Source organism: Molothrus aeneus, chromosome 4 (genome assembly GCF_037042795.1).
Source record: "Molothrus aeneus isolate 106 chromosome 4, BPBGC_Maene_1.0, whole genome shotgun sequence".
Lineage (NCBI taxonomy): Eukaryota > Metazoa > Chordata > Aves > Passeriformes > Icteridae > Molothrus > Molothrus aeneus.
In genome coordinates, this window is record NC_089649.1 from 1,778,944 (window position 1) to 1,921,128 (window position 142,185).

The 142,185-nt window shown below is 47.7% G+C and overlaps 2 protein-coding genes across 2 annotated transcripts; one reads left to right on the forward strand and one right to left on the reverse strand.

The window, feature by feature from the left end:
* Positions 1 to 10,765: 10,765 nt before the first annotated feature.
* Positions 10,766 to 120,891, forward strand: SHROOM3 (shroom family member 3). The gene is made up of 11 exons (XM_066548896.1): positions 10,766 to 10,930; positions 43,130 to 43,284; positions 95,111 to 95,239; positions 102,656 to 102,787; positions 104,847 to 108,054; positions 110,197 to 110,273; positions 113,144 to 114,028; positions 115,009 to 115,503; positions 116,248 to 116,398; positions 119,362 to 119,634; positions 120,158 to 120,891. The coding sequence occupies exons 1-11, from the start codon at positions 10,766 to 10,768 to the stop codon at positions 120,515 to 120,517; spliced, it is 6,030 nt and encodes a 2,009-aa protein (XP_066404993.1). The 3' UTR covers positions 120,518 to 120,891.
* Positions 120,892 to 128,137: 7,246 nt separating this feature from the next.
* LOC136555864 (16 kDa beta-galactoside-binding lectin) lies at positions 128,138 to 130,901 on the reverse strand. The gene is made up of 4 exons (XM_066548897.1): positions 130,768 to 130,901; positions 129,101 to 129,180; positions 128,808 to 128,979; positions 128,138 to 128,349 (listed from the first exon to the last, which is right to left on the reverse strand). The coding sequence occupies exons 1-4, from the start codon at positions 130,879 to 130,881 to the stop codon at positions 128,206 to 128,208; spliced, it is 510 nt and encodes a 169-aa protein (XP_066404994.1). The 5' UTR covers positions 130,882 to 130,901; the 3' UTR covers positions 128,138 to 128,205.
* Between the last annotated feature and the right edge of the window lie 11,284 nt (positions 130,902 to 142,185).

Below are 142,185 nucleotides of genomic sequence, written 5' to 3' on the forward strand. Positions count from 1 at the left end.
GCACACAGGCATGCTGTATTTACCTCCTGCTATCAGCACAGAAATACTGCAGGATGCCTTTGCTGACAGGCTCACAAAAGCAACTGCTTATACAAGCCTGGCAGCCATAACATGCACACCAGAACATCCCAGAAGGGAACAATATCCTTCCATGGTGGCAAATTTGCAACAAAACCAAGTTGCACTATAATTTGGCCATAGATGGTTAATAGGATCCTGTACTGCTGTTACATACCACTCTTGAAAAACGGGTCAGGTTGCTCTTCTGTGATTTACTAGATCTGCTTTTTTCATCTCCTGACTCACCCAGTTTTAAATATTTTTGCTCATAGTGAGATGGGCCATTAAGATTGTGTCCCCCCCTTGAGTGGCAGAATCCCACATAGCTCCCTGGAACAATCTGACCGTTCTGGGCTGGCAGGAACCTCATGCTGTACCAGCAGCCATATTTGGATTCAGCCAGCAGGCTGCTCTTTTATTTTTAACATGAGCCCAAATTAGCAGCTGTGGGAGCTGAGCTGAGGCTCCCCATGTGCAAGGCCAGCCAGCTCCCTCTTTGCCAGCCTAGAGTTCCTGCAGGAGATCATCTTTTTCCAGTTTTGCATCATTCAGTGCCTGGAGCCTCTTGGTGCATGTGCTAACCAGTTGAATCTTTTCCAGCTCCAGTTTGCTCAGCTTGGCCTCCATTTCACATATTCTGGCTTCTTTCTCATCCTTGACACTCTGCTTACATAAAAAACAAGCATGCGTAACATTACATAATTATATAAAATAACCACAAAGATGTATGGACACCACTACTTAAAATCCCAGTTTAGGGCAAGAAAGAAAACCAGAGTGAAACAGACCAACTACTTGTTGATAGCTGATGGCTTTAAAGAATAATTAAACTCCCCAGGCATAGCTTATGAACACGACTGCCATTCTCTTGTAGCAGCACCCCCATGTGCACTCAAATCCCTTCTCACCAAAGAGAATTAAATGCTGCCTGGAGTGATTTTTCTTCTGAGGATGCTGACCTACATGGGACTACCACATCCTGTATTTCTTGTCTGAGAAATAACCAGTGTCCTCAGTTTGGAATTCTGAGTGCTGCCTGAGCTTCTGCTGTCTCAGAATGAGCTAGGTACAACTGCTTCTCAAAGTCTTGGACCTAGAAAAGGGCAAATATTCATGAAGAATTCTCTTAAAGCATTCTGTTTAAACAGTAAATTCCATTCCGTCCAGTTTTCTTCTAGGTCCTACTTGAAAGAAGCACAAATGTTATCTTTTGGCCCAGCAGAGTTATTCTCTGTGTGTACTCCTAATTGTGTTGCCTTATTTTAGTGATCAAGCTCAGTTTCATTTCAGAGTTAGTTGAGGTTCTGGAGAGTAATTTGGCTTCCACCCTGATCCAGAGCTCTTCAGAAGACCCTTATCTACAACATAAATGCTGATTGGAATGGTAAAATTACACTTGGGGAAAAATGAGTCCTTTTTTCACCAAAGACTATTCCTTTACTATGGCTTCATTCAGAAATCTCCAGGCAAACATGTTTTGTACCAAGTAGTGTTCACTTTCTCTGAAAGGAGGCAACTTCTGCCAGTTTATGAGATGATGGACCAATCTACAAGGCTATTAAATAAAGATACTCTTATGTGCCAAGTTTATGTTAATGAAATTTATCCTATTGTCCAGACAGTTTTTTCTGAAGCAATCCCTCATCAAGAGGCTTCCCTCCTGTCTCTGGAACATTTCAGATCTGGCACCAGTGCTAACAGGCAAATCCATACACACCTTGTTTTCACAGATCCTCTTAACTTCTCCCAACTGGGAACAGAGCTGACAAACTGTGGATTCCAGGTGACAGACGTGATGTGGATTCATACAATTCGGGGTCCTTGCTTGTTCTCTATGGGAAGTTTGAGGTGGAAAAATTAGAAGCTGTAAGAACCATCAAAGGAGAAGCAACCTCAGCCTCCTCATTCCGAGCCTGCCTAACACATGGATGTTTTCTCTCTCCTCTATATTGTGTGATTTTGTGGGGTTTCTTTTTTTAACCCTTTGCTCTTCATCTCAAAGTCTATGCAATCAGTGCTTCACTTAAACAAAAGCCCTGAGAAACCAAAAGAATAGGGCAGAGAGTGGAGTGTTGTAGCAGATTAAGCTTTCTGTCAAACTAATGTCAGTTTTAACATTTCCTACACAACAATCAAACCCCAGACTTAACAACGTGTCTGCAGCAGGCTTTGGCTGCTACTTGCAAGCTGCAGGCAACTGCCAATTTTGCGAGGCGGTGCTGCCACCTCGTGGTCATTTCTGAGCTGCTCAATCCTCCTCCCGAAAGAAAACACTGGCTATTATTTCCTCTTGGCAAAAAGTAACTTCTTTCACTTGTCAGAAACATAGTAACTTCGATGTTGTGTTATTAAGTATCAAGCTGGGGATGTTTTAACTTTGAAGGGGTTACTGTGTAACTCAAGTGGACGGCAGGGCAAAAATTAGGACATCACAAACAAGAAAGGACAAAACTCTTAGTGAAACCAGCAAGAAAAAACTGATTTAACCACCAAAATTACTGTCAGTCTTTTTTTTTAATGGTGGAAATGATGTCCCAACAAATTCCACGTGTCCACCTAAGCAACGCTTATAAAAGTAATTTTCTTCCAAAATAGAATTTTTGTGGCAGTAACTAAACCAGAAGATGATCAGCATGGAAGGAAAGAGCAGCAGAAAGTCATAAAAGAAAGAGCAAATAAACATATTTTATTGGAACAATTATTGAACTCCTCAAAAACATTGCTTGCTATTTCCTATTCACCCCATCCCAAGGGGTGAATGGAACATGTGAAAAATGTCTGGTTATGCTTTAAGAATAAAAAAAGCCAGAGAATAGGTACCTCACTTGATGCTGCTGCATGACTTAAATCAAAAAGAGGCTGCTCAAAATAGTGCTGGTGAAACTGCCCAAAGACTCAGTAGTGGCAAGGACTCACCTAAATTTAAGACGCTGCCCCAAATTTCATCTCACTTCATGCAGCCTCTTCTGCACATCTCCACCTTTCTGAAAGAAACTGTAGAATAAGAGGAAAGTTTGGTTATCTAAAACCTTGATTACAAAAGGAAGGAAACCTGAGCCAATTCACACTGTCTTATTTTACTGGAATTGATCAGGTAATGGATTATTTACTCCATTCCTGAGGGTGTGGTGTCAGTTTGACTCATCAGTTGGACTCAATCAGTAAATCAAATCACTGTTTGCTATCAATTTTCAAACTAATTTATGACCCTTCTGTGGGAGAAACTTTCAAATCTTAGACATACAAGTGCATATAAAAACCACTAAATTTGAGCACCATCTTCTGGGGAAAAAAAAAAAAACGACACATAGCAGGAATAAGAATTTTCTAATAACTAACAAATCCTGTGTACTACCTTAATTCCTGGATATTCTTGTTCATTGGAACAGCACCTGTGAAGAAAAGACATGCATTTACTTTTTAATCTATTAAGACTTTATGTAACAAAATTAATTCTGCCCACCTAACTTTAAAACTGCAGGAGGACTTAAAGGTATTTATGGGGAGGTAAGTTTCTCTCCTTTTCCAAATCCTCTGGTTTGTTTTCTTAGGACAGATCCAGATGCAGAGAAAAAAGAGAAAAAGAAGAGTAAAGAGACAGAGAGAAAGAAAGGGAGTATGAAAGGAGAGGAACATGTTAGTGGCAGTTTTAAATCAGTGCATTTTTAAATCAGATGGTATTGACAGGTTTCTTGTTCCGTTTATTTGGATTTTCCTGAGTTACTCGTCCTCTGGAGCACTGGCGACTACACTGCAGGCCAGGAGGCCCAGCAGCACCTGCCATACCTGGCTAACTTAACACCTTCAACAAACCTGACACAGCCGCCCCGAGGGTGCGTCACCGAGGAGAAAGTCGGAGCCCTTGGTTCCAGAGTCCGACCCTGAGGGGCCAGAAAGGCGAACAGAGGAGAAAAGCCCCTCAGCCCCGCCATGGCAGGCACGGCAGCTCCGAGGCGCCGCCAGGAGCCGCGTGTCCTCAGGCAGGCCAGGCCCCGTCGTTTTCCCGCTTCCCGCCTCCGGCCGTGAGGGGCGCCCGGGCAGCTCCGTCCCCTCAGCGCGCTGGGACACCGCGCTCCCGGGGCTCCTCGCTTCTCAGGGCGCTGCTGCCACCCCAGCCCGCCCCGGGGAGAGCCGCCAAGCTCCTCCCCGAGAAGTAGCCATCCTGAGCTGCTAGCTCCTTCTGGAAGACCCGCTGGCTGCATCAGGGATCGCGGCGCCGAGCCCCTCAGGCCCAACATGGCCGCTGTCCCCTCACGGCGTGGGCACCATTTTGTGGTCGTGGGTCCCAGGTGGTTTCGCGATGCTGGTGCTTGAGGCTCGAAAAAAAATCCCCTCACAGGGATAAGGAAGGGTTTAGATTATTTTCCATATGATATTTGGCCAGAAAAGTGGGATGTTTTGGAGGGATGACCGTGAGCTGATTGAAGGCAGAAGTGTGAGGGGACTTAGCCTTTCTCCCACCAAAGAGAAGCCCAGAGGGTCAGAAGCAAAAGATTGAAAGGCATCTTGCCCTAAATCCAGTTCAGTAATACAAACTAGAATATTTTTAATTTTACACCCATCTCAGCAGAGAGGACAACTTCCTGTGTTCCCTAGTATTTTCAAGGTGAGGGAGAGGGTGTAGATTCAAGAGGTAATCGCTTCAGCAAAGGAAATTACATTGTCTGATGGTGCCATTTTGGATCTCAATTTCAGGAATGAACACACTGGTGTCCATAGGCTGTCGCTCCTTTCAGATTATTCAAAAGACCACCTTGATACAAGTTTCCTGGGACAGGTGCATGAACTCAGCCCAAAACAAAATCCTCAGCTGGAGAGATGAAGACCAAGAAAACAGAGAGGTATGTTAATTTGTTTAAATATCTCACTAAGATTTAAAACACATAACTATTCCTCAAGGGTACCACACAATTTTCATTTACAAAATAAAAACCCATCCACCTGGTGCTGAAAGACATACAAGAGGAGAAAAGTGGTTTTACATTAACTACTACAAAAGTAAGAATTATCCAGCTGAAAACAGACCTCAGCTCCCCGTTCTCCTTGCTGCACTACAATCCCAAGTAGAAAACAGCTCAAGGAAAGACTTCTATTGTACCATACAGAAGAGGCAGCAACAAAAAGATTTTTCTTACCTATAGGGATAAGAGATAAATGAGTGTTTAGGTAAATACAATGCCCTAGAATATCCTGAAGCTTTATAATATCCTGAAATGATATTTTAATCCTCCAACAGTCCCAGGTGTTAATAAAGCATGAAAACTCACCTGGGAGGGGACAAGCACCTACCTCTGGGCAGGCAGTTTATGGGCTTTGTTTCTCCGGGATTTGGGATGGGGCACTGAAGTTTTGCTCTTCACTGTGGGGCTGGGAAAGTAGGGAGACACTCATCACCCTGCCTTTACTCCTGGCTTTTCCGTGCTGAGGGCTGCCCATCCAACTTCCCTAGCCCTGCTGGGAGCCACCTACTCCTTACTCCACCCTTCTACTCCCTTGGGAACAAACTCCTCCCTCAGCAGCCGATCATGTGCATGAGGGAGAGCCAATAAACTCTGTACCCAGGGCTTGATTTCTCCCCCAGCTGTCATTTAAAGCCTGGCTTCAGCGGGAAACTTGATATCTTTTCCCCATCAGGATCCTGGTAAGGTGCTTTTTTGCAGAATAGCACCTATCTTGACTGTAGGTGCATTTTTTTTTATCCCTTCTTTCCTGGGAGTCCAGGTCTGGAGCACCCCTATCATTCTTGTAATAGAATAACTTTCTTAGGATCAAATTCCTGCGTAACTTTCCTCCTATTTGGGAGTGCCTCTGAAAAGGTATCAAGATGCAAGTATCAACTGCTTGTGTTTAAAATAATCCCTTCCTCCCCGAGGGGGTAGAGCTTCAGAGGAGGGGATTGGAGTGATTTATGCCAGCAGAGACTACTCACATAGCTGGGCCACACCCCCCAGCCACTTCAGAGTTGGTTAAATGTTGTCATCTTACTGCAGGGGTTCCATACTGTTGTCTCCTTATTGCAAAAGTTTCAGACCTTCTTGGTGCTTTCTTGTGGGCAGCTCCTCAGAACACTGACTCTTTCTTCTTCACAAAGCAGCCACCTAACTTTAATTCCCTTCTCAACCAGCCACCCCACTCTTTTATAGCACTCTTCCTCTCACTGGTTACAGCTGTAGCCTGTTAAAGTCAGGCCTGTTCCTGATCTTTGATAATTGGCTCCTTAGGGGTAAGATTACTGCACTATCTTTATTTTCTTATATTCTATCCCCCTACAGTTAAAGATTCTAAGAGTGGCTTAAATTGTTTAATCATCATCTTAATAGGGTGGGAATGTTGTACAGTTGTGGTGACTCTTTTTTTGGTTCCTGGTTCCTGATTGGAACTCTGTTTTAAGCAGAGTGGTGACATCAGATAGATGAGAATTCAGATGCAGGGGGTAAATCTGCAGTTCTGAGTTCAGACACCCTGGGTTCACATCCTTGGGTTGTGGCAGCACTCGTGCTCCCCTTGAAGGGACAGATCCCTTCCTCACCTTGGCTTGTTGCTTTTCAGTTTGCTTTGAGAAACTGAGCAACACGACAAAGCTCCATATTAAATGGACAGTCTTTCCTGTTCTCCAAAGAAAGTTCTTTCCTTTCAGACTTCAAACACAAGCGCCTTCTCCAACACCAGAAGGATGTGGATTAATTTCACAGGTTACTTCTGTTTCTCAGCTTTGTTCCTTCCTTTCACTCTCAGATCTCTGTTTTCCCCTTTCTCTGCCTGATTTTTCACATTTTTACCTTAGGCCTATCCAGGCAAAGAAGCTGATTCTGTGTTTTGGAATGAAGACAAACTCAAATCCAACTGGCAATGTGGGTGGAGGTTCCCTGTGTAGCCCTAGGAATTTTTCTCTGGAAGCACCTTTTGAATGTTAGTTGATGATTGCAATCCCTTTGATACCATGCAGAGCCTCAACATGTTTTCCCTCCTGTTATTTCCTCTTTCAGATGCCAGACTGACACTTTCCAGAGCTGAGGAGATGGATAAGTTACAGTCAGCCCCAGCTGATTGTAGGTAAGTATAGGAAAGCCATATTTTTGATTTGTTTTTTTCCTGATTTTTTTATATAATAAACTTCCAGGGGAATTGCTACCCCAAGAGGGAATGGTTCATTCCTGGAGGAGTCCTGAGCTGATCCAGGAGAGCTGTGTCTTTTAACACTTGTGTTTTGTTCCATCCTACTGCAGATTGAGGTGAATGGCTTCAGGACTCCTGGGGAGAGGAAGAAGCTCGGCCCACTGGTGCCTGAAGGATGCCCATTATTTGAAATTCCTGACACTCCTCCACTTACATAAAGCCCTGCCTGGAAGGAAAAGAGAAGTTCTTCAGTGATAAGACCAGGAACCAAGGTAAGAGGAGCATTTCTTTTTCAGCCTTTTCATGCTTCCTGTATGGCCATCAGCAAGTCACACACTGGGTCTCTGTGAAAGGTAGGAGGGCCCACGTTATTTCATAAAATTTTTCTTTAGAGACAAACTGGGGATCTGCTTCCTCTGGACTTCCAGGGTAGAACTAAGCAGCAGGTAGATTTAAACTAAGCCTAGTGTTTAGTTCTCCTGCCAAAAGGGCAGTAACAAGTGTGTAAAAAATGAGCTGAGTTTCCTGGTTTTGATCAGATTAGGCACTCTGAACACTCAGGACAGATTCTGCTTCATTTTTGAAAGGGAAAAGCGTAGTAAATGCCTATTAACTAAGGAAATGTTGGTATGTATGTCGATCAGCTTAATCTGTGTCAATTTTTGGTTTCAGCACACGGGGGCAGTCTTGCACTGACGAACTTCATTTAAGAAAGAAACTTGGACAATTTGAAGGAATTTAGGAAAAGCCAGGGCAGTTGCCAGCTGCCTTGACTGATGATAAATACAGGGTTTGATTGGGACCTCTGCAAAGTGAAATCAGCGGTAACTTTTCCTGCTTTAGCAGTGCTCGAGGGAAAGTGTTTTGGCATGACTGTTCCAAATTTATTTTCCCTTACATGGCAACTGTGCAAAACTTCAAATATATTGTTCTGTGTGGAAAGCACTTTTCTGAGCCCAGGTTCTTTTGGTTGTATCCCATCAAGGAGTATTTCAGCTCTGTCCTGAGAGGAACTCCTGTGTGGAATAAGAGCCTGCTGAGGAGGTAGCAGAGTATTTGGCAGCTGTTTTGAGGTGATTGATCAAACCTCTTTCCTTAGCTGGTTGTGAGTCTCTGATACATGGAAGCACCTGCTTGTGACCTTTTTAGAGCTGGATTAACAGCATGAAAAAATAGCAAATTTGAAGGTGGTAAGAGGAGAAAATTCTGTGCTTGCAATGGTGACAAATCTGATGGGGTTTTTGGCAAAAATTATGTTGGATTCAGCACTTGAAATGAACCACAGTGCTGGAGGAGAAGTAAAATTCTCTCTCAGAAATATGTTGATAATTTTAATCATCAGATGCAGCAGACCCCATGAGAAATAGAGCTCTCACTGGAAATCTGGTGTCCACAGACAGCTGTGGTGACAAACGTTTCCTATGGGAAATGGATGTAATCCAGAGAAGTGCCTCAGGCTGTTCACAGGCTGCTGTGTCCTTACACAGCCTTACCTAGTCCTGCTGGCTGAGGAGAGCAGGAGGCACGGCCTCAGGAGAGCTCCCAGAGGCTTTTCCTGTCCCTGGAAGGGCTGTGCAGAGCATGGGCATGAATTGCTCTTTGTGGTGCCTTGGAGCGAGGGTTTTCACACTGAAACATTAGGAGTGTAAAGCCTCAGAAATCTGATTTGAGTCAGGCTAAAGAGTGAGTTCTGGATAATAGCAATCTGTGAGCCTGACCAGGTTGTGAGGCTAATGAAAACTCAGCCCCTGGGAGGGAAGCTGAGGGGGCAAAGCTCAGGATAAACAAGGATTGAGGAATCATCTACCATGAAAAATAAAGCGAGGGGCCTCTTTTCTGCATTTGTCCCCATGGCTGTCAGGAATGAGACCTGGGACATGTGGGCCAGATAGAAAACTCTGGGAACCTGTAACATCTTAAAGGGGTGGAATGGGAATGGGGTGGCACAGACAAATGCAAGGAATCCTGGGTTTAGAGTGCCAGCTCCAAAGCTTTTCCCCCACCGTTCATTAAGGTTTTGTTAATACAAGGCCCTGAGAGCTTGCAAAACCCGAAGGAGAAATAATGCACATTCCATGCATGGTGAGATCAAAAGCTGGGGGTGCCTTAGAGGCAGACACTACTGTGTGTTTCCTCAGCTCTGCCAACAGGAAAGGCAGTGGGCTCTGGTCTCCTCTCTCTATTGTCCCATTTAAGATCCAGTCAAAAGTCAGGAAAGGTTTTGCACACCTTCTGTGACACATGCTGTGATATATGTTAAGGGATGAGCCAAGTCTTGAAGTCTACATGCACATACAGAAGAGCAGATCCACCCACAGCCACGTGTTCTACAATAGGTAACTGCCTACATGAATAGAAGTATCCAGAGTTTTGCTGTTGCTTCTTATTCCATTTATTGGGAAAGCATTGGCTTTTTCTGGCAATGTAAATGAGGAAAAGAAATATGTCCAGGGAAGCTGGTAGGCTCCACACAGAGGAAAAGCACTTTATGAGAGCAGAATTATTAGCAGTGCTCCACTGAGCTGATTTGGAACAGGTCCATTGTGTTTTCAGCAACTGGCAGTTTGGATTGTTACAATTCCTTGACAAGGACAATAGAAAGATGGTGGTTTCCGGGGACATAATAAAAGAGTGAGCCACAGCTTTTGCACACTGCATTTTATAATTGCGTGCTTGATGTGCACAATTGGGCAGCACTGCCTTACTTGCCTTAATCCATCTCTTTCTCTCTCTCTCTCTCTCCCTCTCACTTCCTCACCCTCCTTCAGAGCAGCAGTAGCTGCTGCAGCTCTGGCAGCTCATCGGGGAGAGCACCGAAAATGAAAAGAGTTCAGCTATTGCCTTAACGTTTTTCCCAGAGGATTCATTTCACCTGCTTCTCCAGCTTTCCCAATGGTTTCTTTTTCACTCTTTAATCCAATAAGTATGGAGTTATTTCACATTTTAAACCCCTTTAAAGGGTTTTAGGAATGGACTTGCTCTCTCCTTCCTCCTCCCCCCGCCTTTTTTTTTTTTTTTTTTTTGACAAGTCAGAAAATTGTGAAGTAAGCGAACAGAGTAACTGAGAGCTGGGAGGGAGAAGACACTTCCATTCTTTTAGTGCAGTGGGCTGAGGCAAAAAGGCCATTGTAATGGTAAATCGCATGCAGAAAGGAAGAAAAGACTGATAATCAATCACAAATGAAGCATTCGTTTGGATTTTGGCAATTTACTGGCCAGGAGCTTTTAAATCCAAAAACTTTTTTTTTTTTTTTCTTTTTTTGCTCCCATCTTTAAAAGCAGTTTTGATCTGGCAGGAAGAGAAATCTTTACCGAGCTCTCATGCCCAGAGTAGCTGGGAATGGGGAGAGCTCAGTGCTGAAATTAAAATCCTGGTGGAGAAGCAGCGCAGTGAAATGTTGATGGGGCTGTTTTTAACTCATCATCTTGGACTCCGGCTCTGAAGCAGAACTTTCCACCTCAGGCTCTTCTTGTTTCTCCTGTTCAGGGATGACTTGTGGTGGGCTTCTGGGGACTTTGATTTCCAAGCTGGTCCTTCTGTGACTGCCTGAGTGGGTTTTGTGTTTGCCTGAGTATGTGATTAGGACAGATGAGGATGTTAGACAACATTAACACCAGCATATCCCCTTCAGAGTGCAGCATCACCCACAAGGGAAGATACATCTACCTGGAGGCACTGCTGCACGGAGGTGCTCCATGGGGATTCACGCTGAAGGGCGGGCTGGAGCACGGAGAGCCATTAATCATCTCAAAGGTACTTGTTCTCATTTTCTATGCCATGCAAGCAAGGTGGGAGTGGTGCCCAACTCAGAGGGCGAGATTTGTGGAAGTAACACTGAGATGTTATAACTGACCTTGTATTAGGTTGGGTTTTAAGTGCTGAGCACCTGTTTGAGTCAGCAGCTTTGCTCAGGAGCTGCATATTTGAGAAACACAGGAGAGCTCTTGGCATTGTTTAACTATCCAAGTGCAGGTTTTGTCCCACAGGAAGTGGCTGTATTTATTTCTCTGCCATCAATGGGAGGGAGCAGGGGACTCTCGTGAAGTGATCTTGTGTCATAAAGCTGTGCCATATCTGAGCACGGTCAGTAATCCATCCCCACCACTCCTGAGGTAAAACACAGTGAGTGCTTTCAGTCACACGGTGGAATGTGGGCTAATTAGGAGTGTGTATGTGAAACAGTGCAGTAAATACTTGCACTTGGTTGGTAAGTGGTTTGCTCATCGTACTTAGTAAATATTTGGTAAGTATGGTACACCTTCAAGATATTTATTACTTAATGATTGGGTATTCTCAACAGGCAACTAGTAACACAGCTCTCAAGGATATTTTGAGGAGGGAAAATGGGAGAAGGAATTCCATGTTCTCATCAGAACTGGTGCTGAAGACCACAGATTTTCAAAAGCATAATCTTAAATCTTTGAATATCTAAAATATATTTTGACCTGTGGCCCTAAAACTATTCTGAAAATAGGATATAGGTAATTCTGAAATTTCACCTCTAGTGGGTCCTAACCATGTGTGTCCTGTGCCATCAATCTGGTGCATTCTGTGTTTATAGTGTGTATGTTAAACTACCAGTGCACAAACAGACTTTTGTCCAATCCTACTCCCTCCTGCAAACTGGGATGTATGTGGGGAATTCAGTGGATCACAACCAGCAGCAGATACAAGAAAATGCTGATACTCAGAATCAATGTTGTTCAAATCCTTTGCATTTTCAAATCCCCCCCTGTTGCAATTCCCTGTTCAAACACATTCACATGAAGACTGTCAGTCACTGACATAAATTAGTTGTGATTACTACATTTACATGTTGAAAGTAAAAAATGGGGGCTCCTTTTAAAGTCTTTTCAACATAAAGGGATTTTAGAAATGTCACACAATCATCTTTTTTGCAGGACCTTCTTGGAGGCAGTTTGGCATAGCCACAGACACAAAATCCAGCCTCACTGAAATGGTGTTTTAATTTTTCTTTTATAAACACTTGGGACTAACACAGGCTGTTCACTGTTCCTGGCAGTGTTCTGCAGTTGTGAGGAAAGACTTTCTTTTTGCTCTGGCATTCCTCTGTGATGTAAAAATTGCACTCCCCCCTTTTTTCCCTTTTTTCTTTTTATTTTTTTTTAATTGGGGGCAGGGAGACAGAGAGGATGGGAGATGGCTCTGGCTGCTGAACATTAATTAATCTATGGGATTTGGTTTCCACAACAACCAGGCCCCTTAATGTCAAACATGCCTGGAGTGTGCATAGTGCCACTGGGGATTGTATGACTTGTGCCTGCCTTTCCTGAAACAACACTGCAAAAATGTGCTGGGTTTTATTTTTGGTGGGGTTTTCCCTTTTTTCTCCTGGTAGTCCCTGCTTGGTTTGTGCTATCAGTGTCAGCATTTCAGTGTTTTGCTCATGCATGGGTGATGCAGAGATGGAGAATGGCTGCATGTGAAAGCTCTGCTTTCTGGAATGCAGGCAGCTCCTGTTTCCTGGTTTCCAGTTTCAACTGAGAAATTCCTCTGGTGCTTCAATTCACTATGTGCTCCTCAGAATTAATTGCATATTACTCATTTAGTTAATTCAGTGTTCCTCGCCTGAGTGTACTGTGAAGTAATAAGGAATTGTGGGGAAATGATGAATTATGTTACAGATTTAATTCTGTACAAGAGTGCTTGGAGAATCATAGAAAGTTTTAGGGTGAAAAGGACCATTAAGGATGCAGGCACTGGGAATGGTCCAACAACAGTTCCAGATAATACTACAAATGCTTTTTTGCAGCAAATCACTTTACACTGTGGAAAAAAAAAAGAATCGTGCATCAGTTTCTAATAACAAAGTAATTCTTAAGATTCTTAAATTTTTCCCTGAGAGAAGCTTCAGAATAAAGCTTTGTGGAATCCTCCCAGCATGTTTTTATTGTACCAGCAGGAAAGAAGTGGAAGGATGGCAAAAGGTAGGCAGTTGCATGTTCCTTTTCTGCTGCACCTCAAGGAAATGTCCAAAACTCAGTAGCTAAAGGAGCACCAGAATGTCCCTGGGTAGCAGTGGGACAGTGTCCAAAAAGAGGCAAATTAACACCTTGTATTTTCCTTTTTATGTTAATTGTGTGGTATGAAACATACAGTGAATGACATGTGATCAAATAGTCCTTTGGCAAGAAGGTTCTCACGTTTTTAATTACTTTCATTTTTTAAACAAACAGGACACTTGCTTGTTTTGGTTTTAGTGTTTACACACACTGGTGCTTAAAAAGTAACTCAGTGTCCTCAATGTGTCACTAAGGCTTCAAAATGAGTAGAAGTCAGATTCCCTGAAGTGACCTCCACTCCTCTGTTTCTAGACCTTGGGTCCTACAGCTGAATTTTGATTTTTTGTTATACCTGTTTAGTAATTTAGAACCCTGTAATTTTGGCCCAATTTGAGGATATTTGCTTGCAGTGGAAATTTCATTAAACAAGTGTTTTTTTCATCTGGAAATAGAACTTCAGTGACAAATGCCACAGTGATACCAAGTGTTTAATAAGAATCCAATATTCTGTGGCCTCAAAATCATGATAATACCCAGAAGTAAACCCAGATTTCTATTTCCAAATTACTTTTTTGGCTCACCCTTAGCTGCAAAAAATGAAAGCCCTGACTGTTATAGGCAGTAAAGGCAAACTGGTAAGAGAAGGTAAGGTTTCATTCCCTCACAATTTTCTCTAAGAATTTTTAACCTTAGGTAATTAATGTTAATCAGTCTCAACCATTTTGGAGCCAGGAGAGGTATTTCTGTGGCGTGTTTCTCCTCACTACACAAACCTTTGGAACGGTTCTGGCTGTTGTAGGCCTCTGAAATGCCCTTTTATTTTGAGCTCTGTGTTGACAATGCTAACAAAGGAGTTGTTTCTCTTGCCTAGGAATTAAAGCATCCAAAGCCTTCTCCCTGGGATGGTGGCTGTGTGGGAACACTTTTCACATGCTGTGCTGGAGTTCATGGGCTCCCTTCACTCAAAAGGGCAGGTCGTTTGCAGGGACCTCATGCCAAAAGCATGACACAAACTCTGAGGTTTACCTCTCAGCAGGGATGTAGGAAGCAATAAAAGTTTAATAATAATGGGAATAATTTGGGACAGAGCCTGAGAAATAATCTGGAATTCTTGTTAGGTGTTTAAACCTTATCTGGAGTCTGATCCAAACTCTGATGCAACAAACAGCAGTCAGTGCTTGCAGGAGCTGGACCCAGCTGCCTTCACAAGGCTCGCTTGCCTGTGCTACTTCTCTGGTATTTTTGGTTGAGGGAGCTCATAGAGCACTTAGTGATGTGCAGTGGGAATTGTTCCATCATTCTTGACACAACAAAACTCAAAAGGCCATTCTGTACCCAGCTGGTCTACAGGCACTTAGCCCTGTCTGATCCAAACATTGGGAATAAGTGTTCTCCCAGTACCAGGAACTTGTAGCCTTCCCTTCTTGAATGCCCTGAGTCCCCATAAACAAAATTAAATTATCTTATGCACTGACAAGCAAAGTTTCTTTGCACTGTTCCCCACATCCCTTGGTGTGACAAGTGGCAGTTTAGGAACTGTTACCCTTTTTGTAGGGCTGCAGGCACAAAAAGGGTGGCACAAAAAGGCAGCAGTGCCCACCATGGCCCATGCTCACGTTATGGAGGCTTCTCTGCAGCTGGCAGAGTCATGAGAGAGTTGTTGGCCTGGGCATTAGGACATGAAACTGAGCCAGAGGCACAGTGACATCTTCTGTGATTTATTAAAAATTGATTATAATTTTTTATTTGGACATTTCCACCCCTGTTGCTGTCAATATGGACTTTGTTTTTCTCCTTGCTGCTGAAGAATAGCTCAGGCCTGTGTTGTTAATTTTTGACAAAACCACCCCTTCTCACCCTTTATCTTCCAGTATTCTGCAAGTGGGCTGGTGATGGTGAGGAGTCCACGGTGCAAAATCGTCTACTGGCACATCTGTCTCCTGCTGCAGGCAGTGCACAAGGCAGATGTCTGATCTCAGAAATCAAGGAAATGTGGATGCTGCAGACTGGCAGCTGCCACTGTAACTGTGTGAGGAAGCAGTAGGCAGTTCCTCACCCCTCTTCCTGGTTTCCCATGGCTCACACTAGGGCCTCTCCAAAGACTGCTGATGGCAGCACAAGGGACAGGATCCCTACCTTTTCTTAAAGCGAGGGAGTTGCTGCATGAAAAGGCTTCTATTGTCAGCACCCCCATTAGGCTGCTGAGCATTCTCTAGCACAAAAAGACTTCTGTTCACTTCCACAGCACTGAATTAGCAGCCACAGGCAAACCTAGAGCCTCACGTGAGCAGGGCCTGGTGGGCGCTGCTGCTGCCCCAGCAGGGTCAGGGGCAGTTTTCAGACTGCTGAGGGGGCAGTGCCAGCTGTGCTGTGATGCATCCCAGGGAGCCTGGCTACAGGGAATACCTTGCTTCTCCCAAGTTATGAATCCCAAGGGGCACAGACAGCTATGTTATGAATGTGCCTGTGGAAGGAAATGATTATAAAAAGGATTTCTCTGTGCTGAGAAGGGGTGGGGATGGCATCTGCCAGATGTTGGGGTCCAGTTGACCAGTCATACTTTAGAGTTTCCTCCTCAGCAGAGGTCAGCCCAAGCTGTGAAGTTTTGGCCTAAATCCCCTAAATCCTCTGAAAGATCAGGTCTCTACCCCTCATGGCTGCCACAGGAGTTACGAGTGTCATGTCCTTCAAAGTCACAGAAAGGTACACGGGAAGAAATATTTTCTTCTCAGGACAGAGAGGAATCCTGTGTGATTAAACATAACACGTAATCCTTAGGGTCAAGAAATGAAGCCTTCGTGAATGCTGCCCTGGCTTTAGCTTGCATGAAAGATTAGACAGAAAAATGCCACATATCCTTGGCTGTAGCAGATACAGCCAGAGTTGAGGTTTAAAAGCTGAACCTAAACTGAGACCCAGGGAATGCACTCTTTAACTTGGTGTTTGCACACAATACATGTTTGCTTGTGAAAGGGTCCACTACTTTCAGCCTTTACCACAGTTCTTAGGAGCCCAAGGCATAGGAAGAAAACCCATCGTTGATAATAGAGCTGGAGCTGAGCTAATCTCATCTCAGATTTCATCAGTGTTTGCTTTCAGGAACTTTTGAGAAAGCTCAAAAATGGGAAGGATGAATCCAGCATAGTTTTATTGCACAGGAAGTATTCAACCAGTGACAGGATCCCAGGGAGCAGCTGGAGCTGTGTCAGGAGGTGTTTTTGGCTGAATATTAGGAAATGGTTCTTCACCCAGAGGGTGGTCAGGCACTGAACAGGCTCCCCAGGGCCTGCCAGAGCACAAGGAGTGTTTGGAAAATGCTCTAAGGCACATGGTGGGATTCTTAGAGTGGTCTTGTGCAGAGCCAGGAGTTGGACTTGATGATCCTTATGGGTCCCTTCCAACTCAGGATATTCTCTGAACCAGTCAGAATTGGGATGGATCTTTGCAAGTGAAAATGAAGTGAGCTGTAATTTGCTTTCCAACAAACACTGGTAGTCAAAGGAACAAGTCCAGAGGCCTTTGAAGATAGACTGCTAAGGCAGAAAAATTCTGTAACTCATTTGTGTACTTCCAAAGCCTGGAGTGAATCCCCATCCAGTGGCAGCAGAGAGGATCCAAGGCAGTGCCAGGAAACCCTGAAAGATGTCAGTACCCATTAGTACCAACTGAGTACACCCAAGAGGTGGAAAAAAACTTTCCAAATGTTGTTTGTTTTAAGTAAGAGAAAGTTTGTGTCCACTCATTCACACAGCTGAACCAGAAATAGAGTTCCCATCTTTCCATTTTTAGCCAACCACTGCCTAAATCATAAAAAAAAATCCAACAAATAAGTTATTCCAGGTTTCTTGGTCAACTGAAATTAGGAAAAGAACAACAGGAAGAGAACAAGAGCAGCTTATCCAGGACACAGCTTGTTAACAACCTAACTGGTATTCAAGCATAATATTAATTTTTCACACTTGCATTAAAAAATCCCACCAAAAAAAAAAATCGAATCCCAGTGAAGAATGATTCCTGCTGATAAGAAAATCACTGTGCTTAAATTCATTAATAGAATAGGCTATGGGATACATTTCAAAGCACGGGGTGAGAAATAAGCTCCCAAATCCCATTAAGAAATAACAGGATTTATGTGCATTCCTCCCATATATTAACTTTCCCCTCTGGAAACGTCTTGTGCTGAGCTGGTGCCATTTTTCAGGCAGGTGCAGTATTTTGCAGTTCCCACAGACTCACCAGATAATCTGGCAGCCTGAAAGCCATTGCCCATTCTCCCCAAGAATGGGGATTTTCCGAGGCCCGGCTGAATGAGGAGCTTGGCTGACAAGCGCCGCGGCCAGGCGCTGCGGCGGGGCTCAGTCACACATTCTGCAGCGATGCCGTCAGCAGCTCCGGCCCGGCCGCATCCGCAGCTCCGGCCTTTGCAACCCCGGCCAGCACAGATCTAACAGATCCCGGGGCTTAACAGCCGCTCTCGGGAGCGGGGAACTTGCTGAACGTGACATGCAGGGGTGCCATTTGTGAGCTGAAGTCTTCAGGGGATTGGTTTGTAGGATCAGCAGGGTCTGAAAATTTCCCAATACCTGTAGAGAACTGCTGACCCCCTGAGAAGGAGTGTTCACTGTAGCCCTATGAAAGTTTTTATCTTGGTTTTCTGTTGAGCTTGTAGGCAGTATTTATTTTCTCTATCATGGTAGTGTCAGCAGGATAAAGGTAAAAGCTACAACCCCTTTAATGCTGTTAATAAAGAAATCTGCTTCCAGGATGTTGGAATTTACAGTTGTGATACATTCACGAGATGTAAATATAAAACCACAAATGTGGGGATGGGTGAAGAGTGAAGCAAGAGTCTGCAAATGCAGCAGTGAGTTTACTACCTCATACAAGAATGATGATGATGTTGCTTCAGATTTATACATTGTTTAATATTGGATTTTAAGATGTTTACAATGGCATATAATTGCTGGAATAATCATGCCCTTGAAAACTTGCAGTAGTGCCAGATCCATTATTGCTTTCTTTTAAAATTTTTCTGTGAAAGTACATGTTCTTTAAAGGAGCGCCGCATTTAGAAAAGTGGATTGGTCCCCAGTGTCAGACCTTATGTTTTCATACACTGATTGATGACCACTCTTGCCAGTGGACTGAGATAGACCCACATTTCTCAAATTCAGTCTCATAGAAACTGGGAAATGAGCTGATGGAATCCAGACCAAAGATCTGGCTGTTTTCCAGGGGCAAATACATGGCAAGACACATTTCAAGAGAGAGGCTTGAAACGGAGAAAGAAATGTGAAACATTTGGGCAGCGAAGGGTGGGGTCGTGGAGGGAATCTTCATTTTCTCAATAGTCCCTCTCCCCTCCCTCCTGCCCTGCTCCGTTTGGTGTTTGCTTAAAAGCAGTTGCCAGTGTTTGTTGAATAGTGTCAGCACAGAAGGGATGCAGCCACTGACCTGACTAAAAGGCAACAGCAAAAGGTTAGCAGAATTAGTCTTGTACTGCAGACTTGTATTAATAGTTGTATTGTGGGGCTGTTGGCACCAACTCTGCAATTAAATAAGTTGTTGGCACTCTTCCCTAGGTTAAATTACTATGGCTGTTCCCCCTGCTTGCAAGTCAATGAATACAACACTTTTGGGGAGGCAAGTTCAAACATTTTTGTTCTTTGGGGATTCTGCACATTTGTGGTCTCAAGCTAAGAGGTTTCTGCTGGCTTTCCAAGCAGACCTCTGTTGTTGTTCTGTCTCTGCAAACAGCCCGTGCAAACTAATGCTGGAATAACCAAGCAGGGAAGGAGGTGGCTGAGGGACACTCCACAAAAGACTGATGGAGAAACAAATGCCCTTAGAAGAGGTCCTTGCTTTCTCTCCTGCCCAGATCCACGGATGTTTCTTAGCACTGGGCTATTGTTGGAGAGGATTAGTTTTCCATCACAGCTTCATCAAGGGCAACTTAGCCTTTTTGCTAGGCCAAAAACACAGCCACAGACAGGGGAGGGGAGGGACTGCCTGCTTCTCCTTGCCCATAAGTGCAGAGCAGCCCCTTTGCCAGCCCAAGGCCCTGTTCCCTCCTGCTTTAGTCAGTGGGCAGTTGGGCTTGGCCCAGGTGTCCCCACACTCCTCTGTGCCATTCTGCAGGAACCACTCTCAGCAATACACCTCCACAGCTGGAAGAACTTTGGATTTTCAATTTATTAACAGTTCCTTCTACTTTGGGAACAGAAGTTCTTGTGCTTCTTTCTGAGCTGCCTCTAATGTAGCAACACATAGACCTGCCAGCAGCACCTGCGTCCTCACCTGCTCACTAAGGGGTACATCCAAAAATCGCTCTACCCTCCATGTAGTCCAGTCCCTGTAAACTCCAGGCACAAGAACTGCAGGTGCTTCAGTCTTTCTTTTTCTATAGGCAGTGTGGAAAGGCAGCAAGACTACGGGGAGATTGTGCTCTGTATGATCTGAGCTGAGAAACCTGTAGAGAGAACATCCAAGATTTCTAAGAAACTGGTGCTATGCAAAAAAATGTCTGGGCACAACTTTCATCTGTGCTTTCCTTAAGACTGGCTGTTATTTAACCAAGCGTTGGACATTAATCATGAACTGCAGTTAGAGGTTTCCCTGCCCAGCAGGGACATGGCTTTTTCTGGTTTATATCACTGTTTGATGGAGACTGATGGAGAGTGAACTGTGGACACACCAAGAGAAGCGTGAGGTTTGGAGGAAGGCGTAAGCAGAAACAGTAGTAAGTACGCTTGGGTGACTCAGTGTCTCTATGACTTGTTGTGTATCTTATCAGCTCCTGAAACAAAAGGTTCCTGTGCTGCTTGGAGCTGAAGAGAACCAGGGTGAGCATCTATTGTTCTGTAGGTTTTATTGTTCTCAGGTTGGGATCTTGTCAGCTCTCATTATCTTAACAGGTTGGACTGTGTCCCCCCCTTGGATGGGAGAGTTTGCAAGGCAAAGAGAAATGACACAAAGTGGCTCAGTCTGTGGTCCTGCTCCTGCTGAGTCAGTGCTGAATCACTGACCCCTTGGTGTTTGTGGGGAGAGGATGTGATAGCCCTGCTCTGTGAGACCTCCTGCCTCTGGTGATGAGATATTATAGAAGCTCAGGGTGGCATATTGTACTAGGGGAAAAATGTGATGCCACAAGCTAAATTCTGATCAGGATAAATCACATGGCAACAACAGCATTATCATCTTGATTTTTCCTGAGTCACATTAAGCCCTCTTTGTAATTCACAGGGGGTTGTAGTCTGCCCCTGTACTTTTGGTGACTAGTTGTGGACCAAGCACAGTCCTCAGTCAAATGTCTTTGATTAGTTGCTGACTCTTCAGCACTCCAGAGTGAGTCTGCTTCTCTTTAGGGTAATTTGAAAATGGGGGTAGTATCCTGCCATTTCCAACAAAAGCATTATCTTCCATTGTGCCTGTGGCCGTGGCATTCCCCAATGACTGGAAGGGAGCATATCAATCCAGCGGCAATTGGAGCTGAGTTGGCCCCCTGCATCCCTGTGAGATGTCAATGACCAGCTTCACAGCAATACCTAGAAATCTGCAAGGTGAGATTATTGTGCCAGAGGATGGCTTTAAAGTACTACCTATCAAGGGAACTCAAGGCAATTACCTCTCTATGTGCTAAAAGTTGGGAATGTGGGAGCTGGGTAAGGAATCCAAAGTTAGACACCTTTCTGCAAGGTGAGATGAGAGACTGGGCCTTTCCAAGCTCTGTAGCTATCCCTGCAAATTCCCAAGCCAAGACAAAAAGAAAGAGAAAGAAAAAACCAAGATAGATAAAAGGGAAGTGTGTCTGTCTCATAGCTGCTCAACAGGCAACCCTGAGATCCCTCTGGCAAGAGCAACTGAAGCTGAATTTGTCATTGTTTGGCTTGTGTCACCCAGCTGGTTGGGTCAGAGAGCTTCTCTGACCTAAGTCCACAAGTGATGGACGGGTCTGTAGCAGGCATTATCACAACATAATCACATGGAGTGAAAGGGAAACCCTGTGTGCCTTTCTTAACTTCTTCTCTCCCTTTCTCCAAATCTTTAGGATAATACATCTTTTCTTATTTTACTCTGAATCCGTTAATGCTTCTGTTGTGTAATAAGGTTTTCACAGCAAAATATGGCCTGGAGAGCAGTAAATGGAATTCTTCCAAGGATCCCCAAAGATCTGCAAAGATTCTGTTGCACTGCTAAAGGAAGCATTAATCATGGTCAGAAATATTTCCTGCTGGGTTGTAGTATGCTTTCTGATTTCCTCTGTCCCTCAGGCACTAGTGGAAATTCCATCTGATAAAAAGGTGTGGGTTTTGGGTTTTTTTTTTTGCTGGTTTAACTTAGCTAAATTGGTTTTGGAATGGAACAGGGGGTCTGTAACTTCTTAGCGGTATTACTGCTCTTGCCAAAACTAACAGTGGCCTGGAAGAAAAATGCTGGAAACCCAAAGATCCTGGTCAGAAGGAGAACAGAGGAGGAATTTTCTTGGCCTGGGGGCTTATGAAATTGCTTTTCTCTTGCTGAATATCTGGATATATGTGTGTTGCTGGCTTGGGGGCAGTGTAGGAGATTTGGATTTGTGCATTTGGATCAGGCAGTATCAGGAGTTTTGTTGTTCACTTGGATTTACAGTTTTTGTTTACTCACAGCATATTGACCATGGCATGAATACTAATTTTTAATACATGGAAAACTTAAAGAATATAGAACTATGTAATATTCTTGGTCTGGTGGCCTGTATAAAGAGACTGGTTCTTGTGGACCCTGAAACAAAATCATGGCAAGATGGAAAGAATAGAAAAAAATGAGGGACCGGTGCTGAACTGACAAGTTTTGTTTGACCCTGTATAATAAATGCAGGTGAACTTTGAAATGAAAATGATCACCACAACCAAACCTGAAGTATTCTACTTTAAAATGTCAAAGCTAAAAGTTTCAACCCTTAGAAGCTATTTCTGCTTCCATGCCTCTTAGGGATCAAGACCCCTTACTGCATTTAACCTGCATGTGGAAGCAGCCTTGTTCTTGCCACTGGAATCACTGTAGTTAAATAAGGGTGCCCCACTCTTGTCTTTTAAACTAAAGCTCTGCTTGAATGTGGAGTAATTTAGCTCTCATCCCACCTATGAATGACACTCCTTATTATCTTTGGGGCTTATTTTGACCTTTTGTCTTCTGGTGAAATGGAGCTGAACCTTGCCAGAATACCCCTTTTAAGACCTTTTCTTAATAGTACAAGGGATATCTTAAGCTCCTAGGAAAACTTAGGTAGCGAGGCAGAATTTTCATAAAGGAATGGATGTGATAATATCACTGGATATTATTCCTGTGCATGTAATATTTCTAATGGAGAAAGATATTTTCCCTTATTATTATTGATAACTGGAGCTCAGTGAAAAATGGATTTTCAGGTCACTGGATGTTAAAAAAATATTTGCACTTGTTTCAGATGGTTTGTTTCAATAAGATTTTTAGTTTTGACAATTCCCAGAGATAGCTTCAGCTACCAAAATCAAATCAAATAATGACAACTAATTTAAATTGAAAAATTGTACCTTTTTGTTTTAAAAATAGTGACCTTCAGGCTGTTTGCTTTTTAATGAATATCTTATTGGAATCATTATGTGTTGGGAAGTGTTTTCACTATTAACATGACACCAATTGGATTTAATCACCCAAGTCACATAGGCATTAGAAAAGTTGTTGAGCAGTCGTTAAAGCAAAGTAGATGAGAACTGGATTTGCAGGAACACTCGGTGTCCAGAGAGGTTTCCCTGGTTCTTGTTTGAATACCCATAAAAAATCTGGCTTTGTCACTCAAGTTCCCTGTTGGCAACTGCTCTTATTTATTCACCCAGAGCTCTCCCCCGTGATGCCTTTCCACCTTTCGGGAGGGGATATTGTGGCCCTTTGCCCATGAATGCTCCAGTGCAGAGAGGCAGGGAGAGTCATCCTGTAATGACCACCATGCCCAGGTGTGTCAGGGGCACTGGAGTTCCCTCTGCCTGAGCTAAAAATCTCAGCTCTAAGCAGAAACTTGTGTGGAACTGGGTAAGGCCAGGAAGGAGGCACTGCGTGCTCAGCATCTGTGCTTAACCTCCCCACACAGCCCAGGCTGCTCAAACCTTGTTATTTCAACTATTCCAAATAACTTGTGAGATTTGTCTCTAAGTCTAGGGACAGCACTAATCCAGGCAAAGAGGTTTTGGTAGTGTAAAGCCTTGGCAGTAGAGCAGCTTGTGAGGGTGAGGCAGCTTTATTTAAAGCTGGTGTATGCACACCAATCTGGTACTTGTGTGCAGTGTGAGCCACTGGCTTTGTGCATCCTGCAAGTGTCTAAGGCTGGGCTGGAAAGGGCTTGGAGCAACTTGGGACAGTGAAAGGTGTCCCTCCTGCCCATGGCAGGAGGGTGAAACTACATGGTCTGATGGTCCTTTCCAACCCAAACCCTAGGCGATTGTAAAATGGGTATACCCCATAGGCTCCATTTGCATAGGGAGCCATAGGTTTGGGTTACAGTGAGCTAGGCATCCAAATGTGCCTGTAGCTTGCCACTCCTTGCTGGGCTTTACTGGCCTGGTGGAGCATGCTGTGGAGATGGCAGCTACAGGTCCCAGGCATCCAAATGTGCCTGTAGCTTGTGGCTCCTTGCTGGGCTTTACTGGCCGGGTGGAGCATGCTGTGGAGATGGTGGCTGCCTGTGTTCTGGTGCCCAGCAGAACCCTCCAGCAGCAATGTCAGCTGGAAGGTCAGAGACTTGGTCTTCGTGCCCACCCTTGTTCTCAGCTCAGCGTTGCTCCGGCTGTAATTCCTAGCACGTGAGCTCTCGCCCCCGGGAGCTGCCTCGGAGCCGCGGTGGCTGTGTCCTGCCCGGGCCAGACCCCGGGTTAGCTGAGGACAGCTCTACTGCCCGGGGGCGCCGGCTGCGCGCAGCCTCACGCGTCCCCTGCCCGCGGCACATGGGAACAGGCGGGCCGGCGTTTGAGCGAGCCCGGGATGGGTGCGCGTGTGTGCTAATGAGGCCCAGAGGTGCTGCCAGCCGGGCCTCTGCAAGAGCACTTCGCGCATGAGTGCACCAAGAATGCATCGGCTATTCAACGGTAATAAGTTTTTATAAGCACACGTTTCTGACCATGTCAAATTTTGTACCCATTCAGCTGCTAAAATCCATGGAATTTGACACTGGGGAAACAATCACATTTGAGAGGAGCTTGTACAAAGGGGAACTCACATTGCTTCCCAGCTAGAGCCTGAACAGTTGATTGGCTTTTCTAACACAATATCACACATTTATTCCTTAAGCGAGATTAAAAGTTTAGAAGAAGAAAGATTAATCAGCAAGATTAGAATAGAAAACATTCTTAGAGAGTTGTATTTTCCATAAAGAATCATCTGCTCTCCACAACTGGAAAAGTAAAAGGACATTTTTTTCTTCCACAGTTTTGAATAGCAGAGGTCTACAAACGCACAAATGGGGCCTAGTCCATTCTCAGCTCACAAGTCCTGTTACTTTCTCTAATATTACCTATGTGGGTAAAGTAAAACACGCTCAAGGGTATGATTAAAGTGAACAAACAGGAAAGAATCATATTCCTAGAGGTCTTGGTGTCCCAATACCTACAACAGCAGCAGACACTTATGTATGCCCAAGGAGTTTCCACACTGACATGAGGGGAATGTAATATCTTCTCCATTAGAAAAAAATACACAATTTAAATAATGGAAAATCACTGGTGAGAGAGACCCAGTAAGCATCAAGGAGTGACAGCCACCGCCACTGCACTAGCAACAAGGTGTCATCCTTGTTAAAGACAAAGAATGTTCTTAGGTTGGCTCTCTTTGCCTTCCTGGATGAAGTGTTGAAGTACAGGAGATGAAGTCTTATTTCCCACACTGCTGGTGTGATATCAGTTTACCACAATAACTGCTCTCTGTAAAAATAAACATTAGCTCAGCAGAAGGCAAACTGCAAAACACAAAGAGATGGAATATTAAGGAAATGGTTAGCAGTCACTTGAGCTTGCAGAGGAGCACTTAACTTTCTCACCCCAGGGGCTTGAGCGAGGTGAGAGGAGTTCCTGGGACTCATTAACCACAGATCCATTGTTCATTGGAAGCTTTTGCTGTGGGGTGATTGATACTTCAGAACCTGCGTGGGAACTGACCGGAGATTAGGAGCAAATAATAAAAGTGAAACCAGCTTGTAGGCCTGATCCTTCTGCACTGTGCCTTTGGGCAGGTTCATTCCTGGGCAGTGAGGGAAGCAGAGTGCTTCAAGAGAAGGGGCCCTGCAGCAGGACCAAGGAGCTGCTGCTTACAATCCAGTCCTACCTCGGGCCCTCACTTGTGCCCTCTTTTACCTAACTTCTGTTTTGGGGCCGTTTGAGGTCTTCTGCTGGCACACAGGAGGTACAAGACAAGAGCAGACACATAACACAATCTTAGGTGTAGGTGATGGGCCATGAGAATTAGATGGACGCAAAGGGCTTTTTGGGGTGTTGCACAGCAAGGGCTTTGAAGAAATACCCTTGAGTGCCTCTGTGAGGAGGGCGATGAACCATCAGAGTAGGAATCTGCTGTTGGAATTTCCTGTGGTAAACCTGGAAAGAGTGAGTGAGGTGTCAGCAGTGTTTCCTCTGCTGTGCCCTGATGTAACTGGAGCAGAGTTTGGTTCTGGCTGTTTAAGTGTCGTGGATGAGCATTATTATCTGCCTGGAGAAATGGAGACATGACAGCAAAGTCATCCAAGGACACCCTTGGGAGCTGGCCAATATCCCAAATCTGTGCTATGGCATCAAAGAACAACATTTTTTATCTGGGCTGCTTCTCTCCCAGCAGCAGGGGAAATAATCTCTCCTGCCCTGATACTCCTTTGCTTCACACCTCTCCTGCTTTTTCCAGGCCACAACTGGACTTGGAATTAGCTACTGATGGGAGAAAGAGAAGAGAGTGCTGTGTGTGAGCTACAGAGAGGGGATCTTTCATAGGACAGAGTGGCCAGGCCTTAGGAAATAAATTATGCCTTTTTTCTTTTGAGTTCTGGAGAAAAACTTGTATGATGCTGAAGAGCCATGGGACCTCTTTCTTATATCCTGGTTCAATATTGCCTTCCCCATCATTCCCAAGAAAGCTCCCTGATTCATAAAAATCACCAGATATAACGCATGGAGCAATGATTTCCAGAGGCCAGTGCTTTAGCTGGTATAAATAAACACATTTGTCATACTGGAACAGCACCAGGATCTCAGCTGAGAAATTGCCCTGTGTTTTTCTTTCACTGGAGTGAATAATGTGTCCCTAAGGTACAAAACAAATTACTTAGGCATATTGCTCTGTCACAAGGAAAAGACTCAGGAATTCAGGTAGGCAGGGTTAGGCATAAAGCTCAGGCACAGTGTTCAGCATTTTGGAGCAGAATTTCATGTGCTGCTTCAGCAGGACATTCAGCTGCTGAACTGACATTTTGAAGAGAAGGAGACAAGGAAAAAATGCAGAAAAACTTTAAAAAATGCATCAGGTTATTCAGTCCTTGTGCTGCCCAAATAGCAAGCCACACAGGTTTTGTTCAGAGTGTACTCCTCAGGAAAGCATGAAGAGCACTTATCATCATCCTCCCAAAAGAGAAAGAAGAAATATCTGTTGGCAGGCATTTGCTTCAAGATCAGCCACTTCCATCTTTGCTTGTGAGATTGGAAGGGATCTCAGAAAAGTCTGATTAGGCGGCAGGGTGGATCCTTGCAGAGTTGGAAAAAAGGTTTCAAAACTGAAAGTTTCTAAACTCCACTATGGATGTATTTCCACAATAGGAAAATCTGCGTAATGAAGGGTATTAGACAAAAATATTTTGGGGAACTTTGACTCTATATATTTCATGGCTTTCATTCCCTGCACACAGTGAACTGTCTGCATTTAGTGAATTCTGTGCCCAGCTTCTAAACCTTCTGCTGAGGTAATGGAGCTAGACCATGCCAGACCACTAGATATTAAAACTTGGTCTGTGTTTTTGGACTGATAAGGGAAATGTTGTGTTAACTGCTTTAATGCATTTTCCTATCACATTATGTTATCTGTGTGCATTTATTTATTCATTGTCAATCAAATAGTCAAATTCTGGTTTCAAAAGTAGTATTTTAAAATCTGCAAAGAACTGTATTGACGGGTTATGCTTCGGTACTTAACTCCAAATGAATTTCACCTGTGTGCATTTGGGGACCTTGGCCTTTATTGATTTCTTCCTGAATTAAATAAGCTTTTATGGGACTATGAGGTACAAGCAGACACCTAAACATATTGTGAGCATTTCAGCAAAAGCCCTTGTTTGAAACAGTAGTTTTTAAACCAAAGCACAGGGCTGCAATTTTGCCAGTGTTTTACTTTTTTTATTGGGCTAGGGAGAAGCCATATTTGGAGTTGCACTAAACCTGCAGGTTCTCTGGCTGTGTTTCAGTCTGCCTTCCAGTCAAACTGGCATTTGTCTCCCAGTTCCAGAAATGTTACTGTGATGATGATGTGTGAAATGGAAACAGGACAATTAGCGTTTCAGACACGCCAAGCTGGCACTGGAACCAACTTACTGAACTCCGAGGGAACAAATCTGATGTGGAGCCCATTCAGGGTAAACAGCAGTCTCAAAAGAGCAGCACGCCTTTATTTTCTGATCACGGTGGGTTAACGACTGCTTGTTAGTCCCAAGGTGTTCTCTCCTTCCCCACATCCATTCCTTGGGAGAAAGGAATGGGGTTTGCCCTTATTACTCAGATTAAGAGTTTTGACCATGAAGTGATGAAGCATATGCTGGGAGCTTTTACAGCTTCATTGGCAAGTGGCAGGGCAAAATTGTTCAGGGACTGTGAGCACAGGAATGGATGATAAGAGCCTTTTCATTTATTAATCATTTTAATTCACATCTAAAACTCAGCCAGCTAAAAAATAACCAGCTCTGGAGAATGGGCACGTAGAGCACAGCACGGTCAGCTCATAGCTCGGTCATGACATCCATGTTTTACTACTTGTACTTTGGGAGGCTGTGCCAGGATTAATGACTCTGGACAATGCTGAGAAATTGTTCATTATATGAGGAAGTTTATTAGAGTAACTGACTAGGAGACATTTTGTGGAGATCTTCACCGGGATGCTGCCAATCCCATGTTTTAAATGGAATATTAAGTATTTTCAGTTGAACTACAAAAAACACATCACCAATAGCTGGATGCTGAAGGGAAAATATTAAACTGAAGGTGGAATTTTTATTTTTAATTCTTTTTCCCCCAGAAAAGTTTCAGATTGGTATATGCAGTAATTAACTACTCATGAACCTGTGTTATCATGCTGAATGTTCACACATTTAACACATTTTTAGCTGTATTCTAAAAATCTTCCAAGGCTTACATCCCCTGTAGTCCATGGAGATGGAAGTGGCAATAGATACCTTGGGTAGATGGGGTAGCTGATGCTGGGAAGCTTGTAAGCTCCCACAGCCTTGGAGGAGGAGAATGTTCATGGTGATAGACACCGTGATCATTCTGTCCTTGCACCAGGGTTACCCTTGCTGCTACTTGGAGTGGAGGGAGATGGAGGAGAGGATTTAAAACATTTTCGTTCATTAAAGTATGACAAAACACCTCATTCTGCCCAGGCATGCAGCCCACAAAGCTGTTTAGGGCCTGAAAGAATCAATTGAGGCGATCCAGCGGCAGCGGCAGCGGCAGCGGGACAAAAGACCTGGGGCAGTGTAATTAGCTAAGTACTGCATGCTGCTCCTTCAGTCCCCTCTCAGTTAATTAGTCAGGACAGGGATGGCTGGGTGCAAAACATCATGCACTGGCCACTGTCACCTGGGCTCCTCTGAAGGCCATGGCTGGCTCTGGGGTTTTTAGATTTTATCAGTGATTGAAACCTGCTTCCCCCACAGATGGACATCCAGACTTAGCAGTTCTTGTGACAAATGGTGACAATGCCAATGGCAAGTAGAGAGGAGGGACTCCATCCCCGCATTGCGCACTGTTTTGCTCTGAAGACAAACACCAGCACAGCAATTTAATAGGGATCTCTAGGGTCCAACAGGAACAGCCAAGAGGCAACCATGATCACTGTGCTGTTTTTGTACTTGGTATTTTGTCTCTCCATGCAGTGAAGGCATTAATCCTGACCTCAGTAAGGGCCAGAATGCAGGAGAGAATCAAACTGCTCAGGCTTTGTTCAAATCTGGGGGTCTGTCCTGTCAGCAAAAGGGAGATTCAACTAAAAGAGTCAGCTGGCTCTGTTCCTAATTCAGCTTGAGGAACAGATGCTGGGATTTTACTGGAACCGGTGCTCTGTGCAGCTTTTCAAAGGGCCAGCACTGTACATTTTTAATTATTATGTTGGCAAGGGTGAGAGCAAACAGCAGCAGTTCAATATCAGTGCTCCCCAAAGTCTCTGCTGGGACAGCTGGAAACTCACACTTGCAGCCTTAAGGTTTGTTGTCCCATTTCCCGGTAGAAATCTCCTGCCAGGCCCTTTGAACCTGAGCTGGCCTTCAAAGCTCATCCAAGCTTTTCACAAGTTCACCACAGTCTGCTTTGATACAGACAAGGCAGTGCTTGCTTTTCACAAACTGACATAAAGATGCTTCCTCGGAGAGTACCGTTAAAATTTTGGAAGCCTGGAGGAAGGGTTGCTGCTGGCCATCTGTGGCCATAGCAAAGGAAATATCCATTCCAAGCTCTCTTACAGAGGGATATTTTCCCTGAAAAATCCTTCTGTGTTGCAATAATGAGTGATGTAGGGACCCCAGGCAGTGCAAAGGAGGGCTCTGAGGGCTCTTTATTGCCAAATCCATGGCAGTTCATGCAGTTTTAAGGCACAACAAGCCCAGGTGAACCAGCCAGCATTCACCACGATGTGGACATGCACCATGTCTCTCACATCCCTCTATTCCAGCTGAGTCACTCCCCCACAGCTCCCTTCTCCTTAGCCTAAGGAACAGGCCAGAGCCCTGTTGCAAGGCCTTCCCTTTATAAAGCCTTACCCATCAGTAACACTTCTGTATAGGCTTCATCCTAACCCCATGAAATGAAAAAGGCATACGCTGAATTTAGCAATGCTTGGTCAAATCCCTGGAAGGATATTAATAAAACTAATTCCAAACAGAGCAGTGTCTGCCACAGTATTTCTGCTTTGAGGTTTCCAGTGAACTTTTTGTTCTTTCCTCTTGGAACTTTTACGCAATATTCAAGTTTTCTGCAGCTTGTTTGTCTCAAAGCTGTTGTTGCAAAATTGTTTGCCAGAAAGGACATTGTCATCATTCACAGGACCTATTTTTAAATTCCACCAAGATTCCTTAAATGAGAATGTTATCCCAGAGAACTGTACATCCCAGAGATGCTGTGGAGGCTCTTGGAGCTGAAACAATTGAGCACATTCACTGAAGTGGCGGGGGCGGGGTGTGGAGACCATGGGGAAACAGTGTCGTTACCTTCACTGGAATTTGGCCAGCTGCCCAGCTGCCACTAATGCCTCCACTCTTTCAGGAATGTCCTGGGATTTTCATTAATGTGTAATTCAGCTTATAAAAACATGTGCCTGCTGCCTTATCCCCTGGAGCACGGCAAGTAAAGAAATGCTGTTTGGCCTCTGTGTAGTGGCTGGCTTCAGCAGGCACATTCCCTTCCTTTCTAGTTATTCCTGCTCCTTTCCTTCCTCCTCCCAGCCCAGGATGCAAGGATAAAGTTTCCAGTGCATTGTGTAAAAACGTGAAGCAGGAATATGATTTTTCAATGCTTAAGGCTGAAGCTAAGAAAACAGAAGGGCTATTTTTACCCAGAGGTTCATCATCACCACATCTGTAACAATACTTCCAGAACCTGGCATTATGTGCAAGAAGAGAGGAGGCTGGTGAGCCAAGTGGCCTTCTCATGATGCAGGAGTTAGGGCTCATTTTGAGCCAGATATAAAACTGGAGTATGAAATCTTTGTAATCCAATTCTTTCCTGACATCAAGGGCCTTTCGCTGCTGAGAGCCGAACATATAATTTCACATTGCCCTTGTTAGTGGGAACCTCGGAGCTGTTTGTCCTGTCAGTTTATTTTCAATGACATTTTTGGAAACAGAAGAGCAGCAAAAAAACCCCTAACAAACATGAAGAGAACTGTGAGAAATCAGGAAATGGGGCCAAGTGGAGGAGAAGGCAGGGAGGGAATGTGTGTGTTCAATTTGTGTTTGCAGTGCTTGTGTGGGACTTGTCCCTGGCACAATATGGTAAAACAACAATTTGAAACCCTTCCTCTAGAAAGGAATTTACATGTCATCCTGGAGATGCAGGGCAAGGTGTAAATCCAAAGCAAGCAGGAAGGAAGAAGACAGCAGGCAATGTGCCTGGTGTTTTTACACGTCTATTTACCTCATCCATCTCCATGGCACCTGACAGCGCTGGAAACTTGGACCTGCCTCAACCTGAACTGCAGCTGAATTAATCTGTGTGTCTACTGCAGCTAAAAATAGTTTTGCCAAAAAGTGTTTGGCTTGGTAAATGAATAAGCTTGGAAATGCAGGTATAAATTCCCCTCCCTAAAATGTCTGGATAAGACATTTCCAAGCAGGATGTGGCCACTTCAGAGGATTCCGGCAAAGAGAGGGAGAAGTGCTGCATGTGACTCTGAGAGTGGCTTTAGGGAGCACCTGTCCCTGTCACCCATATCTGAAGGGACTGTTTTAGAGGCAGAAGAGAACAAATGCCTTTCTTCTCTCACCCTGTCCGTTTCTGTAGGATTATGTCCGTATCTGCAGTATAAAATTAACAAGAAGGTTCCTGGAATGCTCTGAAATGCCTTGTTAATCACTAGCTAAGCCTGCTCTTATCATCTTAGTTTCCAGATTGCTCCAGCATTCTCTTGAGCTGGTGAAAAACCCTTCCAAGCAGGTTAAAGACATTTTTGCTGACATGTGGACAGGGAATTTCAGGGGCTTTTGGGCAGTAGTTAAAGAATTGACACAGAGCACTAACAAAATTAATTCAGTGCTTATTAGCATGAATGTTCAATAATTTTTAGCAGCATAAGGTACTTTCAGGACAAACTCATAGGGAATGCGCTCTCAGCCACAAGGTGAACGATACTATCAGGAAAAACAGACCTCAGAGATCATGTCTGGCAGAGTGGGAAGCACTGAAAGATATCAGCCAGGCAAACTGAAGGGGTCAGGACGTCTTCCCTCTCCTTTTGTACGTAGACAGAGGACTGCAGCATCTCCTGATGAGCCCAACTGTGTTTTCAGAATTTAAATTGAGGAATAAGGTAAATACCACTTCTTAAACAGTTTATTCTTGCTTTCCCACATAATAAAATTTATTCAAGCATCTGTCGTTGAACCTTTCAGATACTTTCTGTGGCTTAAGTGCAGCACTGCTGTATTTTCACAACACCAGTAATAACTGAAAAATTATTTCCACTGAGAAATGAGTTCCATGGAAAAGCAGTTGTTCCCTGGAGGAGTCGCGGGGTGGCAGCAGAGGACAAGGAAAGTGACTGCAGGGCCGAAGGGGCCAGGGCTGGGTATCTCCCTCACAGGGAGATCCTACGTGTTGCTCCATCTTCTCTCTCCTGCTCTCAGGAAGACCAGGAGGCACCTCAAGACATCCAAACCACCAGAGCAAGAACAGGCGTTTCATTTCCCGTGCTCTTTTCCATTTGGATAGCCTGCTTCACAGAAATACCCGTTCTATAAAACTAGCTACTGCACTTGGATCTGTGGAGCTCACTGTCCCTGAAGATCTCAGAGGACGAGTCTGCCTTGGAGACAAAAGAAATGGAAGAAGGTAGAAGGGAGGAGTGGTGACAAGCTGATCTGTAGGCAAGGAAAAGGAATCTCCCGGGCTGTGAGCCTGGCATCCTTCATGGGCACTAAATTCACTTGAGAAGAACTTATAATAATTACAGAAGGCTGGGGGAATGAAGAAAGGGTTTGCCAAGAGTGATGTGATGACAATGGCTTGGACTGTGAAATTCCTCTTTTGTCCTGGCACCGTGGCTCTGAGCCGCGTGCTGTTGCCGCCCATTCTCTGTCCGAGGGGAGCTCTGGCTGTGCCATTGTGCAGGGGGTGTGACCTGGCATCGAGTCAAGATGCTGGGTGAGCCGGCTCAGCTCCCTCTGGAAAGTCTGTTAGTCTTTTCTGCTCATCCCTAAGGGTGCCAGAGATACTCTCCTGCCCTGAAGGACACCTCTCTGAATGTTCAACTGAGTTTTATTTGCTGTTGGCTGCTCTAAGCTTTGATCTTCAAAGTGTGACTAAAAATGTTGATGTCTGATTCTCATTAAAATGAGGGAGAAGTGCATCCCTAAATCTCTTCAGCAGCTATTGAATCCTGGCAAGAGCTCCAGTTGATTCATCAAGCGTGGCTCTGCTGCATGATCTATTTTTATTTCCTCTCAGATATACACTGTGTAGTGGTTAATGGTTTGTATTACTGGACTCAGGGAGGAAGAAGAGCATGATAAAGAAGGGCAAAAGGTAAAAAGGCACATGATAGTGTCATGAGGGAGAGGACAACCACAGCAAACAGAGGAGAATTAAACCTGTGGAGACAAGTGGGAAGCCAGAAATAATGATGGAAGGACATCCAAGAGCACTTCCTCATGCTTGTAGGAAAGCAAACAGTGCTGTGAGAGACAATGCCCCAATGCTGGGGACATGGATGGAATAATAAAGGTGAGGAGTCTGGCTTGGCATCAGCACAGCATCACCTCAGTCAGAGCAGGGAGTGCGGCTCCAGAACTGCTGTGTGGTGCTTTCTGTGACCCTGGAAAACTTACATAAACATGGCTCCTGTTTTTATTCCTCTCTAATTTAGGAACAATACTTCCTGCTGTCTCCCTGTGGTGTTGAAAGGCCAAATTAGCTAATGGAAAGAAAGTTCTTGAGGATGATTACTGCTGTTTTCATTACTATGATTATTGCTATTTATAATAGGTATAATGGAAGTGTTAATATTGGGGAAGGGAAATAAGGGAAAGAGAAGTGGCAAACATCAAAAGCAGTAACTGGCCATGCTGGGGCCAAGGTTCTGTCTACAGGAAAGATAAGTACTACCTGTTCCAATAGCCAGAAAATCCCATAGCTTTAGATTCACCTAATTTATGGAATTACCTGATTGCAGGGTGGGTTTTCTTGACATTTCTGCTTTGAATCCATGTGAGCAATATGCCAAGGCAGGAAGTTCACTGCCTAATCATGGGATGAAAAAAACCCTTGACAACTGTCCTTGGAGAGCTGCTGATTGTCTCCTTTCTCCTCCAAACTGATCCCAGGTGTGCACATCTCAGCTATATTTTCTTACCTGGGGATATTTTCCAGTTAACCCAAAATGAGACAATCCCAAACAAGTTTCCTGGTGGTTGGTCACCCTGTCAAGCCTCAGGGGGTTACAGCAATATAGGTCATAAAAGCAAGTATAAAAACAGTAATACAAAAGTCTGGGAAGACTTGTTAAACATCCTGTAGGGAAGGGCACATTGCCATTTGTGCCTTGATTTTAGAACAGTCGGGAGATTAAAGCAGTGACTGAATTTCCTTCTATGGCTCTTGCTGTGATGCTAGGGTTGGCTTTCCCAAACCTTGGAAAGCTGTCCTTGGAGTAGGGAACAAACAATTTTGAGGACAACATCTCCAACTGGTCTGCTTTCCTAGATGGTGAGGACAGCCAGAGGGAGGGGACAGAAGGTACAGAAGGCCGTGCAGTGCACAGCAAATAATCTGCCAACAGCAAAAAGTAATGACATGTGCCTAAACTGATCCAATTGCACTCAATGCCAAAGGGGGCATTTTGAGGTGGGCCAATTCTTGTACCTTTAATCTTTTTGTGAGTGGATAGTAGTCCATAGCATCCCACAGTTTGAGGGATAGTCTGCAACCACCAAGGGCCATTTGGGGATGGTATGTGTGCTCTGTGCAAGTGCCTGTGGGAAGGATTAGGGAACAGCTAATGCCACTGACTGTATATCCTAAGATTCATAGGGTTCAGGCAGTCCCTGAACAGTACCTTACCTCAGTTTTAGTAATTACAGCTGCTTCCACAGGCCCATCTCCATTTTTGAGGAATGTGTGGCACTGAGTGAGGAGCACGGAGAGCCACAGACTCACAGCTGTGAGGTACAGTCTCCTATGCTGGGTGGCCACAAGTTTCACAGCCTCTTGCCTAGGCTAAATGGACTTGCTGTCAAGATGTTCTAGGGATTGGATTTTAATTCCTGAAACCTTGTGAGAAATGTGAGGAAGGACTGTAAGGTTGGGGGCATGATGGCAAAACAGGGTGAAAAAAAAGAATCCTTGGGTGTGTTTGGGGCAGAGCAGAAGACCTTTCCAGCAGACCCTTTGGCAAACAGCTATTTTTAACTCTCCCCTTGCAAAGCAAATATTAACTCTAGCCATGTGCAGCCACTGGCTTTGTGTGCTCTGGAGAGGGGCAAGCTGTATCAGCTACAACAGAGGAACAGGGAATGAGTTCTTGTAGCCCCTTGAGCTGATATCGGCCGATAATCACCGCAGACCAAACAGGATCAAGTTAACATGCTCCAGGCTCCAGTATTTGTGTCACCTGGTGCTATACTCTCTGTGGCATGCTTGGAATGGATTGTTTGCAAAAACCAAACAGAAAGCAGAGAAGTAAGGCTCTCTGATTCCCAGGAGCACGGGCAGGGTGTATTCTGCAGGTTGGGACTGGAGCTGGAAGCAGGAAGCAGAGGAAGAAGAGGACGAAGTGGTCCCTCACAGGGCAAGAACTGCTCTGCACCTGCACTGGCATCGCTGTTCTGTAGCTGACCCGGGTGTACCTCAGTCCTTCCTTGCCTTGCCCACTTCAAGTGGGCTGTAAGCAACAGGAGGGAAAGGCAGGAGGAGGCAGTGGTGATGGATTTATGCTGGCTGAGAACCAGCTGGCTTTGCCCTGTCCTGCAGCTGCTCTTCTCCCTGCCCAGAGGTTCAGTCCATGTGTCGCCCATGTGTGGCTGAGAGCCGACTTTGGTGCTGCCTCTCTGCTTGATCATCACAGCTTTTCCACATCTGTTTTCCATGACTCTGTTTCTCAAAGCTGCAGGGCTTGGGGCAGGAATTGTCCATGATGAGGTGTTTGTACCAAGCCTCTAAAAGTGGGACCTTATACAGCTCGAGGCGTTGTCTGCAGCAAACAGAGATTAGTTCCTTGTCTTGTATAATCGAAGAGGGGTGGAGAAAATGTATTGTTGGTTTTGCTTCCTGTTACAGAAAAGATCCTGGACTCTTCCTGAAGGCCTGAATCCAAGCTGCATCACAGGCCCATCTTTCTTTGTGCATTAGTTGAAAGACGACTTGATTTTCCCTGCCCCTTCCTCTTTTAAATGTACAAATCTCTGTGGGAACCTAGCAATTTTGTGCTTAAGAAGGTGGAAAATTATCTTAAGAGCTAAGCCTTCTTTCCTCCACTGGCTTAGGAATTTAGAGTCACCAAGAGGAGTCAGACGCAAACTCATCCAGGCATGGCTCCTTATCTCTTGGAGCCCAAGCCAGCAATCTGTTTTCCATTCACTTCTTGCCACTTTTTGCTGAGGGGCTGGCTGCTGAAATTAACCTTTCTCCCAGGACAGGAAACAATCACACAGGAAATGGAAAGGTGTGGAAGTGTTGGAGCCTGAAGGGCAGTCCTGGGAATGACCTTGAATCCTCAGCACTTGTCAGTAACTTGCATCCCTCCTGCATGGATCCCACTGGCATATCTGCAGCTGGATTGCAGCTTTGGTGCCCACAGTCACTGTACTATCTGTGCCACTTGCACTCATGTCCTGGGTGTTCATCAATATGTTCAGGATGAGTGGGGGAGAAAATGCCTTCTTCTGCCTGTGTTAAAGAACAGATTTACTTTAAAGTATTGGAAAGGTTTCAGAGCTTGTTTTTCCACTGAATCAAGTTCAGCTTCTCAAGGTGCAGTCATTCAATATGAACCTTGTATGATCACCTGGAATAAATTAGTACACTACTATGCTTTGTACTTGGGAGCAGAAATGTTATTGTAGAACAATGCAGAACACTATGAGAAAAAAAGCCTTCCTTGCTCAGCTGCAGCATAAAACAATAACTAATTTGGAAACTCTTTCCTTAGCTTGGAATAAATGGCAATAGCTGAATTCTCTCCAGATGCATGTATGCACCAGGGATGGGGAAATCCAACAGAGACATGGCTCCAGGGGGAGACCTTTGACTTAACTATTTCTTGATTGAATTGTCTTAACTGCTCTGTCACGCTGACACAGAGGTTGGGGACAATGGGGAGGAATTTCTGTCTGCTGCATGTCACTGCCCCCCAGTTGGGGCATGGCATTGAGGTTGAACGATGGGAGCAGCATATCCTCTGGAGACATTCAGCAGCTCTGCAACTTTGTTTTTGGGTTTTGAGAACCATCTCTGAACTCCACAGGGGATTAAAAATCTCCAACACAAAACCCACATCAATTCAGCAACTCAGTGAGTTTTCTGAGCAAGCCAAAATATGCATGCCCTGCTCTGCACTGGGTGCAATGCACAAGTGGTCTGGTGTGGCTCTGCTACACCTCATAGTGGACAGGGAAATGAAACAGCCCAGTCTTTCCAGTTTGAAGCTCCAGTCTGGGTTCTGAAAAGTGACTAAAACCCTGGCTGTTGAACTTGCAGTGAATACAGTCAGATTTTCTGGTTCCACCCTTTCCCTCACGTTGCACTGGTGCTGATGACCTTGTGAAGAGATGAACCCCAGATTCAAAGGAAGCACATCTTACTACTGGAAAGAATGGAAATGGTTCCAGTAAAATACTTGAAAACAAGAGGTCTAAAGCAGAGAACATTTTTCTGTAATGCTGCTCCTGGGAAAGTCAGGGACTCCTTGCATCATAGAAAGCTCCCTCTCTCTATTTCTTCATGAGGGAAAATTGCTTCTTCTTTCACCCTGTCAGTTCCTATAAAATCTTCAGCAGTTCAGGAATTCTGAACAGCCACCTCCAGCAGTTCATATGTGATGCTTCTCTTCCTATCATTATAATACCTGACACGAAAAGGGCAGTAGTTTGTCATAGCAATTGCTGCTGCTTCTTCAACACCCTGCTATGCTGGCTTGCTGCTTTTTCCAGGGCATCTCCAGGTGTCCCCCAGGAACTGTCCTGGCCTGCTGCATGGCTCTGCTCTCACCTATGCAACTGCATACAGTGTGCACATATCATTGCTTGATTGCTCCTCTTTTTTGTTGAGAAACTCAAGCAAGTTTACAGTTTCAGAATCACATGTACTATTCATCATAGAAAGGACACAAAGATGGAATAATCCATCTTAAGAGCTGCAGAGAATTTGTTTTTACAAAAGCTCCTAGAAGAAAGGGAAGAGAGGGATAAATAAAGAAAACTTCTTTAAAATGACCAAGAAAGGCTCTCAGTTAGCCAGTGTTCTCTGAACCTACAGTAACCATAGTGAGCCAAACAAAAGGCAGCAGTACTAAGTCTTATGTATCCTTGGTGATCTGCTTAAGCAACTTCTTGCTTTTACAGTAAGCCAAAAAAGGGGGAACACATGGGTTTGAAGTCTCCTGCAAGATCTATTGAGTGACAAGAAGCCTCCTCTAATGCAAGAAAATGGTCTGGAATGTTCATGCAGAGCAGGACCAGGGGTGGCCTTTGGGATTTTCAGCAGAGGGCAGTGGGCATGGAAGGCTTTGCTGCAGAAAAGACAACGGTAGGACTGGAGTTTGCATCAGCCCGAGGAGACTCTGGAGGCCTTTTCAAGTGGGTGCATTTTAGGAGAGGCCAGCTTGGCAGGGAGCTCCTTGTCCTCTCCTTCCAGAAGAGCCTGACAGAATTGGCTAGATGGCTTTGTGATAAACAGGAGAAATGAGGAGGTGTGGGACATGCTGGAATCACAGAAGTTTGATGGGGTTTCACAGGAAGTGGGAACCATCCTGTCTGGAACTTCCTCTGGAAATGAATACTTTGCTGTTGCATGTTTCTAATTGGCATGGACTCTCCCTAGGGCCAGGGCCTGGGAGCTAGGGATTTGCAGAGACATCTGGAATAAGAGCCAGGATCTGGATCATCACTACCCACAGAGCACTCACACATTAATTAGACAGGACAGAGGAGGTAGAACAATTGTGTCCATTCCCAGGGGGGAAACTGAGGCATGGAAAACAACAGTCTTAATGCTATTGACATGTTTTGCTGTACAGATGCTCCTGCTGATTTCAAGGGCAAGGGATTGTTCTCCCCTCCTGGCACTGCCTAGGCTCTGGTCACAGCACCAGCCTAGGCTCTGTAGTAAGCACCAGCCACTGAATCCAGCCCCAAAGGTTCAAAGCCAGACTGATTTTCAGGTATTCCTCTACCCCATACTTGCCAGAGTCACCTCTCATAACTTGACTTGGCAGAACAGTTGGCCTAATTCAGCCAAAAGGAAAAAAACTCCAGTCCCTGGCTGGCTCCCGCTGGCTCCTCCTGCTCCTGATGGATGAGTGACAATCATTACACCCACAAGGTGTGCTGGCTGCATTTCACCTTGTTTTTCTCAGCTTAAATAAACTATAAGAGGTCTTGCTGGCTACTGATTGGCCCCTTGCACAAGGTCCTGTAGCTTATGGCCATCACATTTTTGCCACAAGTGATTACTGAGGGTGGTTTTGGCAATGCTGTGTGCTGTGGTTGCTCCACTTGCACACTGAAAACAACAGACTGCAGTGCTGGCTGTGCCCTGGCTGAGTGACAGCACTGAGATCCACTGGGGATTTAGGGAACAGTGGAAAACTCACCTTCCCACTTCCACTCACTCAAGATCTAGCACACAGGGTGAGACAAGCTGGTCAGAGCAGGGAGCCAGCCACTGGCAGAGGTGGTCCCCACGTGGTGTTGTTTGGCTGCTGTGGCTCCATGGTGTGCACACATCTCCCATCCTCTGCTCTGTGCCTCCAGCCTGGGCTCTGTGCACCCTCGTACAGCAAAGCAGGTGTTCATTTAACCAGGTTACCTGCATGTTGAGGTTTGTTTGCTTTGTTGATAATTGTTACACTGCGATAGAGTTTTGTGTTTATAGTGCAGCTTGTTTTGTTTGAATCACTCAATCCTTCCCAGGAAATTTCACCACTCCTTAAACACAAATATTTTATATTGAGTGAATTTTATATAAAAATTTCACTCACCACTCCTTAAACACAAATATTTTCAGAGGCATGCAAAAAAGAAGAATGGACATGGAGCATCTGAGCTTTGCTTTGGGAGACAAGGCCTTGTTTCTGGACTTTTGATGGAACCTTATAAGTCTTTTTGCCTTTTTTGCTTCTTTGAGCAGTAGTACCAGGTCACAGGCCTGTTGTGAATGTTTTCTTCCAGGAACTTTCAGGAATTTGTGTGCACGTAACCCCAGCTGGGTAGATGAGAGATGAGGATGCTAACAGGTTAGTAATAGATGAGAGAACAGTGTCAACAATAAAATGTCAGTCCACATCTCCATTTATATTTTCTCTAAGTCCGTAAGTAATACGGGTTTGAAACTGCTATCTAAACCTTCCAAAGGCAGAATGTGGGTCTGGTTTTAGGTCTTGCTTATGGATAGTTTAAGCACACAGGAGCAAAGCAATTCACTTCCAGCCTCTGGAGTAACTTGCAGATGACTCTACCCATGCTAACAAACTTTCCTTCAAGGCATCCTTTACTCTGGTACTGTGGCTGGCTGCTTGGCCTTGCAGGCTGCAGTTTAAGAGCCCTTGGCGTAGGGATAAGCTGGAATGCATCAGGATTTGAAGAAAGATTTCTTTCAGACCAGTTAATAACGTTATCAGCATGATCAGAAGTATTGCAGGGTTTAGTCTTCCCTGAAAGTGTTTGATTTCACATTCTTTATAAAGGTGAATATGGAAGAATCCAAAAGTCCATTTTCACTGCAAAAGGAGAAAAAGGAAGGTCTAGCCCCTGTAGTTGCAAAGACAACCTTAGAAGTGTTCCTGTGAAGTGAAAAACCTCAAATATATAATTACAATTTGAATTGTTAGATGATAAAGCACAGATCATGATTTTGCTGATTTTTTTAAGGTTAGGGTTCCTCCAGGCACAAATGAATACAAATGCTTCTGATGAGTATCACAGCCTTTGAAGTACCTGGTATTTGTTACAAAACATATTTTTCCAAGCAGTACTTTTCTCCAGTATACATGCTGTAACATAAAGCAAAACCAAACATTAAATCCCTTCTGTTGACTATATCACAAGTTAATCTAACCCCTAGTACCCCACTATTGTATTTCATTGAAATGATACCCACCTGTTCTGCTTTACAGCAGCAATAAACTGCAGCAATACTGCATTTTTCATTTGTTATTTATTTATACTGGCAGCAAGGGCTAATGTTTCATCTCTCACCCTTCCTGGTAATTGTGATACAAGGCTCTTTATGGGAAGGTTCATTCCTGTGGTTTTATTCATTCTTAAGAAGAAAAGAAAAAACTCATTCATCAGTGGAATGACTTTCTGGTAAAATGAATGACAATGATTTTTACCTCTCTTTGTAGGGGGTTTGGAGACTTTATTGGCTGATGTTTGGGGAAGTCAGATTTTACATTTTAGAAGGTACCTGGGCTGGAATTCCTTGGTTAGAAGGAACCAGCTTTGCCAGTGAGAAATCACCATTCAACACCAAAACACCAAAATGCCATTCAACACCAAAACTAATGCCCAGGTAAAAACCTGTGTGTCTGCATGTGCTGAGTTACAAATCTGGGGCATGGCTTAATTACACACTGCTTGGCCTGACTTGAAATAAAAGCAACTTCCAGAAGTATGCCTGCAATTCCACTGGCCCGAAAATCTCACCCCTGCACACAGCTGCCCTTCCTGCCGGGATCTGAGGCAGAGCCAATGCAGCCACATCTCTTTGTGTCAGCAGGATGTCTGGGGAGGTGAGTGCCTGAAGGAAGTGCTTCTCCTTCTGCTGTGCCAGGAGATGTTCCGCAGGAGGGAACATGTGGGTCCCGTGGCATCTGCTAACACAGGTCACAGCCTCTATTGAGCAGGGACTGCAGGGTGCTTTGAAAAGCAGGTGTTGTGGTGGCAGGTTTTGCGGTCAAAGTAATTATCAGTTGCACTTGGAGCTGATGGCACTCCCACGTCTCCTGGAACTCAGCATTTGCAGTGCCTAACCTGGCCCTCTGCTATGCTAGTGCATGCCTTTGCAGAGAGAGTGCATTAGTGCACAAGGCTGCAATTCCCAGATCCTGGGCCAGATTTTCTTCTCCTCTGCCTTGTGTATTTCTACTGGCACACAGATGGGGAGTTGCTACACTGTGTACATGATGGGCCATACAAAGCAGAGGCAAATGCCCAGGGACTCTGCTTCTAGCCTTGCCACTCCATAGCCTGGAGCAGACTGCTTACTTTCTCATAAAATTCAAATAATTATCAACTTTCTTTATATCCCTAGCTGAAAAACCCTACAGAGATGCTGCACTTCATTAACTACCTACACCTGAGTGCTCCTGCTTTGCTGCTGGCCAGTAAGAAAGAAGCTGTTGTTCATCAGGCATCTGGACCCCAAAGGAGAGCTTGAACAAACAAAATCACATCCAAGCTCTTCTAATCCTGGCTTTGCCCTTGGGCTGGTGCCTGGGTGCTCTTATCAAGAGGCGTTCCATGGCTGTTTTGCTGGAGTTCACTGCTTCCAAATAACAAAGACTTTTCAGGCTTATTCTAAGCAGTGCTTCTTGGCAGAGCTCATCTGGCTGCTGATTCCAAACTCCTTTCTATAAGAAATGTAGGGATGGCAAGCACAGACCTTTGAGTGAGCTGGCTGGCAAAGGGTTTTTTTAATCCAAGAGCAGAGTTTGGGGCTGGTAGATCAATTCTTGAACAGAAACACCCTCTCAGCTCTGCAGGTGAAAGCCAAACCATGTCAGGCACGTCTCACTTTCTCCCTTCTCTCCTGTGCAGATTGAAGAGGGAGGGAAGGCAGATTCCCTGCCTTCCAAGCTGCAGGCTGGTGATGAAGTGGTGAACATCAATGAGGTGGAGCTGAGCAGCTCCAGGAGAGAGGCCATCTCCCTGGTGAAAGGCTCCTACAAGAAGCTGAAGCTTGTCGTCCGCAGGTAGGCAAGAGCCACAGTCATTCCCTGCCTTCCTCCTGCCCCACAGGCCACCCAGCCATGCCCCTCACTTCTCCAGCTGGAGCCCTATGGCTTGGTCTAATCCTAGCACAAGCCTTGTTTTGAGTGCACAGGCATGAGCCCAAGGGCAAATGCTTGTTCTTTCACCAATATTTCTAGGGCTCCTTTGTCACTGATAAGTCCAAGCATGTGAAACACCCATTTCTCTTGCACTGCTCCCCTGCCATGTGGACGGAGCTCCTGCAATGTGCACATGACATTCCAGGATCCCTGTTCAGTGATGTACAGGCAGTAGTCCCATCTTCCTCCCATGTCCCTGGAGCTCCCTGTCAAAGGGTGACAGTTCTGTACATAGCTCTTGCCTCATTTCTGCATGCTGTCACTGTTGCTGTGGCAGCAGAAAGATTTCCACTGGCCTCATCAAGATTTGGAGCTGTTTGGTGTTCTGCGGGTGAGTGATAGAGGATTCTGAATCCAAGATGTTTGGGTCTGGAATTTGTGTTGTTTGTTTTTTTTTAAACCTTAATAGAAATGCTACCTATGTCTTTTGCTGTGGCCATGTTCAGTTTCTTTCTGTGCCAGTTAAGTGATAGCTGGTGTCACTTTATGGAGAGCTCTGTCCTCAAGCTCCACACTGGAGAAAAGAAGTCTGGGTAAAGATCAGCACAGCACTGTCCTGCTCTCTGGGCTGTACTTTGTGCTTTTGCTGACTCTCTTTGGTTGTTTAACTAAAACATCTTTAGGCAACCTTACAGCAAATTTTGAATATTCATGTACAGAACTGTTACATGGTTTGTGCACCCACTGGGAGAGGATTTGCAAAAGGAGTTCATTGCAATTTGACTGTTTTCCAAAAATACCTTTTGGATTTGGTTTTTACTTTAAGCCTATGTAGATTGTAATCCAAATGTTTAATTCAAGCTACTTTAGCAAAACTGTGGAAACAGAACCTGTTTGTTTTGCAATGCAATAGTTTCTCTGCATTTTTTATATTCCCAACACCTTTCCACCTATTTTTCCCTCTTTGAAGAAATGCAAAGGGTTTTGATGCTTTTCTGGATTGAATTACTATAGTGAACATGAAAAAAATTGGTTGGGAGTCTTTCATTGCTTCATTCATCACCAATAGAAGGATCAAGCACATTAACTTTTAGAGGTATTACATTCACATACCATCCCCTTGCCAAGGTACTTTGAATCCATTGTGCACATTTAAAGCTCAATGATAATCCATATGTTTAGAACTGGAAAATTGTAATTAAGCACTAAGAGCCCAGCCTTCAGGTAATTTGACCCAGTCCCAGCTCACCCTGCAGTGCTGGCATGAAAGCAGCAAAAATCAGGAAATGTGAGGTCCTGACTGCTCCCTGGGCAGTGGGTCACAAGTTTCTCTGAATTCACCCCATCACCACAAGTGGCCAGACTCAGCACACAGGTCAGGGTAGAAGAAGAGATTTCATCTCCAGTTCTAGAAGGTAAGAAGAGATAAAATGGTTGGCTGGAGATCTGCAGTACTACATCATCTGAAAATAAAGTATTTTTGAAATGCGTGTGGTGATGATTCTTGTAAACTTGCCATAATGATTGAATGAAATGGATTACAGTTGCTTGCTGCAAGTACCAGTAGTTTGAATACTCCCTGACCTGTTTGTAACCTGAGTTTTTCAGTGCTCTCAGTATTAACAGAAACTCTTCCTTATGGGGTGACACAAACTTCCACAGACATGGACTTTACTCCTTACAAGTCATATACAAACAACAGCAAAGTCTGCTTGGTGTATGTGCTTCTGGCTCTCTGCAGAGCATATTCCAGGTCAGCATGTTTTTGAGGGTTTAGCTGTTTGTTTTCCAAATGAAAACCTGAGAAGTTCTCTGTAACTGTGTGGTGCTGACGCCAACCATCATACCAGACAGAAAGCACACATTTTTTAAATCATATGTATTGTGCCATAGCCCACACAGCATACTCAGATTGCTATTTAATCTTGGTTTTTATTTCAGGACAAAGGTAAGCTTTTCGTACTTAAAGGGTGAGCCTCTCCATGTGTTACTAAGCAAAAGTAGATGTTACAACACCTTGCAGGTCTGCAGACTGGCTGATGCAATGATGTGGTACTTCCCTTGGAATGTCACAACTGATGTGTCATCATCAGTCTTCATCAACTCAGGTTTGATTGATCAGTGTAATGGAGGGACAAGGTGGGAATAGTTTGAAAGAAGGGAATGTGAAGGCAAAATTAGGGAAAATTCAGGGCAAGATAAAAGGCTACAATAAGTAACAGTAAGAAAAATGATCTATCTCAGATGACTAGCACCAGAGTATTTAGTACATGAGGACCACAGTCTGCCTCTCACTCCTGTGCAAATGTCCTGCTGTTCCCAGGGAGGAACTTGCGGGAGGAGAGACATGAAGCTGTGAATTTATACACTTTCTGCTTCCTTGCTCACAGACTTAGAGTAGGGCAGAGGCAGAGAATGCCCTAATGAGCCCCAGTGTTAAGTAAATCCTGTGCCTATTCCCTAAGAGGATCTTTATTTGGGAGATAAATGCTGAACAGTTTTCACAGATGCTCTCTAGCTGCATTTTGTTTGTCTTGTCGCCAGCTCAGAAGCCCTCAGTGACAGTTTTCAAATGTTCCATTTTCTCTGCTTCTTTAGCACAGCTGCTCACACCTCCCTTGTTTCAAAGGCTGTTCCCAAAGCCAGGTCCTGCCTCTCTGCCCATTCCTCACTGGTTTTGCCCATTCATTTCCAGGACAATGGACTCAGATATGTGTGTTCATTCCTGTACACCTCAGGCCTGCAGCTGGTGTGCTCTGAGGGGCCTTGCTGATGCTCACTCCATCGTGCTGAGGCCAGAAGCAGCCGGAGCAGGAGCTGCTCTGCAGCCCAGGGAGTGACTCAGAGTGTCTCAACCACTGCTGGCGACAAATGTCTCTCACCATGGGCATGACAACAACCAGTTTCATCAGGCCTGAGGAATTCACAGGCTGATGCTGGGGAGGTCGCTTTGCTCAGGGTTTGCCCATTTGGAGCAGTGGGTGTGAATCACAATGGGAAACTGGAGAGACCAGTTTGCTGGATTTTGTAGCAGGAGGCTGGCCTACTGTTCTCAGCAAACTGCCTTACAGAGGTTTTGATACTCAGTTGATCTTTAACCAGGTGGAGAAAAAGCTGTTTGAAAGATACAGCTACAAAAGGAGTAAGACTTAGCTGGTTTGTTGTGAAATACATCATTATTTCCAACCTGTTTTTTTTTCTGTTGCTTCCTCTCCAACTGCAGTATCCAAGCAGAGTTGGATGCAATTACAAAAAGGTCCTTTTCAGTTCTATCAGTCTGATCTAATTGTGTTGTGCATGCCTTCATCAGCTGAAGATAAGGCTCAAACCACGGGCAGGGCCTTGTGTGCTTTACAGCCCCTACAGTGGCCTGGAGCAGTTGCCAAAAATAGGCTTTAGCGCAGGTCAGTGGGCAGGAATGGCTGCGGGAGCATCACACTGTTTACATGGCTGGACATGCAGCCTGTCCCTAACAGCAGTAATTAGGGCAGCCAGGCGTGGTGGCACATGGGGCAGTGCCACCAAGGGGACCCTGGCCGCAGGGGACAAGTCCCACACAGCCTTTCCAGCACAAACACTGCCCAGCCAAAGCCTCCCACAGGTCACTCCTCAGCACTGCAGCTGCAGGGCAGGCACAGGGCACAGCCCGTGCAGTCCTTCTTGTTCAGGGGACAGTGCTCTGCAGAGGGATCCAGCTTCAGGCTGGGTTAATTAATGCAAAACTTTATTAATATTTGCTGGTGGAACAGCTGTGAAAAATGTTCTGCAGAGTATTAACAGGGTTTTAGGCCCTTGTTCTGCCCATACCAATGTGCAAGGGCCCTGCAGATCTCTTCCAGGGTGTTGTTTTCAGGGCTCAGGCCAGCACAGATTGGGATGTGATGGTGACACTTGCGTTTGCAGAGCCAGTGAGACTGGACAAAGCATAAATCTCAAACTAGCTGTGATTTGCAGCAAAGCTGCTTGCTCCGTGATGCACATGTGTGCTCTTAGCATTTATCCAGTCATTCTGACACCAGTGACTGCAAGAAGCCCGTTCAAGTATTATTTATGTGGTGTACACAATATTGTAGTGAAGATCAGTATGCAAGGTGGTTGATTTTCTGTTTTCAGTGGTAGTGGTTTGTGTCTGCCTCAGGCTTAGCAGTGCCCGCAATTCTTTTCCTTCTCAAAGAACCTCAGACTAAAAATACAAGTCAAATAAAGCAGGAGTGGGGATAGAAAACATCCTCCTTTTCCTGTTGTGCTAAAAAACTGTACAAAAAGGAAGGATTAAGTTTATCCTTGGCTATGACCATAATCTGCATGTTTGTTTTCATGCTTCCCTACAGATTCCCTGCATCACTTGGGTTATTTGGTAATTCTCTTGGTACATCCCTGGCCCTGGGCCCCCTTGCCTGAATGATGAGACCTGGGGGTGGTGCTGGGAGCGAGAAGGTGCTAGGCTGCATGGGCCTCCCAGGGCCAGGGCTGTGTTTTCAGACAGATCTGGTTCTAATCAACTCCTTTAACACCTCAGTGGCAAGATCAGGAATTAAACCTAGACATCCTGAATACTTGCACTTAGGCCATAGCTGCAGAGTTGTTCTTGGTTTGGCAGCAAATTACTATAACTGAGGCTTTAGGAAAAAGTACAGGAGAAAAGTCTTGCACTCCACCTGATAAATGACCCTATGGAGGTGTGGAAGGGCAGGAGGAAGATGTCAGCAAAGCTGACATCTGCGGCTCAGAGCTGATTCAAGACCATGGAAATCTGTGGAAAGATTCCCACAGACTCCAAAAGGCTTTGGCTTAGACCCTCACTGAGCAGTGATTTCCCTCATTGACCAGGAGAAAATGGGCTATTCCTGGAGAGAGGGGAAGCTGCTGGCATTTTTACAAAAAGACAAGTGCCAACACAATTCTTCAAAGAAGTCTGTCCACTAATCCTTTCCTCTTATGACACTAATGTAATTTTGTGCCGTATTTGACAGTGTGCCAAAAAATTGCATCAAATAAATCCGAGTTTTGTGAATGAAATGAATGAGAATTGGTGCTGGCCCATGCCCCTCTCTGCAGCAGTGCAGCAGCGCCTTCCCAAAGAGCTGCTCTGCGGTGTGCTTGGGTTTGTTCCATGCTGATGGCTGGGGAAATGGCAGAAAGGAAGGCTTCATGCACATGGAATGTTTAACTGACAGCTTAGAGGCCAAAGCTGGCATCCGAGGGCTGCCAGGGTGGTCTGTGTCTAGCGCTGGTTTCTGTTTGTTGTGAGCTCCTCCTTGGCTTTCCAGCGTGCCCCTGCTCATGTCTCCTTGTGTCTCAGCTCTTTCAAAGTGCATCTTTTTATCACTGAAAAAATGAGCCTTTGCTTGGGGCTGCAGCTCCTCACGTAATGCCAATGGGTGTGACCAGCCAAAGCCCGCCAGGGGCTTCACCCACTGTTTGGATGGGATTTCCAAGCCCTGTACACCCTGGTAAGGAAAGGCCTTAACAATTCCTTGTGTCTTGGATCAAACTGGTCAGTCTTAAATATCTCAAGCATCAGTATTTTCATAGATGAGTTTCCCATGCATTCACTGAAATGTTTGCAGTCCCTGCCTCATTAGGAAGGGACAGACAGCTGAGAGGGGAACAGAATTTAACTTTTAAATCCCTGGCAAATCCTTACTGTCTAGGATTTAATTAGCTACAGTTCAGGAATTATAGGGTTTTAGTAAATGTAAGGGAGATCTAGATACAATTTTTGGATAAAAGCTTTTAGGTCACTGATAGGAACAGTGGGCAAATGCCTTGGAAAGAAATAAATGCCAGCCGCCATGATGTGTTATGGTTGCTGGGATGTTACAGACTGACCCCCCAGCTGAAGCTGCATTAGAAACCCAGGAATTTCCAGTGACTGCCATTCCAATTAGCTGCTCCTCTCACCCTGTACCTGTGGATTAGTTTGCCTTCTTCAGGCAATAATCAGCCTGGGGTTGTATTTGTCAGCAAGTGACTCTGGAAAAGCTGGGAAATCTCTGCCAGTGCCATACAAAGTACATTTACAGCATGAATCTCCTTTTTTTGGAATTTCCCAAGGATTAGGTTGGAGCTGGATCAGATCACAATAATATGGAAACTCAGACAAACAAGCATGTCTTCTCCCAGCGCTCCATGCATTGTTCACTATCTGGCATGGTCTGGAGGTGACCTTTAGTCCACAGGGCAAATACTTGGACTGGACAGGGGTTCTGGTTACCTGTCCAGGTGCAGAGGGGTGCAGGGTGATACCTTCACTGGGCAGCTGCAGGGAAAGCTGAGAATAGCTGCATTTCATCATCCCTGTGCTGTAAAGGAGCTGCAGTTGCATGGGAGCTGACTATAAATACAGATTAAGGGGTTTCTTGCTTGGGTGCCATTGATGTGGACAGATGTACATGTGTACCCAGCCACAGCCAGGTTGAATATTTCGTTGCTCAGCTACTAATTTAAAGTCATTTCACAAAATCTTTTCCTTGCTTTTCCTGCTTGGTCCAAGGTTTCCTCTGCAAGGGAGGTAGGGTCGGGAGAGGTTAATGAACACTGATGTAATCCTACTGATATAAATTGTGTTTGCCTGGATTTACTTCAGCAAAACAGATGTTAGGGTGTAGTGATTACTGTAACTCCTTTACGGTTTTTTATGAATGGGCTTGTACAGGTCATCCAAATCCCTTGGAATTGCTTCTCCCTTAGGGCTGGATACATGGAATATCTCAGGCAAAAGAACAATGAAGAGCAGACACTGCACAGACAGTATCAAATGCTCTTTTATATGCACAACTCTTCCTGTGTGTAGTGCAAAGCAGCCTGAATAACTCACCCAAACACAGATGGACAAAGAATATAGAACTTTTTTTTTTCCTAATCCTCCTTTCTTCAGCTTCCTGCCTGACTTTGGCATTAGAAGGGAGGCAGGGCTAATCTTCAGTGCATGTATGTAAAACATTTTTAGGTACGTTATACCTGCATAATGAACCATAACTTTTTTTTCCTATTGAGAATGTGGAAGGAAATGAAAATCAGAAATAGTGGTTAAAAAATGCATGTTTCAGGAGCTGAAAAGAGACTCAGCTCCAAGTTACCACTTAGGCTTTTGTGTTTACCAGGCTTTTGAAAACGATTACTATTGTCAGGTGAAATGTGAAGGCATTCAAAAATGTAACTGTGTGGAAGAGGATGATGTATTTCCTTTACTTGAAGTCAAGGGGACATTGGAGTAGAGAAAATGTGGTGAACAGTAGGGGTGAGACTGTGAATGTTTTGGTTTTACAGCTGGCCTGGAAAAGAGAACTATTTAGGGTTAAATGGAAATGCAATTGTGTGTTCTGTTTGGCCTGAAATGAACCATTTTGCTCCTGGTAGGAAAAGCATGTTAATTTAATACATTTAATGTATATTTAATGTAGGTTTTCAGTTTTCTCTTGGATGTTAAGACAGCCTAGCTGGGTATAGAGCACCTGAACCTCCCATGCTGCATTAGGCTGGCTTCCTCATTAGCAGGATGGGTCCAGTGCATTGAGGGCCATGTGCTTTTCTGGGATTATTTCCATGGACTTCATCCAGTTTCCAGAGCCTTCTTCTGTGTCATCTTTTTCAGCTCTGCAGTCGATTGCTGAGCCCCAATTTAGGGGCCAGTGAGCAACAGGAACCAACATCCCTGCTGCACCTCTCTCCACCGTGTTTATCCCCCACCCTTATCCCAGTTACATTGTTCATTAGCAATGTGAGGGGTGAACTTTGAGAGAAACAATAGATAGTTCCTGGCTGGCTGAAAACATTTTTTCCTTGGATATAGTTTCTTTTCTCCTCTCTCCCCGCAAAGCCCAGTGTTAATTACAAGAGGGGCCAAGCCCAAACCTGCGGGGGGCCGGGGCAGAGCTGACTGGCACTTTCACTCAGCACATTCCCCCTTTCCTCACGGTCTCTGCTCCTGTCTGTCAGGCCTGCTGACGACTGCCGGGTAGGAGGGCAGTAATCCGAGCTGCCTGTGCCGAGCCAACCTCCTGCCTTTTCCTGCGGGATTAGTGCCGAGGTGCCTGCGTGCACAGCACCTGTACCCGCAGCTCGTTATCGCGCTGCCTGCGCGCCGCGGCTCCGCGCTCCCGGGCGCTGCTGCCCTTCCTTCCCCGCTGCTTCCTTCCTTCCCCGCTGCTGGCCCCGCGCTCCCCTCGGGCGGGATGGAGATCCCGAGCCTGCCTCCGGGGGCTCCAAAGGTAAGCGGCCTCTGCGCGGCTCCGTGCCGGGCCGGCAGCTGCACCGCGCCGCGGGGCTGGGGAGAACGGAGGGCGGGAGTTTTAGGGACTCTCTCTGTCCTAAACCTCACAGGCATCGTAAAGTTCAGAGCAAACGAGTGTTTGTGCAGTGCCGGGGGGGGCATTTTTCGGGCGCTGTTTTAAGCGATCTCCCAGCAAACCGGGAGCCGGGTGCTGTGCCGGCGCTCGGGGTCTGTCACTGTGAGGCTGTTGTGCTATCTAAGCAAAGCTCTCAGACTTCAGGCTAGAAAAGTGCCAGGAGCTCACAGGAGAGGTGAACTTGGGAGAGCCTCCAGAGCTGTGCAGCATGTTGCCATCCTCACCCTCGGTGTCCAAGGGTGATATCAATGCCATGCACTTGGGATGCTGAGTCTTCGCCATCAGGGGCTCTGACTCATATCCGCACCATGATTTCTAGGGTGCAGTTTGCAGTTTCATAGTCTGGAAGAATCCATGCTCAAGTTCATGGCACTCTTCTTGGCCTTCACCTTTTTTTTATAAGTTGAGAGTCATTTAAAGTGGGTGGCAAACCAGGCACGAACTTTACATCACTGCTGGACAGAGATGGACCAGCCCCACAATCTGGGATATGCTCTCGTTTGAACATTGCAGGGAGCAGAGAGAGAATGTGAAAGAGGGTGTTTCATGAGAGATGGTGATTAGTACAGCTCCAGTGCTGGCAATCACTGTAGCTCCAGGTGGCCCTGCACAAATTTGCATTCTTTGGAGAACCTGAGGTATGTTGTACACACACCTATCCGCCCTTCTAGATTGGTCATGAATCATAAAACTAAGTTCATTGAACTTGGATTTGATTTAGAGTATTTCCTGACATATGAACTCCTTTAGTAAACCCATTAAAACTAATCTTTAAACTCATTAGCTGCTTCATTGCTATTAGGATATCTTTAGTTTGAAGTTTGTTTGGGGTTGTTTTATCTTTGAGTATGGGCCAAAGCTTTAGCTGTGCACTTCAAGGGAAATTGTAACTGTTTTTTTCATCTAAACTGTGTTGATCCACTGTGCTTATGGAAAGTTGTCAATGCAGGTTGTAGTGGTGCTAGTGGAATACTGGGACAAAACTAGTGGGCATGGGAGTATCCCTAAAGATTCCTGAGGCAGTGGAGCTGACAAGGATCCAGAGCATGAAGGAAGAGGTTGTTTCACAGCACAGATCCCACCACCCTGCTGCCTGGCCTGATGCCTACAGGAGTGTGCATGTTCCCAGGCTGCAGCAATGAGAGGAACCTCCCATCTGAAATTTGAAGAGATGCCTGAATTAAAGAGATTGGGTGGTCACCCCGTTCAAGCAAACTGAAAAAATTCATCTCAAGCTGATGCTACTGTTTTCTCTGGTGTGCTATACTGTGTTAAAGAGAAGTCTTTTGGATGCCTTCAAAGGGCTAAAGGCAATACCTCATAGAAACCCAAGTGGCTGAAGAATTACCAGATATTAGCATTTACCTCAGTCGCCAAAGCTTGGACGTTTCTTTCTGCCTTTCATAAATTACAGCCTGCAGGGACCATTTAGTAATAAATCGTAGCAACTTGGCTTTTAGAGGGCAACCCATGTACAGAGGCACTTCAGGGCTGTGCCAGCATCTCCTTTGTTCAATAAAAGTAACAGCAGGAATTTGATTAACGACTGATAGAAAAGACAGGGAGGGAGAAACATAGCAAAGATTAAAGAAAGAAAGAGCCACCTGTAAACTTCATTCCTCCTTTATTTCCAACTTAAGCTCGTAAATACCAAATCTAAACCATTGTGTGTGTGAGAGGGAGGGAGAATTTCCTGCATGCCTGCACAGAAAAGACTGCACATGCAGCCACCCGAATGACTTTTAGCAGAAGTCAGATTCTTTCCTCCAACTTAAGGCTTACTCCATGTCTGCACTGGAAAAAAAAGGAACTAGAAAATGACATTATCCCCCGGTGCTCTGGGAGGAGAGCATTTAGGAGGGTCAGGCGAGTCCCATGCCTGAAGCAGAGTGGCGCTGGCTTTGGGCTGAGCCTGCCCGGGAGCAGGGAGCACATTTCCCAGGCTGCCTCGGAGCAGCCCTGCAGCTCGGCACAATGCGATGGCCAGCTGCACACGGCCGGCCCACAGCATCTGCCCCTTTGTCTCCATCATCCTTGCTGTAACACCCCCCAGGAAAAGGAAAACCCGGTGACTCTGGCAGGCAAATGCAAATTAGCCCTGAAGAGCCCCGTCCTGTGTGATCAGCAAGCGACAGGCAAATCGCATTCAGATTCCTCACTGCAGAGCCAGCCCGGCCGTTGTTTGGGTGTAGGAGACCAGAACGCTGCCATTAAGTGTCCAACGGGAGCCAGGGTGCATTTTCCTCAGCCTGCCTGTGCCCTGGGAGAGCTTTGCTGGGAGTCACAGGCACGCTTTGGTTCCCAGGCAGGATTTGCAGGGCACAAAAGAGGAAGTCTGGGACTGTGAACTCCCCGGGAATGGGGAGTTCAACCCTCAACAACGTTTTGCATACTTTGGGGGCTCTTGCAGGTAATCTTGCCCTACTGCAGCCTAGATGGACCAGCAAGGCAGAATGTTGTACCTGTACCAACCAGTACAGTTGGCTGCCGCATTTGGTGTCCCTTTTCTATACATTTGGACATCTCTGCTTCTTAAATTGTGCTTTTCCCCACCTGCCACTTCTCTTAGTGCATCTTTACATTGGTTTCTCTCTGCTCACTTTTTCTCACGTTTCTCAGCTGTTTGTAACACCTGTTGGACAGTGAATCCTTTCTGGCCGTGGCCTTGGCTCTGAACTGTGCTCCCCTCAAGTGGTTAGGATGCAATGATGTCTTTGCAGCAAAGAGGATGTCTCTGCCTCGGTCCAGCCCTCCCCACCTCGAGCCCTTATCCTGAAGGCTGCTGCCCCCTCCCTCCAGGGAGCAGGAAAATGCCCAGCCCTGCATCAGGGTCTGAATCAGGCCCTTCAGTGCTGTTTTCTCACTCTCAATCAGATCACTACAAGGACGCAGGAACAGACAATGTCTAGGACCGAGCCTCTGGTCAACAAATCACATTCTCCCAGTCAGTGAAACTCTCAAAGTACCGAAATCCCGCATCCCGACAGGATTTGTGGTCCCGCTGCTTCTCACATGCCGGCACGGGCACTTCGGGAGAGGAGAGGAGAGGGCAGCGCGGTGTCCCGGGGACCAGCCGCCCTGCGCCGGGGCCGCGTCCCGCCGGAATGCAGAGAATGCGAATGGCATGCTTGAGTGGACAGCTTCAGAGCCGGGCGCAGGGATGGCTCTCCTGCCATCTGTTGTGAGCCCCGCGGGCCCATAGCAACAGCGGCTCAGGAATGGGGCTGCTGCTTCTTTTTTGTAAAGAAATTCTTCCCGAGCCTCTTCCCCGCTCCTGCATGCGCTCACTCATGAATAAGTGGGAACGGGGGCTGGGATTCCTGCTCCGGAGTGATGCCTGCTGAAGGAGAAAGGGCCTTGTAGAGCTCAGCTTGCGTTTGGTTTGGGGAGGCGTTTTCCTTTCTGTGCTAGGACATGAGCCCATGTGTGTAATTTATTGTTAATTGCTGTAGGGGGATAGAATATAAGTAAATAAAGGTAGTATAAAAAGTAATCTTACCCCCTAAAGAGTTGCAGCTGACCCAATTATTAACGATTAGGAGCAGGCCTGACTTTAACAGGCCACAGCTATAGCCAATAATAAGAAGAGTGTTAACAAAGAGTGGGCTGGTTGGTTGATTGAGGGGATCTGGAGTCAGTTGGCTGCTGTGTGAAGAAGGAAGAGTCAGTGCTTAGAGGAGCTGCCTATGAGAAACTTCAAGGAGGTACAAAACCCTAGCACTGTGGAACCTTTGCAATATAATGACAATAGAGCTCTTGCAATATAATGAAAACAAATTGCCAAAATCTTGTTCTATTCAAATCAAGTGTGAACCTGTGTTTGCCATGAGGTCAGTAAAATCTCCAGCGGATGTACAAGCACTCCATTGTCCTCAATGAAACAGAGATCACTTTTGCCTTGTTATTTCAAATACCAAGGTTATAACTGATGTAAATAATCCCAGTGGACTGATTTGTTGTGCCCATCATTTTCTTCTGGCCCTGTAGCTCTTCTGCAGTGGCTGAGGGGTTTTGCTGCATCATGAAGTGGTGGGACTGGATTCTCTGAGGTTACAGGTAGCTCAGCATCACTGGTAGTACTGAGAGATGCCAACTTGTGTTCCAGGGAAGATTTTGCCACATAAGAACTCTGTCTCCTGTTCACCAGTGCGAGGTGGTATGCCATGGGGAAGGGTTAGTGCTGAAAGAGCCTTTATCCTGTCAGCAGGGGCAGGAACAGACTGTCTGTCAGTCTGTCTGAATGGTTTCACTCCTTCCTTTCCTCTGGAAATTCTCTTCTGAAATGCAGATTTCTCCCCATACCTTAACCTTTTTTTTCCTGCTGTCAAGCAGCTGAGGCCTCATTCCTGCACATTGCTCAACCTCTCGCTGTGACTCAGCAAAGTGGATTGTTTTTAAGTGTTTTAATTCCTTTAAGATGAGGACTTGTAAGTTGCAAATTTACATGAGTGTTTGAAGAGGTTTGACGTGAGACGTTCAGAAGTTAGGGGTATTTAACTCTCCCAGACACTATATTGGTTTCTTTAGTATTCTTTTAGTATTTTATTTCTATGCCTAACAGCATGCAACAAATACCAAAATTTGCAGAGAATCCCCCATGGACAAGAGAGAATCACAGAACTGGCAGTTTCATGTCCTTTGAAAGGAGATGTCATGAAGCAGAGAGGAGAGGAAACTCAGTAGTTTTCTCCCCAATGCTCAGGGCTGTGTTTGAAGCTGGGCACACAGCTACAGTGGCTTGATCACAGGGAGCAGGGTATAATTTCAGTGAAAGCTGATATGTACAGGGAGGAGGGATAAAACTCTCCCTATTACAGGTATTTATTATCACTTGACAGCTGTCAGTTTGCAGTAGGGGATTTGCCTTCCTGTCAGCTCTCTGAGAACCAGGTATATTTGCCCAAGGTTGTGGGGAAGGATAGAAATCCTGCTTTCAAGCACGGGTATCATTTAACCGTGATAAGAAGGCAGGTAAGCATTTCTTCTGAAAGACAGCTGTGGAGAACAGGGGAGCCAAGTCTTTCTGGCCCTACCCAGATGGGAAAAAAACAAGTCATTAAAATCTGATACCTACCTGCTTTTAATGAGAGAAATGTTGTTCGAAGAAATAATCTCAGTACTATCACCACCGAACTATTTTCAGGAGCCATTAGCCTTTCACCTCCTCATATGTTTTATCTCTTACTTTTGATCTCATTCAGGGAAAACGGCAGTGCTGCTGCAACCAGAGATTTGGGCTTTAATCAGGAGCTTACTCAGTCATAGCCATGCTCTTTGCAGCCATCCTTCCCAGTAAATGACCCCCAAAAAACCATGGGGAATGGGGTGGGGAAAACGGCAATTAAATCAAGCACTTGGTGTCTTTAGTCACATTTAGTTCTTCACTGAACCAGTATGGGTGTTCTTATGGGTTCTGCAGTGCTCCCTTCCTCTTTAGCCTCTTCTCCCTTGCCAGGAACTCTTGCACAGCTGCTGGGGACAGGGGACTGTGAGCTGCCAGCCTGAACTACAGGCACGAGGCAGTTGGGTTTTTGGCTGGAAAAAGCAAAGAGCAAGAGCCAGCTTTGGAGGGATGCTCTGACCTGCACCAAGCAGTCACAAACTCTGGCTACATTTAACTGCACCTCAGTGTCAGGTTGTGTCTTTGCTGCGCTCTCTACTTGAAAGCTGTTCTAATGTAGAATAAGATCCTTGATCCAGGCATGGATGCTCCCAGAATCCCCCAGCAGGAAGAGAACGAAGCTGAGTTGGGTGGTTTTGGTTTTGGACAGTGGGATCACTAAAGGAAAGCTGTAGATGACTGAGGGCTGTTAAGGTTCAGCCTCCTTCTCTCTCTCTTGAGTGTTTATCACACTTTTTGTTCTTTGTACCATTCAGAACAACATTTCAAAACAAAACCAGGAATGTAGGCTTGAGTCTGCTGAGACAAGTCTATGCCTTCTGCCTTATGTTGCCCAGGAGCCCACTTCTCCCTATAAAATGTTGCTGCTATTCCTACACTGCAACACACCTCCAGAATTATCAATGTTCTTCAGTATTTTCTGCCTCAGCTCCAACATGTTGCATTGGATATTCTTTGATGTCAGTTTTTTTCCTTGCATCTGTTAAATTCAGACTGGGATCCATTTTAGTGCCAGCCCAGTTTTATTTCAAAAGTTATCCATCATCAGTATGTGAAGATAAAGAGAAATAAGTGAAAGAAGAAGGTCATTTCTGAATGAGATATAATACCTACACATTTATTTCTGCGCTGCTTGTCCATATTTATTTCTTCTCTTTATCTGTGGGCATCAAAAGCACCCAAAAAATGCCAAGAATGCCACATCCATTGAAACTCTCCTGACGGGACATTCAGAGCAACCCACAGCAACAGCTGTACTGCCCATTTATCCTGAAGCAGAAAATTGTACATGGCCCGGGACAATGGCCGACGTCACTGACCGACACGGGGGCCACGTCTCTGTCACGGTGGGAACGCTCCCTGCGCTCCCCTGGGCTGTTTGTGTGCACAAGAATCATGCTTATCATATTGCTGTAACACAGCACTTTGCATCTAATTTAAGCAATACTGGGCCTTTTGTTTGTCTCACGAGGTCTAACCTGGGGACAAAAGCCGTGGTCCAGCCTGAAGGTTATGAGACGTTAGCAGACATTCATGGTCACACATACACGCTCCGTCAGAGGAATTTATGGCCATTACCATGTTCTCTAATGAGTACAAAATGAGACCATTACATATTCACATAATTAGTTTGACAGATTTTCATTTAAATATAAAAAGACTTTTAGTCTTCAGAGAACAAAAGGAGGGGTTTGTTTCCAGGGCAGTTTTTGACTCGGCTTTGCTGGAGCTGGAGGTTGGGAGTGACAACTGAGGGGAGACAATTTAATGTGAATAATTCTCAGCTTTTGATTTCATGTTGCCATTTCTTTGCTGTTTTTCCAGTTCCCCTGGAGCACCTCGAGGAGAGTTGTGTGATGGAGCCTTTCAGGTGCAGCCAGGAAAGCCCAAGTGTCATTTTTTGTTCTTAGATATTTGGGCATCAGAGAAAAAGATGTTGTTTTTTTTATTAATTTACTTAGAGTGATTTCTCTTTGGAAAGGTTAGCAACAGATTACCAGCTTGCTCTGTGCCTTTTCCCATGCCTCTTTCACACCTCTTTTACCTGTGGTCACTTGTCCTTCAGGTTATTTATCTTTTTGTATTTCAAATGCACTGTTGGCATCACTTCAGCTGTGGTTTTCCTGAATTGGTTGGGCTATGCAGCTTCTTCAGGCATTCATGGAGGAGCACTTGCTTAATTTCATGTCTGGGTTTTAGAGGCCACATGTTGGCCTGGTCATCTCAGCATGATGAACACTACATGTGACACTTTCCAAGCAGGAATTCTTAAAAGTCAACATGAGGTGTCCTCCAAAGACCCATGCATGTACCCAGTGTATCAAAGCCCAAACTCCTTGGATTATGGTAGGTTTGGATTGCTTTAGGTTTGGGTGATACAACAGTATAATTGAGAAGTTCCTTTGGTTCATAGCGTGCGTCTGTGGGGCCACTCACCTTTGTGTAACCAGCCCATGTCCTTATCAGAGCTGACAGCGTTTGTTCCTACACAGGGGTTACATGCTGGGAGCCAGGACTAAGTGCACTGCTACTTTATTTACACATCCAAGTTCCTCTTGGATGATGCTGGTAAATTCCAGGACACTTGAGGTTCCCTGTGACATTTCAAAAAAGAGCTTTTGTGGGAGAAGATCTTGAGCAAAATCCACACAGGCTCGGTTGTGATACTTCCCAGCCCTCCCTTTAACTGGGGAAAGCTCAGGGCCCCCTTGTCCTTTGGCTTCCTGTGAATGTCCCGTCCTGGGATATGCCTGCCACACACTGTGCCCAGCTGAGAGTAGGGAAAACTTTATTCACAGTTAACATGTAACCACATTTTGGAAATAGAGCTGTGAACTCATAGAGAGCACAAAGCATTTTGGCACTTGCAGATGCTAAATCCTCAGAAGAGCCTTATGTTCATCACCTGAGAAACCCCCCTGCCTTGTTCTTCTGGGACATTGCTAGGTAAAAAGTGATCTTTTAAAAAGTGACCAAGTGCAAATATAGTACATTTGTGTTTTTTTCAGGATCCAAGCATTTTATTCTGTGTTTTTTAGCTCTGTCTTCCTTAGTCTGGCATAGACTTTTAGAATGATGGCATGAGAAGGAGTTTGAGCATAATGATGAATTAGTGCTATTGGAATTTGAACTGTTCTTGTTTTTCAAGTTATTCTTATCAGAGAGGCTTTGTTTCTGGAAGGGGAGCAGCAGCCGCTCTGTTCAGTAAAGCTGACAAAGCAGGAAATGATCACCAGCCCTTCACAAAATCCTAACTGAACATTTACTTAGAGCCACAGTGGGAGAGACCCAGACCCATAAATCAACCTATTAAACCTTCAGACATGAGTTTTTGGAACCTCCCAGGCATTTCTTTTTTCTGCTGCTCTTAAGAAGTCTTTTAAAGGCACAAGCTTCATGATGTCATTAAGGACATGAGCAAGTGATGTTGCTCCAGGCCTGGAATCAAGGCAGTGGGTGACCTTACCCTTCCAGGAGCAAATCCCAGTGACTTCAGCCCTGGCTATTTATTAGACATAAGCACAAACTGACATGGGGTGCCAGTTTATCAGGCAGGAGAGGTGGTCCTTTCTGTGTAGAAGGGGTAGAATCCCCTGGACTCTTTCAAGAAGGTCTGTGCTGCCTTTTATGGCAAGGTGTGAAGGTTAAGCCTAGCCTGGGTGGCTGAGGGGAAGCATCTATCCTGATCCATCTATCCAGAGCCAAGCTATCATCTTTTCACAGTCCAGTTCTGCACTGTGGAGGACAAGAGGCATTCTGGTGTGCCTGAAATGGAGCCCTTCAATAAGCCCTGTGTACAGTGTGAGTACGTGGGAACACCTCGTGCTCTGCAGAGACACAGCAGCCCTTCAAGGGAATGTTTAGGGGCAAAAAAAAATACAAACTCTCAGCACTCAACATTTAAATTTGGGGGTAAGGCAGCTACTATTATTCCTTACTGTTTAATCCCTGTGGAAGATTTAAGGAAAGGATAATTAATATCTGCTGTTAAAACATCAGCAGTATACTTCTTTCCTCATAGACAGCATTAAACTAAAGGCCTGTAGTTACATGTGTAAAGCCTGATTAGTAGGTGTGCAACTATTCGAGGGCCAGGATGCCTGGGTATCATTTCTGCCTGTGCCACATACTCACTGTGGGATGAGAGGCAAGGTGTTTACTGCTGTGTATTTCCATTTCTCTGTGCAGGCAGTACGTGTGACAGCCCTTCCTAAGGTGAGGGATGTTGTGAGGCTTGATTGCCACGTGTGGTGCACTTGGCAAAATACCCTGCACCACTCAAGCTATGAAAAGGCAATTAAAAAAAAATACAAGGTCTTTCTCTCTAATTTTCAGAGGAATGTCTTTGTACTGGTTGCTGTAACTGCAGCCTGGATTTTCCTGCTAAGTAGATGGTGAGAACTGCTTCTTGGAAAAGAAAATACTGCCTTCCTCAGCTGCAGTCACCCAAGAATGAGCCTTTGGTAGCTAAAAAGGGGAACAGATTCTTCATCATTCTCCCTCCCATCCAAGGCTTGGAAGATGGGACTCTGCTCACAGGCCCAGAGTATTCCTGCATCTTCCTGCTTCACCTCTGCCTCAGTGACTGAGTGGTTATTCTCTCTCTGGCATGGTGCTGCCACCATGAGCACTACAAATGTGGCTCATAATTCCAGTGCCTCTGAAAGTATGGATAATAGAGACCCCAGGTGCCTGTAGCTGTCCCTAAGTGTGAGAATATATAGGACACTGGTCTGTTCCTGTCATCCCAGTAGGCCCTTGGCTGAAAGTTTTGCTGCTTCACTTGAGCTCTCTGCTGGAAATCACTTTTAATTCCAGCACTTTGCTGTCCCTGAGGATTCTGCAGTGCTTCTGAGTGGAGTGTTCTCAGGGTTCCTCAGGAATCAAGAACACATGACAGAGAACCACAAAGGAGATACCATAAAGCAATTCTGCTGCAAAGGAGAGCCCAGAGAAACTCAGCGTTGTGCCGTGCTTTATATCTTTGCAGTTGAAGATAAATCATATCTTCCAAGGCGCTGGAAGTTCCTGGTGTGGGAATGGGTATGCGTGGGTGCGGGCCCATGAATGGCTTCAGAGTGAACCAAAAGGGAGCTGTGCTGAGACAAAATCAGTGAGGAACAATGTGGAGTTGGGTTTTGCTCTGCAAACTGCCCATTTGTGTCTTGGGGTGTTTTGTTCATTATATAAATTAGATACACAAAGCCAGCAAGTCACAAAAAGCAAGTTGCAGCTCAGACATGTCTGTTGATAGAAGTAGGGAAGCAAGACCCTCTTCTCCTCCCTGTGCTGTTTAGGAGGGCAGCAGGAAGTGCTGACTGACCCTGTGAGTGGTGGTGCAGCTTGAAGAGAGCTGAACAGCCAGAGCCTGGACATCAGGAAGAATTTCTTCACTGAAAGGATTGTCAGGCATTGAAATGGGCCACCCAGGGACGTGATGGAGTCACTATCCCTGAAGTGTTAAAGAAACAACTGGATGTGACACCCAGTGCTCTGGGTTAGTTGACAAGGGGGTGATCAGGCAAAGGTTGGACTTGATGACCTTGGAGGTCTTTTCCAGCCTAAATGATTCTATGATGACATTGCTACACAGCACATCCAGCCTGTGACGTGTGTGGGACATCAGGAAACCTTTCCAAAAGCTTTTGCCTCACTGACAAGATCAAGCACTAGAGGAAAAGAAAGGAGAAACAAAGGGATGGACTGGGAAATGCCACAAAGTCCCAACAGGAGAAGTGGCTGATAAAATGTCCCCATGCATGTCTCATCACAGTTTCCATGGCTAAGGGCTCTTTTCCTCCTTCTGCAGGACTGCATGGACACCCCCTCTCATGGCTGCAATGGGACTAAGCAGACAGTAAGGACTGCTTGTGTGAATAAAGCTTGCAGGCCTGAGCTGCCTGCCGAGTGCTGCCCACACTCCTGTTAATTCTTCCCAGCACTGATCTGGGCCATGAGCAGAGCACTGTTTTCCAGGGCCCTGAACCTTTTTGCAGCAAACAAAATGTTAATTTGAGCTGTGTCTTGTGACCTTGTGACCCACAACATGCTCTGGGGTGAAAGGTGCTTTGTTCCTTGTTCCAGTTTTGTCAGAGCCTCTGAGGGATGGGCAGTCAGATAATGGACACTGGTCCAGCAGTGTCAGCTGGACTTGGTGCTAATGACCAGTCCCCAGTTTCAGTTTTAGCAGGTGGCAGGCTGGAGCAACTCCTTTGCAATGCCCTAAATCTATTTTTACAAATGGCTTTGTCAACTCCATAAGCTAGTTCTGTTCAGAGGGTGCTTTGGATCAGGTCTAGTCCTGCAGTGCTGGAGTAAGGGGATTAAGACCAAACATTTTACAAGTAAGTGATCAATGCCTGGCAGAGAGGTGTGCTGGATGCAGGAATCAGGACTCTGGCTCAGAATTATTGCTCATTGTTATCTACATGGTTGTATTTCATACAAACAGGTGGGTTACAAACCAGCAGTGCTTGCTGCCATAAAAGCAGAGCAAAATCCAAGGCAGGCCCTCAGGCAGCAGGAATCTCCAGGTATGCCATCAGGCAGGCAGTCAGTCGGCATCAGCCCGGAGGGCATCACAGGAACCTTCAGGGATGATTCAGCAAGTCACTGCTTACAGCTGACAGGGTGTATTGCCTCTGAACATTTATTTTATTAGTGACATTCCGTGTGAAGCCACTTCTGAAAACTGACATTTTGCAAAGTGTGCTGGTGGGTGACAAACAACAGTAGCTCCAGTTCTGTGCTGGTCAGAGGTGGTGTCACTTCCTCTGCAGTAGTCCAGACATGGGAGATCCCATTGCACTCCCAGCTCTGCCCCTCAGCTCCAGGGTGGCACCAGAGCTTTGCTTCACCTTTGCCTAAAGAAAAGGCCTAAGAGCTGAGCATCGTTTTTTCATAGTTAAGGTGTATGTAAGAGGGTCTTGCTTTAATTTCAAAGTCATTAACATATTTTCTGTCACAGAGCTTAACAGACAGACATCTTTTATCTGACTCACCCCTCTGTATGGGGGGGGGTGAATGAGCGTTTGTGACAAATGGCTTTTTTAAAGAATGAACAAGGGTTCCTAGTTACCATAAGCTGCCTAAGAATTCTGAAGGATCTTATCTTTTTAATGAAAATGACTGGGTTAAATCTGCCAGCTTGGAGTTCATGTTGTCGCATTTCAGGTTCTTTACCAACCTTTGCTCTTAGGGGCTAGCATTCCAAGCTGGATTCACTACAGATCAAATTTGCTTGTTGAGAAGATTTTTATTTTTCAGTGTCACTGCCATTCCAGCTTCTCTCCAGGGAAATGAAGAGTGTGATGTAATAGCTGCTGCTGGGATTGCTTGCTGTCAGTCACGGTTCATGCTGAAGGGAGGTGGTATGTGGTGATGCTTCCATAAGGCAGGAATGAGCAAAGTTTACAACAGTTTTCCAGGAAAGGAGTACACTGGTTGCCTTTAGGAAGATTTCACTGTGATGATGCACAGCTGTACTGATCTTCCCAGTTCCTGAGCTCTGCCTCTGGTTCTTCTCCTTAGGCAGATACCCAACATTTTGGTAGTTCCTTCTTCTAGAGTAAGAGAGAGGAATGGGATAGAGAATGGAAAGAAGATTCTTCTTTCTGGGATTTGTCCCCATGTTAGACCCCAGCATTAAAAAAAAAAACCAAACAACAAAATGCCTTGACTGCTAGCCTGTATGTTTTAAGGCTAGGCCAAGCAGGATTCCTGATCAAGGTCGGATCTCTAGCAGTACTGATCACCTGCCTTTATCACCTGAAACAAGCACAGGACAGGAGGGTGGTGGGGACATTTTTTCCCTCAAAGAAGGGGCAGTATTTATTCCTGAGGTCAAGGGACCAGCTTGCCTCTGCCAGATTGGAAGCACAACCTTTCCAACCAGTTTGTCTGCTCAATTGTTTAGCAGCCTGCTTTGTTTATGCTATAAAACCTGGCTCTTGTGTTCAATGTGGAGTGCCAGAGGGCACAGGAGCAACAGAGTGAGCTGCTTTAAATCCTGTGCTTAAACTCCATCAGGCCTTAGAAATGTAAAGAGAAGGTTTCTCTCTAGCTGATAGATTTATTTATTCTCAGCCACATTCCTGTGACCCCGGTGGAGGGAACAGCCTGAGCTAATGGGGTGGAATACTGCTCCTGGGATGTGGCTGGAATAGCCAGAGCCCCAGAGCCAAGACCCAAACACATCCTGCACCACTGGGGATTAAAGTCAGGCTGTCAGCAGGGCTTTAACTCCCTGCAGATCTTTCACCTGACATTGTCTTTAAACCCTTTTGGGCTCTAACAGAAACAAAGGTGAATTAGAGGAGATTTTCCTTGAAACCTGAGCTCCAGAGTTTTGAAGTTTTGTCAATGCTCACCTTGCAGCATCCTGTGGTGTGTCCCCAGCAGTTCAGTGAGCTGCTCCAGGCCTGGAGGTCAGGAGGTTCCTTTACTTACAAGTACTGATGTAGCCAAAGGCAAGCCAAAAATTCATTTAGGCTTCAGTGTAGCTCTGACCTGTCCCAAAGTCTGGCAATCGCTGCTCTCGTGGTTTCACTGCCTTTATCTCTTACTGGGGGTATTTGCTGGGCTGCTCAAGCAAAAGGGCTTGTAGAATATGATTCACCAAAACAAGTAGTTCCCAAATTACCTAGTGCCAAATATTCTGGTTTGATCCAGCAAAGCTTTTCAGGTCATGATCAGCTTTAAGAGTGTGAGCAGTTGCACTGAAATGCTCTGGATTACCCCTGTGCTGGTGTGGGGACAGTGAGCACAGCCTTGCAGGATCAAGTCTTTGGATAGAGGGGCCTGAAGCCATGTGCTGGAGGAAGGGAGAGGGGTCACTGCCAGCAGTCCTGTCACAGAGTAGCACCCTGGAATTTAGGGAAAAGCACATTGGACTTTTTTTGTTTAATGCCAATCTGCCCAAAGTCCTCAAACTGTGTAAGCCAAGATCAACAAAGGAGGCTAAAACCTCTTAACACTGGTTTCTCTTCTTTGCTGACAGCAATGTCAGGCACAAAATCAAATTCTTTCTGGGTGTCAGGTAAGTCAAAGACTGCAGAGTGCCCCAGAAGGGGATTCTTGGGGATTTATGTTCCATCAGCAAGACAAATGATAATTAAAGCCTGAATATTTCTGCTAAGCTGGGAAACAAAAAAGAACCGTCTTAATTCCTTAAATTCCTCATGCCAGGCTGTAAAATATATTCCATTCATGCCTGTGTCTTGCTGCTTGTTCTCTCTGTGTGTCTTTCTTTAGCATTCAGCCACCTGTTTGTAAGGGGTGTCCTGCAGGTTCTCAGGGCACTTTCCTCCCTGCTCGGCCTGCCCTTGAACATGCTGCTGTGACACTGAGGCCTCCTTGTCTATGGGATACAGTCCATCAGAGCTCCCCAGCCTGCCCCGCTCCCATAACTTCATTCTTGGAAAGTTCCTGAGTTTCCCGGGTGATAAAACATGAGCAACATTTGCTCTGACCCGAATCATTTCTGAAGGCATTGAGCCCTGTTTTGTTATGAAGGTTAGTCAGGGTGGGTGGTGGGGCATGAGAATTCCCAGTGATGGCAATTCCTGACAAGTGTCAGGAAGTCGCTGCCTGCACCTTTCTCGTTGCAGGATTGTTTTGATTAGTTTTTTAGTCTATGCTGAAAAGTACATGTGACAAGCTGAGGGTGAGAGACGCCAGCAGAACAAATTGGCACGTTACAACATTGTCTGCCATGGCTTGGCCCTAGCTCTCACCAAAAGGGGAAAAAAAAGGGGAAAGGAAAAAAAATCCAAGCCCCAGCTCTGTATATACAGCAGCTATCAAACTGTCACAGATCACCAGTGCTACAGCTAGGGTTAAAATAATATAATAGCAGAGTGTTTGCTGGTCTTGTAAAAACCTCCTGGTATTCACTGGAGACCAAACTCATGAATCAAGAGGACAGTGTTTAAAACTGTTAAAAAAACTATCAAATGACAAAAAGCCCCCCACAGTAAATAGCTCTGGAATGTTGTGGGTTGACTCTGGTTTTTGGTTTTTTTTTGCTCTGCATTATTTATCCCCTTAAAATTAATACCGTCTGCATGATGGGTGGCTTGGGGCTTAGAGAGACTTACAGAGCAAGTTCACTACCAGTTCTCAATTACTGTGGAGTCTGATTCTGTTCTCATTTACTCTAGAGTATATGGGAAATGGTTGTGTTCCCCTTGATACACTATATGCAGGGCATAATAAAACCTTGAGAGTCTGGCCTTTGCAAAGGCCTAGGCCAAACCTAGGCCATGCCAAATACTCTCAGTCAATTGATTTAGCTTTTACTGCATTTCTGGTGGTGATGACATGCTGCATCTCTGCTCCCATCTCAGCTCACTAGACCAGCATCACTTCTGTCAGAAATTAAAAAGCTTCAGGTTTGAACTTTAGAAATAATCAGTAACATGTCCAGGCTTTAATAAAAAAGCCCAACACCATTTCCATCCTGAGGGTTGTTGCCTGGCCAAACCTGGTAACTGAGCAACCTGCACAAGGACACTGTGGTGTCAATTTTCAGATCCATGGCAGAGGTTGGGTGGCACTGGCTTTCCTCCTGAAAGTAATAATCATTTTCTGCTCAAAACAAAGAGCTAACTTTTTAGCTTGAAATTTCATTTCCTCTTAGGAGCATGAAAGATTAAGAACAGGATCATTTAGCAGTCAGACACCCATCATACACGCTGACTTGGCCTTTCCTGAACCTTCCCAGCACATTGGCAGCTCCAGCCAGCATGGCTGAAGGTCATTCTGCAGCATCTGTGCCATGAGGAAAAAGGAAGGTCATAGCTAATACTGTGCCAAATTAACAGACAGGGTTTTAATTCAACACCAGTTATGGATGAACACTTGCATAAGGAATCCTGGGCATGCTTTAAGCAAGGTCCCTGGGCGTGCACTTCAGGCTAACCTAAGTGTAAGTGCTTCCTTGTGTTGTGTCTTGGAAGTGATGAATGCTGAGGTGCTTTCATGCCCTGTTTCCAGAAATCATATTGCCTTCAAAGAATGGGAATTTTACTGTGCTGCTGGTGGAAGGAGGTGGAATATTAGATGGAACCATTGTGCCCTTTCAGTTTTTCATCTGAGTAAACTACTTTGCATGTAGGTTGACTGAGTGAAAAGTTGTTTTATGAGGATGTTAATTTTTCTTTAGCAATATTGAGACACTATCCAGCAAAGCATCTTGTGAAGTATTAACAAGGTCCTGGTTGGCATCCTTGGGATCTTTCATCCAGACTGTAGCTGCTTTCAGCATTAGCAGCTCTGGAGATGTATCTGGGGAGGAGGAAAAGCCATACCAGGCTAATTTGAGAGAGCAGCTGGCTACCTGGCAGTCTAGGGACCAGGTGTAATTAAAAACATTCCTGTCTCCAGCACAAGGCTTATAGATCTGTCCTGGCTGTCTGTAATTAGAGATGTGGAGTGAATATATTGGTTTGGGAGTGGGATTATTTGTACTTTCCTTGTTTCTGGTCCTCCTGTTTTATGGTGACGCGTTCTCTGGGACATGCAGGGGAGTTGGACCCCCAGAGTGATCCCAGAGGGAGCAGGCTGAAGATCAAAGAAGGAGCACTGCCCTGCTGCATGTGTACTCTGTAAAGAAAGCATGCTGGATTTCAGCACATGGTTAACGAAGCTGGAGGTGCCCTGATCTCCTGTTACTGATACAGTGAGGAGACACAGCCTGCTTGCATGGGGATGGGAAGATAATCACACGTTTAGCAGACACACACTGTACCAGGGCTCTGGAGCTGAGCCTGTGATGTGCCTTCATTTTGCTTAACCCTGTGTCCCATCCCAACCCTGCGTCACAAGCTTTTCATCAAAAGTGATCCTTATCTTTTTTCCTGCTTTTCCAAAATTGTGTGAATGGCCAAAAAGGACTCTTTGAAGTCAGTGGGGGCTGCAAACTGCTCTGTGCTTTGGAAACTCAGACTGTGAATTTAGACACCTGCTTTTTAAAGATTTTTATCTATAAATTCATTCAAGTGCTTCAGCTTCACTGTCCATATGACAGGTCAAGTAATTCCTGCTTCCTCCAGGATCAGAAATACCCTTATTTACCTTAATGTGGATGGGCACAAGATATGCTTAACTGAAGCATTATCCTTCAGAATATAATAAGGTTTGAAATCCTTTTAATCAATGTTTTAATGTACTCTCTATAAGACATTTAGTTGTTAATTTGATAGCATGGCACCAAATATGCACAGGAAGGTTATCATGTGTGATTCTGTTAGGTGACCTTTTCTCTAAGGATTCCCTTGTCTGCCTTTCTCCATGTTTCTTTGTGGTTTCTCTCATTTCTTCTGGCGTTTCCTTACTAATTTCATCCTACTGCTCCTTTTTCATCCCTTTCCCCCTGGGGCAGAGGAGAAGCAGCAGCAGAGGAGGAGCAGAGGGATACATGTGGCAGCAGCTTTTCCCCAGTCAGCCCTGCAGTATCACTCCACACCAGGAAGCACAGGGCTTTCCCAGGACTGGTTCTCATTGCTGGAGGAGGAAAGGCTGTGTCTGAGCCAGGAGAGATCAGGCTGTTACCCAACCACAGTCCTGATGCAAGGGCTGGGCTGAGAGCATCCCTAGGTGTGGTTGTGAAACTGGCAATAAAATCTGTTTCTGAGCTCTCTTAATGGATGTTGGGGATCACACAGGGAGCTGATGGAAGCCAGGAGTGAAGGAACAACCACTGCCATTGCCTTGGCTTCCTTTTGTTAGCATTTCCCAAGGAGCTGTGTCTCCAGTGTGACATTGGAATGGGAGCTTGTACAGTTCTAAGATGGTTTCAGGTTCTGGAAAAAAGTGTCAGATGAGGCTGGGCTAAGCCATCAATCCTTTGTCCAAGCTGGTGTGTTTGAGCTTGGACAACTCAGGATCACTTAAACACAGGGTCCTGTCTTATCTTCAGAGCCACAGCAGTGCTTTCCTGGGGGGTAACAAGAAGGCACAGTCTCCCTCCTGCATCCCTTCTGCTGTTGCTGCCCTGCTTTAGTCACCTGGCTCTGCTGTGCTCCTGTCTCATCAGCTGGGTGCCTGCAGCGAGGGCAATTACTCCAGAGCCACGGCTGGCTGGCTGCTGCTCTGTCATTACTGCAGCCCGCCTGTTAAAAGGGTGAGCGGGGCTGGCTGCTCTCTGCGTGCCGCTGGCCTGGCTCCCCATCGCCGCCTCACCGAGCCCGGCCCCAGCCGCAGCCGAGGGCTGCCCGCGGGCTCCGCTGCCCATGCAGAGCCACCTGCACGCCCTCAGGAAGGTTCTGGCCCTCTGGAGCGCATCCCACCGGTGGGTACCCGGCTCCGCGGGGTCGGGGACACCTCGGCACCGGGGCCCGGGAAAGCTTCAGCTCCCTTCGGTGGCAGTGCAGAGCAAGGCGCTGCTGCTTGGTTTGTCTGCCTGCTTTGGTGAGGGATGGGACGCTAGGAGACTCCCTGAGCTGGGACGCCGCACTTTGCTGTCACCTCTCCTTCTCTCTAGTGTCGTTTGCTTGTTCTTTTAGACGTGAATGGTGAGCACAGCTGGATCTGTAGTGCTGACACAACCAGCTGGGCACGGGAGGTGGCATTCAGCTGTCAGGCAGTGCCAGCCTGTCCCAGCCTGGCGTGCTGCTGTAAGTGGGCTGCTCTGCTGGCTGCTTTGTGTCGTGCTCTGTGTGTGCTCCATATTGTGAGAATGTGTCTTTCTGATGTTTAGATGATGACAAGCTGATCAGAACAGCATTGTATCACCTGGGATGTTAATCACAGGTGGCACTGCATCACTCAGATGAGTCCTGCCTTTGTGTGCTTGGTTACCATCTCTATCAAGTGCATGGTATTTGCTCCTTTTCTGCTGGTGTGTTTGTCCAGGGGTGGGGATGACACTCAGGAGTTAGTTGAAGTACAAAAGACTGCAGAGAGATCTGTTTTCTGAACCTAACTCTTGAGTTGTCGATCCTTTTGATCCAATTCTAGAAAACAACTTCTTTGCATGGGTGCATAATTAACTGTGGTGGCACTGAGGATTTTCACCCACCAGGAGTGGCTGCCTAATGATACCAGGTGTGCAGCAGCCTTGTTTTATAGCAACAGAGTATCTTATAATTTAATCTTGACCTTATGAAATTACAGGACACCTTCCTTTTCTGCCAGGGCACTGTTCCTGCCAGTGGCACCATCCTTAGTGCAAATTGCTCTGGGGTTTAGGCGGAGTGGCCTCTCTCCTTTAGAGCAGATTGAGGGCATGGGCTTGTTTTCAGCCATTAAATTATGCCTCTTTCAGTGCTCTGTTGTCACATAGTCTTGAATTACTGTGCAATTCCTGAAAGCATCACTGTTCAAGTGATTACTTTCCTTGCAGACCCAATATCTAGGAATTAAGATATAGCTGGCTTGGTTTTTCAAAAGTATTTCCTATCCATGACAATCCCAAGGAAATTATCGTGAGCTTTAGTTTAGACATACTTATATCGAGGCATTTTTATTGAGATGTCTAGGATGTTAGTTTTTACCTGTTTTACTCAGCTCTGGGTTATGTCATTCTGTACCACTTGGAGATTCAAGTGTTTTTCTCTTGCTGTTTACTTGATAAGCATTGAGTGCAAATTCCTTGACTTGGCCTCTTCCAATATAAATAAACCAGAATTTGTTTTAGTGATGGAAGTTAACAAGAGTTTAATTGACGTCAGCACAGGGTGAACAACATCATGGTATCACAGCATCAGAGTTAGGTTGTGGAGTGGCTCCCTGGGCTTTTCCCTCTGCCACAGCTGAGGATACCAGCCGGGAAATGGCCAGTTCCAAAAGTGCCATTGCAAAGCTTCTGGAAAACATGGATGGAACTGCTGCGTGGAAGCAGTCAGAAAGGTTTTTGAGCCCAGTTGACTTGCAGATAGTGACTTTATTCCTACAGGGGAAGCAAAACTTAATCCAACTGTACAAGGGAGTTGAGGCACCTAAACATTTAGTCGGCAGGTTTTGAAAGTTCAAAAAGCAAAGGTTAGTGTAAGTGTGCCATTACACATGTGGTAGGTGCAGCTGTCACTGCAGGAAGGCGTTGGTGAGGTGTCCCTTTGAGGACTAATGACAGGGCAGAGCAGAGCCATGGCTGTGTGGAGCAGCCCCATGTCCTCAGAGCAGGCACAAACAGTAACTACAGCAGTGCCTGACACAGCTTTACCACAGGCTCCTTCCTGGCTGGTGCAATTAGGCAGCTCACAGACTGCTGGGGCTTGGGAGAGACTTCAACGAGCTCAGCCTGTTCTGAGATAGGGCTCAGAGATCGTCCTGGGGGATCTCATAAGATAACAATTGAATTTCTTTCATCAGCACCTTGACAATGTCTCAGACTTAGTTCCTCACTTGGTGGGAGCGGTGGTTCAGTGGTTCTGTTCCAGTGCTAAACAATTGGCATTTGAGGTTCCTGCTTTGGCTTTATTGGTTTGGATAGTTCCTGCTTACTAAACAGCATGTGCAGGAAATGGAATTACTCTCCTTACCAACACTTTGGAATAACTGCACTTATCCCAAGTGTATTTTAGATCCAAATATATGAAATTTGGACCAGCCTCAGGCATTTTTTCCCAATTGATCAAATAGTATTCTTCCTTCCAGGAAACAAATTCCAGTTGCCTTGAGTTCTTATCACAGAGGCAGAGTCCCTGTACATGAGGGACGGTTCTGACTGAGGACAGTTTGACAGAACTAGACCAGGATCAGAAACTTCACACTCCTCATACTTCTGAAGCGTTTTTCTTCGTTTCCCCTCACAGCATTCAAACCTTTTATCTCTACTTTTGGGCCATATTTTCTGTGCTCTGGTGACCCTGACTTTCTCTCCTGGTTTCCCTGAGCTCTGTCAGTAATTCAGTGTAAACCACCCCTCACTGCAACAGCGATTCTCAAGTGACAGCAGCTCTCGTGAGATGTTGAGCTGCTGCCTGGCACACAGGAATGCAACCAAAACCTCCACTTGTTTCTTAAACCTTTATCAACCCATTAAAACAGGAGTGAGCACTGACCTAGAAATGTGGCAGCTGCAGCTCTGGCCATGGCTGAAGAGCCTCTTGGTGACCTACTTTGTCCCAGCCCGGAGCATCCTGCTGCACAAGGGTGGGTCCTTCCCAGGAAACTCATCAACAAATGCCTCTCACTGCATTTGGTTTCAGGGGAGGTTGCAGCTGAAGGGGTTAAACAGCTTAGGAACCTTGCTGAAGCCCTCCTCTTTTACACCCAGCTGTTAGCCTGGCCTTATCTCTGCAGTTACAGTGGGATACCTTGGACATGCACTTAGGAAGCCCCTGAGGGAATTGCCCAATGTAACCAGCACAGACCAGGTCAGACAACTCTCTCCTGTAACTTTATTTTGGTTTAATTATCTTTCTTTGCTTTCCCATTTTGGTTTGTGCAGAGCAACAGTGACATCCATTGGCTTATTAGGTGAATCCAAAGTCCTTTACACACACCATGTATTTACTTAAGTGTGCCTGAGAGATTATAAAATGCTGAAGTCTCTGAATAATTGTTAGCACTGCGGAGCTAGCCCAGGTAGGGAAAAGTTAGAGCAAATTTGCTTCAGCTTTTTCACTCATGATAATACCGAAAATGTAAATTGCTACAATAGAAGTTTGTTCTATTTTAAAACTGCATCCTTTCTTGAAGGCAAGAGGGCTTAGAAAAAGATGAAAATCAGTAGAAGTGGTGGGGAAGGAACTGACAGCCCGAGGGTTGTAAAAAAAACCCAGTGAATGAAAGACCGAAAGTCTGAAATAGAAGATTCAGTGATGAAAAAAAAAAAATAAACAAAACAAATCATTCATCTGAGAGGCTGCTCTGGAGGATTCTCATTCCATTCCAAAAAACCTGAAAACAGTTCAATTTCTTTTTAACCATGTGAGTGAATGAGTGGGCATTTCCTGCAGGTATTTCATTGAACAGAACCAGTGTCTGCAGTAAATTTTTGACCTGCTGTAGTTACAGTCCCACTCCAAGGTCCAATGCCTTGACCTGGCAGGGAGTCCCTGTGAGAAGGAGGATTGAACTCTCAGCCCATAGGCCCAGTTTTGTTACTCCATAGCCCAGCATAGCTCTTGGGGTTGTGTGTGTAGCCAGGTGCAGCTCCTTCCTGTGACTGGGACATCTGGGACTTGCACAGGCAGCATGGGGATTTTCCCTTCCAGAACCACCAGAGACAGAGGAGGAAGGGAGTTATGCTGATGGACACCATCTGATCTGGAGTCTGGTTCATGGCTCTTAATTAGAAATTAAATTGTAAGTGCTGTACAGAGCAATCATAACTGAGGGGAGCTATAGGTGCTCAGCAAAAGGTTTTCCATTCCATTCAGCAGCTTTGGAGCAGGCATCATGTCCACAGCACCTAAGAGGGATTTCCCCTTGATTTAGATTTTTATTTCAGTGGGAGAGCTCATGAAACATTCCCAGCTGATGCTCAGTGTACTGGGGAATTTCAGACTGCCCTTTGTGGATATGTGCACAACAGAGAGGAGGAGAAGTTCATGAGGAAGTTTTGCCTCATATCCCTCCAGACTCCCACATGCTGGAGATGCTTTCATCCCGTTTCTGTGATTTTAGCCTTTAGAGTCTCTCTGCTTTATCTTCATATGCCATTGCTTGCCTTTGGCTGGCTCACAGCTTGAAAATATTTCTTCTTGATATTTCAGACACGGACACCTCAGTCCAGCCAGAAGTGTCCCTTTGGAGACCCTCTCTTCTTCCTGCCTGCCTTTGGGGACTCCTCTGTGGAGATTTCTTGATACATTCCTTGCTTTCCCTCCTCCTTGTGAAGTGCTTCCATGCCTCTCCATGGCTGCATGTCTGCAGCTAATTCCAGGGCACCATTGGTGTGCTTTCATGGACTGAGAGAAGAGGACATAATTTCTTTTTTTTTATCTCTTAGTCATTCTCTGGCTGATCTCTCTCTCACAGCTGCTTTGCAGGTAAGCTCCACGCAGCACTGGGGTTTGCAGGCCCCGATCTTCCCAAGCCGTTGCCAAACGCTGGAATTCCCCTGGGTGTTGACTTTTTGGTGCCTGTTGAGCTCCTTTTCTCATTGCTGCAGTATGTGGTTTCACAGGGAGTGGCTGGCTGCTGGCTCAGGTTCCTTTGGCTATCCTGTGTATACATTTTCCATGATCAGAGAGGGAGGCCGGCGGATAAAATCCCGCTGTTTGCGGATAACAACGGATAGCATTGCTGTGCTAACAGACATTTGCAGGGCAGATATGAAAAGAGCCCCATTCATACCCTCCTGTCCTGCTGCTGGGTCTTACAGCTGCTTTGAAATTTGAGGTGAGCTGTTGCTCCATCGCATAAGGCTTTGCCACGGCTTCCCACAGGTACACTGGACTTTCTGAGCCCTGGTCAGCCTGCTGGCAGCAGGAGGGTAAGCACAGCCCTCCTGCAAAACTCCCAGCATCCTGGGGGGAGTTACAGACTGCTCATGGCTGCCTTGTCTGCAGATTTCCAAAGATGGAAGGGAAAACACTCGATTTGCACTCCAGAGCAGGCTTAGCCCTGTTCTTACCCATACAGTAGGGATAATTCAGCAAAACACCACAAACATCCCAATTCCTTTTGGTAAGGAATAAGCCAAAAAGATAGGCTTCTTTCCAGAAAAAATACTGACATTTCAGTGACAGCCAGAATGCCCCCAAGTGCAGTTGCATGTCTGGAGGCTGCACCAACCAGCAACCTGCGAGGCCGGTGCTTAGTCGGCCTTTCTGGTGAAGACAAACAGGGTTACCTCCTCCAGTGTGGCTTGGAGCTGCCATGAAAGTGAGCCTTTCTTCCCCATTTCTGAGAGGAACCAGGCCTGATGCTCTCCTGTCACACCAGGACCTTGTTGTTCCTGTTTGTCCCCAGTTAATGACATCCGGTGCCAATTACTGGTGTCACAGTAGCTTCCTGCACTGCCCACTCTGGTACTTGGTTTTCCTTGTGCTGCTACACCAGATTGCCAAAATGTAGCAGATTTGAGGCAAGCTTTAATTTGGAAAATTCAGCCTGACCTGGGATCTTGCTGGGAGCTACTCTGAGACTTGCCCAGGTGTCTGAGGTGGCATGATGTGGCACATTTCTCTGCCCTGCCTGGGTTATGGTGGGGCCAAGTCCCTGCCTGGGGCTTTTGTGGCTCTGCTGTGGCAAAGAACAGCTCCCACTGTTTCCTTGCTCTCACACACTGGAACTGTTTGCACATTTAGAGCAAGTAATGCTTTATTACTGTTTACATGAAAGGAGGAAAGCAAAATAAATTTAAAAAAAGGAGAGTGAGAACATCTTGTGAACCTGCTGTTCTCAGATCTCTCCGATAAGACAGTTCCAAGTGCGTGAGAAGTTTCCTACTCCAAGATTTATTTACTTCTGAAAGAAAAGCCACCTTCATCTCATTATTTTATTTTCAATACAGGTTTTAATTTGGTGAGAAAATATCTTCCCCTTAAAGAACCTATTCTGCCTCATTAACTCCTATAAAAAGCACCCCCCCCAAGCCTGAAATGTTTAAAGAAGCATAAATTAAGGCTAAGTTTGTTGTTTGCCGCTTTAATCAATAAACAACCTTAAAAAGGACTCACAAAAGGTTCTGTACACTAAATTTATTAGTGAGCAGGAAAACAGGCCCTCAGCTGCAGCCTCCTCCCCTTCCCAGCCCCCTGGATTTGAAGGGGGGTGGATTTTTGGAGTGACTGATTTTGTTTACAGTGTCTTATTCTCTTGGGCAGGTTGTTGTGGTCCCATGGATCTCTGTTAAACTTTTGTGATGCAGCTGAACTGAAGTGACTTGGGACAGTCTGTTAATTAGGTCTTCAAAGCCTTCTCTCTTTTTTCTTCACTGTACAAATGTCCTTTTTTTCCTCTTCTTTTCCCTAAATCTTTTTGTCAGTAGCTCAGAAAGAAAAGAGGGTTTTTTCAGAAGGAAAAGAGGATTTTTTTCAGAGAGGGTTCTCTCTGCCTTCCTTTCACCTCATGTTGGTGGAAAAGTGGATTCACATCTATTTTCTGCACTTCTCTCCTTGGAATGTTTAAAAAACCTTCTACTATTTCCTCTTTATGCTATCATCATGATCCGTTTCCCTGTTAGGGATATCTTCACACACAGAGAGGAGCTCACAGTGACTGCAGTGCCAAGAACTGAGAAAACCTTGGGGCATAGTCTAGAAATTTTCAGTGCAGAGGACAGGATAGTTGAATAAAAACATCAGGAATTAACTTCCCTGAGTTGGCACATGTGAATATGGGAATTCTTGCATCCAGATAGAGTTCAATCCTAAACTGATTTTTCACTGGGTTTATTTGGGTGAAGTCTTCATGAGGAAATTTAATAATGGGTTTTATTTGTTGCTGCAGGATTTGGACTTCCTCATTTCTTAATTTTTTTCACAGCTATCTTAAGTTCAGTCTGAGATATGCAGTGTAAGAGAGATCCAATAAAAATCCTTTTTGTTCACTGGGAAAAAATGGCCTTGACCCATTAGAGAGAGATTTGATGTTTATCTGAACACCTCCTCACCTTCCAGGAGTTAATTTGACTTGGAGATAAGCCAAGACAGGGAGTTTCTCTAAACTTCTCCCAGCTTTACAGGCTTGGATTCAAAGAGACCTGGCTCTGAACAACTCATGGTTCAAGTTTTCCAAACTAAAAGGCGACTGGGCACGTTTTGGAAAACCAGAGCCTCCCTGGGAGTTCTGTTCCCCCCTGATTGATGGCCCTGGCTCCAGCCACTCTGTGTTCTCACTCTTCATGGTCTGTGGGTAGGTCAGCACTGCAAACACTCCTCAAAGGAAATCATCCTTCTCCAATGCAGCCCATGGTTTATGTCAAAACCCAATTTCCTCTGTGCATCCCACACCTTCCCTTCCTCCCCCAGCAGACGTGACAAGGGTCTCACATTTCACACCAGCTGTCTGGGCAAATGCAGGAAGGGCCCTGCTGTGCTGCAGCCTGGCATCTGCAGTGCCCAGCAAGCCAGGGCCACGAGGAACAGCCACAGCATAGGCTCCTTTGGGCTGTTTCACATCGTCTTTTCATCCTTCAAATAAGAGCTTTTCTCCATCTCTGTGACCCAGCCATATCCCAGCCCTGTGTCCAGAAGCTCGTGTTGCCAGAAACAAGAGGCTGGGAAAACAGTGAAGTGTGGGATGAGGGGGAGCACAGGATCCAGGGGCACTCTTCCAGAGCCAGCACTGTGGGCATGCAGTGCTCCTCCCCCTCATAGCTTCATTTTACTGGGAAGGAGAAACCTTCCTTGGTTATCCCATGCCCCCAGGAGCACACTGTTCATGGCGGTACCAGTACCGGGCAGCTGGAGAGCAGGAACACTGGAGGAGTTTTTGTGGTGACTAGGAAAAAAGCAAAAGAGAAAGGACTCTTGGATGAGTATCTGAGTCCTCTGGTTCCTCACAGCAGAGCTATTCCTGTCATCTCTGGGAAAGGATGGGATGTGGATATGCATGATCCTAGGGCATGATCTTCCCCTACTCCCAAAGGCAAACAAAGGCAGTGCCATGAGGTGGTGTGTACACAGAGTTTGTGGGCTCTCTGTCCCTGTTGCAGCCCAGCTGGCAGCCCATGGAGCTGATGGCAGCACTGTGTACACTGCCTGTTGGCTGTGATGTGGGAGCTGAAGTGAAAATACCTGCATGCTTTTGATCCAGGTGGGAAAGGGCAGGGAGATGGGCAAGGGCTTTACTGCACTTTCCTGACACCAACTCTGCCATAATTCACTCTGCTTCCAATGCAACTTGCTGCAACTGGCGGAGACAGGTGAGGAATCCATCTGGGCACTGCAGGGTCCAGCTCTGATTTCTTCAGGTGCTCTCTAAGTCCAAGGAGAGCCATTTTCTAAGCGGTGAGAACACCAGCAGGACAGAGGAAAACTTACAAAGACCCATGATTGTTGAGGGAGATTATATGACCTCTGCTCTTGTGCTTAGATAGGATTAAACTGCCATCGGAAGCAAACACCAAGTAAGGAAACAAAATCCTGAAGAAAAAAAAAGAATTAAAACCAGCCCTCTGGTTCTTACCCCTTGCAGGATATGATATTTAATACTGGTGTCACAAGAGTCACCCGGTGGAGAAATCCTGCTTAGTTACAGACATTCTTTCATTTTTTTGTATGGAAGGGCTTTTCTTTCCAGAATAAGCACTGAAGGCCATGTAGGCTGGTCCTGGTGGAAAAAGTTCTGGAGGTAGTTCAGTGGGAGCTGAGCTGTGCTGTCCCATCCAGGACATGCCATCCAGGACATCTCCACCTGAGCAGGAAACAAACACTTTTCTGTTGAAGCAGGATCAGGAGGGAATTGCACAAAGGCCAAGGTGTGACTGGGATGGGTTTGGCTATGTAGGGCCAGTGACATTGCAGCCAGGACACTGGCAGGAGGTGAGCTGTGAACACTGAGCACCTCTGGGCCATGGCTGCCATCAGGCAGAACTGCCTGCAGCAGCTCAGCTGCACCGTGTGGGTGTTTGGACCCACGCCCCATCAGTCTGCAAGGGGGGCCGTGCTCACTGCTCCAGGGCAGCAGGGACTGTGCGGAAGGTTTCGTTTTGTCAGCACTATGTACTTGTTGTGATCCCTGCCAGTGAATTCCCACTCGGATTAGCTGCCTGTCATCTGCCTCAGGGCGAGTCCTTGTGCTATCCTAAGTGCTATTTAGCTTCAGTAAATAGTCCAAGGTTATGGGGAGCCTCAGGTTTATGCTATGGTGGTAATGTTTTTGTTGTTGTTTTTATCACAGAAGGACAAGCGTTCATGGGTTTTTATGATCTCATCCCAAACCCGGACTTTGTTTCCTTGCCTGGTAACGTCTGTGACCCTGTTTGCCACTCGCTATCTTGCCAATGGCTGGCCAAGATGCAAAGTACACTTCAAATGTTTAAAATATCAATAAAACCATCTGGAGTCATTTACGGAGCAAATTATTGTGGGCCCTTCTGGGTCCTAATGGAATGATCCTGAGCAGGTGACATACACTGCACATGCTGGTGTGGGAATATACAGTGTTCCCAGTAGCTTTCCAGTCAGGGAGGGGAGAAATCATACCTTTGGGAGAGGTGATAGCAAAAGCCGTGCCTCCAATGGGTGACATCTGCACAGAGGGACTCTGTTGGCAGCAGGGTCACCCTGGCTGGTGGCTGCAGACATCAGCTCTTGAGCAGGGTGATGGGTGTGCTCGGCTTGGATCAGAAAGGGCCTCTTGCTGTCAAAGTGGACAGGAAGGCAGGCACCACCTGAGTCATCCTTATTCCCAGGCTGCTTAATCCAGCTTCCCAAACCTGCCCTTTTGTGTCACAAGGCAGCGATCAGGAGCTGTTGAAATTATTAACCCATCCTGATGACACATCCCCTTAGACACGCGCACGGGAGGGGTCTGTTGTTGTCCCCGGTGGAAATCCAGGTGTGGGAGCTCAAAGCCATGGCAAGACAGGTGTGTGACACCACCCCAGGTTTTATACAGACAAAATATCCTCCCTAGGAAGCACAAGTGAAAAAAACCAGGAAATGACCCTTAATCTGCTGAGAGAGGTGCCACCTCCTCATGATAGGTTTCATCAGAAGTGATGCTCGCTGCCTTTGTAACCTCACCTCTGGTGCTTTTCTGCATCTCCCACGCTGGTTTATCACTATGATTTCTGCAGCTGATGAAGTATGAAACATTTTGGGCTGCTGATTATGAGTGTGCAGGTAGGCAGAGAGACATCAACACAAAGAGTAGCACTGGCTGAGCATAATTTCACCTGACACACAGGTGTACCTGTTCAGTGTTTTACTTCAAATGAGACCAAGCAAAACCATTTTAAACTAGGTCAGAATTAAGTTACATATAAACAGAAGTAAAATTATCTTTGTAACATGTTGTGGTAGCTTAACAGCAGGTGAACAAATGGCTTCAGGGAGGCCTCTTGTGAAGAGCATGTTGGGAGTAGGATTCTTTCCTGCTCACAATAAGATCACATCCTTTTCCCTCACTCTATAAAATACCAGTCTCTTTCTGTATAAAACAGGGATATTTTTGGGTGATGTTTGGATATTCCTGGATAAAAGATCCATTATGATATATTGTGAAGAGCAACTTTTCCAGCATCTCCTTCAGCCACCTCTCGGGGTATTTAGCCACCTCTAAAGGTATTTTCTTTCCCTCACATTCTCCCACTTGCCATCTTCATTCTGCACCTCTCTCTGGTGCTGCCAGCAGCTTGCAGAGGAGTTTGAGTTCAGGGATTGTTACAGGGCCAGGTGCTGTATTTGCATCCATGTGCAAATCCAGAAAACGGGGGTGAACATGGAGCCACCCCTTGAGAGGAAACAGCTCCCAGATAAAAACCCAGGAGAGTACAGAGCAGAAAGGGAGAGGCAGGTGTTTGGCATCACAAGGGCAGGAAGGAGGATGGCAAGTGGCGGGGTGGGAAAGCAGAAACCGATTTCATTTCACCTGCAAAATCTGTCACCACTGGGAAAGGGAAAATGAAATCCTGCAGTCCTCAGCCAGGAAGACTTTCAGAGCACCTGGCACTTCAATTCCTAGGCACAAACCAGCTTGGCTCTGTAATAGCACCATGCTTGTTTTGTGCCAGCTGAAAGCAGGGTATTAGGAGTACAAATTCTTACTTGAAACTTGAACTCCTTCCGTGTGTAACACAAATCATTGTGCAGCATGAAGGGTTTTCTTGAGTTTTCACAACAATATAAGAAATGGAAAGGGTTTATTTATCTTGTCTCTACCTGTCATCTTCCTTTGTGAGACACAACAGTTCAGCTGTGTGTAGTTTTAAAATTAATTTAATACACTTTCACTTAAGTGTCCTGTATGAAACGAACCTAGCAGGTGACAGCAGACGCTGTTAAAGCCACCACAGCAGCAACGTGGCTTTGCTGTGGTCCGTGACACTCGCTCCCCAGGCAGGACATCAGCGGGCAGGCGGAAACACCCGCAACAGCCTCTGATTAATGGGAAGGTGCGACTGGACTTTTTCAGGGACCAGGGAAGAGCGGCGGGCTTTGGAGGGAGCGCGCTCTCTGAGGTCTGTACGCGGGCGGGAGCTCAGGTGGAGTTGGCGCTGGTGGTGCGGGGATGCAGATGCGGTGGCCGGGCTGTGGCGGGATGGGGGAGCTTGCGGGGGGCTCCGGGCTGCAGCCGCCGTGCCGGGGGGGCTCCCTCGGTGCGGGGCGGTACCGGGGGCGGGCTGCCCGCCGTGGCACCTGCCGGGGGCGGCCGGAGGCGCTGCCGGGCTCCAGCGCCCTCGCCTGGCGCGAGTGTGAGCGCGGAGCCGTCCGCGCCCCGGGGCACGGTGAGTGCGGACCGCGCTGCGGCGGCCGGGAGCGGGGAGATGGATGCGCGGGGAGATGGATGCACGGGGAGCGGGATGGTGGAGGCGGGGGGGATGGACGAGACCCGGCGTGAGGGGGCTGCCTGGGCTGCGGGGCAAGCGCGCTCCTTCTCCGAATGCCGGGCAGGGCGGGCTAACAAAAGGCGGCAGCCCCGCAGCTTGGCCGGCACCGGCGGAGTCTCCCGGGGAAGGGCGCCCGCCCCCTCCCCTTTAAACTGTTGTTTTCTCGTTCGATGTTCTCGGCGCCTCTGGATGCTGGGAAGAAGCAGTCGGGGAGGGAAGTGGTGTAGGGTGAGACCTCGCCGTGCCGCGCTCCCCCCTGTCCGCATGTGAAACTCATTACTCGGAGGGGTTTCCAGGTGCGAGTTAAACGCCCTCGTTGTGCTGTGAGTGCACGGACGCGTCCGGGACTGCATCATCCACTGTCGGCTGCAGCTGGGCAAGAGCTGCGGGGCTTGAGGGTCCCTTTACTGCTCTTTCTCTGGAGCCAGTTGCCGGGCATCAGAGCAGCGGGAGGTTTCGTGTGCACTTTCACTGTGTTACATCTTTTAGTAAGCAGTGTAGTGTTCCTGCAGGGAGTTCTGCTGGCAGGCACCTTGCAACGAGATACTGGGACAAAAGCTGAGAAGTTTTATCACCTGGTTGGAGTGACCCACAGACTCCTTAAAATGGCTAGGAAGAGAATTGTATTCAAATTGAACACTATTAGCCAGAGTTTTTCTTTGTAAATTTGGGAGGAATGTGTCCCACAGACCTCATTTGCCTTCACTCCAGCTTTCTCCCCTACTTCTTCTGCCTACAAGGTCCAAAGGTCTGCTTTTCTCATTCCCTGCAGTAATGCCTTTTAAACTCTGATCTCTGTATGTTCTTCTGCCTAAAAAACCCAGCCTTAAATTTAGTTGGATGCCACCAGTGGCACCCATTAAAACACATTCATTTCTCATCCCAGCATGAGCCCCCCCTGTAGCTCATTCAGGAGAGGGGTGAGGTTCAGCAGCTCACTATGTTTGCTCAGCCTGACTCTGCTCCTACAATGTGCTTGTCCAGATTTTCCTTGACACCAGAAGAAACAACAGTAGGGAAAAATCAATGCACTAAAACTCCTTTGAGTGAGAGAGGTGAAGTCCAGGCCAGCCTACAGCTGGGAGAGGGAGGGCTGCTCTGCACGTCCATAATGTGGGGATTTAGAGGATTGAGAGCTTGTTGGCCCACATTAAATGGTGCTTGGCACCTTTGGCTCTTTAATCGAAGAGGGAAGTTCAGTTCGACTGAAATCAGGATTACTGTAAATTTTAAGGAAAGTTCATTTATTAATCACAGAGGCTTATCTTCCAGAGGTCAGCAGGACAGAGGTTTAACTGTAAAACATTGCTCAAAACGCAATAAAGACATACCAGGCCAGCTGTAGCCTATTTGGCATTGCTCTGCAGAGAGGGCTGTTGCTGTGGCACGTGGCAGCCCTGCCTCTGGGAGATGGTTCTGCAGCAGCCAGGGGCCTCCACAAATGCCCCTGTGTTCAGTAGGCCTGAACAGATTTTTTATGAGAATAAAAGCAGGGTGATTTAGAGCTTTTCTCCCTGTACTGAGTATCCCAGGTCTTGGCAGCAATGGGAGGAAAGCTGGGCTCTAGCAGGAGGATGCAGCTGGCATCGCTGAGCAGATGGACTTGGGAATGCTGCTGAGGGAAGAGCAGTGATGGGGAGAACATCCTTCCTGCCTTTGTTTAGTTAGGGTGGACCCTGCTTTAATGGTCAGCCCTCTGGGTGAGCAACCATCCTTCACTTGGTGTTTGCAGAGCAGCTGGCATGGTGGAGCCTGGTCCATCCCATCCCTGAGCTTCTTCACCCAGCAGCAGTGTAAGTAAATAAATCAGGAGGATATGACATCAAACAGGGTGTTTTATAATGCCCTGTGTGATTCCCACTTGGCTAACATTTGTTCAGGCCCAGAGTGACTGTGGCTGGCGCTGGCAAGCTGCTGGACTTTAGTGGGTGTGGGAGTAGAGAATGGCTCGTGGTCAGCAGGATGAGGCTGTAGCCACTCTCAGTATCTCAAGGTGCACACCACTCAGGTGCTCCAGTCAGTGGAAAAGAAAACCTGTGTGCTTGAAACCATGATTTAGGAGGTTGTTCCCCAGTTTAAGTGGAATGAAAAGCTTGGCTACCCTTGATGAGCTGCATTGCTGCATGCTTGCCTCTGTTCAGATGAGAGCCACTTCCCTAATCTTTTACATTTCAGTTGCACCAGGGCTCAAATTAGTGGTAATGTCCTTGGGTTTAAAGAAGCATGAGGAATGTCAGTCAGCAGTTGTTTGGAGGGAAGGGGATTGGGTGGGTTTTTAATGTAGCAGTAACTGCTGTATTGGCTCAAATCTAGAGGTTGGGATTAGAAGGGTAAATTTATGCCTTTGAAAGAGGAATTTGATGGAAATGAAACCAGCCCACTTCACCCTGATTAGATTACATCGTGTTGTGCCTTCAAAATGCCTTCAGCAGCCTGGCAACAAGAGCAGAGATTTGAGAAATATCCAAAAGTTAAAAGGACACGGTTCCTATGGATTATCAGCCTGTCTGTTATTTAAAAAAAAAAATCTCATCTTTACTATTCTTTCAGCAACTCAGAACGGTGTTGAAGAAAAGTATTCAGGGGGACAATAAAAATAGGCAGGCCAAGTGCTCTCCAGCAGTGACCTGATCCTGTCTCATGTGCTGCAGAGGGCACAGATTCCTTTGCAGTTACAGGCAGGCTCCAGGCTGGAGACAGACTCCATTTCAGCCTAATTTAAGCAAAGTACGTGCTGATAGCTGGTGGCCAGTACAGTCACAGTGGGGACAGGGCCGCACCCTGTGCATGATGGCTGCATCCTCATCATGCTATGGCAGCTTGAATTTCCCTGGGTAGATGGGAGCAAATATGTGCTATAGTAAGGCATGGCTCTAAAAACTCAGCTACAGCCCTGATGGAAATATCGTGCCTGGAGTGGGTTTGTCCAATTCTGTGTTTTCCCATCCAGGCTAGGCAGAAGTCAATGGCATATAGATTCCTGTCCCCAGGGGCAGGAATGATCCGCAGGGAGAAGGAGAAGCTGGGATATTTGAAGTGACTCTGGCAGCCAAGGAGTTTGCCTTGTGAAATCATGGTTTGATTTGTTTGTCTTCCTGTGCAGACATTGTTTGCCTGGGAGCCCACTCACTCTGTACTGGCTAGAGTGCTTAATTCCCTGCAGTCCAGACCTTATGGATCTGCTCTGTGCTGGACAGAGAGTGGTTAAGCCAGGCCAGAGAGAGGTGTGTGTTGAGATGTGGATTAAAAGGGAAAGGTTTTATGGGGCCCAGTGGCTCTGTTGTGAAGGTTGCCAAACCTCCAGGCTGGGAACTGGGGGCTATCACTGTTGAAGCAAAAAGGGAGCTTAGTTTCTAAGTGGTTACTGAGTTTACTACATTGTTTTTGTCAAAGTTTGCAGGGGTGATGCTGATTAATGTTGTGTCCTTTCCCCAAATCTGTCTATTCCCTTCCTCTTCCCTCTCACCAGGCTCAGCCTGACACTGTTTATTAGGCCACTCGTCCCTGCTTTGTGAGGAATAAATATTGACACTGATGGCTGCTTAATAGGATTTGGGTTTGCTGCTTTCTCTCCAAACGAGTTTGGCACTTGTGGCTCGATTTGTGTTTGGGGCTGGCTCCTCCATTTTGGGAGGAGTGTTGGTAATGATGGTGTCACCACATATGCTGCATACAGGAGAGGCTGGGAGTGGGGGTGTGTGTTGCTCCCCTTTTCCTGCTGGTATGCAGAGATCTCCAGGCTGGCACTCCAAATCACTGCATGTCCCTAGCAAAGGTGTGGCTTCCTTTCAGAGGGTGTTGCTGTTGCCACTGGGGAAGAAGAGTTTTTGATGTCTTGTTAACCTGTACGTGCTGTGAAGGTCAGGTCAGAGTGCCAGTTGGCAGTGATGTGGGTGCTCCTCTCCTCGCTGCTTCCTTTATGTGCTTGGGGGCATCCACTCCAAGGAAATGCAGCCCATGCTGTTTCAGAGGGGTTTGGGTGGATTTTTGAGATGTGTCTGAAGTGAGGAAAGTCCCATTAAAAGCTGATAGGCATTTAGGCTAAGTGAGGTTTTCTTGGGTTTCCCAAGAGCTGTGAAAGGTTTTGCATCTACAGAGCAGCACCTTCATGTTCCTGGAAACCCAGGAGGATCTGAGACTTCTCCCTGGAAGTCAAAGCCATATGCTAAGCTCTAGTGGAATTTCTCTTGACTCTTGCTGGGAGTGGTTCACCTCAGTGGTACTGGAGGGCAGCATCACTGGGGAAGCCATCTCATCCAGGTGAGATTCCCATAGCCTCTGCAGGTGGTCATCCAGCCCTGCAGTGCTTGCAGAGAACATCCCAAGACCCAGCCTCAGATCTTGCTTCAAGATTTGGGATCACCAGACTCAGGATCACCAGACCAAAACACAGTAGACAAAGGTGATGGAGAAGAGTTTTCCTGCTGGCAGGGCACATGGAAGAGGTCCCACACCCAGGGCTGTGTACAGGAAAGATGCTTGTGGTATCTCCTCAGCAGAAGGATGGCAGATGACTCCTAATGCTGCTAAAATAGCTCCCTGCTGGGGGGAGTGGAGTCAGGAAGGCCAGCTGCCCCTTTTGCGGGGTTTATGTGAGAACAATGGGGATGCACAGAGGCATGGGACCAAGTGAGAGGAGCCAAGGATTCCTCCCTCATCTCATGTTCCTTGTCATGGTTGCAGTCCTCATCCTTTTCCAAGCTCATCTCTGCCAGACTGGCAGATGCTAAAAATATTTGGAGTGACAAACAGATATTTATTAGCTTAGCAGCCAGCATTTCTGTCACTTGCCTTGCTCTCTCTCTCTGAGCTGGCCAAGTCCTCATCTCTTTACTCAATCTATCATCACTTCTTACTTGGGCAAATCTCCTGCTGAAATCCCCAGGAAGTAAATGGAATGCTGTGTTGAGTAAGGTGCCCAGGAATTTGTCCAGGAAGAGGTTGTGGGATGGAGAAGCAGCTCAAAAGGAGTAGCTCATATTCTGAGGATTAGGTATTGCTACACTTTCAAAGGTGATTTACATCTGCACACTCCACCCGTCCAGTAACTGCAATTAAAATCTGGAATACCAGGAAGCACTGCAGATAATCAGGTTAGAGAGGGCTGAGAGACAGCTCAGCTGCTGCAGACCTGAATCCTTGGTGCTGAATGTCCACTGTGCCTGTGACAAATGTGAGTACGAGGCTTTCTTCTGCCCCCTCTGAAGGGATGCTCCAATTGTCACTCCTGTTAGTACAAATCACTGAGAGAAAACTCTAGCAATATGGAACTTTTGCAATATAATGACAAAAGAACTCTTGCAAGAAAATTACAACAGTAGGAGAGCTGCAGTTACATTTTTAGTTTCACTTACACTTGTCCTTTAGAGCCAGCTTGTGCTTGGTCTGTGTAATGTAAGAGAAGTTAAATGTTATAATTTATCAGAAGGACTTTAGATCCACATGATTCAGTGTGGGGATACCCCAGAAGCTGTCAGGCTGCTGATTTAGCTATGTGTGGTGGCCGTGGCCCTTACAGGGACAGGTGTGTTAAAGACCCTCCAGCTTGCCTGAGCACTGCTGTGCATCATCTTCCTCTCAGGCACCTCTGCCCAACAGATCTGATGCACAGAGAGAGCTGATCCCACTGTTTTATGGCCAGCTCTGAAGGATTGTATCTCACAGTCTCCTGGTCCTGAACAGCCTGTGAAGAGAGGGGATGCTCTGATTCCCCAAGCTAATCCTGCAATGTCCCCAGAGGCATCTCTGGAAAACCTCAAGAGGTGCTCAGTAATGGTCGAGAGCAAGTTTATAGGATAGTCCTGTTAGTTGTGGGGTAGAAAAGAATGAAACTGTCATTTCTCTGTGGTTTTACTCCTGTCTTGACACAATAAATAGGTAGATGTGTTTTTAAGAGGGTTAAAGTTCTCTGAGCACAAGGTGCAGGTAGAGGTGGGGGTGCAGGATGGATCACACAGCACTCTTTTGACAGACCAGGACAGTTCTCACCTCTCAGTTGTCTCCTCCTGAGAAGGTGAGATCTCCCCTGAGCAGGACAAGTGCTGCTCAAGTCAGTACTGCTTTAGAGTAATTTGCTTCCATTGAACTTGATCCCAGATTAGAACTTCAGGGAATGAAGCCACAGTCCTAGGAAGATGCGGGCCAGAGCTGCACAGAGCACACTTTGGGAACAGGCCGCCTGGGTGCTACTGGGGCACAAACAGCAAGCTGTGACAGAGTCTAACCATACACCACTAATACAAAAAGCCAGGAATTCACTAGGGATAAAAGCTAAATCCTGAGCCACCAGGTTGTTTCTTCCAGCCAGGATCCAGGTGGTTTTGGCAGGGCTGTGCAGGGAGCTGTGCAGCGCTCCAAGCCGGCTGGGCAGCACAAGAAAGGACTGTGGGCTCCAGGGCTCCATGCCCAGCTACCTCCCAGGGCCAAGTTCTCATGCAAAACAGGGAAGGCTCCCAATTGAGAAAGCGTGGATTTAGGGTGCCTGGAAAAGGGTGGCAGTCTCTGGGTCGAGGTCTGGGTGCAGTGGAATGCTTATTGTCAAAGCTAAAGACCAAAGGGAACGCTGCATATTGTGGGCCTAAATGCAGCTGGCACGAACCAAAAATGTGCATGTGAGTGCCTTTCTAAGTACCCAGTAATCCTCCAGGGCAAAACGGGGATTAGGGCTCTCTCCCAGACAAAGGAGGAGTTCATTTTCTCAAAGATCCCTTGGCCAGTGAAGTGAGGAGCCCAGATGAATGCCAGGGCTCCTTTCAGCTCTGTGCTTGCAAACAGGTATGATGCCGGAGCAGCTGGTTTGTGTGGGGCTGTGCAAACACAGCTTGGCCAGATTGTGGGATTGAGGTCAGGTCAACTAAAATCCATCCACTCCCAGAGAAAAGGGGAAGCCAGAAAAATGCTGGACAAGTAGGACTAGACAGCTTGCACAGGGGAAAAGTGGTCTCCTTTCTCCAGAATTTTTTCTCGGTGGCCCTGAAGGTCAGCGCTCATTGAGGTTGTTTAAGTTAGAGTTGCCTGAGTGAAGAGCCCTCTGAGAAGGAAAGCTGTGAGTCTGAATTAATTCCAGGTGACTTCTCAGCCTTTCTTGCTTTGCCCTGAAATTCTGCATACTCAGAATCTCCAGTAGGAGCCATAAGACTGAGAGTGATGGGTGCCTGAATGGGGGGATGTATCCATCTAAAATTCACCATCCTGTGATTTCTTTAATTTGCCTTCAAACAATGGCTTGTGCAGGTAGAAAAGCACAAGCCCCTCTGCACTGTTCCTGGGAAAATTATTTTCCCTTTTGGGTTGGCTTGTGGCACAAAGATCAGCTCTAGTAATCCTGTCTTACCAGATATCAGGATAGATGTGCTTGTGATGTGTAAAGAAAATGTGCATTAAGTAGTCCTGTTTCTTAGAAGCAGCAGCCAGCAGCACTGTGAATGGGTTTGGGTGGTGTGGGTTTTTTTCTCTGGGTTTTACTGACACATCTGAATCCTAGACATGGATATTATTGTTTCTACCTGAGAACTTGGACTTGCTGCAGATCTCAGGGAAGAATGCCTAATTCAGTCCCAAGGTTCATGTGCTCAGTGAGCCTTACTGAGATTTGAGAGCAGTCTTGCTCTGCTTATGGTGAAAATATGCTTCCAGGAGTTACACAGGTGGAGTCTGTTGCGTTTTGGATTCATGAACCAGTCTTGAATTCCTCATGTGCCTAATTAAGACTGTGGAGTTAAACCTGGCTGTTCCCCATCTCAGGTGAATATTGTTAGTCACAAGCTAGAGCTTTTACCCAAGGACTGACACTTTTTCTGGCAAAGGTTTTACAGGTTATTAGTGTGAGAGGTTTTGGTGCGATTTATAAATTTTTTTTCATGGTAAATTTTGTCCACACATTTTCTCCTGGTCTTGGTGTGGCTTGGGGGTCCTGTGAGCAGAGTAACAAACCTGTGCAGGCCTTGCTGCTAGCAGGAGAGCACCTGGGCCTTTGTGCTGTGACACAGGGACACTTGCAGTGCAGCTCAAGGAGATTCTGGGAGCGTGACAGAGATGTGGATTACAGGCTATTTCTGGGCCAGCCACAGGAGGTAACAAAATAAGAAATACGTCAGCACTCCAGTCTTTTCACTCCAGTCGGAGCGGGAGGATCTGCCAAGCAGGACAGCGACAGCCAAGGTGGGTGCCTGGGATAGGTGTGCTGTCTCCCGGCTCTACAACCCCCTCCTGACAGGAGGGATTGTCCTTTGCCAGGAGATAGATGGGCAATGCCATGGAGGTGCTGTTTGCATTCCCAGGAGCTGTAATTCCGGCTGGGCAGCTGCTGAGAGCTTGCCTGCGTGATGAGGATAGCCAGAGGTGAGGCTGCCCAGCTCTCCTTATGTCACTGGGCTGATCTGGGCATCTCAGGCTACCCTGTGACATTGTGTAACCTGGGGTGCTGTGAGGATAAACCAGCAGCGTTAACCCCTCTGGCTCCATGCTGCCTGTCGGAGCCCAGTTCAGCTTTGTTGGTGCTTCTCTGTATTTTTGTGTCTGTGATGTGCTGTTGGCTGTTTCTGTAGTGGAGGGGGGTTTCCTCTTAGGTTCTGATTTAAGACAAAGGGAAGAATATCAGGAAATGCCTACAAATAGCTGTAGAAGTTGGAAGAAGAGTTCCTTGCTTTAATCTCAGTTTCAGAAGCATCATTGTGCAACCACCTATGTTTCTAGGATGGCTTTTAATTCTGTCACTGGTTACAAATATTCCTGTTCATCCCAAATGATTTAAAAATGAGAATTTAATCTCCATCCTCTTTTCCAGAACAACACTGCATTTAGAGGTAACAAAATACTAAAAATTACTAAACCTGTTAACATTTGGGGATTGGATCCTCTGGGACTCAGGTCATCTATTACTGTGGCAGCAAATCAAGTGTTGGCTTAAACTCAGCAATCATGGCTCCAAGAGGAGGGACCAATAAAATATACCTATTCTGAAAAATTTTAAAAAATTAGATAATTTCTTCACATAGTTCCAGGTGCTGCTTATGGCTCACCACAGGCATATCCTAGGACTCATCCCTGGAACTACAGGCAGCTAAGCCAAGAGTACAGGGTGGTAGTGCAGCCAGAAGAACTGTAACACTGTTGTCCTGGAACATAAATGCTATGAGCAGACAAAACTTCCAAAGTTGGGTTTGTGCCACCTCCCTGTGCAAAGTCTGTCTCCTCTCTGGGAATTACAGCCAGGCAGTTGAGCTTGCACTGCATCATTTCCTCAGTGAGAGCAGTGATTTATGCTGCTGCCATTACTCAGGGAGCTATTGTTATGAAACATGGGGTTTAATTAATTAAGAATATGATCTCTGCAGACTCAGATAATTGCCAGGAGAGCTGCTGGGCAGGGGCACCCACCCACACTTTCTGTCCAGGCTGACTTTAGAAAACTGATCTGTGCTGGAATGTGAAGGTTGTAAATAAGGATAAGGAAGACTGAAGAAAGTGAGGAGGAAGAGCCAGGAGCCCCAAAGGTTAAGATAAGTACTGTGAAACGTTCCAAGCATGCAGGTAACAGGAGGTCAGCATGGGAAGCAGATAAGGGGCCAGAGGAGCTCAGAGTCAGCCCGGCTCAGAGGCAAAGGATCTCCCCAAAACAGCAACCGAGTTCTGCAAGGACTGTGGCAGCTCAGGAGACATCCAATGACAGCAACTGGCAAACCAGTCATATGGGGAGTTGATTAATATAAAATAAGGCCACCCATGTGTTCTTGAAGAGCTCTGAGGAAGGTGGTGAAAAGGAGGGAGAGTTTCACAGATGCCTGCTGTGGAAAGGCTGTGCTGGCTGTGTGGGGAGAGATGGATGTGGGGTCAGGAGGTGCTGCCTCTCTTCTGGAGGGGGCACTGAAACTTCTGAAGGAGTTTTCCTTGAAAAAAGCCCTTAATCTCTAGCACTGTATTCTTTCACTGTCAAGCAAGGAGCAAGGAAAAAATCCAAGCAGGCCATATTTTTAAATGAGGGAAAAGCTGAGCAGAGTGTTCTCATGGACATGTGTGGTATTAAATACCAAAGGCACCATGGAAGCAGCAAGTATAAATAACAATTCATAATTAAACACGAACTTTGCAGAAAATGAAAGATTTCAGAGGCAGCTGCCAGCCTCAGGTGGGAGGTAAAGGAGTTTTAAATAGACTGTGTTTGCTGGGTTTCCAGTCTCCCACTTGAGAGCTTTAGAAACAGCATGATAACAAAAGGAACAACTGCTGGCCCCTCCTTGCCAGGGATACTTTTTAGCTGTGGAATTGTGAGGCCCTTTGAACATCCCAAAATAAAATGCAGCCTCAGGCTTTAAGAGAATCCCATTGGGCTGGGTGCTGCCACAGGGAGCTGGAGAGCTGTCCCAGGGCAGCTGGAGCTTTCAGAGAAGGGCCACTTTAAGAAGAAGGTGTGAGGACAGCCAAGAGGAAAGGTAGGCCCCCAACAGCTTTGCACAAGAGTGGCTGTCTCCATGTAATGGTGGAAGAAGTGTCTTTACAGAGATTAGCACCCTCCTGGTTGTTAGACTGAGCTGCCTTACTTAGGAATGCCATAGCAAATGCTCTGGGCTAAGCAGCCAGGTGAGGCAGAAGGCTGCAAGGGCAGGACAGGTGTGGGCTTGGGGTCCTGTATGGGGAGGTGTCCAGCTCTGCAGCCCTGGCTGGCCTCAGCTCTTCTCCCTGCCCTGCTGTCACAGGGACCCCCCTGCATGGGGACCATCCCTCTGGCTGTACTCTGGCCCTGAGGTGGATGTGCTTCCCAGGTGGAAGGATCCTCATCTCTTGTGTTCCCAACTGGGCCTGATTGCTATTTCTAGAGTGGATGATTAGTTTGCAGTGTCTTACTGAGCCTGCCATGCACCACAGAGCTCTGCAATTACAGTTTTCAAAGAGGCTGGGGAAAAACTCTGTTGATTTCCTTGTTCCTGCACCAGCACCTCTGGAGCCCATGGAGACACTAATTAAGGTGTCTCTGTCTCTGTGAGGTAAAGCCCAAAGTTATGCATGCTGGAAGCAGGGGTTGCTCCTGTGAGGGGGAACACCCAAGCTGCCTCTCTTCCCTCCCTCTGCTCAGGGCTGCCCCCTGGAGGGTCAGGCTGGGCTGGTCCCTGTGAGAGCACTTGGAAGGCACTTCAGAAAGCTCTGCTCACACACGGCAGAATATAGGGTCTGTGGTGTCTCTTGCTTTCTTAGCATCCTTCAAAAGCTGCTTTCTCTTAAAAGAAAAAAAAAAAAAGAGTCCAAGTGCTGAAAGATCACTAGGCTGTGGTGCCCGGGGAGCTGTAGGCACTTACTACTCCTTTCCATCAGTTCTTCAGGCTCTTGATGACTCTTCTCTTGGCCCAGGGGCAGTTTCCCAGCCCTACACATTGTCCCTGGCTCCCTCAGAGACAGCTGACTGCACGGAAGGTGTGAGCAGCTTTGCCCACTGCTGTGGTGTGGCCTGGCACAGCCAAACTCTGCTCTCCAGGAGACAAGCAGGGAAGGACAGGGCTCTGTCCTCCAAATGCTGAAGCTGTGAATATATTTTGCTCACGAAACTGTAGACTTGTTTGTATGGATAAATAATTTATATGCAATCTTTTAAATCCTCATCTGTCGCAGGCCTTCTGTCCTTTCCTTGTCTTGCAGTGAAATCTCCTCTGGAAATTGGTAATTTTTCATGGTAAGCTTGGTGAGCTAAGAGAAATACAGCATTTAAGGATATTGGCACTTCCAGGGCTGCAGGAAAAGAGATCGTGCTCCTGGTGTACAGTGAGGCTGGAATGGGAGCAGGGAAGGGAAACTTTCAAGTTTGATCAGAGACTTGACATCATCTCAGAGGAGAGGAGTGGCAGAGACAAAGCAGGACAGGATTTGGCACATGGAAAGAAAAGGCAGCTAAGGCAGGATTTGCTGTAAAAATTGGATGAAAATGAGCAAGGTGAGCAACAAAAGGCCGTTCCTGACGAGTCGCTTTCCCTAATGTAGGTGAAAGTGCTGCTGCGCTTCCCCGCTGTATCTCATCCGTAATGGGAGGCTTAACATTCCTGCCTGGCACGTGGGGGCGCGGGCAGGGAGCGCGGGGGAGGACCCGGCCGGACACAAAGACGGCCGGGCTCTCACCGGAATGGCATCCAAGCCATCTCAGCTATCCAAAGCCACAGATGCCGGTATGTGGGCTCAGCACACAACGAGAGGCAATTGCAGCTTATGCCGGGCCAGGCCTGCAGCGGGCAGGGAGAGGCGCAGGGAGCTTTTCAGCCCCGCTTTTATTCGGCATGAGGGCTCATTGAGCAGAAATCTCAAATCCTTTCTGCACTTCAGGGCTCAAAATTGGAGCAAGTAAGAATAGTGGAGCCTTCCAGGGGAAAGGAAGGAGCTGAAGCAATGGTTACATTGTGTTTTTGTGACTTGGACCGGGGTAAATATGTGTTTGCTGACTTGGTGGAAATATCAGCAGAGGTGTAGGACAGGTTTGTCTTTCTCCCTCTCACTGTGTGGAACTTTCTCTTGGCTTTTCTCTTGTGTGTTCAGAGCAATCCCTGAGCTCTCATAAGGTGGTTACGTGTGGAAAAAGCATATCCCACAGTAGAACCCGTGAACTCCACACCTGGGGATTTAGTGTCCCCAAATGCAGCTGCAGGATAATGAGTTCTGTGCCCTGTGTACTGAGCTAATCTCACTCCTGTGTGTCGTGGGATTGGTCAGCTCCTCCAAAACACTCTTGAGGGACACTCACAGAGCCAAGCATTGCCCAGAGTAGAGAAAAACAAGGACACACATGACCTGATGCCCCTGCCTTGCCCTCTGGGTCTGTGCATTGCCCTCTTTCCTAAAATCCTGTTGGCTAAGGGCTGAGGTTTTGCGTGCTGGTGTTTACCTGTCCTTGCTTTCCTTTGGCAGGGACACCCATGCAGCACAGGGATGCTCAGAGCTGTCTCCCAACCCGCTCAGCCCGGACTGTGTGACCACTGACTTCCAGCCCGGCAAAGCCACGTGGGCAGCAGGAGTCAAGTTACGGCTGAAGACCAGGTGAGAATGTGTTTGTGTGTGTCCCTGAAGCCTCTGCAAAGACAGGGTGGAAAACAGTTACTGCTTTGGCTGCCTGTGTGCCTGAGGGGCACTCACGGGGACGGAGTGCTGAAATTTCTCCTTAGAAGCTTTTGTCAATGCTGGTAAAGGTCATCAGAAATGCTGAACCCAAATATCTCCACACAAGTGGTGTTAGTCTTCTCTGACTTCCCAACTTCAGGTGCCTGGCATTCCAAAATCACCTGGCTTCTTCAAGAGTCTGGGTGGTTTAGTGGGAGTTTGGCATTCATGACTTTTGAGCACCCGTCTGCATCTTAGAACGATTAAATGTATTCAGAAATCACTTTGCTGAACTGCTCTGGATTGGCTGGTACTGTGGCCGAGCCTGACTCCCCTCCTTTGGCCATGCAGTTTAGAACCAAGTCCTACAGCATTTACTCAGGCAGAGCTTTTGCTGGCATCAGAAGAGCCTCTTACATCAGTCAGCTGTAATCTGGGTGACTTCATAGATTTTTGTGTCTCAGTCTTGTGAGATTTGTACTGTGAAGTGGAAGCAGTGGCTTTTATTTGCAACATTGCATTTGGGTCAGACCTTGGCTTATTTGAAGTCAAGAAGCTACACTGACTTCCTGGAGCTGGTGGAAATGTGGCCCAGTGCCTGTGAGTGAGCAGCTGAGAAGGGAATTCCACATTCTGATTTTATCAGCAAGGATGCATCTCTGGAGCAACCTCCCTGACCTTAGTGGAGGTGCTTCAGCTTCTGGCCACTGTAGGCAGTCATGGATGCTGACCCTGCCCAGCCTTGGATGGAGCAGATTTTAAAGGCTGAAATATCTCCTCAAGCTGATTTTGTTGAGGAGAGGTTCATCTTTGAGGAGTGGGACTCTGCATTTCCCCAGGTTATGTCACCCACAGGGAATTTGGGAAAGGAGCTCCCCTACATCCACCACCTCCCTATAACAATGAGTCATTCACCATATGCCCTCTGTAAATCCTTCTTGCCCAACAGTTTAGTACCAGATCTTCACAGAAGCTCCAAAGTTTAGCATTTCACTTTGATAAATTTGCCTTTGGGTGCAGAGCCCAGTGTTTAACTTTACTTTTCCAGGAGCACTGGAAGCTGTGGCTGCACATCTCAGTTTGACCCTGGCTGGAGCTTTAGTTACAGACAGGAAGCTGCTCTAATGTATAAGAATGTGCCTGTGGGAGGGTGTTTGAGACTCAGCAGCCTTTGCTTTGGCCCAGGCAATGGGTGCAATTCCCTGGCACATTTGACTCACCCTGTTACCCCCCAGCTGTGTGGAACTACCTCCACACAACCTCCTGAAGGCCCTGCTGCTTCTGTCCCATTTATGGCTCCTCCACGAGCATTTGGATGTGGAGCCCACACTTGGATGTGGAGCCCATGAGCACTGCCTGTGATTTGTAGCCCTCTGGCTCAGGGGAGAGCCCAGCTGCTGCCTGGAGGCTTGCCCTGCAGATCCCCTTGGTTACCTGCCCAGCCTCATTGTCCACGTTCTGTTTGGATAATCAGGCTCACGGGGCAGGGTTCCTGCTGCCAGCCACCCAGCTCCTCCTAAGCACTGAAAACACATTCCTTCCATTGTTTCCAAGTCTCTCCTGTTGCAAGTTGCTGTGTGTTGGATATGGGGTGGTGAAAGAATCTAAGCTATGCTTGGGTTTCTGTCTTTTTAACTAATTTACTGACTGGAGAAGAATGAGAAAAAATTAATTGAATTGAGCCTGTGGGGCCGGTTTATCAGTCTGGATAAATCAGTGCAGCTCTGAAGAGCTCTGGGCAGGGAAGCCACTGCAGGCTCTGGCTATTAGGATTTTCCACCCTTGCTCTGGGAGAGATAATGTGAATCCCTGCAGAAGACGGGGAATAATAGGATCCTCCTCAAAGACTGTAAGTCAGTTAGCTGCTTCTTTTCCATGTCTGTTCTTTCTTCCTCTTTTTCCAGTAAAGGAAACAGAGTAAAATTACAGAAAGAAGAAAGTTGCAGAGAGTCTTTAACCCAGTGCTCCCCTGCTCCTCATTGTATGCATGGTCTAGGTACCAGGCTGAAGGCTCTCCTGGCTTCTCCATGTCCAAGCTGCAGTCCTGTGAGAAATGGACTATCTTGGTGGCAAGCACTTCTCAAAATAGAGATCTGAAATACTCCTCGTTTTGAAATTTAAATCAAACTCAGTCTGTTGCTTGATAATGCTGCCTTCAAAATAGAAAGCTGTCAGAAGATCCCGGTACGACAGAGTCCTTGAACTCAGTAATCAGGAAGAGTGAGGTTTGTGTACATCACCTCTGTTCCTGTTGAAGCCTGTGTCTGGTTAGTATCAGGGAATGCCAGTGGGACCCTTTCTTTGTGTAGGGAAAAGTCCTCAATCTAAATATTGCCTGTCAACCCTGCACCGGGGTGAAGGGAAGATGGAGCTGCAGCGCACAGCCTGGCTGCCAGCCCCTCGCTCTTTGTTTCCTTTGCTGGACACTAGATAAATGCCTCTTTCTTGGATAAGACAGTGTGGGGGTTCCCAGAGATATGTGATAATACAGAGGTGTGACTTGCAGGACCAATAATCATTAATTACAATGTTTGACTGTTCCTAAGTTCAAGGAAGGAGCGCCCGTTGCTTGCAGCTGCCATCACCTCTGAGTGATCCTAGCACTTCCATCTGCAGCCTGTGCCTGAGGGCACTTCAGTCAGGAAAAGCCATCAGGAAAAAATCTGTCTCTAGATCCACATGGTTGTCATCTCTGCTTCCATACAGGGATTTTCTCCCCAGTGGTATGGTGGGGAGTTTTTTCCCAAAGAGTTCGTGATGGTAATGGTAGAAATTCTGAGCAGAAACTTCTGATTCCCTTCTTCAGAGATTTCAGGGAGATTGGTACCTGTCTCCCAGTTCCCAGATGGCACCCAGGGCATGGTCTGATGCAGCCCAGACATCCTCAGTGATGTTTGTCAAAGGGGAAAAACAAATGGTGTCTGACGTGTCAGCTGGAAACACCACACAGGCACAGGAGCTGCAAAATGAACATTTTGTGGAAAAGCAGGTTGTGTCCTCGTATGAGAATATTGAGAATATTGACACATTTCACCCAGCTGCTCTCAAGTGAAGGGTTTTTCATGTGTTTTTTACTTAGGGAAAGTTTTCATCTGAGCATTAAGGGGTGGGCAGTGTGGGCGTGATTCTCCCTTTCCCCTATAGATGAGGAGACACTATTGGCCAAGATCCATGGTGTGAAATAACATTTCATAGGCTTCAGGTCTTTCTAATGAGTCTTCCTTATTTTAGTCAAAATTGTGAAGGGACAGAGCTCACTCCACATCCTTTCTGCCCCAGAATTTACCAGAAGGGCTCAGTGAGCCTAAAAAGAGAGATTTAGTGAAAGACGAACCAAGCTGATGCCATTCTGGTCCGACTCCTTTCTAATTGGCCTCGTCTGTTCTGCTTATTTTTAGAACCATGACTGAACCTTAATTAAGAGCGACGTTGCTTTGAGTAGATTGTGGCCTCGCTCTGTGGAAATCCTAATAGGCTTCTGAGTGCTTTACTTTTTCCTTCATCTCCTGCCTAATAGATGGACAGAGAGGCTGCAGCCACGTTTGGATGTCTGGAAAACATCTCTTTGTCATGCTCCCGCTCCTTTAGCAGTGTCTGTCTTGGAGACAGGTCTGTCCCCGTGGGAAATCAGATGGTTGTTCTGCTTTCTGTTGGTGCAGGTGCACACTCATCCTGGAAGGAGGGTACAGGTGAATTGCTGGGATCAGGATCTCTCCATGTACAAAGATCCTGCTGCTGCATGTACAGGATATGGCTCAGGATGTAGTGCCCCTGCCACGTGGGTTTTGTTAGGTTAGAATTATCACCAGCTTGAAATCTCAACTGCTGTGAGGATGACGTGGTAAGGATGGGCAGCTGCCCTCTTGGCTTTCTCACTTGTGACTCAGTGCCTGGGATCAGATCCAGGAGGCACCAGCTCTGCACTTGCATCCAAATCTTTCATTTCCCCTGCAGGAGGAGGGTCTGTGCTGCAGGGCCCCCATCCCTTCCCATCTTCCCACGTGATAGGCTAGGCCATGGCTGTTCCCTTCCAGCCATGCCCATCCCTTCCAGCTCCAGCAACCTCCCACACAGCCAGCTGGCTGCAGGGCTGCTGGGGGAAGCACATCCATGGGGATTGTAGTTGTAAGTGATGGCAGAGTGACCTTCTCTCTTCTCTGCCCCATCCCATCTTCTCTGGACACAGGAACACCAGCTGCTAGTCAGAGCCATGCCCTCAGGTCATGGAGGTGTGTCCTGGTGACCTCTGCTCCTGCCTGGATCTGCAGGTAGATTCTGCTTTCCTTGAAAAGTTTTGCAGTCTTTATTTCAGCATTCCTTGTGTCTGCTGAGGAAGGGTTTGGAGCTTGTGGGGACAGAGAAAAATGACCACAAGGTCAGTGGTACAAGAAGCATTGTTCACAGTTCTCTCTTTTTAGCCACCTGGATGATGTTTCTGATGGATGTGAGAATGGTGAAAACAACTCCCCAGGAGCTGTGTGGGAGTAGAAAAAGATCAGTTTATTGGAGCACTGATGACCCTGAGTGGCTGCTTAATCAGCCACAACATCCCTCTCTGGCTTTCACTTATTAGCTTTCTAAGGATGTGGAAAAAATGCAAATGGCAATTTGAAGAAGCTGGGTTGTTAGCTCTGGTTGAAGATGGACTGCACCTCCTGAAGGATGCTGGGCTTGAGGTACTTTTGAACCTGCAGAGCACTCAGGTTGTATGTGTACTCCAGAAGTGGCAAGGAACAGTACGTGAAGAACAGCAGTCAGACTGACTACTCTCTCCTGGATGTTCTTAGTTTGTGACCTTGAGGAGAAGATAACCTTTCAGTTAGACTCTGAAGAAAGCCTCAGATGCTGATTCATCTGTAGAGTTAGTGCCAAAGTGTCTCTGTAAAGTTCCATTCCTGTTTTGCATGCAATATAAAGATAATCTCCAGAGATTACAAAGAAGAGCACACTCAGCTCCTGCTAATAAGAATGAGCTGCAGAGCTGTTCCTGGGAAGGGCCTCAGAGATGTGGATGTGGTCCCTGCAGCCCAGACTGCTCCCAGTGTGCCAGACTGCCACTGAGGAGCCTCTGCTGGCCTGGGTGTGTTTCCATCTGCAAACACTGGGGCCAGCATAGCAACGGGGAGCTCCCAGATGGCAGCAGCTGGATGAGATGAAAAACTATCCCTTTCCCTTTGACTTTCCAGTCTTCAGTGTGAGCTGGCAGTACCTGGTCTGTAGCCTGGGTTACAGCTCCATTCGGATGCCAGCCTTGCATCACATCCCACTGCCTTCTCCAGGTATCTTGCTCCCAGGCACTTGTCATGATGCCAACCTGACTTGGATGCCCAGGTTATCTGATTACTGCAAGTATCCATGAGGAACCAGGAGTCTCCTTTTCCAGCCTTGGCATTTACAACACAGGGATCACTTAGTCTGTTATTTGAAGAGGATAATTTTTCAGTAGTAAGGCTGTCCAGACACATTCACAAGTACAGTACAGAATATGTAAAAGATAAGGTGATGAGGTTGGTTTGTTATTGTTGTTATTATTATTATTATAATTCTGCAGTTTTAGATCCTACAGCCTCCTGTGCCAAAGTGTCACCTGTTGCTCCTGGTTTTGTTGCAGGCAACTTAGCTGCCCCAAAGTAATACCAGTTAAAGATCTAATTATTTTTTGTCTTCATTCAAGTCCAGCATTAGCTGCTGCATTTGCAGGTTGTATCACTCCGTCAGTTTGTCTGGGATCAGTCAGGATCTGTCAAATTTCCAAGACAGGGTAGGTGTGGAAACAGTGCAAGGTTATCCCACACAGAGCTGCTAAGCTGGTACCATGTGTCTTGTGATTAAAATTCACAGCTGTGCACATGTGGTATTATTACAAGGATATCAGACAAAAGAGTTAAAATACCTGTGGCTCAGATGATTGGCTACACAGCTCCCTCACTGTTTCTGCTGACCTGCCTTGCACAGGATCATTCATTTTCCCAAGCAAAAAACTGGTGCTGATGGCTTGTACTCCACTAAAGTATTTACAGTCTTTAAATGTCTGCAGAGGAAAAGGTAAGAATGTGAGTTATTCTTAATAAACAGTTTTGTCAACTTCCCATCTGGCAGTGTCCAGGTTCTTTGTTTTCTGGGCAAGGAGCTTAGCAGAAGAGCTCTGTCTTAAACACACCTACACACGTAAAGGTAAAGTGGTTTTGGGTTCAGCTTGTCCTTTGCAGACCTCCAGTCCAGTTTCCCTTAAGACAATCCTGCAACAACAGACGTTAAAGAGAAAAGCATGTCCCTTTTTCTTCCTTCTTTTAGCAGACAATGAGGAAAAACCCAGCACTTATAAAATCTGTATGGAAGAAATGCTGGAGAAATGGCTCTGCCTCTCACTCTCTACCTGTGCTTTTCCATGCTGTCCAACATCAGCAGGTGCTGATGTTAACTGATACTAGGAAAGGACTTGACCCTAAAAAGCATTTTTAACTTTTTGCACTTTCCTGTACTGTTCCTTTTACCAATCTTAGGCAGTGCTCTCAGTGTCTGTGTGCCAAGGGCATTTTAATCTGTGTACTGATGCGTTCAGGACATGCTGTGCTGTGGACTTTTCAGTGAGACAAAGACTAACGATGTGTCATATCCTCCTCTTGCATTTATTTAGTCGGAATTGTCCTGCAAGCGGTCACATGTCAGTAGGACACAGGTCCAGGGCTGCTCCTCACTTTCCCAGGGAGAGAGTGGGAAACTGTGGAAAGGAGTGCTAGAGCAGGGGAGACATCCCTCATGGAAAGCAGCAGGAGGATTAAGAACAAGCCCAAAGGCTGGGGCAAAGGAGAGTCTGTGTGGCCTCTTCAGGGGACTCAATCCCTAATCCCCTGCTTTGACTTTCCATTGCACCACTCTGTGCTTTAAATAAGGTGTCAGTGGGGTTTTTTTTCCCTCAGGGCTAACAGACACCGGCCTTGGTGCTGATGACTGAAGGCACCAAAGGGCAGCTGTGCCAGTGCCACGCCTGGGGACACACCCCGGGGACAGCTGTCTGCTCAGGGTGGATGTGAGGGACACACATTGCTGGCACTTGGTTGTCACGTCTCATCCTGCATTTTTAGCAGCCCCGAGGAGAGATCAAAAGTCCCTTTGCAGGCTTCCACCCCCTCATGGCATTCAGTGACTTGTGCAAATCCCAGAGAGGGAGCTGTTGTGGGAATGTAGGGACATTCACACGTGGTTACTGTGGGACTTGCTTGGAATGGACAGAAACACAGCAGGGAAGCACAAATGAGCACAAGCAGTTTTAAATGGTGGTGTTAAGTTCACATCCATCTTCCTGGGGAGAGCTGGCCTGTTGCTGATGTGCAAACCCCTTCTGCTCTCACCTAGGCGGAGTGAAACTCCAGGCCGACCTCACTCCTGGCATTCCAGCAAACTCGCAGAGAACCAGCCCGATCCCAGCATGATGCAAATATCTCAGGGTACGCTTGGCACCCCTTGGCATCAGTCCTACCACTCCAGGTAAGTACTGCACAGCTGGGGAGAGAAGGGAGGGGGCAAAGGTGTAGTGGGAAAATGGTACCAGTCACCTCCATAGAGCTGGACAGGTTTATACACAGCCAGGGTTCAGATCAGAGTTGGGAAGGCTTCAGTTCCTGTTTGGTTTCCCAGATAAAGTGGCTTTGTTTTCCTCCTGTAAGTGCTCTGTGGGGTGATTAGCAGCTAGGAAGTCCCCCTTCCTACAAAGATGGGAGCCCACTGCCAGGATGGTGGTAGAGCTCTCTGTGGATGATCTCCCATATAGAAACACAGCATGGTTGTTTTCCCAGCAAAGGAAAAGAAATCCAAAGTCTAAATTGGCCTATTGAACAAAAAGGAAGAAAAGGGTGTAAGTGGCAGAAGCTGTCAGTGTGACAGAGCAGCCAACAGTGCATCAGCAAGAGTGCTCCCAGGGTGAGGAGTTCAGGGACGGATTTCCTGGTTTGGCAGTGGCTTTCTGCAGGAATCAGCTCTATCACAGCTGAACGTGCAGGGCAGCTTGAGGAAGAACAAGTTTAAATTCTGCCCTTGAAAGATTTTACCCAGAGAGGCAGAAGGGTCTGAAACCCTCCATTATAGACTCTGGGATTGAAACATCACTTTCTTCTACTGGCTAGACTGATCCTTGGCAGAGGAGAGGAAAGAGAAAAAAGAGCATTAAAGAAAGCGAGGAGATGGCTGCAGAAAATGAAGTGTGTTGGTCTGTGGCCTCAGCACAGCTCATGCTGGAGCATACTCCTTTCCCACCAAGGGGCTTTGCTTCCCAGGCAGTTCCTGGCAGAGCCTTTGGCAGCGTGGCTTTGTCTCCCGGGTGCTTGAGAAGGAGCATGGGGAACATCTAGTGGCCAGCTGGCTGGGGCTGTGCTGGGTATTGCCAGGGAGATGGTTATTTGAATCCAAAACAGAGTGGTGCATTTAAATGAGCAAACCAGTTCTGTCCTGAGATTTGCCGTATCTCTTCCTGCCCGTGTTCCTCTGCATCTCCCTGCAGAGCTGCTGTGAGCAGGCTTCCTTCTGCCTTTCCTCATCCTTAGCACCCTTCTCCCCTGGGTCTGTCACTTGTTTGGGATGTGATCTGGAGCCAGCTTCCAGCTCTGTGCCTTGCCCTGCCACAGCCTGTCCCTCCCTGCTGCTTCCCTGTGGCTCTGCCAGGACAGCACATGTCGTTGCACAGGGAACTAGAGAAAGTGATACCTGAGGAAGGGAAGCTGGGAAGAGAGGGAAGAAAAGTGAAATCCTCAGGCTACCCTCTCCAGTCTTCAGGGTATTTGCTTAAATCTGGAAGGGGAAATTAGCCAGAAGTTTGTGACATCCCCTTGTGACTGGCATAAAGAGCTCCCTTCCCATGGATAGAAAGATCTCTGAATATCCTTCTTTTTTGATCACTTTTCTGATGGCCATGAGTCCTCTTTGGACACCTCAGAGGAAGTGCCAAGGTATACCTGCACCTGCTAAGCTACAAGAAGAGGTGGCAGTGCAGACTTCCTGGGAATTCTCAGACTGTTTCTATGGTTGCACCCCACTTTCCTCCCGGCACAGGCACATACATCTCTTCTCTTCTTGTCAGCTTAGTTTTCTTGCAGCAAACAAAGTATCCTTGGGACAGCTGAATTTCCAGGAAGCCTGCCAGGGCATAGCCTTCATCTCCATAAAAAGAAATGAAATGGGAAAAAAAGAAAGAGATTAGAACCCCCCCAGAATGCCCCTTGTGCTCCTCTCCTCCTCCTCAGTGGCGTCGGTGCTCATTCAGCTTTCCAAGGGCTTTGGATGGGTTTGCTGGGTGGGGTTGATCCTCCCTGGCTCCAGAGATGCACCATCTCTCTGTCTGTATTTCCCTCCCACCCTTCTGTGGTAAATAAGAGCCATGTGTTGCAATGTCAAACAGTTCCTCTTTGTGAACTGGGATGACTCCAGACAGGGGATGGAGCAAGGCCCAAATATGGGTTTTCATCTCAAAACTAAACATCTTGCTTCTGAGCTCACTTATAAGTCGTTGTGCCTCTCCTCTGCTGGTTTTCACTCTTCCCTCGCTGTCCCCCAGCTCCTCCACCAGCGATCTCTCGGCGTACGAGCATGGCTACCTGAGGAGGAGCCCCGATCAGTACAGCTCCCGGGGCAGCATGGAGAGCCTGGACCACTCCTCCCCTGCCTACCACCCTTGCCACCTGTCCCCAGCCAAATCCACCAACAGCATCGACCAGCTCTCCCACCTGCACAGCAAGAGAGACTCAGCCTATAGCTCCTTCTCCACCAACTCCAGCATCCCCGAGTACCCCGTGGCCCCGCCGGGCAAGGAGCACTCGTGCTCCCCGGACAGCGCGCAGTGCCGCGGGGGGCTGCCGGAGAGCATGCGGCAGGCGGACATCCGCTACGTCCGGACGGTCTACGACGCCCAGCAGCGCATCTCCCAGGAGTACGAGCTGAAGCCCTCGGCCCTGCTCCCCGGCGGCGACAGCCGCGGCCCCGGCAGGCTCCACGCCTTCAGCCGGCACAACGCCGCCTCCTCCTGGGCGCAGCCGGCGCAGGGCCCCTCGGACAGCAAGAGCCAGCCACCCCTGCCTCCCACTCGCAGCGACAGCTACGCGGCCATCAGGCATCATGAGAGGCCTGGCTCGGGCACCGGCCTTGAGCCCAGCAAGCCCGGCCGGGGCCAGCCCAAAGGGGCCTGGGCACCGCTCATCAACTCCCTGTCGCAGGGGCCGCTGCTGAAGCCGCCCTTCGGAGAAGGGCACCTGCACACCGTGGTGGAGAAGAGCCCGGAGAGCAGCCCCACCATGAAGGCCAAGCAGAGCTTTTCCCAGGCGGCCCAGCCAGGGCAGCCCCTGCTGCCCACCGGCATCTATGCCGTTCCCTCCCCGGAGCCACACTACGCCCAGGTGCCCCGGCCTTCCGCTGGCAGCACCGGCACGCTTTACCCAGCGCTGGCCAAAGAAAGTGGCTACTCCCCAGCCCTCCCGGCCTCCTACGACAAGGCCGTGGCCAGCAGCACCCTGGCCTTGGATGAGAATGGAAACCAAAGCACTACAAACAGGTCGACCATCTTCTACCAGCCCCCTGCCACTGAGAGAAAGCATGAAGCCAAACTCATCCAGCAGAAGCCTCCCAGCGCAGCGGGCCCAGAGCTCGGCCTGGCTGTGTCGCAAAAGGAGGAGCTGCTACCCCTTTACAAGGCAGCACACAGCCACCGAGAGACCACCGGTACCACACAGACCTCCAAGCCCCTTTTCCAGGGTCCACAACCCCAGCCGAGGGATGCTAGTGAGAGGAAAAACCATTACCAGCCCAAAGAGGACTGGACACCTGGATCCCAGGAGGAGAAAAATGGTAACTTACAGGTAAACGAGAGAGACACTGGTGCTGCCCACCCATGGGGTCACAGCAAGGCCAAGCAGTATGGCTTCTCTTCCTTGCAGAACATCCCAGAGAGTTCCAGGAGGCAAAGCAGCTCTGACCTAAGGGAGACACAACCAGGTGAGGGTTATTCCAGCACCAGACTGTGCTTCCGGAACAGCAGCAGCAGAGAGGAGAAGGATCACAGAGAGCAGGAGCACAGACAGTGGAGTGATGTGGACCCCCAGGCCTTCAAGAGGCAGGAGGAGGAGGGCACGAACGTGGCTCTGTTCCATGCTGCTGAGCCAAAGTGCAAAGAGCCCCCTTCTCCTCAGCTCCCAAAGCCCTCGGATATCGGGAGAAACCGGCTCAGCTCTAGCAGCACCCAGAGCTTTCCCTACAGCAAACCAGAGGCTGGCAAGCCCCGCTGCTCGGTGCTGGAGAAGGTCAACAAGTTTGAGCAGCGGGAGCAGAGCGCTCCCCGGCCCCAGAGCGCCGGCGTTCCCAGCTTCGGCCAGCACTATGGGCCGAGCAGGACGAGCCAGCCTGCTGGCATGAGGTGCTCTGTGCACAGCCCAGAGGACATGAGAAGCAAGCTGCCCAGTGAGCCAGGCAGGGGCTCCAGCCTGTCCATCAGGAACGGGAAGCTGGAAGAGGCTGACTGGCGCCCCGTCGAGCTGCAGATGGTGGCTTCGGTGAAGCAGGCAAGACCCAGCGAGTACTATGGCCTGTGTCCTGAAAACGAGGTGCAAATAAGGGCGGCTCAGCTTCCTCGGAGTAGGAGCACATTCCAGCTGGGAGGCGAGCCTGAGAAGGAGATCCTCTGGAAGGATAACATCCAAGATGCGCATGGGTCGCACCTGGACACATCATTTAATAGGGCCTACAGGAACAGCATCAAAGATGCTCAGTCCAGGGTGTTGAGGGCCACCTCCTTCCGGCGGATCAGCCCCCCATTCGGGAACACACCCAAGAGGGTGCCCCAGAGGCCTGCCTCGGCCCACGTGGGCATGAGGAGCATGGTGGCATCCCCTCACACCCCCAAGGAGAGGCACAGCATCACGCCCACGGAAGGAGGCTTCTCCAGCCTGGAGTACGCCAGGACGCAGCAGGTGCTGCGCATCGGAGGCCGGAAGCGGCTGACGGCGGAGCAGAAGAAGCGCTCCTACTCGGAGCCCGAGAAGATGAACGAGGTGGGCATCTCAGACGGGGAGCCGTCCCCTTTCTCCTTCCAGAAGAAAAGCATCCATTTTATCTTCCCAGAGAACACGGTGGCCGACCGGCGCAAGATCTTCGAGAGGGACGGCAAAGCTTCCTCCACAGCAAGCCTGTCCAAGCCAGAGCTCAAGCAGCTCCAGCAGAATGCCCTGGCCGACTACATCGAGCGCAAAATGGGGCGCCGGCCGTCCTCGCAGGACATGGGGCTGCTCCGGGAGCGCTCCCACAGCTCCTACCTGCAGCTGGCTGGCCCCGACAGCCAGAGCCTTTCCTCCGCCTCCAGCATGAATTCCCTCCAGGACCAGAACCTGTACCGCCGCAGGGAGTCCATGGAGCGGATATCCAGGACGGGACGGATGTCTTCTACCCTTCCTCCTGGGCTGATTGACTGCTTGGACACGAGCGGAGATGAGAAGGTGCCAGGGCGCCAGGACAGCCTGGTCACCGGCCAGCCCAAAGCAGAGAGGTGCCGGGATCACAGACCCAGATCGGATCTCACCAAAGGCACGCAGACAGACCTGCTGGGCATGCAGGGCCAGCCCCGCTACAGGCAGCAGGAGCAGGTCTTTGAAACCCCCTCCACCACCAGGAAATCCGGGAAATCAGTGTCTGTGGAAGACTTGCTCGATAGGTACGACAATCAGCCGGTCCCTGTGCACGTGCGCTCCAGGTCGTCTCCCACAGCGGATAAGAAACACCAGGTATGTGGGAATGGGGTCATGTGCACCCACAAGAGGGGATCTCAGGACCAGGGAACGGGGAGGAATGTCAGAGAACAGGTTGATGTCCAGTCATGGCCAGGACTCCATTGATTAGAGACATATTCAGCATGTACTGAGGCAGTTTAGTGCACCTTAATTAAAAGATCACTGGTGGGGTTCAGCTCTCTCCCTGCTGGGGAATCAGGGGTGTCAGGGATGCTGGCATTCCAGTGCATGTGCTGGTAGGTTCTTGCTGCTCTGGACATCCTATCAGAGCTGTCCTGTCTTTACCTGCCAGCAGCACCAGAGATGCACTGAGCACTTTTCTAGTGGAGTGTCCCACTGAGATGGTGATTTGCCTCAGCCCATTTTCCTTCTGCAAAGTAGAGAGGATTAGAGGCTGCTTGGAATTGCCTTGGCTCCCACTGTGCCTGACAGTGCTGGGAAGTGCTGGGCAGAGGCACTGCCAAATAACCATTATGTTTAGCCTCCAGCCCTGGAGGGAAACATCACAGAGAAGACTGAACAGAGACCCTGGCCCTTCCATGTCCCCTGCTTGGTGGTTGGGAACATCACACTGATGTCACAAATGGGGAATTCGACTGACTCTGAAGATGGTAAACAGTAGAGCCAGGCTAAATTCTTAAAGAACAACTGCCCAGGCCAGCTCTTCAGCTGGCTGAAATCTGTTCAGACCTATTTAGGAAACGGCAAACTGGTCGAGCCACATGGATTTGCAGCAGTGCTGGGTTTGCTGCCCCATCCCTATTTCCATGCCAGGCTCTATTCATCACAGAGAGAGGCAGCAAACAACCAAAATGTGTGGACAGGCTCCTAGCCCCAAATAAGCTGAGTGTTTGGAGAGGCTCACATGCTTAGAGGGCAGCTGAGATCCAGGACATCTCTTTCTACTCCTGCACTGACTCTTGGCCCAGAGCAGATTATCCAGGAGCAACAAAATGGTCCTGAGTCAAGTGACAAGAGAGGAGGCTCTGGGCAGCATCTCACAAATGGCCCAAACTGGGGTGGGGGGATGAAGCTGCCCTCCCAAACTCATTGTGTGCTTCATTCTACACATCCTCCCTCAGCAGCCCTCAGCTCCCACGCCACATCTTTAAATAGAGTGAATTAAAAAAGCATCTTGTGAATATCAAGTGACCGGAATGCACTTCCAGAACCACCCCTGTCTCATCCCACCATCAGTATTTTTCCACCCCAGCCAGGCACCAGACCCATCTGTGCCATTTTGTCACGCTTGATGATCAGAGCAGCAGGAAAACCAGACATCCAGAGAGAGAAAAATCACCAAAGTGTACTTTGCAGTGACAGGTTGGATGACAAGCAGCCCCAATTCATTTTGCCTTGTCTAACTCTTATCAGGCAGGAGGTACAGGGCAGTTCTTGAGATCTTCATTTTCCCCTCCTGGTTAATTTTTAATTGTTCATACACTCAGCCGCCAAACCAGAGGTTCTGCCTGTTGGAAGCCTAGTTGAGGAAGAGGGTGAAGAACATTGCAGACCTGAATACAGGGTCTTAAATCAGGCAATGAAGAAGGAAGAGCCCTTAGGGCTGTTTCCCAGAGGGATTTAGCTGTAACCACCTGTGGAACAAGGATTAGTCCCATAGGCAGCAAGGCACTTGTGAAAATCCTGGTCTTAAATCCTAACTTGACTTCCAGTGTATATATTCCAGTATATACACCAATCCATAGGGTCTGTTTGAAAGGGAAGTATATGTTGAAGTGCTTTCTTTATTAGGTTTGTTTTTATCCATCTCCAATGCAAACCCACGGCTATAAACATGGGGTACAAAGCCAAACCAACAGAATGAGGGTTTTTTTAATTATTTATTAGATTTCTTTTGGCCTTTTCAGATATTTTTGTGGGAAATGTTATTTCCAGTTTAGCAGCAGACCTCTCTGCCTCACTCACTGTTCGTTTTTCAGGGCCTTGTGTACAGTGCTTAATGTTCCTTTCAGGTTGCATACAAATCACATTGCACTGTCACTGCAGGAATTTGTTTGGAGCTAGGCAGGAGTGAATAGCCATGGAGAATGACTTGCTCTCAGACTTTGGAAGGCATTCTCATCCATGTTTTGGTATTTTGTTTTGCTTCCTGCTGATGCTGTGTTGGTGCCCCAGGAGCTGCTGAGGAGAGAGAGCAGTGAGTTCGGCCCCATGGTGAGGGATCCCTGCTATGTGCTCAGCGCAGGAGCCAGGTGGGTGTGTGTCCCTGTCCCCTGTGTCCCTGCACGGCCAGCTCTGGCCATCCCCCTGCCAGCAGCAGTTGTCTAGAGCTCAGACCTGCACAAACACTGTTCCAGATGTGCTGTGCCCAGCAGATTGAGGAGGAGTTGCTACAAGCTTTTTCTTTCACCACAGACATTAATTTACTATCAAGTCCTCTTTGTGTCATTGTGAGCATGTTTGGGCAGCAAATTCCCGCTTTTGTAACTTCAGAGTGTGTTTGGTCTGCTGTTGAAACTCGCAGTGTATGATAGGATTAACTGAAGGATCCTAAAGGAAACAGTACCTCTATGTCCCACTCTGGGTGGTTTTATCCACCAAGGATGCTGCCTCCCCAAAAGCAAGGGACTAAACCCAGGATATTTCCTTAATCATGCTCAACTGGGAGCTGGCCTTTGGGCTGCTTCCCTTCATCCAGGCAGGATGTTGTGCTCAGCAACAAGGGAGAGAGAAATGTTTTTAAAAATAGAAGAGCATAAGCACAAAACTCAATGTCTTAGGGCTTATGTAAGTCTCCACTTAGCCCCTGATTGTTTTGAAGTTAATGAGAACTGAAGTTGGTCGTACTGTATTTACATTTAAATAATAAATAGATGTTTGCCCTAAGCTCTGAGTGCCCAAACAGCTAACTCCCATTACAGTAAAAGCCATCAAGAGGGACTAAAAGCATTGTTCACAAAGGAGCTCTGTTCCTCACAAACTTGCAGTAAATGCCAGCCCTCTCTGTGGTCACAGTGGGAGTTAACACTGCTGTGTCCAAAGGTTTCTTCATGCAGCTCTGGGTCAGGGAGTGACAGTTGGAAGCAGAGGAAGGTTCCTACTCTGGCTGATCCTACTACTGGCCATTTTTGCCCCTAAGAACACATAAATGTTGTTTTAAAGGGACTCAATCTGCCTTCAGGCACATCCTTGTAGGATTATTTAAAACACACTTGTTTACTTTGATTTTGAATAACTTTTTCCAAAGAGAACAATGCAGCTGTTTCAATTCCTCCTGCCTCCCCTTCTCTCCTAGAGATGGCATTTCATCCTGCTGCTCAGTCACTGCTTGTGACTTCCTTTTTTTTTTTTTTTCCTTTCCCCAACCTATTTTCCAAGTAATGGGATGGAACACCCAGACTGAAAACAAGTTTACTGGGGCACGAAATGCAGGTTTCTCATTTTCATGCTTCACTGCACAAAGATTATTTGTTATTAACAGTTTTATGATGTTTGTGCAGCATAGGCATCCCACATGCTCCACAAGCACATTTCTCCTGGGAGATGGGAGGTTGCTTTCCCTTCTTGCTTGGAATTGGACTTCCCAAAGGATAAAACAAAAGGACAGGAGAGGCGTTTTCCATGCATGGACCCTTCAGGGAGGCAAGGCAGGCAGCAGGAATTACGTTTCTAGGTTTTCTTGGGACGCAGCTGCCCCATGTGCTGCAGAGGAGATGGGACCATCCTTACTACCTCTCCTGCTGGAGAGGAAAACACAGATGGTTAAGTGAGGAAAACCTTTGGTCAGCAATCACTTGGCCCAGCCACATGTGCTGTTCCTCTGTTCCCCAGGTGTCACAGGGCACTGGGAACTGCTCCACCAGTTTTAGAATGCACAGTTGCTTCCACAGTGGGAGAGATCTCTGAATTAGAGAATCACCATCTGGAGTTCCTGACAAACACTGAGCATCTGAACAGAATACACACTGCTACTGTCCAGGAACCACAGACAATACCAAGAGCAGCCTGTCTGGAAAGTTTCCCCACCCCCAGGCACAGGCTGCCAAATTCTATTCTCAGTCACACCAGAATAAAGCCAGAACGACCCATGTCTTTGACAGAGTTATTCTTAATTAGTACCAGTACATCTGAGAACAAATTTGGGGCCCAAGTCTCCAGCATGACAGATTGGCAGGATTATTTGACAATGCATCTCAAGAACAGAAAATGCACTGGCAGTAGAGCTTCGTTGTGTTTTACTGTTTATGATATGGCCTCGTGGTTCCAGGCCACCTTGTCTTGCCTCTGCCAGTGCCATTATTACTGCTCAGTTTGGTTTCCAGCTAAACAGCCAGACAGGCAAATAGATTTGGCTCTAGATTCCAAGCAGAATCCTCAGTCCAAAGGCCAGATGCTGTTTCTCAGGCTCACATGTGAACACCCTAAAAGACCTGGAAGGAATAATTCAATCTGCTGGCTTTGCAGCCTTAACATCTGCTTGCAGTTGGAATGTGCTGGCTTTGGTGTTTGTCACACCTGCCTGTCTGAGGGAGCTCTTCCTTCTAACAGGATTCCAAGGCTGCAAGAGCTTTTTTCAATTTTCTCTATAGTCAAAATAGTGCATTTTTTGGCCTTTGTTCATTCTTGGAGACAGTTGAATCATTTTAATGGCGCCTTTCCAAAAGGAGCAGATAACATTATGGGAATATTTGGCTCATAGAGCTGAAATTCTTAAACTTTCAAGCAATTGAGAATGGAGTTTGTTGGTAGATGATGTCAAATAGTCTATCTTACAACAATTGCTACTCACCCCATGTGTAACAAACAAAATTGAAAGCAGTGCAGGAAAGGAAGCCAGCCATTAGGTTCTCCTAATAGTTTTTCCATTGAGTTGCTGCTGTGGTGCATGCTATGTGTGTGATGTAGCACACACTGACAATGATGGGAGATGGTGAGAGGGAGTAGATCTGGCTCAGGACTTCATTTCCAGTTTCAAAGCTCAGCTGTACCTCACCTAGACCAGCAGGCAGTGATGCTGGCCTTTGGTAGTGTTGGTAACTTGCCCATTAAGGAGGTGCACAGTAAATTTTCCTGCTCGTTGATGAGTTATTAATCTTACCATGGTCTGTCTCTTGGTATTCAGGTCTTTCAGCAAGAAAGAAAGAAGCCACTCAGAGAAAATGGCGTTCACTAGTTACTATCCCCATCCCCTCCACAGCACAGAGCTTGTCACCGGGCCTGCCACGCTGGTTGAGAGTCACAAGCTCTCAGAACTTTCCAGGCCAGATAGCAGGACTTCTGCATTTTTCCCAGCCCCAACAGAGGCAAGGAGTCACTATCCTGAGCAAAAGCAAGGCTTTAAACCCTTGTTCCTTAACCTTACTCCTTCTGGGCCTGGCCACTCTTCCTCTAACACACCTGCCCAGGCTCCCTCAGACTTGCAGAGCGCAGGTGACAGCCAGGCTCCGAGACAGCACCATGCCAAACGAGAGGCTGTTCCCCCTGAGGGCAGCAGGAGCACTCAGGCACAGCCTCTGGATGCTGTCCAGGACAGATCCCCCGAGACTGCCACGGAAGAGATGATGTGGAGGAGGAAAGCGGGGCTGCTGCACAGGTCCCTCCTGCCCAAAGCAGCGTGGGCTCATTCGGCCAAAGACAGCGGCTACACCAGGGCCATGGTGTCTCCTCCGGTGGCTGGGCCGAAGCCCTCCCAGAGGTGGCAGTCCCTGCCCACACAGAGCAGCACTTCCTCCGACCCAGAGACCCCTTCTCCCCAGGCCGTGACCCAGCTCCGGATCTCGGAGTCGGGGCTGCAGCTCACGCCCCCGCCACCACTGCAGGACGAGGAGGACGATGAGGTGTTTGTCGCGCCCTTCTCCCCGCCGCCGCCATCCCGTCCTCTTCCCGAGCTCGGCTCTTGCACTTCTGCCAACGGCAAGGAGGAATTCCCACCTCCTGCCCCTCCTGCTGAGGGGAACGGGGCAGCTGGAGACAAATCCTCCCGGCTCCCAGAGGAGGCCAGTGTGAGGTAAGGGCGGGCTGGAGCGCGGCGGCTTGGGCAGTGCAGGGCCATATACAGTAAGATATGCGGGGCTGGGACAGATGGGCTCATCCCTCAGGCCGTGGGACCCCCAGCTGCTGGCTGGGCTGGGAGCTTGCACGTGGTCAGGGGACAGGGAGTGACAGATTCACTGCTGGTCACTCAGATTCACCAGCAGGTGCACTGACAGGTGCTCCCCAAAACCCCCAGGACAGGGGATTATGGGGGAACACTCCTGGGCTGGTTCTCCCTGCAGATTTCAGTGTGGTTGCTTCTGACTCTCTCCAGCACAGAGCTGGAATGGTTGCTGGCTCCTTCCAGTTACTTGGTTTTGAGAGACAGCTGTGAAAATCCATGATGGGTTTCTCCAAACAGTTAGTATTTCCCAGAATATATTTTGGACCTGGCACAAAATAATGCTGTCACAAAGCGGTGATCGTCTGCCAAGAAATGACAATGCAAATATGTCACAGTCAGGCTGTATAGGAAAATTCTCCTGAAGGATAGGACTTTGGGCGAGGTGCCCAGGAGGTTTAACTCAGCACAGCTTCCCTCACTCCCAGGGAGCTGCTCTGATATCCATCTGGGAAGAATCTGGCCAGGGCTATAGTAGTGACTTGCCTTCCAACATAGCAAGGACAAATGGGGTAGAAGCTGCTCAGGATGGCACTCCCAGGTGGGGACGTGCAATGTCCCCAGCCTGCCAGTAGAAAACAAAGTAACTTGGCACTCACTAGTTCTTTCTGTTTTGGAAGGACAATCCAGCAGTGCCCAGGTTGAAGGGACAAAACAATTCTGGTGCCAGTGGCTTCACACTGTGGACCCTCCATATTGGAGTGAGAAGCGAGACACAGAAACAAGGGAGAGAGAAGGAAAACTCAATCCTTGTAGGCCTTTACCGTCTGTTCACAACAGGAGTCTCTGGGTGGTAGGTTTCTCTTCATCTCACAGAATGTTTCTGTCCATAGCAGCTTCAAAAGCTTTCACAAAACCCTGGCTGAGAGGGAGACAACAGTGTTGGGCATCAGCACCAGTGAAAATAACTGGCCAACCGCATTAAAGAGGACTGGCTCTCCATCTGCTGTGGATCAGCAGCACCAGTCCCCTGCTTCTCCTGAAGGGCCTCAGAGCGCTGACAGACAGCCCATAACTCAGCCTGAAGGTAACTCCAGAGAGCCAGCATTGGAAAATGCCAGCCTGGACTCTGGGATAACAAGCAGAGCACCCCCAGTGAAGGCAAAGAACAAGACCCCAGAGGATATTAAGTCAGAGGCTCTAGCAAAAGAAATTGTCCATAAAGACAAGTCTCTGGCTGATATCCTGGATCCAGATTCCAAAATGAAAACGACCATGGACTTGATGGAAGGGATTTTCCCTGGTGGAAGCAGCGTGCTGAAGGAGAACAACATGAAGAGGAAGATGTGGCAGACACAGGCCAGCAGGACAGCGGTGGCGGGTGACACGTAAGCACCGCTGGGCAGAACTCCCTGCTCCCTTGCTTCTGAAATTTGGCCTGTGCCAAATTTTTCTGCATGTCTGTAGGTGAGAGTGAGTTGTGCAGTTCAGAGGTGTGAGGCCTGGCAGGGCATTTCAAAGCAGCCTTTCCCATGAGCTGGGCTCTGTGCTTGGGCTCTGAGCTCACCTCTCTGGGCTGTGTAGAGAATGATGCTGAGCTTGGGAACAGAGCAGGAAATGAAACATCCCTGGAGATAGAACTGGATTTTGCTATCTGAACCTTAGTAATCTGAAGCAGTTCAGTCTAAAGCAAAGGAACAGAGATAGTGAAGTAAAATCAGGATGAAAGTAATAGCAGGCACAGAGATAACAAGAGGCCAGATTCTGGAGGGAAGGTTGATGGGAGCTGCTTATTACAAGATCAGCCCAAGTCGCCCAGTGTGGGTTTTTTAACACAGAGACTTCCAGGTGGCAGCTGGATAACTGTCCAGAAGTCAGGTGTACTGCATGAAGCTAGGTAAGGGAAGTCTGGCCACCTTCAGCAAGGTAAATCCTATGCAGTGCTATGTCCAGTCACCTTTAAACCCCTGGCTGTGCTGTGCTGGGACCCCCTGATGGCAGGAATCTGCCTTGTCCTGGTGGGTAATCACCTTGGAAGGTACCAGAGGGGGAGTCCTGGAAAACCATGGGTCTAAGTACTGGGAAAAATCAGGCTCAGACTGAACTCTTGCTTTTTCTTCACTCTGGTGTAGGAGAGAGGAAAGGGAAGCTCCTGTCACCCTGGTCACCTGTCCTGCTTACTACAGCGTTTCAGCACCCAAAGCAGAACTGCTGAATAAAATCAAGGACTTGCCAGAAGAAGTAGGTGAGGAAGAAGAGCTGCTGGACATCAATGAGAAAAAGGTAAATTCAGCACACAGTACTGTTTGCTGCTCACATTCCTGAAATAATAATAAGCTCTGAAGCGCATTTCTATTTGATGTCAGCTTTTGGCAGCACCCAAAATTGCGTGGGAGCGATTAGGCCACCCGTGAAGCTTTGTTAGACTGACCCAAATTGTACAAGAGAGTTAATCTGAATTACTCATTGCAGATTGAGTACCAATCTTGCACCACCCTGAGGCGGGCCTGATCATACCCAATGCTGAGTGTACAGACTGTCAGCAGCTGTCCCTGTTCAGCAGCAAGGAAGGAAAAGGGAGAGGTGAAGCAAGTTGTGTGAGGACAGCATGAGATGGAAACAAAAACAGAGTCCAGCAAGTGACTGCACTGAGTGCAGGAGATTTTTTCCCCAGGACTTTCCTCTTCAGTGAAGTCAGTTTACCCATTTAACCTGCTGTCTGCACTCACTGCATCTAAAGAAACATGGATGTGATGGCTTGGAAGGGCAGAGAGCAGGCAGGAGGGAAGGACATATTTTGCTCTCTTACTGAGCCTACATTTCACTGTGGAATGGCCCCCTGCTCTTGCTGCAGGCTTCCATGCTCTGCTTCCAGAGCATTTGAAGGGCCTTCTAATTTGCCCCATGGTTTTCTCACATTAGTTACCTGGTAATTACAGGTATGCTGCTTAGCTCCCACATCCCAGGGGCCACAGCCTGGTGTTTGTGGCCTGTCTGTGCCTCTCCTACACACCTCCTACCTTCCTGTCAAAAGCAGCCATGCCTGCCTCTAAGTCTAAACCATCCCACACTGCCATGGAGAGTAGCACAGCCCAGATTTCATTTTCTGTTCACCACCTTTTCTTTCTGTGGAACTGCACAGATTCTGGGTCACAAATACACAGGTGGGTCACTGTTCAAAAGCATTTGCCCAGGGCCTTTGCCTGCTGCTTTCATCATGTGGCCCAAGGCACTGGTTGCAGCACACCCAGCTCCAAAGGCAGCCCCTGCCACGTCCATAGCATTCCTTGGACTCCCTTCCAAATCTGCCTGCTCATACCAAGGTGAGAGGTGCAGAACAAGACAAGGGTGCTGCGCCATGAGCCTGCCATGGAGGGCAAGCCCCAGCTTCGCAGGTTACATTTGCATGGAAAGCCAGAGGAGATGGGAGTGATTAGGCCCAGGCAGCACAGTCTGGCCCCTTTGCTCATGGTCTGTGTGCAGGGAAACTTGCACAGCCTTACCTGAGGAGGGGCTCCTGAGGGCAGCACCTGTGGGAAATCTGGATAAACCAAGCACGTTTCCTCTCTAAGTGGAAAGAAGCTCTTGTTGGCTGGTATTTGGGATTGCAGGAGAGTCACTGATTAATGAACACAAACCTAAGTCACAGCCCCTCCAGCTCCCAGGCCTTCAGAACAAAGGTACCTCACTCTCAGGAGCCCCATAGCCTCCTGCTGCAGTTGGAGGGCAGATCTCCTGGAGCAGGGAGGAGCAGCTGCTGGTTCCCAGCAGCCCCATCCACTTGAAAACTTGCTGAGGTTAATGCCAGACTTTGAGACCACCCCATGGAGTCCTGCCACAGAGACTTCCCCACCTAACTGTAACCCTGGACATGGATCCTTCCTGTTGCTCCTCAGGATTTGGTACAGCAATCAACTGCTGAGGATCTTTCTTTGGAAGGGGGCTTTAGAACCACAGCCCCTGGGAAGGGCAAGGGCTGGGTTTTGTCTCTGGGTACTTCTGAGGGAAGAATGCCCATGAAGGAGTTTTGATTGGCCCTTAGGAGGTGGGATTTAGTATTACCTTTGCTCCCTCTCCCCTGAGCTACCCTGCTAGCAGTGGAGGTCATTCCAGGGAGTGGATGTTTGTTTCAGGGAATATTAGTGGCCTTTTGCTCAGCCTTTGCATGTGTGTGGCAGCGGAGGGCAGGCTGTGGTGCAGGCACAGAGCAGTGCACGCCCAAGTGTTCCATCTAGTGGTGCCTGGCCATACAGAGCCATGTGCTCCCTGCTGCCAGAGCAGCTGGGAACCCCACTGCCAGCCCACCCTGGGCACCAGGGCAGCTCAGTGACCCCAGCCTCACCAGTGTTTGAAAATCCTTCCTCCTCTGGAGCAGGACTGCCTCCTGCCTGCAATGACACTCAGTTGTGATGGAAAGAGGACTTAGAGAGAATTTTTTCAAGCCACCTTGTGACTGACTTGTTCCACCGTGCGGTGTTTGTGTGCAGAGTAGATGAACACAGAGGTGTTGGTGCCTCGGCAGTGCAGGAACTGGAGACACTGAGAATCCCCACCCATTGTATGGAGAGCTGCTGCTGCTTGCTGTGCTCTCAGTTCCAAGTAAACAGAAGCAGGAATTGCAAGCCCTAGGCCAGAGACTTGCTTCTGCATGTGTCTTTCCACTAAATCCTAACAGAAATTGGGATCTCCTGCACATGTGCAGCACTGCTGTTCCTGGAGTAACCGAACCCCGGGGGCCTCCTTTTCTTTGGCAGGGAATAGGTGTCAGTGTTTCTGTAAAATGGGTGTGTTCTCTGTGTTCAGACACTGAGTAAATCCAGAGCATCTTTGGTGTGAAGGCTTCCTCGATGCCTCTGTGTGTGAGACACTTGTTTGGAGCACTTCAAGGCACTTCAGGCTGGGTGTGAGGAGCACATCAGAGACATGGCTACAGCTCTTTTCCCTCAGAGGTTTTACAGAACATTCATCGGTAGGTAGCTGAGTATCAGAATACAGTACGCCAAATCAGAGATCTCTCTTATAAATGTTCATGGAACAAATACATCCTCATGCAACCTGATGAGCTGCTTGGGTTATCTCCAAGGTGGGGAATTTCAGTATTTTCTCTGTTTCCTCCCTTCTTTGTCAGCTGTTGCTGACCTGACCCTGCTCCTCAGGACCTGCAGCCATATCCTCTTGTTGTCATCACCCATATGAGCAGGGTGATGCTGGTAACAACCAATGTGGCAATGCTTCCCCTCCAACAGGCTGAGCTCATCGGGAGCTTAACCCACAAACTGGAAATCCTGAAGGAAGCCAAGGAGGGCCTGCTCGAGGACATTAAGATGAATAATGCTCTCGGGGAGGAGGTGGAGCTGTTGATCAGCACGCTGTGCAAACCCAACGAGTTTGACAAGTACAAAATGTTCATTGGCGATCTGGATAAGGTGGTGAACCTCCTGCTCTCCCTCTCGGGACGCCTGGCCCGCGTGGAGAACGTCCTGAGCAGCTTGGGGGACAACGCCAACAGCGAGGAGCGGGTAGGTATGAGCACAGCCCCGGCCTGCTCGGGCCTGGGGCAGCAGCCACCGCCACCACGGCATTACAGCGACCTCCAGGGGCTGCCAGGAGGGCAGCACGGGGCTCTCGGTACTCCTGTACCAGCAGTTGCTCAGGCATTGTCCCTGGGAGTCTTAATCCCCCTTTGTATAAATGGCTGGGATCCTGCAGCCCTTGTCTGGATGCAGAGCAGCTGTGTTGGGCACAGCCACATTTTTACATTTTTGGGGTGGTTTTGAAACCAGATTTTCCTGGTAGTTGTTGCTTTCAGGCGAGGTTTCCTGACTTTATTGCAGCACTTTCTGCCTCCCATTGGCAAGGATGTTCAGAGTCCAGTTCAGTGGGGATCACAGTCACTCTGTGATGAGGAATTCATCCTCCTCTCCCAGGCTTTTAACTGTGCTCTGGGACCTTAGCAGCCATCTCCAGAGGTGGTGCTGGGAGGCAGGAAGGGCTCAGGGAGTGTGGTGCTGCTGGTACTGAAGGGCTCTCTCTGGTGTGCAGAGTTCCCTGAACGAGAAGCGGAAGCTGCTGGCTGGCCAGCATGAAGACGCCCGGGAGCTCAAGGAAAACCTCGACCGTCGGGAACGGCTGGTCTTGGACATCCTGGGCAACTACCTCTCTGAGGAGCAGCTCCAGGACTACCAGCACTTTGTCAAGATGAAGTCTGCGCTCCTCATAGAGCAGCGGGAGCTCGACGACAAAATCAAACTGGGCCAGGAGCAGCTCAAGTGCCTGATGGAAAGTCTCCCCACGGACTTCACACCCAGGGATGCAGCAGCAGCAGCTGCCCTGGCTGCAGCACTTGCTACCTCCTCCGGGGCCGGTGGTAAAACACCTCCAGCAGCCTCTTCCTCACTCTAACCTGGCCCAGGTGGAGCTGGGATGCAGCCCTGCCTAAGTCCCTTTAGTCCCATACCTGGCAGGTGGTCCTCTTCAAAGGCCATGGACAGAGACAGGTCTAAACCAAGATTTTAATGAAGGAAAAAAGAATAGCAATAATAAGGGTTTTATTTTCCTTTCCTTCCACCTCTGCTTCCTGGAAACTTAAATCAATGTGGAGGGAAATCTCCTCCTGCCCGAGATGAGGAAGAATCTCACAGGAACTAAACACATGACCTTTAATAAAAAACATGACCTCCTCTCTTCCCTCCCTTTTCTGCCTACCTGACACCTCATTAAATAATGAAGGATCTAAGAATGAAGCCTTAAAAATAAAACCAACCCATTTTACTGAACATTATTGATATTTATATTTTTTAAAGAACAAGACAGAATGTGTAAGTTTTTGTACATACTCTAATCAGTTACTTGATTCTACTTTGTTCTGTATGTAGAAAAAACATTTAATTTTGTATTTTTGTGAAGACCTTAACAAAAAGAGGGAACCCCAAAGATAGTCATGCAGTAGCTTGAAACATCTCATCGTGGTTTTGTTGCTGTTGTTGTGGTTGTTTTTTAATATAATAAAGGGCTACCAGAAGCAGTTCACCCTGTTTTAACAAATGCTAAAGATACCATTAAGTGGCCTTACAAAGGAGATTTTGGCCACAAAAAGAACAAATTTTTCCTCTTCTGGATCCTGTGATCTTCTGAGTCTGGAGTTCAAACTTCTTTTATGGCAAGCTACATGTCAGGAGTCCAAGTTAGCATGAAGCAAGGAATTCACTGCAGGAATGTGGGGGAAATTCTGTCTTTATTTTGAATACTCATAGCTGTGGCCTGTGTTTCTGTTGAAGCCTGAAAGATTTCCCTGAGGTGTGACAGGGATATCTGCTGACATGATTTATAGGCCCTGCTTTGAGTAGAGTTTCAGGGAAACAGCGGGGGGAGCTGTTTCAATCTAATCAACACATTTCATTTGCCCTAAAAAAAAATCCTACCCACTGCTGCAGTTTAATTTATTAGATTTAAAAACACTTTTAATCCAGATTCTTTTTTTTTTTTTTTTTTGCAGCCACCCTTCCATCTTATACTTAACAAAACAACTCACAAAGACATGGTAGATCTGGGAGGTGTTTGTGTGTTTTCCATTTAGCGAGTTCTTTCCTGAAAAATACAAGTCCTGCACTTTATCCCCAGGTCAGGAAGAGGCTCCATCCAAACAGGATCTGCCTGTTTGCTCCAGGAACCCACATGGCTTCAGGGGGAGCACCTCCAGCAAGTTTGGGGTGGACAAGGCAAGTCCTGTGTGTGTTCCCACAGTACAGAGAAACATCAGCTAATGAGGCAAGCGATAGTCACTGATATTTTTATAACAGCTTATATTTTCAAGTGAGAAATGAGTTAAAGCCACAATTTTTGTTCTAAGTGCATAAAAACTCTCTTTGCACAGTTTTGTTCAAAAATCACCCTCCTAACTGCAAAGTTTACTGAGTTTGGTAGAAGTACACCTTGATATGAATTTAAAGGTACTTACACATCAGGCAAGCCTGAAGATTTACTTCTCAGCCAAAAAGATTTACTTCTTTTACCTCTGGCAAAAAGTGGAGTGCATTCATTGCTCTTTATCCCACCTTGCTTTTCTGTTGTGGCTCTGAAACTAGAGGATAAAGGAAACCCAGAATTTTCTGGACTGATTTTGTAGGACAGGAATACCAGGGATAAAATTTTACACTTACTCTCCAGTCCTGGTAAATTTACTGACATAAATCTGCATTTTGGGTCTGGCTACATGAGATTTTTAATACTGAACCTGTATTGAAGTGGCTGCAGTGAGGAAAGCCGGTACACTAGATACAGTGAGCACCATCTGCTGTGCTACTCCTTCCCCAAAATGCACCTCAGGGAAGGGGTTCTCAGCAGCCTGGCAATTTTTGCTAGAAATGAACTTTATAACAGAAACATCTGGTTTGGATATTGCTCTGGAATGCCCAACATCCCACCCTGCCCCAGGGATGACAGCCTGGCCTGTTTGCCAGCCTGGGGGAGCTCTGTAGGTAACAATGGGTGGGACTCCTTCCCAAGTCAGTACCTGGGTCAAGCACCTTCTCCAGAGCTGTCTCCAGCTAAGTCATGGACTGCTCAAGGATTGTGTGACAGCCACCTTCAGCTGGCCACAGGCCCAGTGGGAAAGCAGGATCTCCCTTGGGTGACCTGAGGAAAACCCTGGTAAGGACAGAGCAGTTACACTGCTGACACATGACGCCAGCTCCAAGTAAAATGTCCTTGAGCAAAACCAACACCGTTATGTTAGATTTGCACATTAGTTAGGAACAGCCTCTCTCCTGGGTCAGCATCACTGAAATTATTATCTCCACTCAAAGCAGGCCAGCTCTCAGTGAGGCCTCACGTGCTTTTAGCAACATGCATATGATAGAAGCCAGGAAAATCTACTCATCCAACTTCAAATTGGCCTTTTTTTATCAGAGCCCTCGGGCGACTGGCGGTCACAAGGAATTCACATCAGATGCTTCCCTCAAGACTAAATCTAGTAAAGAGTGTTTACATACCAGGGTCTGTTGGTTGTAGGTTTACACACAAGATCTTTTGTGAAGGTTACCTATAAAACTGGTCCAACCCAGAGCACAACAGTTTATGTGTCAGTTTATCCATCATCTTTACAACTCAGCTGCTGTCCTGATTGTTTAGGCTGGTAATTAAGCAAGTAAAGCAGACTGGATAGCACTCCATACCCACTCCACATAAATCCTGTCCTTTGCAAGACAGGAAACAGAGAGCTTTTCATCGAAGAGCCCCTGCTTTAAATCAATGTGAGCAAACTGAAGCACACCTAGAGACCCCATCCCAAGCTTCTCTGTGCCTCATTCATTCACCCTGCAAGGCAGTGTTTCCATAAGAGCTGTTTATCCCTTTACACCTCTCAGAGGGAACGTGTCCTGACTGTGGCACAGTGTTATGGCTTGGCTGTGTTCCCACAGGAGTGCTGCTCGTGCCTTTGCACACCAACCAAGTGTCCTGCAGCTCTGATGTGTGAGGGGGTTTTTCTATCCCTGTGTGACTGAACAATCAGCCCTTGTGTTGTGCAACTGGCTGTGTGTCTGTGGCCAGCCTTTGTGCAGCTTGGTGTGCATTGGTGCCAAAACCCATTGCAAAAATCTGCTTTCTTCTTGCCCATTTCAAGATGTCGGGGAGATGGAGCCAGCCAGGCTCAGCACCCTCAGACAAGCTTGAGAGGGGGGTCAGTGTGGCTCTGCCTGCTTTGAGATCAGGAAAAAGGGCTTGTTTTCTCCTAAACCATAGAGGAGACAGGGTACATGTGAGCCAGGCTGCTTTTTCTTCTGTGGTTTGCAGCCTGAGGCCATAGCCTTCTGCTAGGGCTGCACTGAGAAGCAGGGGCACTTCAAATGAGAAAATCCAGCCATACTTGTTAAACTCTTCCTTTTAGCACTAAATGAACTTAGAGAACTGAAATGCAAAAGAAAAACAAAAAAAAAAACAAAAATGAGGACATAATTCAACTGGGGAGGATTAGAGTTGGTGAAAGCTTGATGGAGCATGGGGGAAATCACTCATGAGGTGCTTGTGCTTTTACTGAGGTAAAATAAAACTTTGATTAAACAACAACAACAAAAATAATAAAAAAAAAAAAATACACACAAACCACCAGCTTAGAAAGGATGAAATTGGAATATGAGCAGCCATGAGCGGAAGAAGTTTAGGGAGAGAAAGGGGGCCCTGAGCAGAAGCTGCTCGTGGCTCTTCCTGCCAAATTTTTCGGCAGGAACTCTTTTTCCCTCAGGGACCCCGGCCGCCATCTTAGGGGGCTTCTGAGGGGAGGGCGCCCTGTCTGTGAGGGGCTCTGGATGCCCAGGCCTCACCAACCTCACCTCCAAAAACCTCCAAAAATCTCAAGTAACTTCCAAAAATGAGAGCAGGGCTTGCTGCCTGTCCTTCCTGCTGTGTTTTTATTGCCAACATCTGTGTGGCAATCAGGGCTAACGAGGGACAGCTGGGCCGGCCGGACAGGAGTCCAGTCCGAGGGAGTGCCAGACAATGGACATCTCAGCCTGAAGCCTGCTGAGAAAAGGTGAGTAAAGCTCTATTCTTTATGCTTTTTTTACTCTTCATGGGGCAGATTGGCAGCATGCAGCTGCATTGGAGGTTTAAGAGGAAAAAAATCCCTGTTTGTTGGAAAGCAGGAGCGTCAGCTGTTTGGTTTCTGAAGGGAGGGAACGTGTTGGCCTGTGGGGATTGCAGGGTACCCACACCATGGGGGTCTCAGCTCCTGCCCACAGCCTGGACAGGACAGTACAGGGTCTGTACCCATCTGACCCCAAGGATATCCAACCCCAGCAACATCCAGGCACATGCCCAGACCTCCATTGCACGCTGGGAAAGGGGAATGGTGTGGTTATGGTTTCCTGTGTGCTGCCCCAGAACAGTTGTAAGGTAACACAGCACAAGGTTTGGGGCTGACTTTCTGAAGTGAGTCCTGAAGTGCCCTTTGGTTTGTACATGTTGGAACTGGGGCTGAGGGAGTGGGAGGTGAGGGCACAAGGGAGGAAGAACAAGAGCCAGCTGGTGTTAGCCTCCTCATTTTGTACACGGGTTGTTGGTTCATTCCCTATGTGTATTGTTCAGAAGAAATTGTCAGGTGATGTTTTGGTTGTAAATTCCACGGGAAGCGACCCTGCTGGCTTCTCGTGCCTCACCGAGGGCTGCCCCTCAACTTCCTAGCACCCAGCTCCTGGGTGCCCAGTGTCCTCAGACTGTCTTTTGAGGCTGTGACAGTCAGTGCCACATGCAGGCTCATGCAGCCACAGTCACTTGGATGGCCTATTTCTGTCGAGTGAAGTTAATGTGAACTGCTCAGGGAGAGGTTATTTTCTGAGAAGACAAAGCTGCTGGTCTGTCTTAGCCCTCACTGCTCTTCTAAGCTGTGCATGAGATTTTAATTCCTGTCCAATCTATTGCTTCCAAACTCACCTTTTAGAACTGGTTATTTGTTCTCATCTTCCAAGGTGTGAGGTGAAAGCACCTCTCACTTAATCTGTGTTGATAAAATTATTTAGGTTAGAAAAGACCCTTAAAGTCAAGTGTAGCTGTGAACCTAGCACCACTAAATCCACCACTCTGCCCCAAGTGCCACATCTCCACCTTTCCTAAGTACCTGCAGGCATGGTGACTCCACCACTTCCCCGGGCAGCCTGTTCCCCTGAAAAAAATTCTTCTCACACCCAACTGAGTGTCCATGTTATAAGACAGCCTCACAGCTGTTTTGTAGAGGGTTTTGAGGTCCCATTTTCCCTGGCCACGACGCTGTAAAGAAATAAAATGGTGAGTGCCCACTGTGCAGGATTTAAACTCGGCAAAGAAAGAAAATCTGCACCTTTTGGTCATGTTGTGGTGCTTTCTGCTCCTCCCCAGAGCAAGCAGGGCTCAGGGTTCTCGAAGAAATCTTGACATGAGTTCCCTGTGGTTCAGGAGAGCACACTTGGCAGGGACAAGCATCACTTTCCCATTCACTGTGACCCTCTCCTCTGCAGCAGGCCACGGAGTTCTGGCTTTCCCGATGGCTCTAGCAGGAGACAAAACCTGGTCACCACTCCAGGAACCAGCCAGGGCACTCTGCATTTACTGGTGTCCCTTAAAGGAGCAGAATTATTTATAGCTCCTGGGCATGGGAGCAAAGACTCAAAGCAGCAGGAAATGCTGGCAAAGGGATGCTTCCTTCCTCCCCTTTCTCCTGTTTTATGGTCTCCTGAGTGGTAACTGCCAGCACTCAAAAGCAGGATAAAGCTAATTAATTCTTGTGGGGAGTCCAGGAGGGGGGGTGGCCCCAGGAAGGCGCTGTTTGTGCCCTGAGCACAGCAATCAGGAACACTTGTGGCTAACTTACCTGGCAATCAAGGCTGCCAGCTTAAGGAAAAAAAATGGGACTAGCTTTATTCTTGTCAGTTCTGAGGCACACAGACCTCACCTGACCAGGGCAGCCAGGAACAGAGACACTCACAGAGATCTAAGGTCTCCTGTGCCACTGCTACATCAGGGCTGTAGTACCTTTTCAGTATCACACACCTGATTGGACTTACCTTCAGCCAGGTTACGCGACAGAGGGAGAAGCAGGGCAAAAAGTGCTCTCTCTTCCCCAACTCCCCACCCCAAATACCCTGCAAAACACACAAATCCCCAGCCTTACCTGACAAGGCAAAGCACCAGCAGGACTTGTCTTCAGCCTTCCCTAACAAACACACCCAAGCCTCTAAACACGTAGCTTCCTGTGCCATAAATTATGCAGTAGATGCAGGGCAGGAATGAATCCCTCCATTATCTGTGGCCTCTCCCCTGGGGGTGCCCAGCTCCAAGCAGCTGCTGCAGTGCAGGGGGGACAGTGCTGCTGGCATGAAGGCAGCCTGTCAGCCTTCCCACAAAGAGCCTGGGTGGCTCAAATGCTCCACAGAGGGCTATGGCCCTACCCGGGCTGGCTCAGCTGTTGGAGGAGCAGCTGTGCCTAGATTAGCCAGCAGGGATCACATTCCAGCACCGGAGCAGCCTTTGGCTAAGGCAGCCTCACCTGCACAGGCTGTTGCTGGCTGAGCCCCACTGTCAGCACAGTCACACAGCCACCAAGCCAACCTGCCCAGGCTCCCCGTTCCACACAGCATGCAGCACTTCCTTACTTTCCATGGGTCCTCCAATGCCACAGCAGTCCTAGCTCCAGCCCTGACTTGGCTCAGCAGGCTGTAGGGAAAGAGCAGCAGCAAACACATTCCAAGGCATTGCATGAGTACAGAGGTTCTAAGCAGAAGAGACTCTCTACCAAGCTTTTTTCCTTCTTTGTCTGCCTAACTGCAGTTAGTTGTGTTCAGTGCACTCAGGATTAAATGCCCCTGGTAACTCTGTTGGATACAGCCCTGTAGCAGGGAAATGTTCCAGACACTGACCCCCAGGCTGCCACAGAGTTTGTCACCCATACTTGACGTATTGCTCAGCCCCTGACTGTGCCTGATCCTCTGTCTCTGGCAGTGTCCACACCTCAAGTCATGAGCACCAGGGACAGCCTGGATTCCCTCAAGTCAGTCCTAAGCTTCCTGACAGGCTTCACCTTTCATTCCACATCTTGTTCCCAGCTTTCTTACTGTTCACTGCTTCTCAGGTACACCAGTGCCAGCCTGCAATGCACACAACTGCTGAGCACGTTCTGGGAAAGCAAAGCTCTTGGCAAGAGCACAAGCCATGCCCCGAGTTCCCTGTCAGTTCCCCGTCCCCAGCAGGGAGCAGCACTCGTGGTCAAGGATGGCACTGTGAACAGCCAACACTCACTTGTTCCTGGCTGGGACTAATCCTACACTTGAGGAACCAGAGAGGGACCACACAGTGGAGCCAGCAGGGTGAATGAAGCAACTCCTGCTAAGGCAGCTTCGCTCAGTCAGGCTTTGCCAGGCTCGTGTTTAGCTCAGTACCAGCTGCAAGGCTGCAGTATAAGGAGGAAAATGGCTGGATACACATCCCCTCCCTGCCCACCCCCCTGCAGCACACACGGGAGCAAGCAGATTAGAGCAGGAAAGAGCAGAGGAAGCAGCCATTGCAAGTTTTGGTTTATTTCACTACACGGGGGGCAGAAAACAAAACAAACCAAGCTATAGCTGTTAGCTGAACTTAATGGCTTTGACTTTGAAGTCACCCTCCACAGCCAGGTATTCAATTTTCTCCATGCCCAGCCGATTTGGGAACTTGAACTCTGCCTCGGGCAGCTTCACCGTGGCCTCAGTTTCATCGAAGGAGATGCATATCTGTAGAGAGCCATGAGAGAGAAGGAAGGAACGGAGGAAGGAATGAAGCTGACACAGCTCCCAGGCTTTGCTCACTCCCACTACCTCCCGTCTGGGCACAGGACAGGCAAGGTGGTGCTGCTGCCAAGGCCATGCTCAGCAGCTCAGCCCCCTCCCTGCCAGCAGAGGCATAGGAGGGAGGAAGCTTCTGCAGCCGTGGGATGAGACAGACCCAGTCTGAGTCTGACCTCAGTGCTGTTGCTGCTCTGAGGGGCACAGCTTAGCCCAGAGTGGGGCACTGAGCAGCTGGGAATTGACTTGGGCAGTGCAGCTCTAGACACTTCCTTGGCTCTTCCCCTGGGGCTCATTCCCCTTTCCATGCTTGCTCCTTCTGCGCCACACAGGCACAGGGCAGCATTAAAAAGCTGTGCCCTTGGCCATTCAGTGCCTGGGCCCAGTGCACACCCCTGGGGCCTCACCTCAATCTTGTCACCATGCTGGAAGGGGAAGTCAGCCTTCCTGTCCTCCTCCCCCCACACGCCATCCTCCTTGGAATTGCACACGATGGTGTTGACATCCCCGTGGCAGTCAAAGCGAGGGTTGAAATGCAGCATGAGGGTGTTGCTGTCCTTCCCCACGTTCACAGCAAACCTGGGCAAACAGAGCTAGTGCAGAGGGTTGCCAGTGCAGCAGCTCCAGCTGCCAGTGCTGACAAGCTGAACACAGCAGGAGCTCTGGCTTCCCCCATCAATCCATTCACCACCTCACTCACCCTTTGGCATCAGACTGGATCTTCCCTTTGACCTTGATGCACTCACCAGACTCAACATCCAGCTGAGTAACAACCAGTCCCTGCAGGGCCAAACCACAGGAGTTAGTCTATCCCAAGGCAAGGCTTCCAATCCTGCTTGGGCCAAGGCACACAGCAGCTCTGGCACACCCAAAGATGAGTTTTGTGCTAGAGGAAGAGCTGAGTCAGGCCCCTGCCTGTCCCAGCAGCCACAGGGGTCTCCCGCTCCCCTAAGCAGCATAAGGTGACAAGGAGGTGGGGTGGGTTGGCCCTGGCTGGATGCCAGGTACCCACCAGAGCCACTGTCACAACTGCATGGGGGAGAAAATACTACAAAAAGCCCATGAGTTGAAACAGAGACAGGGAGGGAGAGGTCACTCACTGATTACTGTCATAGGCAAAACAAAGTCAACTTGGGGAAAATAATTTTACAGAGCAGTATAATGAGAAGTAAAACAGGCCTTAAAAATGCCTTCCTGCCACTCCTTCCCGGGCTCTACCTCTTCCCCGTCAGTGGCACAGGGAGGCAGGCAAGGGGGAGGGTGTTTTTGCCACTGCTGGAGGAGAGGAGTCTTCCCCTGCTCAGTGTGGGTCCCTCCCACAGTGCTCCCCTCCAGTGAGAGTCCTCCCTGTGAGCTACAGCTCTTCACCAGCTGCTCCAACATGGGTCCCTTTCCACGGGGTCACAGCCTTCCTCGGCCATCCCCCTGCTGCAGCACAGAGTGCTCCCTGGGCTGCAAGTGGATTTCTGCTTGCCTGTTGACATCCATGGGCTGCAGAGGGGCAGCTGCCTCCCCACGGCCTTCACCACAGGCCGCAGGGTGTTATCACAGAGCCACTCCTGCCGTCCCTGATGGGCTCGGCCTTGGCCAGCGCCGTGTCTGTCCTGGAGCTCACTGGCCTTGGCTCTGCCCGACACGGGGGAGGCTCTGGCAGCTTCTCACAGCAGCCACCCCGGTAGTCCCCTCTGTTACCAAAGCCTGGTCACACCAGCCCAGTACTGAGCTACTTAACCGTGTGCCGGGTCAGGTAGGGAGGCAAACTGCAAATTAGCTTGCTTGGGCGCTGCCCTCCAGCCCCCTGACGCCACCCTTGCCCTCATGCCTCCTCCCTGCTCTGCCCACACACAACCTGCCGAGCTCAGGGTTCCTCGAGTCACTGCACTGCTTATCCCCACGGCACCAACTCTGCCTCCTGGCTCTGGAATGCAGCCGGGGCGCCCGGGGGGTCTTTCGAGGAAAGGAAAGCTGCGGGAGCAGGGGCGGGTTAGAGTACATTGCCAGCCTGCTTTCCTCTCCTGTTGCATTAAGAGTTAACCCACTCCTGCACCCAAAAGGCATTTTTCCAGAAGAAAAATACACAGATTAAGGAGAAAAAGTATAAAGAGCCTGGAAACTGTAGAATTGCAAATGGACCCAAACCTTTAGAGCACTTGAGAATATAAACATTCCTCAGCTTCCCCACTTAGATAACATGCTAGAGAAGAGAAGTACGGCTGGTCAACCCTAACTATTCCTCCCAAAGCCAGACATCAGCCTTTCATTTCCTCCTCTCCGCCCATCTCTAGCACCACTCTAAACCCCACAGGCAGCCCAGGCGAAATCCCAGTCCTGCTTAGCACAGCAGCCCAGCTCGCAGGCGGCACTCACTTTCTCCATGCTGCGGACACCGGCCCCGGCAGGCAGAGCAGCCCCGAGCCCCTCTCCCGGCACGGAGTGACGCAGCGCCAGGCTCCGGCAGCTGATCGCAGCGGGCAGGACCATCACATGGTCGGGGGGGACGAGCACAGGGGGATTGATAATCGCAGCTGTTGGGCTGGGGCCCGAGCCTCCCAGCCATTTACAGGGGGCGGCGGGAGACCTCTATCGATACTGTTCTTTGCAGGCAGCCTGTGTGTGATTTTAAGAACTAGTGATTGCTTGCTTCTGCGTGATCCGTGCTGTAAGCTCTCCTAGCTGCTGTGCAGGATCCCAGGAACCGGAGCGCTGCTCTGTGCTAGGAGCCAGGTGGCTGCTTTTTGTTCGGCCATCCGTGTCTAAACTCAGGGTTGGGAGTCCTCGTGTTCCTGCTGCCGAGTGGCTGCCTCTGTGGATACGGGTGGATGCGCTCTCCCAGCCCAGCCTGGTGGGAGACACTGGGTACAAAGCCTCGCTGCTTGCAGTTAAATGAAAGCCGAGGGCTTGGTATAGCCCGTGTCAGAATTTCAGCAGCGCCTAAAAGGTTAAGGTTGGTGGTGTGGGGCTCTTAAGTAGATGAGAGAATTCAGGCTGGGGCTTTTGAAAAGTAGCACGATCTCGCTGGTTCCGTTCCAGTTGCAGAAGGCTCCGGAGGGAAAAGAGAAATGCTTTGTTAGGGGAGGAAGAGGCCGGGCAGGGCTGTGTGCAGCCGGCAGGACCGGAGAGGAGGCTGATATCCCCGAGGGTGCCCAGGGCCTGCCATTGCCCTTCCCTGTGCCCCCAGAAAGCACCGAGCACGACTGCCCCGAGGGGCTGTGCAGGGTGGGAGGGTGAAGGGGCAGCGGCTGCAGTGCTTGGTGAGGCCGTGTCCCTGGATCGGCTTGTACCTTTCCATGTGCTTTAGCAGGGTCCTCAGGACTCTGTGCCTCAGTTTCCCTGAGGCCTGAAGTGACGCTAATGACACGCAGCTTCCCGATCCTGCCTGTAAACCCGCAGCGAGAGCTGCTCCATAAGCACAGGGCGCTACTTGCTGGCTGAGCCATGACCACTCTTGGGAGGGCTGCACCGGGCATCTCACAACACAGAGCAGGAGATTATGGCTGGGTGGCGGTGGGAAACACTCTGCCCTGCAGGAGGCTGCTGGAACTTCATTAGAGCTGGTACAGGAACAGCATCCTGCTCCAGATATCCCCCACACCCATTTCAGAACATTCCTGTGGCGTTTCAGCAAAGCTGAGCTGCCTTTTTACTAAAAAGTCACAAGCTCGGATTGCAGCCCTGTGAATGGGGTTCATAAAAGAGGACAAAATGCTGACTGAAAGTGCTGTGGGGAAAATCCTGCACATGCCCTCACCTCCAGCTAACTCCCTGGCACACACAAGAGCCATCCAGAAGTCAGGAGTTAACTGTGGGAGCAGAGTTCACACAGGTAGCAAATGACACTGAGAGCAAGCCCCCTCCATAGAGAGTTTGGAGAAATCCCAACTAATTCCACCTAAAGTTAGCCCCATTCTCCAGCAGGGTTAGCCAGGATCACATGTTAGAGACAGGCTTTAGGCACCTGCTCTCTGAACCTGTTACTGTGCAGTTGTTCCCCTGGTCGCTGGCACAGGGGAGGGATTGAGCAAATTCTGTTTGGTTAGTTGGGTTTGTGTATTTGTTTTCCTTTCAGCCCTGTGAAATCCCGCAAGACTTCTCTCCTCCTTTCAGTGCTGGGCCCTCTGTCTCCCAAAATGCGCGTTTCATGTGAGTTGCTCTTCTGGCCTGGTTTCCTCCTCTGACCCTTCAGACAGTGAATTACCTTTCTAATAACACCTGGAGACTGCTCTGTTTGTTTCCCTTGAGTGCTCTGCACTGGCAGCCTGGTTGGTTTAGCAGCAAAGCTTTTGTCTTTAAAGCACTCCTTGTCGTGAGCCCTGGGATATCAGCAAGGTGTTTGTTCTGGGGCTACAATGCTGAGTTGCCTCACTGTCCTGCATCTTTCTTGGGATTAAGTGGGAGAAAAACAGGGGACACAGTGGCCCTTCAGAGGGCAGGCTGCAAAGCAAGGCCACACTGGCCAATCCCACCCACCAGGGATGATCCCAGCCTCCCTGCACAATGGGGGGCAAAGCACACCTTGCACCTCCCGCAGGGAGGGACTCGGGCCCCATGCACCCACAGCAGGCAGGCAGAGGATTGGGGTGTGTTTCCAAGGCTAGGGGAGAAGGGGAGAGGCAGTGCCCTGTGCAAGCCCCTCTCATTCCCCAGGTCCAGCAGGGGATGTTCTGAGAAGAAACTCAGGGCAGAAGAGCCTGAGTGAGTCCCACCTGTGTTGTTACAAGGGCCTCCAGTCAGTACAGGCCCTGACAGAGAGTAGCAGGGCACACACAGTGCAAGTGTTCCCATTCCAGGCATCACAGCTCTCTGCCTGCTTTGGGAGAAGTGTTGCACCCATCTGGCAGCTCTGGCAGAAGCTGGGAGACAAGAGTCATCTCCATCTCCAGAGGTGATGCACAGAGGAATTTTTGGCTCTGGGGAAAATTAAGGTGGCCTTCCAGTGCTTGGCCTTGCAGGCTTGCTTGTGGGTACAGTTGTCGCAGACATCTTTCATGAAAAATCCTTTCTTAGGATTTTTCCTTGTGACAAGCTGCAGTTCAGCAACCAAAGTAAACAATGGTTATGTGCTGCTGTGGAATGCAACAGGTGATTGGTCTCCTGTGGGTGTTTGGATTTCTTGACCACTCATGGCAGAGCTGGCTCTTGCTCTGTCTGAGACACAGATCCTTGTTATTCATTCTTTTCTATTCTTAGCTTAGCTAGCATCTGAAGAAACTTTTCCTTTCTATTGCTTTTTAGTATAGTCTTAATGTAACATATATCATAAAATAATAAATCAAGCCTTCTGATCATGGAGTCAACATTCTCATCTCTTGTTCATCCTGAAAAACCCTTGTGACCACAGTCACATACAGTGTCCTGCCCAGCACCAGGTCTCCAGCCCAAACTCTTCATTCACCTCTTGGTTTGCACAGGCTGAAGGCAGACACCTGGCCAGTCTGATTTCCTTGTAAGTCCCTAGAAATGTCCCAGATTTGCTTCGGAAGCGAAGGGTGCAGCATGCTGAGTGTTACTCTTTTTAATCTCCTGTGAGAAAATATACACCCTAGCCATTGGCAAAGTCGTATCCCTGGCTAATCAGTGCTGTCATTAGAGATGGCTTTCCCCTGGTTTGGGGAGGTCTGAGGGCACACCCTGCTGCTGGCTACCTCAGGGAGCAGGGTGTGACCCGGGGTGCGAGGGCCTGCTGGCTCCTCACTGCCCCTGCCTGCTCTGTGGTGCACAGAGCCCACACACGCTGCTGGTTGCTGCTGGTGCGACACATCCCGAGTGGCTCATGGCTGCAGCTGAGAAGGAGCCCCCAGCTGTTGCAGAAAGAGTGAGGAGAAGCTTCCTCCTCCTTCGGAGAAGGCATCCAGCCCCGGGGCCAGCACAGCAGTTCTGTGCATGCACCACCCTGGGGGGGCACCACTGCTTCAGGCACTGCCCCTCAATCACGGACACTCACCAATGCAAGAATTGTGCTGCTAAAATAATGACAAGAGAAACCCCTCACACTTTCCTAGAGTGAAAGAAAGCTTACAGTTTGCTTTAAGCCAGGGTTTGTTTTTTCATTATCTTTGGGGAAGATTTGTTCTTGTCTCAGTGAGTTCATTCTCAGTGCATCAGGCAAGGGCTGCATCTTTTTCTCAGGCTGCCTTTAGGGAATATTTGTGTCAATACTGTCTGGATGGGATTCTGTTCTCAGCAACTGCCCCTGGTTACTCTTACAACCTAAATATTATTCTGTTACAGCATAACAGACATATACATTGCATTTCTATATACACTCCCAGGCTGTTTTCTCTCCCTTGGAATATCTGGGGACTTGAACTTAAGCAATCCTCTGCTTCTGCTGTTGAAGTATCTGTTTCTCTGTTGCTACCACAGCCCATCAGTTTGTCTCATCTGAGAAGTTTCTGTCTTTTTGCTTGGGTAGTCATGACTCCCCTGAAGAGTTTAGTTGCACAGAGTTTCCCTGGACCCTCTGCAGAGCTGGCTAAAACAATGCTCTCACTGCCATGGTATCTCCCAGCCCCATGCTATCCTTGGGGGAACTCTAGGGCTCGGCTGGATACCACAGAGGAATGGAGCCAGACTCCCAGGAGGAGGCTTTAGCCGGCTCTCAAAAAGCAGAGTGACTCAAGGAGCCCCACTCCAGTGTGGCAGGAGGGTGAGAGGCCCTCCAGGGCCTGCTGGCACTCAGGTTCCCAAGACACTGCCTCAGAGGGAAGTTTGTGCCAGGAAGGTCCAGTCTGCACTGGATACCAGCTGGGCTTGCGTGGCCACATTACAGCATTTTTATCCCTGAGGGCTTCCAGATTTCAGCTTTCCCTACATTTAAAAGGAGGCACCTCTATTCCAGGTTAATTATAAATTAAGTTAATTATAAAGAACTTCTCACACTGTCACAAAGTGATGAAAGGAGTTTGCTGATTGTGTCACTGGAATTTAAAGTATGTCTCCTCATTTTATTTCCCTCATTAACATTGACCCAAGCTGATAATCTGTGTGTTTCTCTCATCTCTCAGTGGATTAAATTTAACTAGAGCAAATTGTTAACTACGCAGGAGAACTGGGCCTTTGTTTTGTTGGACTCACTTCACTTTGGCACCTCCCTCCTTTACCTTTTGAGGGTGGCAAACACCTCGCCTCAAGAGTTTACTGCCTCCTCTGAAAGGAGCTGCTTGCATTTGCTCCTCACTGGATGTCCCTGCTACTCTAAAATTAAGAATCCAGGTCCATCTTTCCCTCCTCCTTGGGGGTCACCATAGCTCTTAGTCAGGCAGCTGTTGCAGTGGGAACTCCATGCAGAACCCATGGGTTAGTGACCCTTCAAGTGTTTTCCTCAAGGTCTCTCAACTCGGGCAGCACTAAATACTCGTTTTCCTTAGCAGCACAGCTGTTTACTTTACATCTCTGACTGCACTGCAAACTTCTGCAACAGGGAGCAGACCCTGGAACACTTCTTACCGGGATGTCACAGCAGGATAGCAGCACTTCCCAAGCCTTAGATATTCCTGTGGTCTAGCCCCAAGCAATCTGGGTTTGATTGGCACCTCATGATCAGCTGCAAGGGGACTTGTGTGGTGGCTGAAGATGCGGACCTATGAATTTTCCTATCCCAACCTGCTGAATAAAACCTGTACAGGCCTTGAAGGGGTCCACACGGCGAGGAAAGGTAAAAGGGAGTGCAGCTGCATTGCCCTCCACAGGGTAACTCCAGCAGTAGAGCTGGTTAGCTGGGTCTGGATGCCATGTGAGTGAAACAAGCTGTCAGTGAAAAAAGGATCATCACTGGAGCAAGCCTTCTCAGCAGCTTTCACCTTGAATGGAGGTGTCTGCACCAGGCTGGGGCTCTAGCCTTTGTTTTGTTTCCTCTTCATAAATCAGTTTTTATCACATCGTGCCACATGTAAAGTTAAAGCTCCCGGGGTTTTGCCAAGTAACCTGGAATGCTCTTCTGAAAGATTTGCTGCATCCCAGACCACAGGACTGCATCTGTGTTGTCATAGTAGATACATCCAGGACACAGTAGACATGTCTGTTGGTCCTTTTATATTATCTCCTTAGGATTGTAATGCTTGATTTTCCTTATGTCACTCTCATTCTGCAAAACCTGCAAGGCAGAAATTTTTCTTGGACTGAAAGACTATGAAGCAGTTTCTTGTTTTGGGGCTCTAATTTTTGGAGGAAAACCCCTCACAGTGACTTTGGACAGGGTGGGACCAGTGTCCACAAAAGCATTTCAGCAACCTTAGGTTAGACTGGTTTAGCAGAGCTCTTTTCCAGCCTGACATAGCACATAGAGCATGCCAAGATGGCTTAGAAACTCAAGCCATCTGGAGTTCTTTTCCACAAAAACATGTGTGTGCCAGAATTGGTCTCCTTTGAGCCACCCACAGTGAGAAGGGATTGTATTTAGGCTGGCTCAAGTTTCTTGAATTCAATTTTAGGCAAGAGAAAATGGTCAGCAAGTATTTGGAAAATGCCTTGGAAAGAACATGCTGATTAAAAATGTAACAGTCTTTGAAGGAACATTAACACTGTCCATTCTGAACCACGAGACACTGAAGAGCCATCAAAATGATGATAGGTGGGGAGAAGTTCCTTCCCCTTCCTGCCAGCTTCTCTCCCAGTGATTTGTCAGCCAGTTTTAGGGCTTACCCGAAATGAGTCATGAGGACTCCCTTAGTTCACAAAACAGCTCTGAGCTCTGGCTGTTGAGGTGCAACAAACAAAGAGACACTCAGGTTTAAGACTGATGTGCTTTTATAGGGTACAGCCGCTGTAAAAAGTGTCAAGTGCAGACAGGTCATTTGGTTGTCTCCCATCATTCACGAGGGGCCATTTCACAGGGCGGCATCTCATCTGGTAGGTAAAGGGGAAGGACCCAGTTAGAAATATTCACACACACATTTGGAAATACATTTAGAAGTGGCAGATGGGTAAGTTCTGCTGGAAAGCAAGAGCATCATTCCCAAGCACCGTAGGCAGATCAGAAACCCTGCTCCTAACCCCACTGAAGGCTGTGCTGATCCTGCCTGGATTTGCGAAAGGATTCTGGCACAGTGTGGTGAAACGAGGCAGTGCTTCAGAGCCCTGCAAGGAAAAGGAAGGGCAGATGGGATTTGTCACCCTGACAGGAAGGATTGGGAGAGTGTGAGCAATGGCAAAGCCCCAGCCATGCCTCAGGCTCAGGGGAGAGCACAAACCCAACTGGCTGACCCAATGCAGCCACCAGCACAGCAGCCAGCAGGGGTGGAAGGCTCCACTGAGACTGCCCTCCCATGCCAGTGACAGTATGCCCGGGGTGTGCTGGGCCCCAGAGAGGAACAGCCTGGCAGCTGGGCTGCATGGAATCCCACAGTGCCTAGGGACAGGCAAGGCGCATGGCATGCCTGCCAAGTCTGCAAGGTACCAAAACCCGAGGGAAGCACCACTGCACCCGCCCTCCCCTGCGGCCACAGGCAGGAGTAGGACTTTCCAGATGCCATGCCTGATTGCATGGACATACAGATCGCTGGCTGACTGCTGCTTGTCTCCAGCACAGACATCCAGCAGCTATAAAGTCACCCATCATGAAATCTACAGGCAGCCACTATGAGGAACAGCAACCTTGGGCTTCTTGTGAGGCAGCAATGAGAAACCATGGAGAGGGCAGAGTTGCAAGATCTTTGCTTAAATCATCTACTCAGTACTTATAAAGCAAACAGACAAAGAATCCAAATCACATGCAAATACCTCCTGAGCTCAAGCATCTGCATTCCCCCTGAGTATGCCACTCAGCATATGACTAAACCAGTTCCAGTATTTATGCAAAGAAAAATGTGCAGCTTCCCTTGACTGTGCCCATCTGTGCGTCTCTAACCTGCAGGCGAGACTGCCAGGCTTAGTGACCTCCTGGGGATGCTGTTTATTAAAGCCGCTTGCCTGGAAGCCTCCCTGCCTTGGCAAGAGCATTTCATTCCTCCTTTTTCCCTCTAAAACGCTCACACCCTGCCCTGGTACATCCCTTGCCCTTGCCTGTGGACTGTAGTGACCAGCACTCGGATAGGGAGAGCCCATAACAGCCTTGTGGCTTAGAAACCTCCAGCAGAAAGTATGTTAGGACAAGAGTCAGGCTTTACATTCCTTGCCACTGATGATATGACTCAAACAGAGCTGGAAACTCAGGTTAAGTATTTGAACACAAGAAAGGAAAAGAACAAGATTATTTCTTAATGCATTGGACTGTTTTACACACCTTTTCTTATGCAAGAGTTAATCCCCTTCCAGTGTTTGCATTTTACACTCTTCAGTAATATTCAGCACGTGCCCAGCAGAGGTCTTGCTGCCTTCAGGGTGACTTGATGCCACTTGGCACGAGCACAGAGGCTGGTAAGGGACCCAGCCTCGCTCAGACACAGGAGGCAGTGTGACTTTGGGTGTCAAACCAGTGTGACAGCACAGGGTTCCACCTTGGTTCCCCAGCCTGCCTACGTGGGCTGAACCAGGGACACTGGAATGGCCGGGCAGGGATATGAAACAATCCACAGTGACAGGCAGGCTTTCCCATGGGTGAACTCACAGGGAGAGCAGAGCTGCAGGACTGGAAGCCAGCAGTGGTGCAGGGGAGGGACTGCTGCTGTCCCCAAGCTTGGCACGGTCCTGCAGGCTGCAAGTGAGCAGCAGCATCTGCTTCTCCCTTGGCCCCACGGTCTTCCCTGGCCACTAGCAAGCTTGCAAACAGCCTGGCTCTGAGGACAAACCCTGCCCTCATCCTTATCAGCTGCCCTCCTTATCAGCTGCCTGTTTTGTTCTAGGGTCACTTTAGATACCATCACCAGGCAGTGTGAGAAGCACTGGGGAGATAAGGAGGGTGCAGTGTCTGTGGATGGAGGAGCACAGCTCTGCATCCCTGTAGCAACAACACTCCCCACTAAGGCCTGGCAAGTGCCTCTTGTCCTCTCTCCAAGTGAGACTCAAGCCCTTCCTATTTCCCTGACACATTCTCTGCTCTTTACCAGTGGCATGCACCTCCCACGTGGACTTTGGACAACCTGCAGTAATACCTGCCGTGTGCCTGGCTGTGCAAAGCTATTTGTTCCCTGTGGAATTACCATGGGACTCCAGGTCTGTGACACACACCAATTCAAATTCTTCTGATTCCACTGAATATCCTGAATATCTTCCACTTCCACTGAAATATCCTGGGGCTTCATGAAAGTCTATAAAATATCTCTTCTGGTATCAAATTCTTTAGAACATTCCTTCACTCTCGAGCTGTGACTCAGAAAGGCCAAAAGAAAATATTTAAACCAAGATCTCTCTTTACAGAGGCCCCTCAGCAAGGGGGAAGCTGCTGGGACACATCCTGAAGGACTGTGGTCCTTCCTTGCCATGGAAGCATTAGAAATGCAAACTGAGGCAAGTCCACATGGACAGACATGCTTGTGTGGAGGACCTTGCCAATAGTTTTGATGGGCCTTTCCTTCACAGCAGAAACTGACATTTGTTAAACAATTAATTTTAAATAGCTTGTGGCTTTTGAGCACATAGAACATGGCTGCCTATGAAACACTATCACATAGCAACGAAAGCGCCCAAAATCTTTATCAGACCCATCTGCCATGAGCAGTTTTGTGCTTTCCTCCAGTACCATCAGAGCTAAAAAATCTTAAGAGCAGTGTAATGATGTATTTCACAAACAGATTCTGGGTTACTTTTTATTTTATGACAGCCTGTACTGTAAGGAAGTCCGGATAGGTATGAGGAGCTTAAGTGCCTTTGCTGAAATCCTATCCAGATTTAAAATACCATGAGCCTTAGGCTTATTTAAACCATCCAAAAAGTAGTTTGCTCCACCAGATCAAATTAACAGCTCTAGGAGAAAACCAATCTCCACAAGATCACCCATCTGTGTCTTTACAGACAAGTATTGCACTATGTGCTCAGTTAAGTGTTTAACACAATAGTGCCTCTGTACCAAGCTTTTCTTGGTATCCTAAAATATATTTATTTTAATTAATGGTAAAACACATTTTCTGTGCTTAAATAGACTCATGATGGGGATGAGGGGTATTAATTTAACTTAACTAAGAACTCTCCTTTTAGAGCTTTCCAGTGTGACTGAGTTTCCAAAGACAATATTTGTATTTCCCTGAAAGGCTAACAGTTCTCATTTGCTGGGGAAATTCAGGCTGTAGTATTAATTGGGAAGGGGTGGGGGGCTTTCTTATGCTAAACCCCACTCTGCTAACCTACATCTGGTGCTACCTGTAGTAAATGTAGTGATGAGAAATTCTAGCTTTAACAGCATTTAGTAGCGTTTGTGATTGTTTCATTACTTGCTAAAAGTGTGGAAGACTTTCTTCTCACTGTGGAGTTGTATACAAACTATTTAATTCAAAATTAATTTTGTCATAGTAAGAAAAAATGTTTTGTGTGATGGACTCTCCAATTTTTTTTTAATTCTTCAAGTTCTGTTTGCCTCTGCTTCATAAAGTGCTGTGGTATAAAGGGTCCTATAGCCATTAGTTTCAGTTTGCAATGTTCTGTGCTCTTGCTCACCTGCCTTGCCCAGGAACACTTTTTTGCACAAAAGCCTCTTGGGCTCTTTGAGCTGGGCTCCCACCATTGCTCCAGCCTTTGGTCCTTGTCCCGAGGCGTGGATCCAGCTGAACATATGGCCGTGCTGCACGCCTGCTTTCAGCCATGGCACAGTGGGCGTGAAGGGTGTGCCCCGTGAGTGGGTGATGAGGGGTTACCTCTGCCAGGCCTTCCTAAGGCTCAGGTTTGACAACCTGTGCTGGGCAAAGGCCAAGGCAGGGAAACGCCCTCCCCCTCTGCAGGACGTGGGCTTTGGAGTACAAAGCAGCTGATCAGAGATAAGCATGACAGAGGGGAGGGGTGGACTTGACCAGCAGCAGCAGCCGCCAAGTGGGAGGTGTGTTTAAATGCAGTGAGGAGAGGGCAGAGTCCTGCTGTGCGTTAATCTTGCGTTTCAGGGCGGTGCAAAGTCAGATGCCTGGACTGGGTGTGAGGCAAGGAGCCACGTCCAGCTGCAATGAGGAAACAGCAGCGTGCACAGGTGTGGAAGGGGCCGGGCAGGCTGACAAGTAAGTAGCAAGGAGATCAGGAGAACTTGGAAATGGAGATGCTCAGGCTGCATGTGTGTGTATCCAGTGGTGGATTACTCCTGGCTGACTGGATCTGTGATGCACCAGGGTAGCAGTGGCTGAGGGAACCCTGCCTCCCACCATGGGCTGGAGATGGGTTTCACCCTGTCCACTGCTTATTTCACCCACAGAAAACTTGGGAGGATGAGACTTTCTGGGAGTTAAAAGAGTGGTTATTCCCCCAAATAACTGTGTGGTGTAGGAGCTGTGCAGTATAAGTAGTGTAAGCAGTCCTAATACCACTGAGGTGATAAACCAGAGTGAATGCATACTGAATCCAGAATGGAAAGTTTTGAGCTTCCTAACAGTTGCTCTGTAATTCAAAATTTGGAGAATCCAGCTTATCTGTGTCATCTCAATAGGCAAGCAAACAGTGATCACAAAATCAGGTCACAACTTATTTAGTTCAGCAGCCTGACAACACTGCCAGGGAGAGGAAAGGGCTCTGAAAAAGGTGACAGGCGAGGGCTGAAACAGTGTGCAGGAAAAGAAAGCACCACTTTGGTTTGCGTCACGGAGAAAGGTCAGGGAAAGGCTGTAAGATGAGAATCCCAAGGTAGCAGCATGGAAGATACAAAGGGGAAAACCTTGTTCTTTGGAAGCTGTCTTTGGAGAAAAAAAATATGCCCCCCGCCCCAGTTTTAGTCAGCTC

What these genes read in the sequence shown, in the direction of transcription:
- LOC136555864 (XM_066548897.1), bottom strand. Translation starts at nt 130,881, where the DNA reads ATGGTCCTGCCCGCTGCGATCAGCTGCCGGAGCCTGGCGCTGCGTCAC. An exon ending in GTGTCCGCAGCATGGAGAAA is followed by an intron (nt 129,181 to 130,767) that starts GTGAGTGCCGCC and finishes TTGGCCCTGCAG; the next exon opens with GGACTGGTTGTTACTCAGCT. An exon ending in ATCCAGTCTGATGCCAAAGG is followed by an intron (nt 128,980 to 129,100) that starts GTGAGTGAGGTG and finishes CTGTTTGCCCAG; the next exon opens with GTTTGCTGTGAACGTGGGGA.
- SHROOM3 (XM_066548896.1), top strand. Translation starts at nt 10,766, where the DNA reads ATGAGGATGTTAGACAACATTAACACCAGCATATCCCCTTCAGAGTGC. An exon ending in CTGAAGCTTGTCGTCCGCAG is followed by an intron (nt 43,285 to 95,110) that starts GTAGGCAAGAGC and finishes TTCCTTTGGCAG; the next exon opens with GGACACCCATGCAGCACAGG. An exon ending in CAGCGGATAAGAAACACCAG is followed by an intron (nt 108,055 to 110,196) that starts GTATGTGGGAAT and finishes TTGGTGCCCCAG; the next exon opens with GAGCTGCTGAGGAGAGAGAG.